Genomic DNA, 144179 nt, shown 5'->3' on the forward strand with positions numbered 1-144179 from the left:
CACTGTTCCACTACCAAAGTTTTTGCTCAGTTTGAATAATTTTAAACCAAATTAAAATAGTAATGTTTATATTTTGCCTAGATCAACTGAATGTTCCGCAAAATAGTGTTGGTGACTGCACTGAGCAGAAAAGCATCTCACAAGAATCTGTAGTTCCCACTTTGAGGTGGGAATTTCACTCCAAACAGGAAGTTTGGATTTTTACTGTATTTAAAATGTGACACTTTGTGAGGAGTAATTTCACAATGGTGAGGAGACAGAAACATGCCAACTTAGAAAATCGTGAGCCCTTCTGGGGATTTTTTACCTGTAAGTAGCTCCGGGTAAAAAACTCGCAGACACTGCACGCTGGGTATTTTGCACAGCAGCGAACAGGTTAATTTTTTTTTTCCCCCTTAATATGATAAATCACGTAAAACCCCTAAACTATTCCCTTCTCACCTCTACCCTTCCTCTTTAATAGGATTTCCCTCTAGTTGAGCTAAACGTATCGGGTTTTCCTAACGCAGACTTGTTCACTGGGATCCTTTACCGGGCAGGAGGCAGGAGAGAGCAGCACCGCCACCGCGAGCGGACAGAGAAGGCGGGTAGAGCTCTACCCGTGCACTCCCCGCCCTAAACAAACCAAGCGTCTCCACCTCCTTCCACGACCCGAGCTCAGGGGAGGGGACGGGGCCGCTCCTCCCCTCAGGGCGGAGGCTGAGGCGGTGCCGGGCCGGCGGCACTGGCGGAAGCGCGGCGAGCTCCCGCCTCCCACCGGGGTCGGGGGTCAGGGGTGTCCCGCCGCCTCCGGGCGCCCATGGAGGGCTCGGGGGACGAGGAGCCGGGGCCCGACGGGCCGCTGCAGCAGCTGGTGAAGCGGCAGCGCAAGGAGAAGCGGGAGCTCCAGGGTGAGGGGAGCTCTGGCTCGGGAGCGGGGAGAGCGGGTGCCTCAGCCCAGGGGAGGCGGCGGGAGCACGCGGGACCGGCGGGGCTCGGCGTCCCGCTCTCGCCTTCCCTCGGAGGATGCTCCGCGGAAGCCCCGCTCGGCTGCGCGGAGGGGCGGGAGCGACGGTGGCGGCTGCGGGAAAGGAGGGAGCAGCCTTTGCAGTGCCCTCGCAAGGGGACGAGGACGGCGAATATAACACATGTGGGCAGCGGTGCCAGAGCCGCGTTGTGCCGCTGGGTGTGGTGCTGCTCAGCCTGCGGAGTTCGCCTTGCCGCGATCCTGGGAGCCGGGACGTGCATGGGAGCTGTGACATGATGCTGGGCCATTGGTGTAGTCTTGGCGGTTTGCTACTTTGGTAAAGAAGGCGTGCTTTTATTAGGCATTGTAGATTGAAAAGCCTGCATAGGGGATTTTGCTGCCCAGGCAGCTGCATTTTTTCATATAAAAGTACAGCTGATCTGAAATGAACTTTTACATCCTGTCCAACCATAGTAAAGTACCTGTAGTAGAAGATCTGTGTGATCTTACAGTGCCTCATATGAACTTGTAACACTTTACCTACCCTATTACAGTAAATTAATATACTTAAGTAAATCTTTTAGCTGGATTCTGGTTTTGGGGAGTTTTTTGTTAAACCTTTCTCATTGCTGGTATATTACTACAGCCCTTTCCTTGTTTGGCTGTTTTGGTATGTAATGAAGTACACCCATCTTCAGCCTTTTATCACAGGGGTAAAGCAGAAACAAGACAGTATTAGACTTCATATTATCATTAAATCTGTAGGAACTTCTTGTTTTGAGATGCCTTTTCCTCCCTCAAATTTGGTTGAAATTGAAAAGAGGGGTAGGAATCAAGCACTGAGGTTAGCTGGCTGGACCACGTGGCACATGGATGGGGAGAGGCTGAGGAGCAGAGGATTTTTCCATTAGAGAAGGTGATAATTGTAGCCCTCCCCTACCAAATGGTGGGAGGGGTATATAGAAGGCAGAGCCCCAGTTTTCCCAGTTAGGAGAGGCAGGTGACCTACAGACATATATTGGCCTACTTGAAAGATACATTCCTCGTGTGTGTAATGAGTAATTGTTTAACAGAGAGTTCATAAGAATTAACATAAAGGGCATCTCAGCCTCTGAAAATTCAACCCCCACTACTCTCTTGGTTTTGTTTATGCCTTTTAAGTCCTGGATTCTCTTCTCCCCCATTATGTTAATTTTTGTGAACAAAGCTGCTCTTCTGTCATACTCAGCCTATTCATCTGTGAGACTGAATGCTTAACATAAATCTTTCAGTGTGAGCATTCTTTCTGCCTTCCCTTGAAAAGTTTCATTATCATCACCATTATCTAGCTCAATTGTGTCAGTCGAGGGTGAGGGACAGGAAAATGTACAGGTGATGAATAGCGAGCAGGGTGTTAAATAATTGGTGCTGTAACTCTAAAACAGTGAATACAAAAGTGACAGAGCTAGCAGGGAGTATTCATGTAAGAACATGGACCATGGAAGGTGTATTCAGCCTGCAGAAAAAGAGAAGACTATGGGGGATTCTGGTTTCCACTGTGTAATGGGTGGAGCCAGTGTGGAGAAGGGAATTTTCATGGGAAGAAGAAGAGAAAATATTTTCATGGCAAGAATCATTAAACGTTGAGAATAAAGTTGCCCAGAAAGGTTGCAGAATGTCCATCCCTGGAGGCTTTACACAGTCATCTGGATAAATTCCAGGTCCATCTGAATTAACATAACCTGATATGTCTTTGAATTCATCCCCACTTTGAGCAGGAGACTGAACTAGGTGACCTCTGGACATTCTTTCTAACCAGACTATTCTGTGGTTGAGAAATGGAGCATTGACTTGAAGACTAAAAATGCTTATGGAATTTAAGCAAGTTAAGGTGGTTTTTTTTTTCTTTTTTAAATACTCATTTTGCTTTAGAAAATTTAGTTTAAGGACAGGTAAACTCTCTTTTTACTCTTAATCTGCTACTTGTGTGATTAAAAATTTACACTTCTTTCCTGTGAGATTTGAGATCTCAATGCCTGAATAATCATTTCAAAGGTGAGAGGCCAAAGTCTGCTGCACTGATGAAGTTCATAAGTATGTATATTAGTAATGTGGTATAAGTTCTTCTCCAGAGAAAGAAAGAAACTGCAGTTTGCATCTTTTAAGAAAAAATATAGCCACTTAGAGAAAATTTGATTATTAGAACAAGCAGTCTCACAATTAAACTGTTATACTGATATGTTGATGTTTGTAATTTTTTTTTTGTGTGATTTGCAGTTGTCTTTTCTGGAATGGCCATGGTGTATCTATATTTAGAAATAATGTTTTATTGCACTGCTTCTCTAACAGCAAAAATTCAAGGCATGAAAAATGCTGTTCCCAAGAATGATAAAAAGAGACGAAAACAGCTCGCTGATGAAGTTGCCAAACTAGAGGCAGAACTTGAACAGAAGCACAAGGAGGAATTAAAGCAGCTGAAGGAAGCTTTACCTGAACAGAATAAGGTAGGTGCCATAACTTCAGCTGGTGTTGTACAGGTACAATTTGTGTTAAGGCTTTTTTAACTTCTAAAAATCCTAATAACACTTCAAAGTACTTATCCTTTTCTTCATGGTATTAGTAACTCTTTCCAACTTTGGAAAGATTCAGTCATTGGGATGAGTGGGCATTGCTGGAAGGGGTGTTTAACAGTGGGGTTTTCTTGTTGTTGAGCACTGTTGAGAAGAAGTGGTTTGGTTGCTCAAAGAATCACTTTCAAAGATATTGTCAAAAGCAGGTTTAATGTAAATTTGCAAAAGCACGACAAAATTTGATGGCAAGGTTTACTGTTACCTAATCCATGGATGAGGCATACAAGGAAAATTGAATTAATTTAGAATGATTTGCATAGAGACTGGGAATGCAAAAGAGAGACCCTAGCATTGAGTTTAAGATTCAGAGTGGACCCCCTTGCTTTCTAAACTGCTGATGGAGCCTAGTTGTGGCTGAGTTTAAACTTAGTCACAGACTTGGGTGGCTGTTTACATCCAAAGGATTTTAGCAGCACTTAATCATTGACTAATTTGCAAGGTAGTTCAATAGGATTAACTGTAATCACAACAGTAACTCACTTATGTATAGATCCAAGACAGCAACATTCATATTACACTTACTCTAGGGTATTTAAATCAATTCACACACACATGCATACAGACACAAAGATATATATCTATAAATGTACAATTCCCCTTTGCCAGTGGTGATGGCAAAGCCCACTGTGGCCCAGGAGACCGCTTAGTGTCTCACTTAGGACCACTGTGTTTAGGATCATCTTTAGACATTAATAACTTCCCATCCTGGCACTAACTCAAGTTGATAATTACTGAAATTATTCATTAGTCCAGTGACAATGGTAATGTTCCGCTCCAGTTCTGATTGAGGTGGATAATGTTCCAAGGCTAAGGGGGATGGTAGGACAGGTAACTGATTATTTCCAATTCACTTCCTTGGTCAGGCAAAAGGTATCCCTGGTATGAACAGTGCCACTCCCATGGAAGCCATGCAAGAGTTCTGATATGCTCAAGGGACGGTTCACCAACCAACTCACTACACAAAGGCCAAGGTGTAATGAGAATTTCTGAGATTGTAAAGCAGGCCCAAAGAGGTAGAGAAGGCCCTCATGGGGGCAAGGGTGCACCACCAGAAGAAGTCTTTGGGTTTGCTCTTAAGGCTGCAGGAGTAGCTCAGTCATGTTAGAGAATTATTTTTTTAAGTTACTGTTATATTGCCACTCTAAGTATCTTATGTAGACTACTAGGGTATTGTTGACCGTCAGTAGGTGTTTGACTTATCCAGTGTGTTTTATCTTGCAATTCTGTCAACAGTGAAACTGATTTTTTTGGGTCGGAGGACACTTTCTTTGATGACAATTGTCTTCATAAATGCTGCTGTTCTGCCTTGTTGGCAACACAGCTGCATACTTAAATGATGCCAGTTTGATGACAAACCACTTATTTTTTAACAGAGGCTTAGTATTATTCAAATTTAACTGCAGAAAATATGACCACCCGAGTAAACTAGACACTACTAAATATTTGTGTGACATACAAAAGGTGACCTGTGTTTTAACCGTTAATAAGGAGAGTGTTGGAAACTTTGGAAGTAGTGAATTTGCAATCCATAGACTTAGTTCTGTATATCCAGTACTGTAAAGTATTCTATTTGTATCATGTGCCTGAATTTAAGGACCAATTGTGCAAGTAAGCCTGTTCATTTACTTTCTCCTACCTGAATAGGAATAGAGCTTGTGGCTAAATTGGTGCCATAGTTACCTGTGAATGACACTTGCTCTGTGCTAATACATGTCCTGAAGTGTTTTCATAAAAGTGTGTGTCTTTTCACTGCTAAAATCTTGTAAAAAGGCAAACAAAAACTTATATGGCTGATAGTTTCTGGACTAGGTGTTTTCTGATTAGTGACCTAACAAAGAGTTAAGCAGAACATACTTTTATTTGAAAAGGAAAGTGAAAACATTTCTGAATGACTTTTGGGGGAAATAAACTTGATTGAGAAGCATCTGCTGAGAATCCTTGTGAATAAAATGTGTTCAATTGCAAGAGTTATGACCCTATAACAGTTTTCTGTAGTAGTTTTTAATCAGATGCTTAAACAGATGATTGATGGATAAGTGTTAAACATGATGCTTCTATTTACCTGTATCTTAGATTAGTTTCAAAAATTTGTTTTATTTTGCTAAATGAGTGTCACAGGCAGAATGGAAACTTTGAACAAAGTTTTTCAGAGAAGCCCGTCCGAGTGACAAGGTTCAGAAAGGACCCACTTGCTTCCTAAACTTGTTCTCAGAGAGGAGTCTAGCTGCACCTGGATCCAGTCTTAGCCCCAAACTTAGTCAACAGTTTATGTTTAAATGATTATAGATGTAGTTGAACCTTTATACAACTTTGCCCCTGAGGGTTAAGGATGGCAAACCAAATATGTTTATATGATTAGAATAAATTATTTTTCTAAATTGGTGATTATGGTAACAATAATGATTAGACTGAAAGAGTGTAATCAGAATTATTTGTTACACAGTATAGATAGCTATAACTGCTAGTATATTGTTGGTTCCTTTATCAGGAACTTTGTTTGCCTCACCCTCACTGGCTTCAGTTTCTGTCAGGAAACTGTTCTTCTTCAGAGCCTTTAACTTAGGGATTGGTGAGCCCGGCTGGTCTCAGTACTCTTCAATACCAAAAGCAGTATCACCCCCTTCTCTGTGCAGCACTAATAACTTCTGCAAACAGGGTATTGTTGGAGGTGTTTTACCCCCACTTAGGCAGAGTATCCTTCTACAATGAGCTGTAAAAACTTTCTGATGGAGGTGGAGGATCTTTCAAGCTAAAATCCTTATCCTGGGCTCAGCTTTGCCTGCAAGGATCTTGTTTTGAGATGTATGGTTTCTTTCCCTTCTCAGCTTTTTATTTAGATTGAACATGTTCCTGCTTCCAAAGGTGACATCTAACTCATACAGTTACAGGGTTAGCTTTGTAGTTTTTCTTGAGAAGTGTCAACTCCCTGTCTTTTCCAACTGCTGGTTACACTTTGGTATGGAAGGTGGAGTCTTCTGCTTAGTTGTCACAGATTTGATAATGGCTGGCTGGATACCAGTGGCTACTGTGATGAGGAAGACCTTTTCTTTCAATCAAAGAGCAGTGTTCACACTTCAGTATGTAAGAGAACTTACTGAAGAGAACATACTGAAGTATGAAAGGGAACAGCTTGAGATGCTCCATTCGTAACTGTCTCTTTGTCTAGACTACAGAAAAAGTAATGAACTGCATGACCATGGTTTGGGATATGAAATGCTCTACTTTTGGCTTTGACAGGTACTGTGCCATACACAGATCTTTGTGGCTAAAATTTGTAAATATGGCCATGAACAGAACTTAAAACTGTTTCAGAGGATGCATATCTTTATACTAATAAGAACATCTAACTTTTTTTTTTTTTTAGACAGATTCTGTAGCTGATGGGGTTGCAAATTTAGAGCTCGAAGGAGTAGAGCAACAGATTCAGCATCCTCGAATATCAAAAGCACAGAAGAGGCGGGTAAGACTTCACATTAAATATTTTACAAAGAATTGATTGACATTATGTTCAATTAAACTTTATTGCACTAAGCAAAGTTAAACAATTTTGCAGGGGACTGGCTAATTCAGTATTGATGCTGTACCTACTGGGTGCCTTGAAAATCTGTAAATCTGCTACCTAGAGATATGTAAGCATTTTATAAATAGTTGTACTTCTCTACCCTCAGCCACGAGCTGGGAATCAGAATAGGTCAGGAGATGGAAGACAGAAAAAAGAAATTATGTAAAGCAAATGATTTTTGAAAGCATTTCACTAAAAATTTATTAAATTTAAATCAAATTAAAATAATGGATGAAATTTAAAAAATTAATTAAAATAATGGAAAATACCAAGTGGAAAATATGCAATAGTGGGACTTTACTTGTTTAACAAAAGAACATTAATACTGAACTCCTTTTAAAATTTTGAGTTGTTAAGAAACACTACCTGGTGTCCTGGCTGTTAGGCTTAAATCTGGTTAAGGCTCAGATATTAAGCTATGATGGATTAACATTCTCATTGTACCTGCATGAATATTAGTTCAGGGCCAGAGGAGTGCTGCTTTATTGCATAGTCCATCCCCTCTTACATGATCACTGCAAACATAATAAAAGGATGTTCATAATTCATGGCACCATTTCTAGGCAAGCTGGGAGCTCTAGTCTGGTTTTCCTATATTGTGATTGCCTGAACCAGTCTGGTCTTGATTTGTGGTGGATTTCAAGTATGAAAGTGAAAAGATCATTCTCTGTACTGCTTCCTTTTTTATTTGCTTCCTTGTTAACTTAAGCATGAACTTATGAAACATTCTATGAAGGTAATTTTTATGTATTATTACATCCCTTCTAGTATTCTTTATATGCATTCTTATCCATTATTTAGGTTAGGAGCAGTCTTTTATGATGTATAGTACTTAGCCTGGGGGGGTTGTTTCCTAATGTGAGCTCCATTATTCAATCATATGCTTAAGTCATAGATCTCAGATTTATTATGTATTTTCTGATGTTTAATTAGAATTCCCCTACTTGAGTGGTGAAATAGGTGATCTTGAAGAAATAGCTATAATTAATAGCCTTTGTATGAGCGTTGTAAAGTGTTATTTTGCATACTGATATAATTAAGACTTCTGTCCCATAATTTTAGGTGTATTGGAGACAATTAGGATATATTGATCACTTACAATTTGCTAAAGTTTGAGTTTAGAAGGTCCCTAATGGGTAGTACTGATTCAGGTAAATATTTCACAGATAAAAATGTACTGAGAAAATATTTGAAGAGTTAGAAGCAAGCACCAAGCCAAGAACTGTACAGGCATATTCTAAATTTTAACATTTGATATAATTTTTGTTTTTTAATATAAGGAGAAAAAAGCTGCCTTGGAGAAAGAAAGAGAAGAAAGGATAGCTGAAGCTGAGATAGAAAATTTAACAGGTGCTAGACATCTTGAAAGTCAGAAACTTGCCTCCCTTTTGGCAGCAAGGCACTTAGAGATTAAACAGATCCCTTCAGATGGCCATTGCATGTACAAAGCTATTGAAGATCAGCTCAAGGATCACCAGAATTCCTGGACTGTTGCAACTCTGAGGAACCAAACAGCAAAGTATATGCAAAGTCACTTTGATGACTTCCTGCCCTTTCTTACAAACCCTAATACTGGAGACATGTATAGCAAAGGTAAGACTTGTGGCATAAGAGATTTGGGAAAGTATTGTAACTGTTTCTGATAAATCTCAGTATAGAGTTATAGATGAATTGGGACCTTTGTGGTGTTTGTTCTTGAACTGTTATTTTATTGGTTTGGCTGTGTTTTATGGAACACAAAATTATGATCTGCTATGAAACTTAGTATACCTGAATCTTAGTAATTTAATTTTTTTTTAAAGTAATCTATCAAACATTATTCCTCATTAAAAAAAAAAAATCACAGTTTACTGGTTACTACATGGCAATATGTTCCAGGATGTGATTTAAGTTATTATAAGCAGCCTGTCTACCAGGTTAGGGATGATTTTTTTGTCAAGTTTTATATTGATGTTTGCAAGGTACATAGGAAAGCTGTTGAAAATAGTTGTGAAATTCAATAAAATCTATTTTATAATTATTTTATAATAGTTTGCATAGATGCACTTTTTAATTCTACCCTTTATTTTCACTGCTAACGGAAGGTATTTTGGAACCCAAACAGACTAAACCAAAAAAATATAAAGAGCTTTAGTGTGGAGCAATGGCTCAGTAAATGCTGTTAAATGGAGTTTATGTACCTCTTATTTGAGCAATACATGATTTATTTATTATACCTGGAATACCACACAAATGACTGCATAATTTTTTTTTGACTTAATGGTACATTCAGTTAATAGGTATTGTTGTGGATTTCCTTTGGTCACTGGGGGCTGTCTTTCTCATGCTGACAGAGATAATTGTCACAGAATAAATGTGTCCCAAGAGAATACTGAATGAAGTTCTGCAGAGCAGCAGGGAATTGTGGTTTTCTGTTATAAGGGAAGTGTATGAAAAATAATTCTGAGCAGCCTTTAGAAAACCTAAAGATTCTTTTTTCTCAAAATCTGTTCTTAGGGTTCAGAAGCTTGAGGGCTTGGAATTTATAAATTTTAAACTCAGTTTCTGTAGAACATGATCTGAAAAGAGTTTATTTACCTATTTACAAAGGAACTATTTGGAATAAATAGAGTTTAAAAAAGAAGGTAATTTAGAAATTTAAGAAAACTCTCAACCATTGAACTACATAGTTACAAGACTTAAAATATACCTGACACCTGGCAATTGTAAGAACTAAGCATACTGTCGGGTTGTTTTCTAGAGTCTAAATATCCCCTGAAATTTAACAGAAGGAAAACTGCGTGCAGTTTCATGTTAGTTGTTACCAGTTCTCTGAATAAAAAGTTTAAATTATGAACTGCACTTGTTATACTCACACTTGTTTTTATTCCGGTCTTCAGCCTTAAATTTGCTTTTCAAAACAGTTACGAATTTGGGGTTTTTTGGCCTCTGGTGTTTTTTTTTTCTTTCCTTCTCTTCAGTGAAATACACGTTTTGCTGTATAATATGCTTGTACTTTTCTGATTCTAGTTCTTCATTGTACAGTCAGTATTTTTCCTTAGTTACTTGTTCTCAAATAAGGGAAGTACTAAAAGTTGTCTTTTCTTTCCCTGCAGAGGAATTTGAGAAATACTGTGATGATATAGCCAATACAGCTGCATGGGGTGGTCAGCTGGAAGTAAGTATTGTCTTGATAATTTTTATTTGGGAAATTCTGAAGTGAGTGAATATACCTTAAAAAAAAAGTGCTTCTTAATAAAGACTACCTGAACACATAAGGGAACATAGTCATGAATAGTTTATTAAGAACTTCCTCCTATGGTTGTAAGTTGTTTTCCCCGAAGTAGTAGCTTTTCTTATGGTGCCCTGTGTTCTAATGTATTGGACGACATGCAAGTTAATGATTCAGTAGGTCTAAATATCATTAGAAACACTGACACTATGAGTGGAAGAAGACTTAAAAAAGCTGCCTAGATTAGAGTAAGGTTCAGTTTTTACCATGTAAACAAGAACTTGAGCTTTAGAAACTACATATGCATTTTTGTCTTACTGTTTTATGATAGTTACCAAATTACTGAAAATAGCCCAATGTTGTATCCTCAAAACGATGATTAGTTTAAGGCAACCTGTTTTCAATTGAAGTTTTAAAAGTTAAAATAATTTTGCTTATTTTAATAAGTTTATTTTCTGATAATATTTGTAATGTGTTTGAACTGTCTGCTAAAATTAAATGCCTAGTCTTCCTGTCTTCTCCCTACATTAGATTTAATCCTATTACTGAATTGTTTTTATGCCTTAAAGCTAAGGGCTTTGTCGCACATTTTGCAAACACCTATTGAAGTAGTGCAAATGGATTCCCCTCCCATTATTGTTGGTGAAGAATATTCAGGCAAACCAATAACACTTGTGTAAGTATGTAATTTCATCTCTTAAAATTAGTGCCCTTATTTCTATAACATAGGGCTCAACTTTGGTTTTCACTTGCTCTTTTACTTTCTTATTACATATCTGACATTGAAATGCTGCTTGAATAATGACCATGCAGGTCAGAAATTGTTTTTGATTGACACCTTAGTTTGAAGAAATTGTAATTGGAGTACTTAAAATGCTGACAATGTCTGATGTGCATCAGTCACTGTGTATCAGCTTTATGTAATGCTGCAAGGTTATTTTGCCTGTTAGATAACTGTAAAATAATACTGAAATTGATATAAGATCTAGGAGGAAACTTTTTTCCCTCTTCAAAGTATATGTCAATATGTGCCTGGAAGTCACCAGAATTAAAAATTGTCTTTATTAATGAATGCTCTTCTATTTAATGAATATTTTCTGTATATTTTCTGTGATCAAACTTGGCTTTATTTAAGTTGTCTTCCAGTGTTGTTACTGTTTGGCACAACATGTACTTTTAGTTAAACTGAACACTAATTCTATAACTTTTTTTTTTTTTTTTTTTTTAGGTATATGAGGCATGCCTATGGATTAGGAGAACATTACAATTCTGTAAAACTTGTAACAGATACTGCTACAGAAAACAGTAGCTAGCATACAAAAGTATTCGCATGGATAACAGTTGCATCATGATGTGTTGGGCTTCAGGCAATTCCCAGACAGACTGGAAAGTAGAACTAAATGGAATGTATTAACAATGAGGAAAAAAAAAAAAAAGACATGGAAGGTTTGACTATAAATCAGACATAGCTCTTGATTTAAAACAAACCCAAACCAAATCCACATCATAATATTTTGAACTTGTTGGTATTAATTATGTTTAGAAGATCTTCTCTAATATGGTGGCTATATAGATCAGATTTTTTTTTTTTAATAAAACTTCTTCCCATGCTGCAGTGAAAACACTGAGTGGTAAATGTTTTGGTTAATCTGCATTTCTGCTGAACAATTAAGATTACTTGAAGATTCCTATTCCATTATTTCTGTTAGATTTGGATAATAAAAGAAGAGTTAAGGCATTTGAAATGATTGTATTTTGGTTGATGGAATATCCTCTACAGTGTTCCTTTAGTTCTGTCAGGATCTACTTGTAAAGCTGTAGTAAGGATCTCCTCCTTTATTTGGACATTGAAGACCTGGAGGCAAATCCAGTAGTAAAATACCTAACTTGGCTGAAGGAATTGCACAGGTTTTTGAAGACTTTCATGTAAGATTTTTGCAAAGATTGAGGTAGGGGTTTTTTGCAGTTGACAGGAGGAACTGAACACCTGTGCAGCAAGAGCATTGCTGTTTCTGACTGTACATGTTAGCATTGATGCAAGTTAACTGCACTGTTCATTCTTCATAGTCTTTCATTTGTGCATTTCAATGATACAGGAATCTTACAAAGAGTCCTTCAGTGTCCTTGTAAAACTCATCTGAACTCATCATTTATGGATCTGCTGATCTAAGCACTTTGTCATCAAAAGTGTAATGTTTTATAATGCTTAAAAAAGCTGGTTGCATGCATGTAGAAATAACCACTTTGGGTTTTATCAGTAATTTTAAAAGTGATCTGGAGAACAATAAAGTTTAATTGCTTCTTTGATGCACAGAGACTTGAAAGGTGGGAATTTTAGTGTGGCTTGACTTTTTACGTTAGAAACGTAAATTGTTGTCTTTGAGTCACTATAAATGTGACTTCAAAATTAGAAGCATACTGAAACCAAAGTTATAATGCAAATTTTTTTTAACAAGTGATTTTTAAATTATTTTTTTGTTTAAAGCCTTAGTTAATAACATAATTATCTGTATTTTACTGCTGCTGAGTTGGTTTGGACATAAGTGGTTGATATCCATATTAGACACCTTTGCCCTGGTTTGAGGATTATGACCTAACAGTACACATCTTGTAGTCCTAAAGCTAGCTAGTAGATTGACATTCCTGGAACATACAAATTAGAAAGAAAAATCTGCTCTTATTTAAGAAGGAGATAAGTGTTCACTTTATGGGTCAGATTATGTCTGATTTAAAGCACTTTGAGAGAGAGGGAGGGAAAAAAATCAGATAATTATAGCAGGGGGTTTTGGACAAGCAGTTCCTTAAACTGGTACCTGCCAGGAAAACAAAGTATTAACAAGACCATAAGTTTTTACATCCTTATTTGTCTGTTACAGAATAGTAATTTTAGTTGGTTTATATATCAAACCAGCTGGTTTACTATAGAATTTGGCTTACTGCCTTGATTGTATAAAATTATGTTTTTAATTTTGAACAAAAAATAGAATACAATAGCTTGGAAAAAGTGTTTCTATTCATAATACCATTATGAATTTCACTAAAAATAATAATCAAAAATACTCTTCTCTGCATTTTTTTTTAATTGATGTGATATGAAATCCATGTGCTGCATTTTATAGGTACTTGGTGAGAAAGGTTCTTTGCTTTATTTGGGTCCCAGTTTTGTTTGATTAACCGAGAGAGAAAAGATGCTGGAATCAGGGAGCACCTGTACCAACAGTTTGTCATATTGAGGGTGTTTACAGTTCATATAAAGTTAAATAATGTTATAATATAGTGAGTGAAAGATTCTTACTCATACTGTATGGGACTTGCCAAAAAGTAATAAATTGGTTTATTTGTGGCAAATCTTGTTGTTGTCACTTTATATTTTGTACTCAGATACTTCAGTTCTTATTTCTTAGTAAGAATAAGCTTACCCATTTACCCCTCATGACTTTAGGGTCCTACTGTAGTATGAATTCTCAAACAGCTGTTAATATTCAAGCAGTATTTGCTCTGTGCGAAATAAAAGTGCTTCTAAACAAAATTTATCCTCAGCAGTTAAACTTGAACTTTTCGGAAAAGTTGTGTTTGAAAATACTGTTGAACTTCACCATGCTTAAAAATGATCAAGTGAAACCGAGAGGGTTTTTTCCCCACAGTTTAGCTTTTAACTTCTTTGTCAGTTTACATTTTCTCTGCAGAATAGTGGTACTTCCTTTGAGTTTCTATGCATTTCAGTAGCTTTTCTTACTTTTATCTGCAATTCACTGACATCAGTTTCTTCAGCTACTGTATGTCTTAAGGATTCTTCGGTGTTCTTTTTCCAGATTGAGATTAGTTTCCACTAGGAATGCTCACATGAACGGGAGGGAAACTGTCTAGTGATTCACAATACATTGTGTACAATATTCTGGAAGGGACAAACCAATTTGTTGTTGAAAGCAATGGGTATAATTAGGCAAATTAGGGCACAGAACTCACCTCCTCTTGAAGGCACCTGTGGCATTTAGTGCTCTTCTCTGTCCCTTTTGCTTGCTCTGCACCAGTCTCTGCTCCCCTGTGTGTGCCCAGCTCTGTGGGCTGCAGCTAGCCCTGGAGAGCAGGTGGGAGGTGGGTGGCTGTGGGAGGGAGTGCCCTCATAAACTGTTTAAATAGTCCATGAGTTCGAGAGGTTTTTTTAAAAGCAAGAAATAATATAAAATGCAATGAAGCTGTGATGCTCCTTGTGCGCATTTGTCCAATTCCCATAACTTCTTGTGTTTATGAATATTAAAATATTGCACCAAAGCTAAAACAGAACTTTACGTTTAGAGTGGTTGAGGTGGTGTAGTTTAGGAACTCCCTAATTTAGTGCCCCCCTCCTCCTGCCCCAAGACTCTCCCAAACCAGGCATCCTTGCTCCCCTCCCTCCTCCCATGGGAGATACAAAAGGTAGAGATGATGGGTTGAGATGAGAATAATTTACTGTAAACAGCAGTACAATGAGAAATTGAACAGTAACAGCAACAATACTAATAACAGTGTACAAAAGAGAGGGTGGTTTACGTGCAAAAATGGTCACCAGGCCCAGGACAATGAAAAATAATGGCAGACAGACCCTCTGCACCCTCTCTTTTTTTCCTGTCTACAAGCCATGCCCACCTTCTTCCTGGAAGTGAGAATCCCTGACCTTCACCTCCTGTGGTGACATGAGGTAGTACAGAATAACAGCCCAGGCACGCCCACATGGTGCCAGGCTCTGCCCCCCCACACCTACTGCAAAAAAATTAACTAAAATCTGGGACAGGAGGGAAAGCTACTGAGAAATCCGTTGGCATAGTCAGAAGAGAAATGCATGTTCTGTGTGTTTGCTTCAGGCTGCAGGTCCCTTGTTTGTGTGTCAGTATTGCTCAAAGGGACCACACTTCTCAGAAATTCTTTAGCTGAGGATTTCCCCGATTGGAGATGAGTTTTCCAGCTTCTTCAGGCTCAGCCTCGTAGGTCACAGGGAGATGTTTGGGGTTTTCTGAGCACATTGATTGATAGAGCCGTCTGACAGACTAGAACAGCTTTAAAGGTATTTCTTGTTATTCAGCCTATTTACAGTGCTGGTGTGTTGTATTCAGTAGGATTAACTCACCTGATGCTTATTCCTTTAGACAAGTTTTCCATTCCATTCTTATCCTTGACTCTGCCTTTTTCATATGAGCTATCATACTTAGTGCTTTTCAAATATATAATTTTGTTAGAAAATAGCTGAAGAGTTGCAGTGGTGAACTGTAGTCTCTTTCTGCTAGGACTGGGGACTGTTGAAGTTACTGAGGAATTTTACCATTTGATCTGTTATTGCTGGGGACTCCCGGAGCTCTCAGCTGTGTACCATGGTGGTTGTGAGCACATCCCAGGCAAAGAACTGTGTTTACCACGTTTGGGCACAAAGTTAAAGTGAGCAAGTCACCCTTGGTTTGCTACTTGAATTTCAGTTTGTCATTTTTTGTTTATATTTCCAAGGACCTTTCCATGATCACACCTCCCTTCAGTTTAGCAGCAGCTGCACATCTCATTAAAGCAGTTTCTATTTCTTACACCTCATTAATGAAGGTGTTACAAGACTGGACTGGACATCACTAATGGACTTTGTCACACAGCATTAGCTATCTCACTCAGTGGATGCCTTGAACTTTTATGATTCTCTCTGAACCTGTCTACATCACGGAATACCAATCCCAACAAGCATGGAGTGTTTCTGGCAGGCTTTGTTATGTGGCACCAAATACTTTGTTAGCTGGACAAAAATTACCCAAGTTATTACACAGAAATCACTCATTTCATAGGCCTTCCACCTCTTGAAAAGGCTTCTTCATCTCAGAGTTGATAATGATTTCTTTGCATGTGCAGTTCTCACTGCTTCTGCTGTGACTGCCAGTAAGAGTTCCAACCATATGATGATTTTTTTCAAAATCTGGACTTCATCCATGAGTATCTGGATGCAGGCCAGAGAGCTAATATCAAATAGTTTGTAGTAGCAATTCTCTATTATAACTCATAGAGTACGTAATGAAAAGAGTGACTTGGAAATAGAATGTCCTAAATTCCATGGCCATCTCCCTCAGCCAAGCAGTTCTCAAGACACACTTGCATTTATATTTACTTTCTGAAGCGCTGAAAGTCCTAATTTTTCCCTGGGTCCTCTTAAAGTTACAGAGTTTTTGGAATAAAGATTTGTGTGTTGGATAATGAACTTTCAACCCCATATTAAATGATGTAATGCAGTTAAAAGTTGCTCTTTTAACAAGCAAGAAAGAGGCTGAGGTGGATATGCCTCATTCCAAACGTGGGTGACTTAAAGGGTCTCATTATGGAAAAATAAATGGAGCTTCATACCCATAATTACTTTAGCTGACATGTTTAGCTGTGCAGCAATAAAACATACATCATCTTAATATATATTGTTAATCTTGCCAATGATTTATACCATCTGAAATTACCTCACCAGGTTAGATAGAATGAAGTCAGTGAAAAGCAGCTAAGCTTGATAATTAAGCTAGACAAAGTGGCAAGTAGGTTTTTCACTGCTTAATATATGTTATTACAAATTATTTAAATGCTAAAAGATAACATGAAATTCCTTTCTTTTTGCTATAATTAGTCCTGCTGCGGATGTGTTCAAACAAAAAAGCTATTTCAGATATTTCATAACAGTAAATAGACATGGTTTTATTTCATTTGGAGAACTGCATTTGAATGTGCTAAGATTTTAGGTTAAGAAATACCTCCAGCCTTGACATTCTCCTGATAAATCATGGTTGCAAAGCAACTAACAAGAGAACTTCATTGTTGTGTGTGTGTATGTGTGTTGGAATACATTTCTGTCTGTACTGCTTGGGAGAGGGCATTTTTGTTTAGGTGTGTTTCCTCCTATCTTTTCTCACCTGAGAGAAGTCAACGTGGTGGTGACAGAAACTGGGAATCTTTTTAATAACAGAAAATCGAATTGTGTAATCCTCTGCCTTTTCCATTTGAAGATGATTATTCTTTAGTTAAAGTGTACGGCATTTGTACTTATTGGGATATTTTCAAGCAATTTAGCATAAAATGAGATCATTACATTTTATTGACCAACAATATCCTTCTTTTAAGGATATAGATGTATAAAAGCAATAGTTCAAACCTGAAATCTGGAAGAAAATAAAATCCATATGCTTTTAAATTTTTTCTTATTGTTGTTTGTAATTTTGTAACAACTTGGAGCAATTATCTTAGTCCAAGATTTTGAAAAGAACACAGTTGACTTTTTAGTCATGGCTACACAGTTCCTTAAGGCCATTAGCACTTATTTTCTGTATGCCAGTGAACATAGGAAAACACAAATGTCTTCAAAACAAAGAACTGATTTAATAAACTGTTTGTGGTTACTCCTAGTTTTTGTTCATGACTGAGTTGTAAAGGATATGCTCCTATGCAAGCCTGATTTTATGAGGTGGTGTGAATTAGTGGGTTCTCTTTCTATGCTATCAGTTGAGCACAGGTGCATCTTTGTGCTTGTTATACGGGCCACCGATTTGCTGTGGTAGATAAGGTCATAGAGTTTAAATGGCTTGTCTGTAATATGATTTGTACAACAGGAAAGAGAATTGCATTATGCAAAGGTGTGGGATGAGAAATTGAGATGGAATTGTAAATCTTTGGGAAGCATTTGGATGTGCAGTACTGAGAAACAAGAAATCCTGAGCATGTGCTGTTCAACATGAGCATAAATATCTCTGGAAGTAAATGAATTTTAAAGTCATGAAAGTATTTGGATTTTAAAACTCTATTGTTTTTCTGGTTCTGGATGATCTTAGATAAGGAGACTTAGAGTACTATTAATTGAAGGACTGAATATTTGATTGATTTCTTGTATAGCTGCTTAACCAAAGGCTTTATTCTGTTTTAGAGTTTATAGGTTTATAAAACATTTTAAAGACATCAAATATGAATGCATTTTGGGTCCCAGTGTAGGTGATGGAAGGGAAGGTTGAGGATGGTCAACACCTCAGAAAGCCAAATCTCTTAAGAGCCGTTTGAAAGTGGAACGGCTCCCAGCCAAGAGTAACAGCTGGATTTCACAAGCTTAAACAACTTTCCAGCTGGATGTTGCTTATGCTCCTATTTCTATAGACACAGCTAACATTGTGAAAAAAGAGTGAGAAACTTGAGGATCTGTTTACAGCATCTGTATAGTGCTTACCTTGTTATTACTGGCAAGTCATCCATTTCATGGAGTCAAGAGTCACGGAATCGTCATGGTTGGAAGGGATCTCCTGAGATCATCTAGCATAAGCCCCTGCTCAGGCAATTTAAATCTCTTGGTACGTTAGCTATGGATAGAAATTAAGTTAAGTTTCTAAAGTTTTTAAACTGAATGTTGAATAGACAATAATATTAACAGTGTCTTGACTTTTGAAGTGAGGAGTTACTAATCTGCTGGATGCACCCCCTTGATGGGGAAAGCAGGGTGGAAGGCCCTGGTGTCAGGGTGGTCTTTGTTGCCACTCTGTGTGTCCTTCCTGTCTCTTTAGACTTAGGCTGTTCAGGATCAAAACCACCTCTAGTCATATGTATGGTGGTCAGCCCCTGGCTGTGGAGTTAAGTGGCACAGCCTGGCTGTGTCTGTGTTGCTCTTCACAGCAGCCTGTCCCACAGTGGGAGGCACAGCAGTTGGCTTTGGCTCTCTGTTGGACCCTGCTTGATGCATGCATGGCTCTAAGCAACAATCTTTATCCTTTGTGTGCTACTCTCATTTTAAAGTTTCTGAAGTAAAGTGAGGGCAGTTTGTTCACCTCACAAGAGCATTGCACAGAATGGAAGTGCAGGTATGCATGCATGTTTTAGAGTGCAGGATGAGGATTTTTAGGGGTTTGTGGGGATGGAAAAACTTCTGGAATATAGCATTAAATGACTGAATATGAAAAAAACCCCAGAACTGATGTAACCTTATCCATACTGACTTTTGGCTCTGGTTTTTGTTTTTTTTTTTCCAAGTGAAACCTCCTCCAAACTTTGCTCCATTGCCTGAAACAGCCCAAAAAAATGCAGGCAGTGAGCAAAAAATGAAGGGTCTGATGCACAAATTTGTTTTCTAGCCCTCAGTTACTTATCAGTGTGGATGTTTGCCACAAATGCTAGTTAGAATATTATGCTAATTAGAATATTATTTAAACTGCATTATAAATAATAAATAAATTAGAAATTAATTTCTTCTTCCTAAATTAAAAATAATCTAAGATGCTTTTTTGCTCGCAGAAACCTTATGTTTTCTTTAGCAACATTACTTACTGTCCACTCCTCGCTCAGGGTTGCATATGACATGGCAGATAACAGGGGACTCTGTCCTAAGGATCTCTACATTTAAATATTAATCTTGAAGACAAAATTTAAACGTAAATTGTGCTCTTGAAGCCTTTGTACCTTCTAAACCATTTAAAAAGAACCAACACTGTACAGAACATTTGACAGAATAGGAATTCATCAGTGCTTGTGGTACAGATTTGTGGAAAGTGATCTTGAAACATTGGTGCTACAGTTTTTCTTAAAAAAAAAGGAAAGTACAGCACCTCTTATTTTGAGAAGAAAATTAAAATAAGCTGAAATATATACCTACCAATATAGAGATGATGCTGTGCTCCTACCCAGTGTAGTCACAGATCAGTTGCTGCTGCTGTGCCATAGAGCAAGCAGGGAATGAACTCACTAGATCTATCAGATTGCTCTCTTTGGTATTGTTTACAATAATTGTTAATTAGTTTCCTAGGATAGTACCTCATTTGTGGTCAAAATAAAATGTTCACCAGATGGAGAGAAAATTAATGCTGAAACAGTAATCTATTCATATACATAATTATTCCTTGTAACTCTGTAATGGTGATGGTTCTGGCTGTTTAAACTCCAGCAACAGACAGATCAAGCAGATGACATTGCTTAAACATTATTCAGGGTTTTATTGGGTAAACCATAAACAATTGATGTATGATTGCTTTTTGACTGGCTTCTTTCATGTGTTTTAATTTGATAATGTGATTAACATTTTTTCATTTAGAGACTTTGAGTTCAGATTTTGAAGTTGCAGGAAGTGTTTGGATGTACAGAAAGTGTTACAGCATTTTTGCTGTAAGTCCTAGTTTTGCTTAGTTTTGAGATTTGTTTTTAAAATATGATCTATAGATTTCTTAATGTAGAAATAGATGCATTCTTAAAAATGAAGGTAAAGGACCAGGTGTGAAATATTTGGTAGTTTTTATGTTTGTTTGTTTGTTTTGCTGGTTTTTGTTTGTTTTTTTTTCTGAAACAGCTTTAAACTGAAGGAGGCTCTTAGACTTCATGGAAAGTAGTGAGAAAGCATGAATTACTTTATCTTTAGAATGCTGTGTTTATAATCTGCCTGTGTTTTTATTCCTGTGGATTATTTCATTTGGAAGCAAGATTAGTGTTCCTTTCTTTTATGCTAAGAGTTTGATCATTCATGTAATTTCCCTCTTTTCTGAAACTGGAGTTTTTTGTCATTTCTCACCCTTTTAAAATGATCATGTTGTTAAAAAGACAAAACTGATTCAGGAAACATTCCTCAGTATGTAATTAGTCAGCAATTTCAGTGGGAGTCTCAGTCTGCTTGAATTTAGGGATGTGCTTAGTAAGCTTCTTCAATTAGTCCAAATTTACTTTTTTTTAAATAATTCTAGTATGTCTTCTACTCTTATAATAGATAATTGTAAGGCTTAAGAATAAGTAAGTCAAAGTTCCATAAACAGATGTAGATTTTTTTTCTGTAGCTTTTGTGTTTAGAATAAAAGATTGCTGGAATGCAAATGTTTCTGAAGACTTTTGGCCCTTTGATAGAACCAATGGGGACTTTGGCCTTTTCACTTTGAACAATGAGACCAGCTGAGAGATGGTGAACTTTTTTTTCACTGCTGTGCAAACTGTGAGCGATATCTCGGTACTGCTCCAAATATTCTGCCACCTTCCTGAATCTGAACATTTCAGTAAGAGGGTGTTTTAAAAGCACTTAATTCTATTTTGGCTTTTTGACAGAATAAAAATGTAAACATGACATACTAAAGTCATATCCCTATCACATTAAGAGGAAGTTAAGAAGGCTGTGGCAGGTGCCCAAATGTATGGAGGTGACAAAACCAGAGCTGGTTGGGGAACCATAGTTGTGCTTCCCCTTTAAGCATGTTTAGAAAGTGATATTTTTTGTACAATCAGATCGGACTTTCAAATAAAAGATCAGACTATTATCATAGCTGTCTAGTCTAAGATATACCATTAAGCATGATATAAAAGCCAGTTATTTAAAAAACATAAAGAGAGTTTATACACGTTGCACTCAACTAATTTATGTAATGTATGTAGTGCTTTTCCTTTGAGTAGGGGATAAATCAAAATCCATCAATGGATTTGAGAGGAGGAGGAGAAAAATATATTACTGAAGTTTACACAAGTGCTGTCACAGAGCAAATATTCATATGGACACTTGCACAAACCTTATCTCTGTAGGAAGAAATTCACACATACAGGTTAAACATTTAGAAACCTTCAGAAAAATATGGCAAATTCTGTAGAACATTAAAAATTCTCTATAATTTTATACAAAAAGTTATTCTGTCTAATACTAGTTTTGTTGTTAAATGTAGATGTTCTAATTCACACTGAAATGTCTGTCCTGTTTTCCTTTTTGAAAAGCAGTTTTAATTACAACATGATGTTGCGCAGTGTTTCCTGTTTGATGTTATATTGACATTGGTTTAAGTTGTTGACTTTTAAAATAACATACTTTACAAATAAATGTACAAAAAAGTAAGGCAACATCAAAGTGGTAGATATTAATTATAAATGTAGATAAAATAAGTCTTTGGTGTCAGACAGGAGTCTCATTTATCAGCCACTGGGATATAAGATGACTTGAGGCAGCAGAAGGTAAAAGAAGAGTAGGAAAATGAAGTCGTGGTGTGGTAAAGTGAGTACTGGCTCTAACAACTGCCCAAAACTTTGGGCTCCCAGTGTAGGTTCTTATTATTTCTTTGTAGTTCTTTGCAGTTTGTGTAAAGGATGGTCATCAGGCATCTCACTGCTTTACTTTCTGATGAACTGCTAATTAACATTCCCTCCTTCCATTTATGGATGGATAGAGAGTGTCTAAAATGGAAGAGAGGATCATGCACAGGGCTCTTCTGTCCATGGAGTCTGAAATGATAGCTGAATGTGACAAATTGATGTCAGTGAAATTGGTGCAGGTGAAATAAGTCTTGCTTCTCATTCAAAATGCTTAAGTAAGGACACCAGATTTCTTTGAAGTCTGCAAAAGTCTGAAAAATTTCTCTGAATTAATCAACGTTTCTTCCTCTCATTCTGGTAAATAAGTTTTCTGTAGAAATTGTCCCAAGATGTGTTTTGAAGCAAGAGTTTTTTGGTTTTGTGTTTTGTTTTGGTTTTTGTTTGCTTGGGGTTTTTTTGGTTGTTTTTGGGTTTTTTTGATTGGTGGGTTTTTTATTTGGTTGTTTTTTTGTTTGCTTGGTTTGATGTTTGGTTTTTTTCAATTACTGTATCTTGGAGAAATCTTCCCCTGTCTCCTTTGAAATCCTATTACAATTTCAGCTTTGGCAAAATTAACCCAAATTAATCATAGTTTGAAACAACAAATCTATGCTATTTATGCCTTATTTTATGTGCTGTTCTGCCCAAATATTACAAATTTCTGAATGAATGACTCATTTGAGGGAAGTAATTCCAAAATGGGAAAGTGTGAAACTGATCTGTAAACCCCAGTGAATAATTGTACCAGTGCATTTGAGCACATGGAACAGGTTTTAATGGGGTGGAAGGGAAATGCCTGTATGGAATATGGGAGTCAGAACATAGAAATCTTGTATAAGAGGAGAAAGAGATTTGTAAACCAGTGTAAGAGAAGACAAAGGTAACATAAGAGCTAAAAAGTCTAATTTTCAAAAGTAGCAACAGAAAAGGAAATATGAGGGGGAAAGGCAAAAAAATAATGGTTTGTGTCATTTGCAAAAATCAGGAACTAAACAAAACTAAACTGCTAAGCACCTGACTCAGCAAACTATCCAGCCACATGCTCAAGTGCATTTTCACTTAACAAAGCACTCCACAGTCAATTAAGCAATCGCTAGGGTCAGGAGAAATCTTCTCGTAACAGCTATGAGGAGGAATCTTTCTGTAACAACTTGAACTTTTTTCTTTTTTAATGTAGTAAAATGTAGGTTTCATGTCCTCATTGTTTAATTTATTGTTAATCCTATTGGATTACACAAAATGAGGCTAAGAAAATTATAAAGATTTTTATAATCTCTATGTAAATTTTAAATGCATATATAATGAAAAGCACAGTTTTCGTGACTACTTTCCAAAACGTATTTGAAAAATTTACATGAATCGCTGGTTTTCTGACATGGAAATACACCTTAAAAATACAGGTTTTAGAGCATTTAGGAAAGAGCATTGTCATGGAATGACCTGAATTGTCTGTACTCCCTCTCCATGACAAGGAAGGGTGGCAATTTCATAAGGTTTGGAGCTATCTAGGGCAAATATTGATTATTTGGGAAAACATTGATGTTCTGCAACAGTGGCTTGATAGCAGTGGTCTATTTATCTTGCTCCTATAAGCATGTTTCAAACAACCTTTTCAAACATGTTAAAAGTGTGAATTAATTAAAGTGCACACAATTCAGTCATGATGATGAATTAACCATTTCGTTTTTGTCAGTCATGGCCAAAAGTCTTATCCTTCCTCCATGCTCCCTCAAGCAGGACAGAACAGTGTGATCCAGTCATCTTTATCAGCTGTTCACCCTGTAGTTGGTGCCATTTTCATACTCTGTTTTGCGATGGAGGTAATTGCCTAGAACCCCAGGAAAGGGATCATGTTCACAGCCATAAGATGTTTACTGAGACTACCTGATTTACTATTATCTTATGTTAAATTGTCTAATCTAAGTAACAATTGATGATTAAGAAAGCTGCAGAACTACTGCCTTTTCTTCATCAATGATGTCATTAGCAATCACATCAGAAGAGAACAAGAGTATAACTTAATTAGGATGTGAGGCAGAGGTGTAAAGACAGAATGCTTTCAGAATGCATTTGAGGTCACCTAGAAAAGATTTTTTTGCTGTGAATATAGATCAGTAAGAATTAGGGCAAACTGTCCAAATCATATAGTCCAGGCCATGCAAGATTGTACAAAGAACAACTTTTTTATATAATCAATTCTATAAATGTATATAGTTGCATAAAATGTACATAGTTGCATAAAAATGTGCAAGTAGCAGCATTTAATTGGGTTGTCTTCTCAATTATTCTATAATTTTTATGCAAATTAAATTGGATTGTGACTTGGGAATTGGGGAAAATGGATCTGTATAGTGGGCACTTCGGATAAAACATGGACTCATCTAGATGGCATATTTCATTGAGCAAGCTCTCTTTTTTTTTTTTTTTTGGTATATTTTAATGGATTCTTAAGAACCTGGCATGCGAGTCACGGTGCTCTGAGTCATTGTACACAGATTGGGTTGATTTTGTTCCTACACTTTGGAAGAAATTTCTAAAGTAGCAGCAAGGTTCCTGATTTCAGAGCACTTGGCAAGTATACTGTGAGATTTAGTTTGAATTATTTCTAAACTTTTGAAATTTAGAAATGTTATTTTTTATAACCTATGGATGCACATATGAGGGAGTTTAAAAGACATTATTTCAAATTACTTTGTGTGTGTCTAGTCACTAAGTCCCAAGCAAGGATGAGACTTTTTATTGAAAGAAGCAAGATAGTTCAGCACAACTGTTTATTGTGTGAGTTTTCTGAGGTTAATGTCTTGTAGTAGCAAAGTTGTTTAGAAAACTCATGTTCTTATGCCTCTATATATCTTTCATGCTTTTTTCTGGAACTAGTAAAAGCTGATATTACAATTCAGATTATTATTAGCACAGATCTTTTTGTCTTCTGTCTAATTTGGCAGCGATGGATTTTCTGTGTACTTACTGATCATTATTAGTTAAGTTAGTTTGGCAAACAACAACTTTGGGGAGAAAAAGAAACTATTTTTTGTCTCAGGTTTGAAAAGTAACCCCTTTTAAATTCAGTATCCACTGGGCATTCTTCATGTGAAACTTTCTGTTAACTGTGCAGACTACAAAGTAGTAGTCTCCTAAAATACCTGTTCAGATATTTTGTATTAAAATTAGGAAAGAAAGGGCTGTGTGAATACATTAATGGTTCTAGATTTTATTTTTTTTTCAAGAACTGCTTTAGCTGTTCCACAGGCTGCATGGAATTTGATCTGCTGTGATCCTGGAATTCTGTCAGTTTGCTGTCTCTGCGGGCAGCAAGATATTACCTACCTTAATACTAAATTTTAATTATTACTCTTCATAGGCTTTCCTTTTCGAATGGCTGTATTTTCTGTCATATATTGTAAAATTTGTTATTACTGTGATTTATATTATGACAGCCTACAGATCTGGATTAATATGCTGCCTTTTAAATACACGGTTAACTTAGTTTCCTCAGTGAGGTAATTAAGTATCTGTTTCAGTTGGCTGAAATTAAGTTAGTGAGCGAAGTATATGGACACTGAAATTGCAGGTTTTTCTGATTAACACTTTCCTCGACTGATGTGTGTCTGTAAAATACTTATCAGTACCACAGTGCACTGTCAAAGTGGGTAGAAATAAGGCATTTTGAGGTTTTAAGGCTTTTACACGGAATAAAAGAAGTGGGATAAGATTATTATGGGATGCAAAAGAGGGGATTTTGTCTACTGAAGGGTCTGGAGGCAAGGTATTGCTGATTATTCACATAGCAGTAACTTCTCTTTGTAGAGTGTCAGAACAAAAAACATACTGTTGAAGAAAGGTTATGTAAATTGGGATAATCTGTGATTTAGTATTCATTCCTCTGCCATAAGATGATGTAACACTCAACAGAGAGGAATGCAGTGAGGAGGGTTAAGCACAAGAACAATTTGTCCCTTGAACTTGTGGAATCTCCATCCCTGGAGATTTGAAAAATATTCCTGAGCAAGGTTCTGAGCAACTTGATCTGGCTTTGAAGTTATCCATTCTTTGAGGAAGGTTTGGATGAGATGACCTTCAGAGGTCCCTTGCATCTTAAATTATTCTATGCCCCCGGGGTTAGCTGGAGATAAAGTTCTTCAGGAACGCTTATTTCATGATAGTTGTTCCCAAATAGTTCTCAAGTGTAAGAGTTCTGAAATCTGTTTTCAGTCCATTCTGTGACACTTAACCCTGTTTAGAAAGAAAAAAAATTAAGCTATTTTTTCTAATTTGAATGTAAATTTGAAGATAACCTTCAAACAGCTGCTAGAAACAATTCTAAAAGGAAATGAAAAATGTTTTTTTCTTTTCCAGATGTTTTGTAAGAGATGGAAACTATTGGTTTACTTATGCTCATTTTAGATATGCTAAAATTATCTAATATATCTTCCTAATAATTAATTTTTTTTTTTAAATTCGTTAATACCTGAATGGCAATTTAGTAGCAGACAGTTGTAAGGATCTCATCAGGAACAGAGTTTAAGAGGACGGTTGCATTATCAGATCTTTTTTTTTGCCTCATCTCCACTTCCATTTCTCATCATTAGATGACTTCAGTGAACACTGTGCCTGAGCATTAAGAGCTCCCATGGTTCAGTGTCTTGCTAATCTATTAGCTGACCTCCTGTCTTAAATTTTCAACCAGTAAACATATTTAGAATGTAATGAGTAAACCTTTTAATGATGCTACAGAAATTGATTTTCAACTAACTTCATTATTAAACTATGTAGTTAATATTATCCAGTTCAAAACCCATCATATCATGAGGCAGCATCAGATCTAGATGGTGCTCTTGGGCCCTGCAATAACCAAATGAAAATACCAAGCAAAGCCACTCGATGTCAGTGTTGCTTCACTGAGTTTTGCCAGGTACAGCATCACTAATGGTGCTCAAAAGCCCATTTACAGAGAATATGTTAAAGTCGAGCTCTAGCCATTTGAGCCAGGTCCAGCTTCTGTTATCACAGTCTTTTTCAGTGTGATGCTCCAAAGGGCCACAGCAGACCTCGATGATCAGGACAGTATCTACATTTGATACCGTACTGATGGAAGCCTTTTCAACCTAAGGCGACTGAAGGCCCACAGTAAGACCCTAAACCATCTTGTGCGGGAGCTGCTTTATGCTGATGACGACACCCTCGTCGCCCATGCAGAAGCAACTCTGCAGCGTTTAACATCCTACTTTGCAGATGGTGCTGAGTTCTTTGGGCTGAAGTCAGCTTAAAGAAGACAGAAGTTCTCCATCAACCTGCACCTCTGGAAGTCTTCCACCATCCCCATATCACCATTGGCCAATCAGAGCTCAAATCAGTCCAACAGTTTAATTACCTAGGTAGCCTCATCTCCTCGGATGGTAAGATTGACGTAGAGATAGACAACAGGTTACCAAAGGCATATAGTGCCTTCGGAAAGCTTCATAAAAGAGTTTGGCAAAATAAACACTTGAAGAAAAGTACCAAGATAAGTGTTTACAGAGCCATAGTGTTGTCTACTCTCTTATACGGATCCGAATCATGGGTCATCTACCGCCACCACCTGCGTCTCCTAGAACGCTTCCTCAACACTGTCTCCGTACAATCCTAAACATCCACTGGTCAGATTATGTGACCAATACATCTGTTCTAGAACAAGTAGCAGTCACAAGTATTGAGGCCATGTTACTGAGAACACAGCTGCGCTCGGCAGGACACATCTCAAGCATGAAGGACCACCACCTCCATAATATCCTGCTTTATGGTGAACTTGCCACTAGAAGAAGAGAGGAGCCCCGAAGAAAAGATTCAAGGACTCCCTGAAAAAACATCTCAGCCTTGGCCATATTGATCACCATAACTGGTCTACTCTGGCCTCAAACCGGGAGGCCTGGAGACACACCATCTATAACAATGCTGTTTCCTTTGAGAACACACGCAGGATCACTCTTGAGGAGAAAAGACAATGCAGAAAGAATCGTGCCTTGCAGAATATACCATCTAAGGAGTCTTTTTGCTGTGACTTTTGCAATCGGACATGCCTATCTCGTATTGGCCTCATCAGCCACCAGCGCACCTGTAACAAATGTGGATAGAGCCTTCCTTAATCTTTGTTCACAAAGCCTAACCATGAAAAATGAAAAGCTTCTGTTATGCCTGAATGCTCAGCTTTATCTTGTGATAATTCTGATTACTCAGAGGTGTTAGTGTGACCACAGTGCCTCCTAAACATCCTGTATGATGAAGAGATGGAGATTTTAGCTTAATCTGTTTTGTGAAGGGCAAGAATCATATCTGTTTCAATGTAGGTCCACTTGCAAGTATTTGATGATTGAAATCAGAAGTACTTTTAAAATTAGGTATTATTGAAAATAAATGCATTGCATCCAACTCTGGAAGATAAATTGGCAAGCTTCAGAGTTTGTGAATTATTTCTGGTTTTGATGTACTGGAATTTCAGAGGAGAAGTTATGTAAATATCAGTAAAAAATAATTTGCATACTGAAACGTATGCTTCTTTTGTGGTCTAGTGTTGTGATTTAACTGCAACCAAGTTTATGTAATACATGTGATTGATATTCTGTTTTTTTTACAAATTTTCAGATTTCAGGAATGCTTTTTTGAAGCTGTGGATTTTTATCACTGTTTTTGTGTTGCTCAATTTGTCAGCACTTGCTTATAATTCCAGTAGCTTATATATTATTCTTTTGTGCTGTGTTCTGTGATGTATGAACTGCTCAATTTGGTCTCTTTGAACTAGTTCTTCTCACCTCTTTTTTAAAATCTGACTTCCATTCCCATTCAGCATTGCTTTCTCACACGTACTTGGAATTTCTCATAGGATTTCTCTCGGAAATTTTACCATCTTTTCTAAAGGTGGTGACCTTTATGTGGCCAAGATTTTTACCTGTCTTTTTTCTTAAGTCTTTCATCTAGTATCCTCTTAATCCTTTAACCATTCTTATCCGTATTTGACAGAACTATAGCAGTATCAAAACTAAGTTCATAGAAATTGTTGGTCAGGATAGAGGACAAGGATGAATGCAAATTAGTTTCCCCACTTTAAAAAAGATGAGGAAAGCTCAATCATTATATATTCAATATATATTCAGATCAAAATCTTATATATATTTTGCCAGTAGCCAGCCAGAAAAGTATTTGCTTTTGATTAATGTTAGCATGCACTTTCCTTTATCCAGTGATGGTAAATGGGAGAACATGAGGAAGCTGAGTTTCATGCAGTGCATGCACTTGGGGATCAAATGATACACATCAGCAGGAATACAGCTTTAGTTAGTCAGCACTACATTAACATTGGATATTTACAGATATTTAGTTATATGATCTGTCTGCCTGAGAAAACTTGCAAAGAGCAAGTCATACCACAGAATCACAGAATAAGTAGGGTTGGAAGGGACCACAGTGGGTCATCTGGTCCAACGTCCCTGCTTAAGCAGGTTATCCTAGAGCACGTTGCACAGAATTGTGTCCAGACAGTTCTTGAATATCTCCAGGAAGGGAGACTCCACAACCTCTCTGGGCAATCTGTTCAGTTATTTCCATCATGGCATCCATGCCTGTCCTAGGTGTGAATAACTTCATTTAACTTCTATGAGCATATTTAAACATAAGTATAGTTTTTGAACTTTCCTGCCAGTTTATGTGAAGTCTAAAAGCAGCTCGTATGCAAGAGCCCAATGATTCCTACAGAATCTGTTTCCATATGAAGTGGGGATTAGGGCTTCTCTGTCAGAGTTTACCAGGAATTTTTCCTTTTGAGGTCTAGGTTGGAGTAAAATGTTTAGTTTGGGTTTTTTTTTAAATCCCTTGAGGCTAAAGCTAGAGAATCAAACTTCCTATCTTCACATATCCACCATGTATGCAAACATCCCATATATGCAAATATTAGAGAAGCTGATGAAAATGACCCCCACAGGGGTTACTCCGTTTTTTTAGAACCTGTTACAAATCAGGTTTTAAAAGCCCACCAGATCTGATCTATGGTGCAATAAATTTCTCCTTTTATATACTATCTGTATTCTAATTTTTTACTATCGGTAATTATCTTTTTAACATTGCACATAAATACATTACTAGAACTATACTTTTGTGCATTTCCAGAAAAAAAAAAATAAAAAAAATATTTAATCACTTGAAAAAAGGCTTTACTTATATAGGAGCATCAAAAAGCTAATTGTGAAACATCTAACATTACAACGAGTACACTGACTTAGATGTGTAAAATCAAAGGTTCCTCATGTTTACCCTTTGCTGTTCTAGAAAACTGAGTTCTATATACCTGTTCCAGAGCAGAAGAGGGTCTCATAGTCATGACAGCTCAGGAACATTGTGACAAAGTTCAAACTATGAAGTGTGTATAGTTTGGGAGTGTATAGATTACAGGTTTGTAGCTAATGAAAACCAGTAAATGAGAAAAAGTTTAAATATCACGTGTGTGGTACAATATGTGTTTCAGTTACGATACTGATGTGTTTTAGGAAAGTGATTTTTTTTAATGTTTCTTTAAGATTCAAATATTGGAATACTGTGTAATGAGGTATAGGTCTGTCTTCTCTTAAAAATTTTGAGTTCTTTGGGGGTTTGTAAATTAAGTGTTGCCTTGTGTTATTGCTAACTAAGAGTACTTTATTAATTTCAGAGTTACAAGGAACAGTGTTTTTCAATAGTGATGATATTATCAACTTCAGATTTATTGATAATGCAGTTTTTTTACTTATCAAAATCATTGTTGGAGTAAAAAAGTTTCCACACAAACTCCACATCTGTTGTAAGATGTTTATACTTATGCATGCACACACCCATAGAGAGATATCATCCCTTGTTGTTGGTGAGGGACAAAAGTCTGTTGATATTGCTAATCCTAGGAGTTCAGGTGCTAATCTGGGATTGATGAAAACTGTTCAGATTTACTGACTGTGCAACTATGAGGTGGGAAAATCTCAATTACAGACTTTTCCAAAAAGCTTCAGCATTTTGATGCAAGAAGTTTTAAGAAGGAACTCTATGTTCTTGTGTGTTTAGTGATGATTCTTTGGTTTTCTTATGGGTTTTTTGTTTGGGTTTTTTTCCTGTTTCAGAATATTCAGGACTTCTAGCAAACCACGATTTAAACAAACAAACAAAAACCTCCTAGTTTCTTTTACACAAGTACCTATATTTGAGTACATTTTTACACATATCTATGTGTAGAAATGTATTTTGATTTTTATTTCCTAGTAAATACTATTATAGTTAGATGTACTGAACATTTAATCAAAACTAAGCGATACCTGACTGCTGAGTAACTCTCACTCCACTCAGAAAGATTCCTGTCCACTTCTGACCACTGAAAGTAGGTAAAGATCTGTTTTGTTAAACACTTGGTATACCTTGATTATTAAGTCCTTGAACTGCAATTTCAAATTAAAAGCAGGGGGTCACATACACAGAAAACCAAAACCACAAGCCATATGATGGATCTTGCATTTTAGCTTAAATCTCTTTGCTATTGAGAAACACAGATAACTGAGAGGAAAGCCCACTGTGTCCTTGCTTCGTATCAGACGGTATTTAAATGTTTTAACATTTAAAGTTCTTCCACTCTCTTATCACTTTGCATCTGAGCACCTTGTATCGCACACAAGGTATGACGTTATTACAAGAACAGAAGTTTCTTGGTGAACTATCTTTGCTGAGAGAGCCTTTGCTGAATGGACAACCAAAAGTAGAAAGGAGTAGCTTTAAAGAAGAATGATTGTCACAAATGCTTTTGGCACGTCCCATGTGAAGCTGATAGTTTGCAGTCCTTCACTGCACTTTGAGCTTGCTACTCTTCAGTCTGAGTCTTCAGCCTACAGAGAGACTCTGTATATATTTTCATAAGGACTTATTGCTACCTGATGTTCTGCATTTACTACATAATCAAGCTTTTTACTGTCTTTTAAAAGACAAAATGTTGATGGAGTAAGACAAGTTTTCTATTATGAGCTTTACTGAGGACTTAATGCCTTCTACCTATGGCCCGAAAAACTGCCCCCCCCCCCGCCCCGGGAGAGTCAAGGCTGCTCTCCCGGGCTTGGCAGGGAGATGCCGAGTTCACTGGGCACTTCCCGCTCAGATTAGCATAGCCCAGCCTATATTGCACACACTCCCAGTAATACCTCGTTTTGCCACTGGAATGAGGCCAAAAGCACAAGCGTTACAGGGATATAAAGCAGGAGGTTACTGGAAAAAATCACAAACTAACGTGAGATGAGACCAAATTTTTGCAAAAAGCAGAAAATGTGATCTTTGCTGTGAACGGTTCTTGCATTTCATGTAGCTGTTTATATTATTGAAGCTTTTAATAAGCATTTTCATTGAGTATAGTTACAGAACAGCTGCAGAAATCTTAAGTGCTTCTGTTCATTTTTTTTTCTCTGCAGTTTTGGAACTGAAAAATCTCAGAAGAAAACTGGAGACTGACACAGATCAGGGTCACTCCTCAACTGTGCACTCTTCCGAGGCACTGCTTTTGTGAGGTGGGAATGATGACAGGCACAAAAAGGAAAAGAAGCACAGTCTGGAGGAAAATCCAGGCTGTTCGCTTTGAAGATATCAAAGCCTGGTGTATGAGAAGGCTGCCCATCTTGGAATGGGTGCCCGTCTACAACTGGAAAGAAAGTTTGGTTCCTGATACAGTTTCTGGGATGATGCTAGCAATCCAACAGGTGACTCAAGGTACAGCTAACTCATTTCAGATTAATATTTAACATTATTTGACTGAATTAGTCTGGTCTTCCTTTTCATTTCTTTTTTATTTTGTCTTTCCTGTTTTATATTATTATAAAGCTTTGGTTAAAACAAAGTCATGCTTACAATATAAGGAAAAATGTATAGTCTTAACTCTTAATGTGTATATAGTGGATGTGCAAATGTGGACAGAAATGCATCGTGTTATTGTAGTTGATTTCTGTGGAACTTTACTGTGTATCCCATTCCTCTGACAATTTTTCAAAGACTTAATATAACAGATAAGAGAGCAGTAACTCAATTCACACAGAATATGGTTATATGCAATGGTTTGTCAGTTAAGTGACCACCTTTTTCTCTATTTCATATGGAAAACAAAATATATCTGAATGATAATTGCACTAGAAGATATGCTATTCTGAAAAAAAAAATTGCATGATACTATTACCTGTGAAAGTCCAAAACACAGCAGGAAAAATGAACAACTTTCTGGGCATAAAGGGTGCTCCTGCCAGAGACATTACCCATGGAGAAGGTTTGCTGGCATCTGTGGTTTGTGTGTGGATTTAATGCTGTATTGCATTACCTACCACATCTCTTGTCAAGCAGCAACACAAAGTAGGGGTGGAGCTAGACTACATTTGGCAGCTTAAAAAAAATTAAAAACAGTGAAGGAAAAGGAAAAACTCCCCAAACTAAAAGCTTGCACAATGACCTGCAGAAACCTTAAGGCCCAGTAATCTTGGTTAATAAAGTAATTGCTACTTGGAAACAAAGGCTTTTGTCAGTTTTTGATGTGTCTTTTATAGTGCCACCTTCTTATGGCAATATCTTATATTTGTCTTAGGCAAATTATAGCTTCTTATCTGCCTCAGATGTACTTTAACTCTTTCCTTTATGTAAATGACATACATTGTTTCTGAACAGTCTTCCATATTAGCTATGCTTAACTGTCATTCATGTTGTTAAATTATAAAGGCTCCTTTAATTGAATTATGCTGGAGCTGGAAACAACTGATTTGTCTAAGTATTTGTTCTTTTAAAGTAATTAGGAACAGCTGCATTGGCTTGATTTAACTTTAAGAACCTTCGTACCATAACACTGCAAAGTATCTAATTTCCCCTGTATGTATGTATACAACAATTGTAATTAAAATGCTGCTAATAACAGTATGTTGAAATTCATCAAAAATGCGGAAGAGCAAACAAGTTAAACAAAAAAGTTAAACAGCATTTCTGCACTGCTGGCAGTTTTAGCCAGGATTTTCTTGTTTGACTCTTGTACCAAGAAGTTGTAACAGATAAATTTACGGAGATCCAGTGAAGACAGAAAATAATAGTTTGTGCTCTCCAGATTATTTTTAAGTACTCTAGAAATAACTTTATCCTTATGTACTACAAAAGCAGTACATTGACAACCTTCCTTCCTGTTTTTCCTTTCTCTGCTTGCTGCTTGTCAAGATTTTGGAATGATTTTAGGGAACGAAATAGGAAGAGAGCTAGATATAAAAGCATTTTATCATGTTCGTGGTGCTTTAATTTGAACACAACTTATTAATTTGGACCATTAGCTCCTTCCCTAGTGTCGTAAGCATTCCAGTTATACTTTCACAGAGAGGCTTATAGATGAAAAAAGTCCCATTTTTTATATAGCACAGAGTGAAAAAATCTCAAATTTTGAGAGGTCCTATTGTGACTCTTCCACCCACAAGATAAACCAAGAAATTTTGTAATTAAATGAAAGGTAGAAATTCTAATAAAAGTAGAAAAAAAAGGTAACCTGCGATAATTGACTTGTAGAGCACAGTATCATTTGGTGTTGCAGCAACAGGTTTAAGCAAATTCAAATACATTAAAATAAACTAGAGTTATGGAAGTATATGGAAAAAATGTACAACTGTATTCACATGTAACAGTTTTCTGAGTGAAAAGAAGGACAGAGAGTAGTCCAGTAGCTCAAGGATAATTAAGAAAGGCCTTCCAACTGATCTGAGTTTTTCATAATTTCCTACTGTGTGGTTTCTTACTCATCTGGCATTGGCCATATTCAGACTATTCAAGTTGGCAGCTGCTCTGATCTGTAATGTGTCTGTGTTCCAGCATCTAATCTAAATTTTAGACAAAATTGCTGGCTTCCCTTTGTAAAGTAATGAAGGAAAGATGAAAGTCACTGTCCTTACTGTATCATAGTGAAAGCAACAAAGATAATGCTTATCACTCTTCCTTGCAACATTTTCAGAAATTGCTTCTGGAGAATTCATATGTAGCAGTAGTTTTTGGTGTCTGCCTCATAAGTGAGAAAAACAAAAGAGCAAATTAATAGAAATATCAGTAATCAATGTATACAGATAATTATTGCTTCAAAAAAGTCTTTGATAAAGGTATAGGATAGTTCAGAATAGCTATTCTATGACATCTTTTATTTTGGATAAAGTTTGAAAGAGCTACTAAAATTCATTTGTGATTTTGCAGTGTCAAAATTATTGTTTTCTAAGTATGACTTAAGCCTTCAAACTTCTGTAAGATACCTTCAAGTTAGCTACTTGAAAATTGAAACACTTGAGCTCACATATCAGTTTATATTTAAAAATCTTCCATCATGACACGCACGAACTAGAACTATGTCGCGTGGTAACAGAGTCTAGGAATGATGTAAGAAAGGAATGCCACCTGAGTGTTTAATTGTCTTTACTTCCATGTACAATGTGGAAGAAATAGATCTTCAGAAGATAAGGCGTTACCTTGCCTAACACTGAACTAAGGTGATACCTGTAGGGAGATGGGAAGGAAAGGTATGGGATCATCACGATGTGCTGCTTGGCATTTGTGATGAAAGAGTCTTTGCTGAAACCAAGCAGTCATTCTTCAAGTCTTCCTATAGTTGTTTCATTGTCAGTTAAAAATGCCAAAAAAATATTAATTCATGAGTCCCAAAATTCACTGCTGAACTCTTATGTCCTGTTTAGGTATTGAGATAATACTTGTATTGTCTCTGCGTATGTCCTCTAATTTTAGAGTACTTGATTTAATTCCACAGAATATAGAGAAAGAAGTGTCAAATATAATTATGTTTCTAAAAATGTTATAAAAATATCCAGTAGGAACAAGAACCTACAAGTTCTAACAAAAAAAAAGCTCTTTCAAAAACACCAATTACTGGAAAGATTCAGTTGGACTTTCACAGTCTCAAACTGCAAAGTCAGTCAGCCACAAGTCAAAACCAGTAAAGGAAATCAGGCTTCATCAGTTACAGATATTTAATATTAGTTCCAACTATAATTTAATAATACAGAGGTCAAGATCTTATTTTTCAGCCATAGAATCCTTAATCATCCTCTGATACCTAACATTGAAGAAATAACCTTTGAATCTAAAATAGACATTGTCATCTAGTCGAGAAGTTTGCTCTATATTTTCACAGGCACCTAAGAAATTTGAGCTTTTATGTTTTGGTAATCACTACTTAATTTGTCTCATATTTTTTCTCAAAAACTTGTTAATGATAGACTAGAGCAAGATATCTCTAACTTAGCAAAATAGATTTATTAATTTTAATTAATTTTCTTGTTGGACTAGCATTCATCTCTCTCTTCCCTTTCCTTTTAAAACTTATTAATACCCCATCAACAGTCATTCTATAAAGATTTTGCTTTCCATTTCATTCTTTATTCCTCTCCCTTGGAAACAAATTCAATTGCTAGGTCCATGTAGATGCCTCATAAGTGCCTAATATTTTTTTTTCCTTTCCAAACTGAAATTGTGCTAATAGAACAAAGGGTCTGCAGTGCAGGTGATATGGTTTGAAGCTGGCTCCCTGCCAAGTCTCCAAACCTTACCACCAGAAGTCTTTCTCCCCCCCAAACCTCAGGGAGAAGAGGGAGAAAAAAAACCAACCAGCTAAGAAAACCCAAAACGAGAGAGACAGCTAAAGTGATATATATAAATATATTTACACTTATATTACAATTGAAATATATACAATTTAAAATATATACAATTTTCACAAGGGAAGGGGAAGGGGGAAGGGAAAGGGAACAAAAACCAAAATAAAATATATATATATCTCCCAATCCGTAGCCCGAGATCTAGTAACTAAAGAGTTAGCAAAGAAATTATATCACCACTCTCCTTGGGACAACTGAGAGTTGCTCCGGGACGATCGCCGGCAACCTCCGCCTCCAGAGGTCGACAAGGCCTTACCAGGCCTCGCTCCCCAACACGGCAGACTCAACAGCAGGGAACCTGCACCTCCAAGCCGCCGGAAGGAAAGAGGGCGAAAGCCTCTCCTCCTTTCTTCTTATAATCTGGTTTACGTAAAAATCGTAGGGAATACTGGGTAAATCTGGACCCTTCCTTGGTTACAAACTGGTCACCAAGGAAGGCCTAGCCCAAACCACCACAGCAGGTAACTAGTTCTCTGCAATCTGCTTTTGTGTTCATTACTATACAATGAAGATCTGGTTAATAAGAGTTAGTGAACATTAAGCTACTAGAGAGCATCCAAAGAAGGGCAAGGAAGATGGACCTTAAGGGGAAGCCGTATGAGGAGCGGCTGGAGTCACTTGGTCTGTTTAGCCTGCGGAGGAGGAGACTGAGAGGACACCTCATTGTGGTCTTCAACATCCTCATGAGGTGAAGTGGAAGAGTAAGTACTGATCTTTTCACTCTTGTGACCAGTGACAGGACTCAAAGCAATGGCATGAAGCTGAGCCAGGGGAGGTTTTGGTTGGATATGAGGAAAAAGGTTTTTCACCCAGAGAGTGGTTGAGCACTGGAACAGCATCCCCAGGGAAGTGGTCACAGTACCAAGCCTGCCTGAGTTCAAGAAATATTTGGACAGCACTCTCAGGCACATGGTGTGATTCTTGGGGATGGTTCTGTGCGGAGCTAAGGGTTGGACTTGATGATCCTTATGGGTCCCTTAAAACTCAGTGTATTCTATGATTCTCTGCTTGTGAGAGATGGTGAATGAGAGCCTTTACATCACTTTTTTTTTTCGTTCACTTATTAAACTTGACTGAGAAGTTTTCTCACTTTTGCTTTTCTGATTCTCTCCACCATCCTTTGAGGAGGAGCGAGTGAGTGGCTGGGTGGGTACTTCACTGCTGTCTAGAATCACCCCTTCACAAATATGATTCATGCAACTGAATCTAATCATCTGCTTTATCTAATCATCTGATTAGATAAATAGGATTTCCTTTGAATGTAACAAGGGATTGCCTCAGGTGTAGACACTGATGAGTCAGGCATCAAAGTTTAGGTGAGATGTGCCTCAGCCATTATATCTTTAACATTGTGGGTAATAAACAGTTCATGTTCAACATGGTTAGAGACAGCTCTTAATGTTTTCTTTTCTGTAATTTATTCATTTACTTGTCACAACAACACCAGAATTATTTGTGGCTTTTTCATGTGACATGAACACCCCACACTTATACGAGAAGAATACTTTGATCAAGCTGCGTCTGAATTTTTCTCGATTTTCTTAGAGGATAATTTCAAAATGCATTATGATGCAGTCTTTCCACCTTGTTAAATTTCATAAAACTGTCATCATGTTTTTTTCTATAGCCTTTGGAACATGTACTATAGTCCCATCATATCTTTTCTGAGTGCAGCTGCTTAGCTCATTTTCACAGTGGTAACTTTTGTTGCACCAAGCAAATTATTCATCTTTATTTTCAAGGCCTTTCATAGGTGACCCTTCCTGACATTATTTATTTATCACCAAGGTCTTGATTCATGCCTCATTAAACCATTTTGTTACCCTACTTCACCTAATCTTGTCTTTTCAAAGAAATAACTTTGTGCTGTTGCCGTGGGATTTAGGTGCTGAAAAAATCTCCGGAGCAGTTAATTAAGGGTGAGATAAGAAAGGGTTTATTTGCCAAGGCAGAAGATGTTACAAGACGCGCGCCCCTGTGCCCGAGAGGTTACATTTTATAATACCATTCATCCAATCCCAGATGTGTCCACCCCGTGGCCTTTACTCTGGACCACCCTGGGGTCCACCCCCTTAAAATGGGTCTGGGGTGTATTTCGGGACCACCTACTTCATCACCTTCATCATCATCAGAGCATAAAGGGTACATAGTTACCTAATTCTTGACCGTATTCTGTGGTTTAGGCCCAGATATGCTGTTCTGTCAACTGTCTAGGCCTTGCCTTGACAAAAGACTAAACATTTCTATTAGATTCAGGAGTAGGGCTGATATAGGGAGCATAGAATGGGGTAAGAGGGTTAAGGAATGTGTAAACAAGGGTGCTACAAGGAAAGGGAAAGGGACAAGGGACAAAGAAGGGAAGGGTTTCTGCTTTTAAAACCTACTTCCACTACTTATAAAACTTACAAGTCTTACAAGTATTAGAAAAATAAAAAAAACCATTAGGGGCTTAAGGCATCAGTGCCTTCTCTCAGGATTTAAATTACAGAATGTGTGTTGGTTGGTACATCACACCTCAGTATTTGCTTTTGGATTGCTATTTAGAATGTGTTTCTTTGTGGTTTGTTTGTTTGTTTTGCTGTTTGTTTTTTTTGCGTGGGTAGAACTATGAATACTATCCACAAAGACTGGCATCTAGAAACCAAGTAGCTAGTACTGCGACCCATCTGTAAGCTTCCCTGAATGTAAGAAAAGTAAAGCTGAGTTTACCTAAAAAAGTGTATAAAATGGACTCTCTATTGTACAACTGAGTTCATCACAAGAGGAATTATTCCCCAAGTTGTTCTTCTTGAAAATGCATTTTAGTGTACATAATTTATTTATGTTCTCTATATAGGTAGGGGACACACAAATGTGTCTGAAGTATCTTGGTTAGGGCCTACTGTGAAAATTAAGGGCTCTGCTTAACACCTGAAGTTGCCTTACTCTTTCTGGATGTAAATTCCTAATGTAGGTACCTAACGTCAGAAAATGTCAACCCTGCCCTCTAAACTTCTTCCAAAATTGTGCTTGAGGGTCTGATAGTTATAATCCTCCTCTACAAGCCATTAATGACCAGAGAGACTCCTGCTTAGACAAATATATGACTTAATTTCTTTTTTGGTCATTTTGTGAGTGACGGTAATGCTTGTACCCTCCACTTTTCATTATAGCAACTTAGAGCTCTTTACACTGTCCAGTAACAGAAAACGTATATGGGACAATGAGGGAAATAAGACACACAAAATTACTTTTGCTTCAAACAGAGAAATGACTCATGCAATGCTGCACTGAAAATTTATGGTGCAAAGAATTCAGGTTTCAATTGTTTGCTACTAATATGACTGTCCAACATTGCAACTGAGTTAGACCTTTTCCAAAAAAACCTGAACCCACAAATGTTTTTTCAGCCTTAAAAAAAAAAAAAGAGTGTTACAAAGCTGTGAAAAAACCAAAAACCTGATACTTTCTGTTTAAGTATTTGGTCTGAACTGAAGCCTCAGCACAAAATTAGAACTTTGACTCAGTTTTCCTGAAGGACGATGACTTTGCCCATGTGGGAAATGGTCAAGAATGAGGATATGTAACTGAGATTAAACACAGAAAATGTAACTCATTCAAATTGAAGGCTGAGATGGGTAATCATCATCTCAGAATTCTGAAAAATTAGGTAAGTGACATTGCAGATATGGTAACAATTACCCTAGATGATTCTGTCAAATTTGAAATTATATTCTATGATTGATAGTGAGTTTAGTGTATCCCAGTTACAGGTCTGTATTGCAGATGAGGAACTGGACCAGATGCAAGCAATAGAGGTGTATTTCCCTTTAGTGGTAATAATAATAATGAAATAATATTTACATTTTATATCCTTTAGAGCACTAAAGGATACCAGACTGATTGATTCTACTATGAAATTCTGTAGCAAGGCTCTGGGACATCTGGTGGGTTCTACTTCAGATTTATGTATGCATTCTAAAGATGAAACTGCTGCTGTTCTCAGTTATGAGTAGTTTCAATGATCTTTTGGAAAATAATTAACCTATTTGAAAAAAAAGAGTTGCTATGTGAGTTAGGAGCTGCAAAGAAGCTGATGACCACTGGTAGTACTGTCCATTATCTGAAATATAGTGTGTAATTTTCATTACCTCTGTTCATAGAAGATGATCAGTAGAAGAAAAGGCTAGGAGAAGGATCAGGAAAACAGAGATTATATTTGGGAGAAGACTTAAAAGGCTCAGATAGGTTAATTAAAACCTGAGAAGGTTTCTTCTTAATCAGGAAAGGCTTTTAAAGTAAAACGCAGTTGCAGCACATGGAGAAATGAAAATAAAGTAGCATGACTATGTTTAGACTTAAAATTGGAAGCAGTTCTAGAAATATTCCATTTAAATATTGGAATAAGAAGATGGATCTCCTTATCGCATAATTCCATCCATAGAACTGCTAAATTACATGTTTGGCTATCCTAAGGGGGAACAGAACACAGGGCACAGGGGGATTCTTTCACAAGTTTGTGTTCCCTTTCAGTGTCTGCTGCTATTCAAAAAAATTGTGAAGTTTTGAACTGGGGTGTATCCGCCAAAAAGTTAAGACAAATGCGTGGATTTTTTAAAACTAAACTAATGTCACTGTATTTCTGGATTCAATCTTTTCTTGTGAAGTTTCTGGTATTAGGCTGCATTAATAAACATTAATAAACATGATGCTGTTTGTTTTGAAATAAAGATCTGTCCATGTCTGTGCATACTCAAAAACTCAAAAGATTTGGACTTTCAAATTTATCAGATTTTCAGTTATGTCAGCATTTGTAGTTTTAAAAAATATCTTTTCTTTTTTGTAGTCAACTATGATGTGATATACTTCATATAGAATTTGTATGGAGTGCTATACATTTGCTACCTTTCCTATGACCTATCATGAACAAGAAATGCTTTGGCTCAAGTGGGTTTTGGTGGGCTGTTTTTTTGGAGGGTGGAGGGCCCTTGAGATATATTTCCTTTAAAAGTTAAATATGTAGATGGCATCTGATGAAATCAGTATTGTTATTCCTGCCAACTTTTTTTTTCTTTCATTCGACAAGCCCAATAATAACTCAGTGAATCTTGGTGTGGTTTGTATGTTTTAATTAAAGTTGATTTAATCTGGAGCTGGATTTATTGCTGAATAACTAATTCCTAAACACTGGTTGGAGACCTTGTCATTAAAAAAAATGAATGACACTGCCTTCATGCATTCCAGAACTGGTGTCCAGTGTTTTGGAAGGCATGATACCAAAAGCTTATACTTTTTTTTTCCTTAGCTTTTCATGGAGGAACCCCAACTGTGTCTTCTCAAGGGTGATAGTTGTCAGGGGTTTGTTTCAGGCTCTGACCATAAATGAAGACATTAATATACTCTGAGCTGACTAACTGGAGCTAATAATTTTATTAAGGGTAAAGCTGTCTTGTAAATATACATCTGGCATCCAAATTGCATGTGTAAATTGAATAGAAATTGAATAAGCACATTTGGAAACAGAGCCAGAAAAATCTGCTACAGAATGCATTGGAGAATTCATGTAGTTCATAAATGAATTGTGCAAGAGAGTGTCCAGTTGAACTCTGTTTAAGTTCTCCCGTGCAAAGAATAATGATGTAAGATGAATATGAAATGTAACATGTTAGTGAGTAAACGTGGGACAATGTTTCATATTTTACAACTTTCCAGCAGAGACGAAAGGCACTTATGCTGCTGTGCATGCAATATTTAATTTCTAATGACTAGAAAAATTCTTCCAAGTTATATGCTTGGAAGTTTTGCAAGTTATATGTGCTAATACAGAGCTGTTTGACAGACTACTAGAAATCTGAATTCAGTTTCTGAATGATCTCTGACTCTTTCGGAGCCTCATGTCTGGATACACTCACCTTTGTGTGACCGGATGATCTGCGTGGATGTCACATCCCTGTACTGTGGTCGCCTGAGCACCATGGACAGAGACTGAGAAATCCAGGAAATGTTGATTCCTGAAGGAAGAAGAAATGACACCACATGTAATCTTCCAGATCAGAGAGATCAGGAAAATTTTTAGTGTTCAGATCCTCGGCCACCAATTTACCGAAATGGATGCCCTTTTCATGGATTTCAAGAAGTCCAGTTCCTCTTGATTAAGGCCTGTCATCACTCATGATAGGTTTTTGTTTCTCTGCGGCGTTGATGCTTCTCAAAAGACTTCCTCATAGTTACCTACTTGTCAGAAATTTCTTATGGCTTCATTCTTTGTATATTCTTACTGAGATGCAGAGGAATTTACCTATAAACCACTTTCAAAATGCTTCTTTTATTTTGGAGATGACCAGATTCTTCAGGTATTATGGCTGACTAATGATTATAGCTCATAGAATTTATATAATCATAGAGTTTATATAATCTCTGTTGTGTTCAGATATTGTGTCAAATTCATCCTAAAGAGTTCTTAATACTACATCTTGGATTGTCTGTCAAGAGTCATAGGTTTTTTCAGGCTATTAAAAGAAAATACTAGTTTTTTTTTTTTTTATTCTATTTATTTTAATGTGAATCTAAACTTTTTTTATGTACAGAAGGTCAAGCTTTCTTGAATAGAGAAATTATAAGTGGGTCACACAGCCCACTTGTTTCTTCTACCATAATGCTTGCAGATCTTCTTTTTTGAACATTAAGATGCAAATGCCAATATCGGGAAATCTGCAAAGTGGTAGAGTAGAACACTGTTTTCTCAAACCTACCTTTGATGCAGTTGCCAGATGGTAAGTTGGGAGAGCTGCATTTCAGATACTGTGAAATACTGTGAATTCAGATACTATGACTAACACAACTGAGATGCTTAATTCTCACCAGACCAAAGAAGACAATTAGATGGGAAAGAACTGCACTGAGTTAGCAATGATACTTGCTAACTGTGTGGTGTTTAAAAGATTTATGGTTCACCGTTCAGAATCTGTTCTTCCATCTTGCCTTTATGTTCTTCCTTTGTCTGAGGCTTTGAATGACAGAAGAACCAAGGAATGATTTTAAGCTCTTGATACTTTTGTCATTAAATAACTCAGACAGAAGATACAATCCACAATTGTAGCCCCAGCAAATGGATCCGTTATGAAACAGAGATCTTGCAGGCACGAGGGGAATGTGCATGGAGAGAACTGCTGTTGATCTTCTTGGTTTTTGGAGATAGATGACATTATTTCCAAAGGATCATTTTGTGTTAATAGCTTTTAATCAAGTCACTGTCAAAGCATCTCCAGAACTGTAGGTTTGTACAGGAAAGTTGTTATGAAATATAATATTAAAAATGTTTTCTGTGGTGGGTTGTTTTTTTCTTCAGTAAAAGTCAGCTATCCTGTTATAAATTAAAGCCTGTGATATGAGTCATTGGGCGTTTGATTTGTTAGTTCTCCAAGAAGAATAGATAGGAGACTCATTAAATATGTATTAATTCTACATTTTAGGGCATCCACAGGAAATACCTTTCTTGCTACATAAGTCAGCTTTGTGAACAAAGGGAGCAATTGTTTTTTTCTGAAGCATCAGAGAGAGTGACCTCAGCTCTGCAGATAGCGTTTTTGAGTGGGATAAGATGTGTTAGTGTCATTTTGGGTTCCATAAACTTGGGGCCTGACCATCTTGGTATAGTCAAATTTGAGAGTAAAAGGTTACAATAACAGAAAGTTATTTGAATATACATTTTATCAGAAAAAAACTTTTAATTTTATAGCTTTTCACAGTAAATACTAAATGATACAAATTTTTATACTCCTCAAATTAATTATAGGCTTACTACTTTCCCTGCTTCTTCATTTAATTTCATGTTTGAGTATCCTATTTCCAAAAGACGTGGTAGAGCTTTCCTCAGAACAGATGTATGTATCATGAGCGTATTTCCAGATGCAGAAAATTGTTAACTGACCATACTCTGATGATTCATAGGTCTTCCTATGGAAAATATTTTTTTATTGCCATAGTTTTGGCACTAGCGTAGCATTGGCCTCTTTAGCCACCAGTGCACTTGTAGCAAATGTGGGTAGAGTCCTTCCCAAATCTTCGTTCGCGAAGCCCAGCCATGATTGAGTTAGCAGAAACTACCAACTTAAATGGAGACCTTTCTCCTGTGGCAGGAGATGGCCTTGCTTCTATTTGTATCCAACTTGTTCTTTTGTAGGTACTTGTGTTTGACGCTGGTCAGCAGTGGTGAACATCTCTTCCTTTTCAACACAGTGTGCCAGAGTATTGTTATGCACTTGGTGTTAATCAGAGAGGATGATTTCCAGTGAAAATGTGTCCTACAATGTTATCTTATGATAAAGAGCTAGTTAAAACAAACAGTATTAATGTACTGTATCTGAACTTACTGTTCATTATGTGTTTGCATTTCTTTTCATGGGATTTATATTCTTAAATGAAAATCTTAATGTCGCTACCACAGGGATTTCCTCCACATTATCCGTGAAGATTATGTGAGATCCTTACTTTATGATCTATTTCTTTTGAGTGTTATTACTGTTTGGAATGAAAAAATTAAAATAATGTTTCATGTCTTTTGACTAGTTCTTGAGCATATGGAATGCATTGCAGTGAAGTTTAATATGAAAATTAAGGAAATAAGTTGAAACATACTACCAATTATATCTTTAAAAGTATTTCAACTCTTAGAATATTTTATACATTATCAGAAAGCCTGAAGTCTTTACTAATTCTATTTTATAAAGCCTCTCTACTCTTACCCATGATTGACATACTTCAGTAATGAGAGTAAAAACCTAACAAACAGAGCCAGGACTTGAGTCAAAAGCTGGTAATTTTATCTCTGTCCTGACTACCATGACTTCATCATGAAATAAAATGACACACTGCTTCTAAAATTTAATACAAAGAGAACAGGGAAGGTCTGTGCATGAAACGAAAAAAACAAGGGCAGCAGCATCTGCGAGTAAAATCAAAATTCCTGTTGGATGCTGAGGGTTTGCTGGGCAGGATAGCCCCATTTCCACAGTTTTATAGGACTCATGCCACATTTCTGTTGGCCAGTTCTTCTGACTGTAAGGGTTCATTCAGTTTGTGTCTCTCTGTTCCTCTCAGCCCTGTTCAGAGAGCTGAATTGAGATGTTGACACAGTGTGTGTGTGTATGTGACCTAGGGCTGCATTGAGCTCTTGCACTTTACCCACATGTACAGTTTGTGCTGGATCAAACACAGTCTGGCCATAATTGTTGAATGTTTCAGATTCAGAAGATCTTAGGAAACATAAAACCAAAGTAAACACGTAGAAAAGCGAGAACTGGCTTTTACAGCTAGATGGTGACAGAATATTTTGTAGTAGCTGAAGCCTTGTTTTCCTTCTAAATGTTGAGAGGAAAGAACAAGGTATACTGTTCTTAGCCCTGGATTGATTGATTTCCATTGAATAGTAAAAGAGCTAGTGGTCCCTCTTCTGGAACTATGTTAGCTCAGCCTGTGGCATAATATGTGCCCTTTGGTTTTGTTTTGGACAACTTCTAAGCTAATTTTCTCTTGATCTGTATGATAAGGTTACTTAAAATTGAAACATAGATTTTGTAGGGAAAATGTCAAGGTCCAAAATTAACACAATTGAAACATAAACTTTAGAATGCTATGAACATAATCTATTTTCTGCAAAATGAACTTGATATTTCAAAACATATCTTTCAAAATTTCAAAATTTTAACCTTTCCCAGTAAAGAGGGAGCTTTTGTGATTCCCTTGTAACACGAGTCCACACAAATGGAGAAAAGGATGCAAGGAAGTGGGCATGTAAAGGAACTCACCAAGGTGAGTTGTCTATGCATTGTGTAGATAGGTGTTCTACACAGTGTGAATTGAAATTTTTGGAAATAGGATTGTTTTCAAATGAAAATGTTCTATATTTTTAATTCTCTGGTTTGGTGTTAGACAATTCTTTTAATTTAATGAGTATCTTAAATATAGAAAGTTTTACAGATCATCTTAATCAGGATTTTTAGACCTCTTCCCAAAATGCTGGTTCAGCATTCAGTACTGAATGTTGTGTATTTCCCTTATGCTTGTCTGCACAGACAGGTCCCTTCATTTCAATTATGTTGTTATAATTAAAGTGAGGCTGAAGTTATACTTATTTTTCCGATTCCTTTACTTTTTGGAGAGTAAAATAAATTAGCCTTGCATAATGCTTTATTGAAAGACTGGAATATCTATGTGAGTACTATTCTACTAGTGAATTAATTACAACCTTTTTATCTGCTTTTGGTTTTATTCATAAAATGGTTATAAGGGAAGAGCTTTTCAATGTTAAACAAGCCTTAAAAATTTCTTTCTCCTATTCACTATTTCCCCCCCATCCAGTAAGTTTTTTCTGGATAGGGTCATGCAGTTCTCTCTTGTGTTGTTTTTATTTCCTCGGGCACACCCTTCTGTGTTGCTCTTGGGTCAGAATCTTCTTCTACATCTATTGATCATATGAACAATGGATGTCACACTACAATTTCAGAGATCTTTCTGGTTTATGATAATGCTGTGCTATGAGAAAAAGGCAGAAGTGTTAATCAATAGATGCACTAATTAAAAGAGCAATGAAGTCCATTTCAGTTAAAAAGTTTTAAACCAGACACACTTTGATATATGTATACTCCTCTCCAAGTCATAACTAATAGTGCTACTTTGCTGAACCCAGTATGGATGAAGATGTCCATGTAAGACATATCTCAGCAAAATCTTTGCCATGATGTTTTTCTAAGAACAGATGTAGTACTAGACCTTGTCTGCTTCACAGGGAACTTGACACTTCTGATCTTCTGGCATTTTCTTGCCTTCCCCCACCATATTTTTTATTTTTATTTATCTTTATTACAGACTCAAATGAAAATTCAAGGAGTTTTTAATCCAAATGTTCACAATTGACACATAAACCAAAGGCCCTAAGCAAAGACACTCTTTGGCACTCTCAATAATATTAAGGCCCCATACACCAACATTTCAGGTAAAAAATGCTTTTTGGAGCAGTCAGGAAAGCTTGGTGAGAACAATTAATCGTACACATTTAATTTTCTTTGGAGATTTTAAATGTAAACAGAAGGCAACATCATCCATAGGTCTGAATCACCTCGGTTGCAGACCACACGTGGTCATTCTCCCAGTACACACATGTATGCACTAGCTTGTGCATACACTCAAATTGAAGGTGGACTTCAGGAAGGCACCTTGTGCGTTACACAAGCCAGTCCTTTCTTCCCTCCTGCACGATGAGGTATTCACCAAGATCTGTGGAGAAACTCTGCAAAGCAAGTTCTCCTACTCTTAGTCTCCAGTAGGAAGAGTTGTGAAATGGCAGTAGAGCTTGCTCTTGCATGTTCTGAGAAGTCTCTCCTTCTGCTGACTTGAAAGGAGTCAATGCAGTCTGGCTTCCTACCTTAGGTATCTCAAGTTGAACAGCAATCAAAGCTCCTGCTTTGCAGGAATGTTTCTGTTAAAAGATGAGTTCTTGTCATGTTTTTAGACTTTCTAAGAAAAAGATGGATGCTCTCTTCTATAGCTAAGCAATGAAGCTAACTAGTAAGTCTATAAAGTTAAACCCTAACCAATTCAGTTAATTCTTCATCTCAACATGAAACTCAAATACTTTGTTTCTTTACAGAAAGTTTCTTTACATAATGAAAAAAATGTTAATATCTAAAGGCTTAAAAAACCCAGGCACCTAAAAAGAATGAACTTTGGAATATTTTTTTGTTTAAGAAATTAGAAGAAAGCAGAATGAAGGGGTTCCATCCAAACCAAAATTATAGGTTTTGAACTGTTTGTAAGAAATAACCATACCACTGCCTGGAGCCCTGGCAGTCTCAAAACCATGTTTGTGAGGGTGGGAGTGAAACAATGCTAGGCTCTTGCAAGGCCTGGCAATTAAAAAAATGTTTGGAACTACTGATGGAGACAACCTGGAAACTTGGTAGTTGGTGAACCAATTATTTCTGCTGGTGACCAAGACTCAAAAGAAAATAAGAGGATTTTGATGATGAAATGAAAAACCTTCCACAGTTTTCCTGATCTTAATTGTACAGTTGTTGACATGCTCTAGGTTTTAATAAATGAAGGTGGGGGTTTTTTTCTGCTCTTAATAAAGTTGTAGATATTTCCTCATTAAACAACCCAAACCAAACAGAACAGTTTTATCTTCATATAGTGAAATAATTCCATTTAACTTTCTCTAGGGCTGGCCTTTGCTGCTCTGTCTTCAGTCCATCCAGTTTTTGGTCTATATGGCTCTTTCTTCCCTGTCATAGTTTATGCCATATTTGGAATGGGACGTCATGTTGCAACAGGTAAGTATCTATTTCCTAAAAACCTTTTCAAAAATAAAAAACTGGAAACTGAACTTATTTTAAGATCAATGGAAGGAAAATCATCTATGACTAAACATCAAATTATGTTTTTGTTCTTCTTTTACACCTATTTTTTGTCAGTTTAAGTACTTTAAAGAGCCTCATTAAGAATATATTGGAGTTACTTCTGCCATTATAATTTAAAATTGGATTGACACTTCTTTTGTAAGTGTAACTTATTAAGAGCTTCTGTGTTTTCACTCTGCTTTTGAAATCTGCTTCAGGCTAAGATTTTAACAAAGGGCTCTGCCAACAAGATATATGCAAATGGGACTGAAAAAGGCTCGATTGCCTCTTAAACCATAGAAAACACATTACTTCTCAACTGTCTAAACCACAAATCCTGCATTTCTCAGAAAAAAAAAAAGGCTTTTTGTGCCTATTATTTGCTGTTGTATTAAAGCTGGAGACTCTCCCAGTGAGGGTTGCTGTCCACACTTGCAGACTAGTTAGGTAGGTAGTGAAAGGTGCTCCCTGGCTACTATGTTGGTAGTTATGAGTTACTTGTTTACCCTCAGCAGTCACAGCAGCTGGAAGAATTGAATGGATTTGATCTCCTAATAGGCTGGTTAATGCTCTGTTTCTGATCCCAAAGAAACTAAATTATAGGTGGAAGCTGGAAATAGTACTCATTATGTTGAACCACAAATTGTTTGCCATGCAGAAGTTGGCACTTGGTGGCCTCTGAAGTTTGCAACTAGGATTAGACAGGCCCAGTAGTAACACACATCATGACTGGGTAAAGGGAAGCAGCCTCTGTGGCTGTCAAAAGGTTTAAGGAGGAGGAGAGATGTTTTCCTTAAGGAGGAGAAAAAGTCCTGAAAGGAGAAAAGATGGTTGTGGGTAACCACACACAAAACAAACTGTAGAATCTCATTGCTCTCATGTATGCAATGTTTTAGTAAGCAGTTAGCAACATATTTTTGAGCACCTTTTTTGATCAAAAACTTTCAGTTAAATTGCAAAAAAAGAAAAATCTAATCAGCTGTAAATTGTCTTAGAGCAAAAGTAAAGCTGAAAGTTTGTTTTCCCATATACGCAAAAAGTATTTGAACCTTGTGATGTCCGAAAAAGATCTGTGGATGCTGTTAGTGTCCTAATGCTGTAATGAGTGAGGGACTGTACTCAGCCCATGTGAAAAAGATAAACTTTTGAAAAAAAGTGAAAATTTAGAATTTGGAAAATTAATTTTACTCTTCAGTACAGACAGATTAGTACACTTATTAAAACATCAACCTATATTAAAAAGCCATATTAACAAGTGTGGTCAGAAATTTGTTGATGTAAGATTATTAGGAAGACAAGAATCCATCATATGTAGGAAAGTAGATAAGTAAGTATCTGGCTGGTATAAATTCTAGTAATGAAAACAGATGATAAAATAGGTAAGTACAAGCTGTTAAGTCTGATGTTTTATTTTTGGGAGGGAATGATGTTCAGAGAATGACTTGCTTAGTCCCACAGCTTCATGTCTGCAGATTTCTGCATGGCCACTGGTGTGGAAACCTATTCCTTTCACAGATATCTATTACAGAATTTAATTTTAATCAAAAAAGGGCAGCAAAACAGTTCTCTTGCAGTAATGAAGATTTTTTTTAAATTAATAAATTTGTGTGACATACGTTGTCAATCATTTCAACAGAAAAGTCTCATGCACTCCTCCCACCACTCAGTTGAGCTGTTGAGCTGTGTTGGCTGAACTGGAGCTATACTGCCTGCCTCAGTTTCCCAAATGTTCCATAATTCCTTGTGGACATTGGAGACAATCGCTTCACCTATCAGCATTTTCTGTAAGATCTGTGGTGCTCTCCATATATACACAGGCTATAAAAGTGTCCTTTGTTAGTGAGGTCAGTCATGTTAATATGAAATGGAAAATTCATCAGTGGCCCAGTTCTGTCAGCTTTTACTCACTTTAAATGTCTCTGTGATAGCTGATCTACTTTAAAAGATTATACAGCTGAGTGACAAACACCTACATCTTTTCCTTGACTGTTTGTGATATGATTGATTTTGAAGCATCCTCTGAGACAACTTCATTCGTCATAATAACACCTTTAGGTCTTTGATTTAAGACAGAATTTTATTTAAACTGTTTTCAAATTCAATTTTATGTAAACTGAATTTTTTTAAGTAAAAATGAGAGAACAGGCTTAAAAGAAAAAAAAGTGATCTGAAAAACAAAATATTTACAGCTATCCTGTTGCTTTAAAAAAAATGTATTTTTGGCCTAGATAAAAAAAGAAACTGTAATCCAAACAAACACCATCATGGTTTGACGGGAAAAATTAAAGGGACTCTCTTGAGAAACAGTTCACCACTTGAAAAATGGAAAGCTTGGCCATATGAGGCGGGCAGGAAAGCGATGAAATGTGACAGGTCAAACATATGCAGGAACATTAAGGGGCTAAAAAAAAGAATTTAAAGAATTCCGTGGAGAGTATGATCAAATTGGTAGTTAAAGTTTCTTTAAATCGTCCAAAATCAAGACAGTGAGAAATAAACTGGTGGCATATCTTTCTGGCAGAGGTGTAATTAGGACATTCTGTGACAAGGCCACAGGATTGTCAAGTTGTCAATGTCATAGGGGCTCTGCTGGGAATGCTGGCAATGTCAGACCTGTTGGTAATAAAAATAAAAATACTGAATCATAGAATCTTAGAATCACAGGATGGCCTGGGTTGGAAGGGACCTTAAAGATCATCTAGTTCCAACACTCTTCTCATGGGCAGGGACACCTTTCACTAGACCAAGTTGCTCAGTGCCCCATCCAATCTGGCCTTGAACACTTCTAGGGATGGGGTGAAAAAAGATATATATAAACAGAGTCTGTTGGAGAGGAGTTAATATGATTTCTACAAAGGAAAATCCTACCTCTCTAACCTCCAAGAGTATGTATGAGTGTCAATAAGCACATGAAGAAAGGAAATACTTTGAATATAAGATATCAAAATGGTCAAACAGCTACTGATAAGGTTCCACACCAAAGGTCACTAAAGAAACTAAGTTGTCCTTGTGATAGAAGAAAAGTCATTTTATTAATTATTAGTAGATTAAAGGTTAAGAAGCAAAAGGCAGGACTTCATGGCCATTTTTCAGGGTGGTGGTGTTCCTGGTAGGTTCCCAAGGAATTCATACTGGGAATCCTGGGCCTTTGTGAAGGCCACAGTGAAGGTAGCACTTTGTTCACTGGGTCCTGTAACAGTAGAATAAAGGTGAGTTCAATGAGATATAATTTTAAAAGACTTTTAAAGTACAGATTGAATAAAATAGTACAGCAGACAGTGAACTTCTGGAACCCCCTCTCAGAGGTCATTGTGGAGGGAGAAATTACAAGCAGGTTGAAACAAACCTTTGACAAATTCATGAACTAGTCCACAAAGTCAAAAAGGGCCAGGTAAGGATGTACTTTAACACAACAGCTATGGATGCTGGCAATAAGGGCAATGGCCTGCCAAAAATGGCCAGGCTTGTGTGCTTTTCCTGGATAACACCTCTGACTGTCACAGCTGGAGGCAGAGTACTGGGCAAGATGGACAGTTGATCTGACATGGTAAGACATCTCTTATGCTCCTATAGCTCTTCATGAATGTGTTTGTGCTTATTAAGCTATTAGAGGGTGTCCAAAGGAGGGCAACGAAGTTGGTGAAGGGCCTTGAGGGGAAGCCGTTTGAGGGGTGGCTGAGGGCACTTGGTGTGTTCAGCCTGGAGAAGAGGAGACTGAGGGGAGACCTCATTGCAGTTACAACCTCCTCTTGAGGGGAAGAGCAGGGACAGACACTGACTTCTTCTCTGTAGTGACCAGTGACAGGACCTGAGGGATTGGTCTGAAGTTGTGTCAAGGAAGGTTTATGTTGGATATTAGAAAAAGGTTCTTCATCCAGAGGGTGTTTGGGTGCTGGAACAGGCTCCTCTGGGGAAGTGGTCACAGCACCAAGGCTGTCAGAGTTCAAGAAGCATTTGGACAATGCCCTTGGGCACATGGTGTGTCTCTTGGGGATGGTCCTATGCAGGGCTAAGGGTTCGACTTTGATGATCCTTGTGGGTCCCTTCCAATTCGGCATATTCTGTGATTCTGTAATTCTGTGATTTATCTGAGTGTCAGTAAACTTGCTTTTTCTCTCTCAGCTGCTAAATGTTTCTCTTATAGTGTGAGAGCATTTATTAGAATGCGAGGTACCATGAAATGGGCTGGGTACCATACGTATATCATAAATTAATTGCCCTAGAAATTTGGTTCATGAACACTTGGAAGTCTCAGACAAATAGCTGTTTGGTCACGTCCAGGGTGAGTTAAAAGCATTTCTGATAACCTGAAATAGTTGTAAATTTTTGTATTTGCATCTCTTTTGTAAACATGTCTAAATGAATGTGCTCAAAAAAATTTACATTTAATTCACCTGTAAAAATGGTATTTTACAGGAAGAAATATGTGTTACATAGAAAGATTACCTTAAAAATTGTTCTTATCATGACAGAAATGTACAAAATGGTACCTTTACTCATAATGGCCAAGTTTTGAAAAAGAGACCATGAGTGATGAGTACATACAGATATAAAATTATTTTTCACTGATTTGTGGCTTTTTTTATAGGAACTTTTGCTTTAACTTCCTTAATATCTGCCAATGCAGTTGAGCGTCTTGTTCCTTCAGTCACCACTAATCTCACTGCAAACAATAATTCGGGAATTTTGGGCTTATCGGAGTTTGAAATGCAGAGGATTGGAGTTGCAGCAGCAGTTTCATTTCTAGGAGGAATCATTCAGGTTGGTGGAGGTCACGTTTACTCATGCACTGCCTTTGTGACAGCTGTGACATTTGTAATACTTTTATTTTTCTCACTTCTCTGAGAACCACTGATGAAGACATCTGGTCTGATGGTCATGAATGATGAAACTAATGTGTTTTAAGAATTTGCTACTCCTTTGTTGAGGTGCAGTAATTATCTGTGTACATATTGCTAGTGTGTTACAATATGAAGTAAAACCACATTCAATCATCTCTAATATAATACTCAGTTGCTGTTGGTGTCCCTTTTCCTTCTCCTTCAGAAAAAAGACATGAATCATCTCCTGGTAAGCACTGACATATTCCTTTGGATTTCTGTTGCTCTTGGCTTGAAGAGAAATACTATACAATATCCAATAATTAAAAACAATTAAAACAATAATTAAAAATAATTAACACCCATCATTAAAATGAAATAGTAAAGCAGATGTCTTTGTGTGATTCTCCAAAGCTTATTCAAATGATCAGAGGTCTTTTAAATTTCTTCTTTTTTCTTATTCTGACTGCAAGTGCTGAGTTCCTTTATCCATTGCCAGTTGCTTAGGTCTTCAAGAAGGCTTCTCTCTTTCCTTGTAAATATTAAAATGGAGGAAATGTTCCAGCATGCAACATTGCAACACCTCCTGGGTAGCTGGCCTCCTGAAAGAAACCCAAACTCCTGCACTTGTTGCTTTGGATCCCTCTACCATGCAGAAGATGAGCAAAGAAGCCCAGGGCATCTCCAGTGGCCTGCATGCTTGGCAGGAACGGGGCATATGCTTGTGCTAGTCAGTAGGAAATATCAAGAAGCATGACAATTTCTGTTGTATTTTTATTTTTCTTTTATTGGATACAGGATTATGACTAGTGGTAGCAGCATGAGGGAAAGCCTATGGACAATATACAAGGTAGAACTGGTGCTGATTGTGCCTGGCTGTGCATGCACGTGCTGTCTCATTGCACCAGTATGTGCAGCACAGCATTGCATCTTGTACAGTGTGCTTGTAAGAGCAGAGCATGCACAGAGCTCTTTGTGTGGGAATCCTGTGCTCACAGCTTGGAAATCTCCTACATTATCCCCAGAGAGGCCAAAATGCTTCAAGCGGGAAGTTGGTGCCTGCATTCATTTGGTCTAACTTCAAAATCCAGTGCAGATATTTTTTGCTTAGTGGATGGAGAATCCAGTTAGGTGTGTAAATCCTCTAGACCTCTTACTCTTTCATGTTGAAAAGTTCTGCTTTTTCATATACCTTCAGTTCCATCAGCTGACTTAGCTTAAGTCCTGTTTAAGCTTGATTGAAATGAGAACAACTAAATCCTCTGCCTGCATCTTCAAAGCAGGTCTGATAGGGAACTGTGCCATGTGCATGGGCTCCTCCCCCAGGTCAGTAATGTCACTTGCATTGGAGTCATGCTAGCACAAACAGTGCTTGTTGTGCTGCCACTAGTCCTTTATATGAGTTAAATGGTTAAACTCACATAAATGGTTTAATTAAGATACTTATTTCCTAGAGAAGTGCCTTGAAGCTCTTAATAATGCAATATGCAAGTGAAAGTCTGGATCAAGGCTGAGATTAAATTGTGCCATCTTCCCAGGTGTAGTTAAGTGCGGGAATCTATGTTTCTCATCATGATTCCAGTCTGACTAACAGTTCCTGCAATTCCAAGATAAGATGACAGGGCACATCTTGCTGTTAATGGAGAGCTGTCAGTGACCTGCATCTGTTTATCAGATTAGACTAGAAATTAATTAATAGCCTGGAGTAAATGTATATTCTGGGACAAGAGAAATAGTGTGATGCATTTTGGGGCAAGAGTTTTCCACTGAAGACATCCTAAAATACAGAAAGAAACTGAATTGTCATTGTAGCTGGTATTTGGGATGGTACTTCTCTGGAAAGGGAGCAGACCTGGGCTATGGTATCTACTATAAAACTCGTTATTCTGAAAAAAACAGTCAAAATGCAGTGCTCTAATCAGCACAAAAATCTAATTTCGCAAAAACAACTGATGCTGTGATTATTCCATGCCTTGGTCAATCTCCATATGTAGGATCAAAACTCCCTGTCCAAAACAGCTGTTTCCTTCTATGAAAGAGTAAGTAAAGAGCTGAATGTCTTTGGTCTGAAAAGCAATTTGATACTATTTTTTCAGTAGCCTGGCTAAGTACTCTAATCAGCAATTAATGTCAAAGAAAAAAAAGGAAAAACATAAAAAATAGTGAGTCATGGAGGGAAAGCAAAGGGTAGAGATGTGTTTTTGAGATGATCTGCTGTTGGCTGCTGTGTGTTTTGTGCAGACCGTAACTGTGCATTTGTGTGTGAGGCAAGCTCTGAGGAAGCTTTGTGAATCTCAGTGCCACCTAGACATGAATAAATTAGAACTGTTTTCTCATCATCAGACAAAAATATGTGAAGCTTATGAGATTTGAAATTTGGTGCTTAGTTGCTTAAATTTTTTTCAAGTAATAAATTTCAGAGTCCTAAACAGTTTTTTAAATATAATGTTTGAGGGACTGTTTATAAAAGATGAAAGATATTTAGTCATCTTAAGAGGCTTCTGATGAGGATAAACTAGTATTAAAATAGAAAATAAGTAAATGTAAAATAAAAACTGTAATTGCAAAAAAAAAATAATATAATGAATACACTATTTCATCTTTTAAAAGTAGAAAAGAAGGAATAATGAAAATTTTTTCCTATATTTGTGTAGCTCCTACTCTATTAAGATAAACAGGGCATGGAAAACTAGTCAAGTTAATAGAATTCTTTCCTGATGTTAAATTCCTCAGATGTATTGATGGGGAGAGGAAGTGAGGGAACATAACAGATGCCTATGGGATAATTTTGTAATTAAAATTGGATGATGCCTTTATAACATTAAAAAATCCTCAAAAAAGCTTTTGGATAAGATTTTTTTCCCCTATTAATATATTATATGTGCAAGAATGCTTGCATAAATATATGTGTCTATAAAAGAACCTCAGCATACTAAACTGAAATTCAACATGAAGATTTGCTGAATAGAGGAAAGCTGCTTGCAGATCAAAATGAGAAAAATAATTTTTATCCTACAAAAAAAGTTTTATTCTCTTAAGACTACAGTGTTACAGAGTTCAGCTGTGCTACTCTTCTGTAAATGAGAAATAGCTGCTTATTGCATTCCAGTCTTCTGCGTTTTCACTAGTAAGTTTTTCAGCTGCTGTATTTTGAAATGTAACATGTAATTAGTTGCTGATATACAGTATTTGAAATAAAAATGTTTCTAGTTGTCAGGAGAACAAATTTACATGGTATATTATCAGTTTACTTAACAAAAAAGAAGCACATTTGAATATGAAGGGTGTTTTTGTAAGGCTAATATTCTTGTCCAAAATTTTTCTTCCCTGTGGGGAATGTTATGTTGCTCTATTCTATGTTACACATAGTTTTTCATGAGATTATAACATGAGTCTATTATAAGTGATAATCAGGAAAACAGTTAATTTTTCTTTTACAGTGGAAATAACTTTTTGCAGGTTCATATTCTGTATCTTGAAAACTACAAGTAGGCTATGTGGGACTTCTGGTTCCCACAATTATGGTGCAGCATACAATGTGTTAGTACAGAAAGACCATAGAAAGAAGACTTTTTCAGATCCTGGACTGTGGAAAGATCACTTTCCACACCATCAGAAGCTGCCAGATACTCTGGAGACACCCATAATGAACATGAGAGTTGGAATGCAGAAGACCAAAAGCTCACAATTAAATGTCTATTTAAACAGGCTGAGAAGAGTTTTAAACTGATTGCTCAGTGAAGCTGAACTGCCCACATCTGACTGTTTTCTCTATGTGGTCCATAGATGTCTTGATTTTTGCAGCCTCTGACTTTGAGATAACCAATACAATGTACTAAATGAGAGTCTCACACTCTGTAGTGTTTCCCTCCAAAAGATGTTCCCCATTCCTGACCCTGTCTTCTCAGCCCATACAGCAAATCATCAGAAAGGGTACCACCACTTTTATTTGCAATAACAGTGAAAAAACCTTCCAGGACAGTGGAGTTTTAAGAGCTTTAAAATTCGTTCTCCAAAACTGAATTTGTGCAGCAGGTAATATGATATCAACCTTTCAATTACTCTCAACAGAAAGTTTGATATTAGTAATTTTCAAAGAGCTGTTAAGTGATAAAAATTTTTACTGGCCATGAAGTTAAACTGACTACATGTTGAATGGAATTTTAATAATAATAATTTTAATAATAATAAACTGAGTTCGTTGTCATGGGAAGAAAATATTGAAAGTGGACAAGAACCAAAAGGGCTTGAATTTGCTTTTTGCAATTGCTCATTTTTCTTCTCCTGGCTAAATCTCCATTCTCTTCTACTTGTTGGAGTAAAATTATGGAGCAGTAAAGACAGCTGCAAGAAAAGGTTCCATTTGTATTATCTTTCTTTCATCTTGAAATTTCCTTTTTTTTTCTATAATTTTTTTTTTAGAAATCACATTGTCCACCACTTTTACCTAATTATCTGGTTGTATAACTTGTTTCCATGATCTCTTTTCCTTTACTGTGCATTCAGGGCTACTTTCTCTCACTTTTTCTTGTTTTTTGTTTGTTTGGGTTTTTTTTCTCTAGCAGCTTTTCTTTTCATTTACATGAATTTAATCAAAAATGCATACCTAGTGAAAGCAAATTGTCTAACACAAACCATACTCATGGTTTGGATGTATTTTACATAACCTACAGTTATTAGCAAACAATAAAAAGTATATTTGAAATGTGACCTTTTAGTTACTATCTGTAAAGCAATCTCTTAAAATGCTGAAGACAAAAAAAAAGGTAAAGAACCAAAAAGTAAATCTGAGAGTGATGCTGAAGTTTCTAAGTTCAGCAATTATGACACCATTTTCCTGTAAATCACAATAATAACTTTCTCTGAAATGCTAATAGTAACTAACACTCCTGTGTGATATTATGTGGTTCAAAGAATTGTCTCTAATTCCACAGCTAAATAAACATACATCTAATTCTCTGGAAACTAAGCTATTACCCAGTTAGAAATTTCACCTTCATAAAATAGAAACTGATCTTAGAAAACAAACAAAAATTCACCAGAGAAGGAAGAACTTAATTCTTATTCAACATCACTACTGTGAACAATGTTTTAAATATATTAGTAGGCAGACTTTTAGAACAAACAGCTAAACAAAATATCTGAAGTTAGTAATTATCAGTTTTAGGCCTGACTAACTAAATTACTACTCACTGAGGGTATAACAGTAATTATCATTATTGGAGTGCAATCTTGAACAGCAATCAATTTTCCAATTGCACGTAATACAGAGCAATTTACATGCTATTAGTGGAAAATAGAAAAAAAATCTCAGATTTAATTGCTCAGATGGAAGAGGAAATTGCTCACAAGAGATTTTTGTGGTAAATTAAAATCCACTTTGGTATTTTTGTTTCTTTTTGGGTACTATGCTCATAGCTCACTGCATATAGGTGAGTTGTATGGTGAAAAAATAAATAGTGTTCAGGCATAAAGAATGCTAACATTTGGAAGTGATATTTTTAGCTTCAGAACACAAAAAAGCTCAATGGACACAGTAATATATTCCAAAATGATGATATTTAGTATGGTAAACACAAAATAATCCTCTTAGAAAGTATTGTAACAAACAACTATGTGCCAAGAGCATGTAACTTCAGGCAGAAGAACAGCAAAAGCAAGACCATAGAAGTAAGAAAATGCAAAATTCATTGTAAGGGGAGAAAATATAAATGTAACTTAACATGTGTCAGAAAAAAGTTAGGCGTTACGTAAACTGCAGTAGCAGCTGTAGTCATGTAACAACTTTATTCAAAGAAGTAACAGCTCTCAAATCTCATACCTCAGAGGAAAAGAATGTTTGAAGTCTGGGATAAGGGGAGAAAAGAGTTGAGCCTGATGGTGCTTTGAATATTTGTCCTGTATTCCTATGAAGTATCTGCAATAGTTGTAGGTTCTGCTGTAGTTCAGATTCCTGGATTAGAGATCTCTCCATGAGCCTCTCCATACCACTTCATAAATTTGGCAATTACTGTTGGAATTACTAATGTTGGGAATCTTGATATCAACATGATGGCAGTCAGTAAGCTGGATGAAGATAATGATCCTTTGCCTACTAAGGCTGGATAGCAGTGGAGCAGGCATGAGTCTTAACACCACCCTCACTTTTTAAGTTGCTTTACTTCCTTTTCCTGTGTTGAAACTGATGTTTTCATGGTGTTGATTGTGCTCATATATTTGAGCAGGAGAGAATACTAAGAGTTTCTCTGAGTGTGATTTTGTTACTAAACTGATGTTAGAATCTGGTAAATTAGTGGTGCAAGTAAAATAGTGCAGGTAAACCCAGAGAGCTTCAGTGGATTCCATTTTCAGCTATATTTGTCCTTCAAAGACTTTTGCTTTTTATTTTCAGCTCTTTTATCTTAAAATATATTAAAAGAACCATGGCTCATTGTCCTATCACCAAGATGGTGCATTGTATTATAACTGCTGATACTCCTGCCTTTGTCTTTTAGGTAGCAATGTTTATGCTGCAGTTGGGCAGAGCCACGTTCTTGTTAACAGAGCCAGTAATAAGCGCGATGACAACAGGAGCAGCTACACACGTTGTGACTTCACAAGTGAAGTATCTGCTGGGAATGAAAATGCCATATATATCGGGACCACTGGGATTTTTTCATGTGAGTTCAGTGAAAGAGATGGGTTACTTCATTAGCTGACATTTTATTAAATAACTACGCTATATGCTATATAAAGAGTAAGAAATTTGTTATACACGTGTGAATGAGCACAGGATGAACCTTCATCTTGCTTTGTCTGTTTGTAAGAATGGATTTGGAAAACTTGATGAAGAACTAGCAGAAATGGGTCTTATTTTAAAAGGATACAGTAATCAATTTCAAATAAATATATGTGTTAAACCTGACGGTCATTATGGTAAAAGGAAATTGGCCCATGATTTGTGGATCTCCTATGCAAAAATTACCCAAAATATGTTACTTATTGCCTTATGAAATGATAAACACAGCAAGTGAATAGCTTTAAGGTAATGTTTATAAAATTCATTCAGCATTTCATACAGTAGTGTTCCTGTGAGTGGTTAAGCTGCTTAAAGGATCACCGTCAAAGGTATTGGCAAAAAAGCAGGTTTTAATATGAACTTATGAAAGAGTGACTAACAGAGTTCAATGGCAAGTTTCACTCTATTACTTATTCCATGGATGAAGCATACATAGGAAAATTGTATTAGAATCAATTTAGAATGATTTACATGGAGACTGAGGATGAAACAGGGTAAGGATATGGATACAAAAAGATAAGGTGTGCAAAAGGGCTGAACAGCACCTCATTATGGATTAATTTAGCATTTACGAAGTGATTAAATACAACCTGCTATAATTATAACAGTGACCTAATTATAGCTTCACAATAACATTCACACCATGATCACTTCACACTCACAGACACAGGCAAAGATGTATACATCTATGTCTGTGCATGTACAGGTACCTGTCAAAAATTCCCTTCAAGTTCTGTGGAATACTAAAGGCAAATACTTCAGTGTTTCTCAACAGGCATGGGTTGTACCCCAAGGTGTGTGGGTGGGGGTGGGTGTGGGGGGGTGTGTGTGTACCAGCCCAGGCCTCGTCCTAACCAAAGGTCTTTCAAGTATTGCAGACTTGAAGGTTGACGAGGGTTGAAGAGGTGCCCATGATCCCAGAGGGATGTGCTGGCATAGCCCACTGTGGCCCAGGAGAGCTCAGATGGCCTCTGACTTAAGACATCTGTGTTTAGGTTCACATGACGATTTGTTTTAGTCATTAATCAATTCCTATCCTGGCACTAACTCAAATCAATAATTAATGAAATTATTCAAAAGTCTAGTAACAATGGTGACATTCCATCGGTAAGTTTCCACCTGGGCCATAATCCAGGTTGGTAACTATGGGAGTTTCCAAAACATTTGGAAATTGTTTCCAAAACTCAACCAACAATGGTGCTGTTCCATCTGGGCTACAATTCAGGTAGGGTATGTCCCAAGGCTGTCAGGATATGACTGATTATCATTTGTTTTCCGCTTTGGTCAGACAGCTGAATTTGCTGCCACAGTGTTTTTCCCACCTATGTCATGCAAGAGCACCTGGTACAGCCAAGGACACTTCACCATCCAGCTGGTTTAGTCAAAGCTGAGATTGTAGGGCTGGCCCAAGGGTGTGGGTGATGCATCACCCCAAGTATCATGGTCACTGCCTTTGGAAAGTACATATTGCTGGTTGAAAACTTAAAGAGCAAAAGACATGATAACATATTCTTGATGGTAACTTATTCCATCAAACACTGAGTTTAGACGCTGTGAGCATAGTCTCTTGGCATTAGTAATATTACGACAGTAGCTGCCAAAAAGACATTTTTCTCATAATAAAACTTTACCTACTTGTTGAGGTGATACTTACATTGAACTGATAGTGAGGCTTCATTTAGTTAGCCACTAAATCAGGACACCTTATTTAAAAGCACTACTGTATCTTCCTGCCCTGCTATGTGCTTTATATTTTGCTATTAATTTGAGAAATTTGTTAATGGGAAATCTCTGATAAGAAAATGTTGCTTTTTAGAATGTTTTTTCATAATATTTTATAAATTTGATAACTTTTTGTATGGATAATTCATTAATAAGTTTTTTACAGGACCAATTTATTAATGAAAATTAGGGGCATGTAATAAACACAAGCAATTTATCTTGTAGGAGCATAGCTAGAAGAGTCATAGCCATTTTTATGAGTTGGCTTGTGAAACTATTACAAATGATTCATCATATATTAAATTTTTTTAAATTCTTTAAAAATCTTTTCATAAATAATTCTTAATATAAAACGTGACTAGCCTCTTTTTCATCGTGTGTCCATCGAGACTATACTTACATATAGGAATATTGTCATCTTGTACACGAGTGGTGTTAAGTACCACAGCCAAAACATAATCAAAGTATACATTATGAGCAATAATAAAGAACAGCAGTGATATGAAGAAATAATTCCGTGTTGGTGTGCTGATGATATCATAAATGAGGTCATTCAAATGCTTTGAAAGAAATCTATTCCCTTATCCCCTGTATTTTTTAATGTATCTGAAACAAGTTCCTTGCCCTTCACTTCTCTTTTGAAATCAAACCCCTTTGAACATTTTCCAAAAAAAAAATTTTCCTGATTTTTTTTAAGGTTTTGAGTTGCTTTGTAGAATTGACCAAACAAAATTCATTCTGTACAACTTAAGAGAATAATAAAAAAGGGACAGTTTTAACATAGAAGTGTTTTAAAATGTTTCTAGTATCTCTTCAGACTTATGGGTTGCCTTAAGAAGGTCCAATATCTTAGTCAGAAGTACCAGATTTAGATTTTAACAGCAATTTTCTTCTGTGGTGGTAGTTTTATATGAAAATTATACTAATTACGTATAAGTTAGTTTGCATGTGTAACTAGAGAATGAAAGGCAAATTTGGCATGTTTCTCTGGACATGTTCTTTACTTCAAATTCTCAAAACCCAAAGACTGGTATTTTGCTTACATTTTTCTTCTTTCTCTGCTCCAAAACACCTCCCACTCACAAAACCTATTGCTTTGCCTCAGGCAGCCTTTGGGTTGGCAAACGAAGAATAAGAATGTTTAATAAAGTGTGATAGAAGAGTTGCAAGTAAAGCAAGGCAGTGAAATGGATTCTTTATAGCAAGTGAGATCATGATTAAATGAACTTTGCATGTGGAGAACAAATTTAGTACACTGGCCTTGAACCTATGGGGTTTTTGTGTTTATGCATGGTTTACATAATTTCATTTTCTATGTAAATGGTTTGTAACACTGCAGTTAAGATGCACAGCACAGCATCAGTTGATACTTTGCAATGGAAAAGGCAAGGTGAAGGTGAAGAAGAAAAATGATGAGGGAATACTACATGAGATCTAATTTTACAGTGGACAAGAAAAGTATCATCAAGCTTTACTTAGCATCTGAAAACAGAAGAAAGTATCTGTATTTGCCCTTTATGTACAGATATATTTCTCTTTCCACATGTTTCTGAGAAAATACAGCACTGCAAAATGAACTGCAAGTAAGAAACTTGATTTGCAAAACAGGGGTTTTTGTGGCTGTGTTGCAAGTTTGTTGTCCTTGTGTGGTTTTGTGCAATTATCCGAAAAAAAACCCTTCATGTTCCCACTATCAGCTCTTTTTTTTCTCCTTTTTTTTCCCAGTTTGTTCTCTATACAATTCACAGTAGTTGCCTGTACATTTTTCCTCCAGTGTGATGTATTTAACAACCCCATGCAGCACTACAGGCTGGGGACAGAGTGGCTGGAGAGCAGCCAGGTAGAAAGGAACCTGAGAGTTTGGATTGATAGGAAGCTGAAAATGAGCCAGCAGTGTGCCCAGGTGGCCAAGAAGGCCAATGGCATCCTGGCCTGGATCAGGAACAGTGTGGCCAGCAGGTCCAGGGAAGTGATTCTTCCCTTGTACTCAGCACTGGTGAGGCCACACCTGGAGTACTGTGTCCAGTTCTGGGCCCCTCAGTTCAGGAAGGATATTGAGGTGCTGGAGCAGGTCCAGAGGAGGGCAACTAGGCTGGTGAAGGGACTCAAGCACAAGTCCTACGAGGAGAGGCTGAGGGAGCTGGGGCTGTTCAACCTGGAGAAGAGGAGGCTCAGGGGAGACCTCATCACTCTCTACAACGACCTGAGAGGAGGTCGTAGCCAGGTGGGGGTTGGTCTCTCTTCCCAGGCAACTACCAGCAAGACAACAGGGCATGGTCTCAAGTTGTGCCAGGGGAGGTTTAGGTTAGATATTAGAAAGAATTTCTTTACAGAGAGGGTGGTCAGACATTGGAATGGGCTGCCTAAGGAAGTAGTGGATTCTTGGTCCCTGAAGATTTTTAAAAAGAGACTGGATGTGGCACTTAGTGCCATGGTCTAGTAACCACAGCAGTAATGGATCAAGGGTTGGACTTGATGATCTCTGAGGTCCCTTTCAACCCAGCTGATTCTATGATTCTATGATTTGTCTAACAAACGTTGGAATTAGATATTTTTGAAAATACAATGAGGTTTTCCACTCTTAAGATGTATTATTTTAAATAACAATTTCCTTTAATTCTTTTGTTTGCTTCAGCCTCTATACTAATTTTACAGCTAATCTTTTGGGGTTTCATCTATGCATTAAAAAAACCCCCTCAGAGCATTTCATTAATACATCAGAATACACATCCTTTCTAGACTATAAACCATTATAACACTCAGTATTACCCTATGAAAGTATGTGAAAATACAGGGACATTCAGTATACATATGTGCGAAGCTAAAATACTGCTTTTTTCACTTAGGTGCAAATTTGCATTGATTACCAAAAAGTTCCTTGATTCCTCTTCATATTGTCAGATAGGTTCCATTAAAAATCTTTACACAAAAGTAGCTATAAAATTAAAACTACGTGAGGCAAACAGCTCAATTAATTTATTATTACCAATTTTAAAACCTTTTTAAATTATATAGTGACAAATATTGCTTTTTACACTGCAATATCAAGCTAAATTCTGCTGCTTAATTTCTAAATTATTTCAGTAAGTGCATCCTCAAAATATGTGAAATACTGAATTTATAAGGACGTTTGTGATTAAAACATTTTTAAATATCTCTTTTGAATCAGATACTGGTGCTATTACATCCTTGAACTTTAGGTACTTACATTTAGGATATACAGTTTTACTTTGGATGAGTACAGTAACTGAGTGGACAGACTATCATGTAAAATGTGTAGTATAAAGAGATGGTTATAGTATATGTTAACTACGTTCATGTTAAGGGCTTTCTTGTGAAAGGTCTTCACTGGTCATATCATGAATTGAATGCTTTTAGGTTTTCAGAAAATGGTTATCCAGGAACAGACTAGTCAGTAGAAGCTCTTTAGTCTTATCTATTTATGTATTACTACCAGAATTGTTTCAGTGTGTTACAGGCACTTTGGGGATAGGGCTGTTGGGGGCTACTGAATTCATACGGGCTATGAAGTGTTGGTAGTTCCATTCTTTTTCATTTATTGGTTGATGTAGACTACATCCTGAAAGCTATGATTTGAAGAGAAATACGGAAGAATATTCTAGGCAGTTCACATAATGTTTTTGTTGCAAAGTCTGAAAAAGCTATGGCAAAGATTTACAAGATTTGGCTATGTATTTTTAAAATTAAATGGAAGTATCTTTTTAGTAAATTTAAAAGAACAACAGAAATTCTTAGAGCTTATATATACTTCTCTGTAAGCCTTCATTAAAAATGTATTTATTCAGTCAATCTTATGTCTAACTTTGTCTAGGAAAATTAGATTTAATGCCATGAACACAGATAGCTAATGTTGACACTTTCACAGACACCACTCATTTCATAACGAGCCCACATCTCTTTGATTTTGGAATCAACTCATTTCTTCCCTTTTCTTAACACTTCACCTTAGATCTAACTGACTCTGGTGAATTTGTGGGCACAGTTTTCCAGCCTCCTTTTGTCTTAATTAATCATAGCTTCTGACTGGGCACTGAGCCAAGTCATGTGCTCTCTTGAAAATGCATTCTTGGAAAATTATGGGTACAGAGACTAGTACCAAGACACTCAAGACACAGTCTACATATCATCTGAATACAGTGGAGCACCATGTGGTTAAAAACTGGTTAAATTGCCATTCTTCAGATTTAAGACATATATAGATGTCACTTAACAAGTTGATTTTAAAATGTTTTCTTGGTTTCTGAGAAATGTTTGTGCTGTGTTATACTGTGCATCCTTAATTGAAAGTCCAAGGGCTAAATTTCAAAGAACTGGACTACTTTTCCCTCTTTATGAGGAAAGTTACATTCCTGTAAGCATTTTTAGGTTGTTTTTTTTCCCCTTTCTAGATTATGAAAATATTCTCAGAAATTATGAGCAAGGAAAAATCAAGAAGTTATTGTAACTTACTCATTCTTCAAAATGAACATCACCACTTCAAGGAGTGACAGAATCAGAAAAATAGAACAAAGCTTATCATCATATTGATCAGCTTTCTGCTAGAAAAGGGTTCTTTCCTAAGATAATTTTGCTAGTACATTTTCCTGCCCAATGTGAATATATATATTTAAGCTCCACACTGTCAAACCTTTTTAGCATTATACATGTATTTGAGAATAGGTTCTCTGGGGCAGAAAATTATTAATCTTTATTTTGATAAAACTGCAAGTGTCACTTTTCATTTATTTTAGTGGTCTTCTTAGTCATAGCCAGAGAAAGCACTTTTTTTTTTAATATTATTATTTCAAATCTCAGTTCCTTGATTTTATTACCCTTAATGTTGTGATTTAAAAAGCAGTTACTTGTGAAGATGCCTAAATCTATATCCTAGATCTTAACTTCTGTTCTCTCTACAGTTTGCAATCCAGAATACACAATAGTTCCCAGCATATAAATGCTAAATTCAAGGGACTGAGCCTGCCTTGTTTTCTTTCCTTTACAGCTTTAGTAAGCATGAGGATTGTATCCATTTTTATGGCTCATTGTTCCTCTGGGCAATGGACTATTGCTTTTGTTCATGAGGCCTGAACATAAGTTGTAATGAGGATCTCATTATTTCTTTCTTTATCAGGATAGAAGCTCCCTCTAACTTTCTCAATTCCTTCTAACCATTTCTGCAAACTTCTAATTTTTTTCATTACTTTCTGTTAATCTGTTATCATACTGATTTATGCCTCATTTCCTGAACCCACAAATTCAGATGACAGTTCACTGTTTCATCTATGCTGGTATGAAGGCAACTGCAATCTTCAGAGTCTGTTACTTACAACATCGTATTCATCGTCAGAGACTCCTGTTGCTCATCACCATTAGTCATTCTGTTCTGGTTCCATATTTCTATTCCCCACGTTCCTTACATTCAGCACCATATTTCCTTTCTTCACAGATCCAACTATATTTTTCTAACCTGTTTTACACCTTAACCTCTGAAAAGCTGAAGTCCTCCCATTCACAGCTCCATGGCTCTGCCCTAGTCTCATCTTCCTCTTTTAACTCTGCAGTCAGCAGAAAAGGAAACAAACAGGGTTTAGTAGATAATAGTAGTTAATTAAATAACCAATAACACATGTACACAAGCTTGGTAACTAATTAGTGTGTGTAGTATCTAGACCTGACCAAAACACGCTCTGTTTCTGTAAGGGGAAAGAGCAACCAGTAGGGAAACTGAGGATGCCCTGCTGAAGTTGTACAATTACTCTGGAAAAATATTTGGATGGACCTCCTCGCAGACTGCCGAGGGTGTCCTGAAGAAGATGCTCATTTTGGAAGATTCCTGTTGCATCTCTTCCCATCCAGCCATTACTGCATTTTATTTTCCCTTTTCTTTCTTCCTCTTTCCCCTTGTCCCTTCCCCTCCTTTCTGTCTTTTAACATTTTTCCTCAGAAATAACTTTTATTACGAGAGTTGGTGGATGTTATATGCTATGGACACTACAAATAAATCGTTGTGCATGAAGCTTTTCTCTACACTCATTTAGGTTGCTGATTTTAATTAGACTGAATAAGAAAAGGAAACATATCACATTTACTGGAAATTTGTTGCTTGCTTCTACCAGTAGAAGTTTTTATATTAATATATACAAATATTCACTGCAATTTTTTTGAGTTTTAAAAAGTCCATAGTAATAGTAAATTGGTGATTTTCTTCCTTGTAAAATCTAAAGTATAGGCCAGTTTGTCCAGAAACTCAGCTCCTGCAGTATTGATTCAGCTCTCACTGATTATTTAAGATGTCTGAAGTTGTGTAGAAGATGCCATAGTGATCCAGAATACACTTTTTGACCCGTAATTGTTATTTGCTGTTCGCTGTAGATTTATGCCTACGTATTTGAGAATATCAGATCGGTTCAGCTGGAGGCTTTACTTCTCTCCTTGCTGAGCATTGTGGTGCTTGTTCTTGTTAAAGAACTGAATGAGAAATTTCAGAGAGACATTAAAGTTGTTCTTCCCATCGATCTACTTCTGGTGAGTATAAAAATTATATATCAGGCTTTTTCTTAGATAGCTTTAAGTGGCTCAACTAATCTACTAAAGTTTACTGTGCTGTCCATAGTAACCTGCACCTGCACCTGCCACTTGTTAAATGGACAGCTAATTTTCATGGCTGTATGTTAATTGTAAGAACAGGAAACAGTTTGGCTAAATAATTAAGAAAGATGTGACATATGCTCCCAATTTGTATAATATTTTTCATATGTTTACTACTTTTTACATAGTCACAAGAACACAAAGCCTACTATGTTAAAGTGTAAGAAGTTTGAAATAGAAAATGAAAAGTAGCCAGCACACGGTAACTCCAGGCAAGTTTTGTACTGGGTAGTTGTGGCTTAAATATTGTTAGTTATTTATCTGCAACAAAGTTAAATATCTATGCTGTTGCTTTATATAATTTTACTATTTATTTTAACAGTTTTCCTTTAACATGGCAGAGACTAAATTGAAATTAACTATTGGATTATAAACCTCTGCTTTAAGGATTAAGCTGTAGTCATAGGATGAGCACCAGGGTAGAAGGTTTCTGGTTTTCTCTAAGCCTCTAAAACAAAATACAAAATATGAAGGACAGGTGCTTTTCATGGGGGATTATCAAAATTGATCTTCTTTAGCTGGAAAAAGTTATTTACAAAAGAATAATTTTTATTGGGCAAAATGCTGGAAAAGGGGGTAGTGTGGTTCTCCTCCATGCTTTAAGTCTGTTTCTATGTTACCATTTTAAAATACTGGATAAAACATACCAGCAAACTAAGGATTGTGGACTGGAACCCATGCCTGTTCTACTGGGATTTGTGTATTCATCTCATAAAAAGTATGGGAAATGATTTTGAACCTCTTTGGGGTCAAACTTTCCACTCCTCAGCAAGATTCATACCTGCTGGAACATAAAAATAAGAGGCAGACATATATTCTGCTGTGTTTTGTGCTGAAGTCAACAATGCCAGTCTGGATTAGATGTGCTCAGAGAACATCTGCTGAATCAGACTGTACAGGGACACCTAAATTATGCACTTCTTTAAGCTTCTCACATGAATGGCAGTGGTTTGGGGTGCAGACTGAATAGAGGGAGTTTGGACACTGACTGGCAAGGTTCCTGGGGCTCTGTAGAGGCTCATACAAATCTCTTTCATTACCACAGAACGTACAAGCTGCACAATAGTCGTTCTCCAGCCATCTTTTCTAAATTCATTATTGTGTCCAGATCTCAGTTTCTTTTGACTCTCTTCCACATTTGCAAAAATTTCATAGTAACGCTTTGCTGTCTTACTAGATTGATCTAAGGATAAATGTATGAACAGTTTTATGTGCTTAGGTGTGTCAATAATAGGGACCATGTCAGAAGCTAAAACCAATAGAAATATAATGTCTTTTTCTGTGTTGAATCAATAGATAATTGCTACATCCATTGCTTGCTACTATGCTGATATGGAATACATCTATGGCCTAGAAGTTGTGGGACATATTCCTAAAGGGTAATGTGCTTTTTATTAGTTCGTGGCTTTTAAAAATGTTTATTTCTGAGAACAGTCTCTGAAGAGGTCAATGTAGTTTTCCAAAATAAGAAGAGGCAAAAATGTATTATGTTCATTTCCCATCTCCTCAAATACTCTCTCACAATTCAACCCCATGTTAACAAGTTTTATCTGTATAGACACCATTGCAAAAATGCATTCTTGTACATTTTCATAGCTTTTTATGACTTTATGGAATAAAAAGTAGGCACTAAATACTTGATGTATGAGAGAAGGGCAGAACACTCTCTACAAGATTATTGCAACCTGCTTTTTGAGAGTTGCCTTGGGCTATTGTAGCAGAAAGGACTTGCAATAAGATTTATCAATTACTACACTTCATTCTTCGTATAGTAATTTTAGACAATGAAGTTTCTGAGGAAATATGAAGGATTTAATTATGTTTAATCTAAAAAAAGAGCATTTCTACTACAGTTAGTGATACACTTTTCTCCATGACCTTGAAAGAAGGCAAAAAAAAAAAAAATCAGTATAGGTAGCTGGAAAGAGAAATGAGATTAGTTTTCAGACAAAATGTTCAAACTCTACAGGTTGTTATGGAAGAGCACAGCTTTCGTGTAACCTCCTGTTTGGATATTGCAGGATTTCCCTAAATTTCACAAAGTACAAGTACAAGATATCGTAATGGTAGTTTGCACTGATAGAAATAAAACAAGGGACATTTCTGAGAACAAAAATTGGTTTGAAGTATTTAGGGCATGCTACGAATCTGAGATTAAAACAGGGCAAAGTATGCCCCTTCAATGTGTAATGAACAGGTAAATTGTATTTTTGCAGCTTTAATCAGGAATTTATTTTCTGTCTAACTTCACATGAGTAGTGTTGAAAAACAGAAGCAGAGTCTGAATCATTCCTGTGTATTTTTAGTCATTTAACTGAAATATCTAACTACCTTTCCAGTGAAGAGCATCAGAAACCTTAAGAGCACAATTTGTTTCTCAGGTGGCACGATTTGTGCTCTGGAGAGACCAAAGTCTTTTTGTGGGGTACAATTTAGGGTGATTTAGTTCTTAACTAAGTTGTATTGTAGCAGTCCCCATTAGAAGGTCTCCATTAGATGAAATAAATGTCCTTACTGTCCATTACCTACAGGATATGAAATTGTTTAAAAGGTTTAAATTAAACTTTACAGGAAAGTCAACTATTAAAAAAAATATACAGTAGGGTCTCTTCTACTGAACATTAAAAAATTAGTGAATGGTTGCTGATTTTATCTCTCAGTGAGGGAATTAAATTGAATACTCCATTTGAAACTGTTTTATCTTCTTCTACAAATTCTCTTCTGCAGTTCCCGACAGATTGAGATCTTATTAATCTAAAATATTGAAAAGTGTCACCTTACAAGTAGCAGAAAAATTAGCCGTGCATGCAGAGATCATTTCCCTTGTATTTGTATGAATTGCAGGTTTATAGAGACTATGTATCAAGTTTTGAAAAAATTCTTGTCTTTATTTTTTATAGGTTGCCATCACCAAAAATGCCACCCATGAATGTCCTGCCTGAAGTAGTCACTGAAGCTTTTGGAGTAGCCCTGGTTGGTTATGTGGCCTCACTAGCTCTTGCTCAAGGCTCCGCTAAAAAGTTTAAATACACTGTGGATGACAACCAGGTAAAGCTCTTTCTCCCTCCTGTCACCAAGCTTTGACATCACTTCATCATTTTGGAAAAGTATTATAGATGAATGTCCAGTAGGAAAGGGCATCTGACACCTTCTAGTGATTACAGAAACACCCAAATCTTGTTCAGATCATCCCTGCAGAACACCCTCGCTGGTCAAGGCCTTCTTTTAGGGAAGCGCATCCTTCAGGATAGTCTTGTAAGACTACATTTGGTGCAGCATTTGGACAACAAAGCATTTTTCACTGCTCTAAGGTGAGACAGCTTCTCCTCTGGCAGGTGAGCTCTTAAAGACAAATTATGATGTTAAATCAGCCACCGACTAATGAAACAAAGCAATTCTAAAACAAAACCAGGTACTTATAAGCCCCAGGACACATCTGATGTTACAAAAGGAAGTTATTTTATGCGAAGTAGAAGTCTCATCTGAAATAAAGGTTTATTTGTACAAAAGAAGCAGGGTGGGTTCAGAGAGTGCTGCCAAATTTACAGCCATAGAAGCTTTCTTTTCAGATTTCCACTTTACAGAGGACATGCTTAAATAAAACTGGGCCATTATTTCTACACTACATTGCTTGTTATGGTGGGTGGGTAACTCCAAGCCAACTGGAAATCCATGGAGACAATAATTCAAGCACTGTGGTAAGAAATGCTCAATTTCAGATAACTGGCAATAGTACTGTGTGATGAAAACACTGCCTCCACCTTTTTGTTAAGTGATTTGGGATGAATGACATAGGGTTAAATGAAGAACGGTTGGCTTTGCAGCTGGAGGTCTATTTGAACCCCCTATTTAAACAGGTCAGTCTCGCTACATCAGTTCCTCTGCTTTACAACTCTTATGTCACTGGAAATGATAGTGAGAATGGTCTTGCTTACTCAGGTCTCTAAAATATTTTTCAGTATGAATACACTGGGTCATGAATTTCTGTTGATGCTTCAGAGCCACGTTTTCTAGGGAGCAGCAGGAAAATGCTTTGAGCTTAACAAAGGCCAGACTTCACAGTGACATGCTGCTTTGTTTCAAGGGCACTCAACGGAACACAGCAACCTGTATGTCCTTCTGCAACTTTGGAAGTCTTGTAGCTTACATAGCTAATTACTGAAGCCTTGGAAACTTTGTGTATGTCTGCACTGAATAATGGAGTAAAAGAGCAAAACCTCCATGAGAAGAGAGCAGTAGTGCGGCTGTACTGCATTCAGGGGCCAGGCACAGTGCTCTGCATGGTGCCATGTGGGAGGGTGTGTGTGAGGCTGCCTGGGAAGCTTTTAGGAGGTACTGTGCTGTGCTGTGAAGATAAACTTATGATTAAGTGTTCTCCTGGCTGGATACAGTACCATTTGTGGCCCAAGCACTTCTGAGGTCTTTTCTTACACATTTTCCTCAGCAGATCAATATGCTTCAAACAGCCTGGGGAAGAAGACTGATGCTGGGTGGCCAAGCAGGAATCCTTCCTTAGAAAACACTGTTCAGCTTAGACTGCCTGTACAAGGTGGCTTCTCCACTTTTTCTTCTATAAATCTTTGGTCAGACGTGTCTGCATTTTGACTATGAACAAACACCAAATACATTTGTGATGAAAGACAGCATGCAAATAGTAAGGCTACCACACTTCACTTTCACTAGAACATCCTCTAAAAGAAACAAAATAAGTGTCTGTCTTTATCCAGTAGAGTCATAAGCCAGAAATGATCTGGACACTCTCCAAATACAAGTATCTGGGGCTCTGGCCAGTTAAAAGGCAGATGTAGATCAAGATGTAAATATTTTGGTTGATCTTTGTCTTCAAAACTTAGCAATAGCGTTATTGTGTGAACAAAATGTGCCTCCTGCTTTTGATGAATCTGGTTCAGCAGCTCTATCACTCAAATTAATTCTGAGCTGTGAGAAGATATATTCTGTTGGGAAATCCTTTTTCATGAACGTGTGTCATTTTTTTCCTTCAAAAATATGCCCATCCTTTATCAGTTAATATTTACATCAGGGACTCCTTTGTTGGCAAGAGGCATTGAAATGACAGAACAATAGGAAAAAAACATCTTCTGTTTAACAACTTTGCAGGAATTTTTGGCTCATGGCCTCAGCAACGTGATTCCTTCATTTTTCTTTTGCATACCAAGTGCTGCAGCGATGGGACGGACAGCACTTTTGTACAGCACGGGCGCCAAAACACAGGTAAGAGGTTAGAGTGAAGTACGTCAGAGAATTAAACCTGTAATACTGCTCAGTGGAACTTGTACTGATTTGTGCATTGTGTTTCCCTATTATCCCTTCTCCTCTGTCCTGGGAATGACTCTGCCCTCTCATTTTTAACAGTCTGCATGAAATTGCATCTGATCAGCAATGTCTTCCTAGGAAAGCTAATGGTTCCAACTTACTTATTTTTACCTGCTTAATTCAATATAAACTGTCAGGTCTGTGGCATCAAGGAGGTTAGGAGTTGTGTTTTCAGGCTGCAGAAAGCTACATAAAAGCCCTTTCAGTTTATGTGAATTTGTCAGCAGTGTAACAAAAGTGCCCTCCAATGGTGTTTAATGAATTTAGTAGTACAGCCTAAACTGAGGTTTTTAGGTTTAATAGTGAGCATGGTGGTGGTTCTAGGTTGATGGTTGGACTTGAAGACCTTAAAGGTCTTTTCTAACCTCAACAATTCTACGATTCTATTATCGTTTTATAACTGTTACTCTTGTCTGTATAAAAGCTATTAGCTGCAAGGAATTATACAGGGCTTTACTTCAAAAATCTACATGTTAATTACTTGCTAATTAGCCTACAGGGTACTCCTAACTCAAGTAATCATAATGAATAATCTAATAAATAATAATCTTGAAAAGCATTTATATGCAAATAGTTTAGCTACCACTTGTTATTAGTTATTTCATATATTTTCGTTAGATTCAATGCCGTGTCTTGTGCCCTCATCCTTATAGACATCCTCTTCTGCAACCTGTCAATGTACTGATTGTACAGTTTGCAGTTGTACTGCATCACGTTGTGCTGGCTTTTACAAGGAAGATTTAAGGAAACCTGAAGACCTACACCTGAAGACCTATAACCTGAAGGCATATAGGGTATTTGAGCACTTTGGCTCTGGTACATGTAGGCAAAGGCCCTGATAGAAGGTTATTCAATACACGAAATGGAAAAAGAAATCACCATAATTTGATTTCAAGGTAGGAGATGCATGGTAAAAATCTGCTTTGTTTTATACATTGGTTTCACAGTATAGCAGAGCCTGCATCTGAAAGTTAGACTATGGCTATGGGAGTACTTCAATAAATATAACAATCTCTCTCCTGCCTTTTTTTTTGGAAAGCAACACATCCACTTGATCCTCCTCTTTGTGGCTGCCTAGGCAGAAAGAAGAGATGAGAAGAACATCACTAGTAAATGTTGGTCAAGTCATAGGCAAAAAGAAGAGAGAGGGGTTGCTTTGATTACACAGAGACAAGTGAGTTTAGCATAGGTCATGGAAGTAATGCAAAGAGACTTTCAGGGGCACAGAGCAGCCCTTTTTTCTCAAATGGCTATACCTGGGTTTCAGTTTTGCCATTTGTTCTTCAGTGATACCTTTTCCTGGGAGAAAACAGAAGTGAGGGACTCTATCATGGACTAGATGTGTCCTTCAAACAGAATCAACACTTTTTTTGCTTGCTCTTAGTGAAGGTAGAAAGAGGGAAAAGTTCCTTGTGACTTTACCAGCAGATTTTCTGTCCCTTTTTCTGTAAACACTCTGTCTATCTTTCTTGATGGTATTTTTAAGTACACCATGACTTTAATTTTCTAGTGTTTTAGCAACTTGTCTGGTTTTGTTTTTAACAACTTGTCTCTTAAAATGAAACCTAATTATTTTAGTAAAGAAACATATTATCAATATAAAAATAAAGTGAGCATCTGTCTACTTATCAAAAACCTTCTGTGAATCTGAACTGTATCTTTATAAGAGTGGAAGAATTCAGTGAACACTCAGAGTGGAGTAGGACAGTGCAATTTTACTGTAGTTTTCAATCAAATTAATACCATAAATACTGTGAAGAAGCATATAATTATTAGATCAGATATTTTTCTGGATTAATTTTACCTACATTAATTATGATTTTTAAAATATTTTTTAAAAACTGTACTCACAGTTTCTAAAGTCAAGTCCACTGATATTAGCATGAAATCATTAGTGGTTTCTGACTTAACACAATACTTTTCTCTTAGTGTTAATCCCAGTAAAAGAAGTTAAAAGTCTTCTGCAAAAATGACAACATACATAACTTCTTCTTAGTGCTATAACAGATCTGCTATTTAGTGCAACATAGGGTGCATGGCTATAAATATGTTACTGAATGACACTGGGTGCTAAGAAACTTCTGGGATGAGATATTGCACACACATGCTTCATTTAATAACCAAGTGCATAAGCGATGCTTTGCTCTGTGCCTATGTGCTGGTAGCAGGGTCAAGCACAGATGTGGAGATCTCTCACTGTGTTTCCACTGTAGTTGGCTGAAGGTAATGACTAGATATTAAAACTGAAATTACATGCATCTGCAATTCACAGATATGGTAAGAGCTAACATCTTCAGCATCTGATTCTTGACTTTTCCTACAAAATTTTATAATTAATCCTTTTCACATTTTTTTTTGGTGGTTGTTAGACTGATGATCTTCATTTCTTGTTTATTGTTTTAGGTGGCTTGCCTTATCTCTTGTGTACTAATTCTTGTGGTGATCTATGCAATTGGACCTCTGCTGTACTGGCTTCCTATGGTATGGTACTTATCTTTGTTAAAGATTAAGATGTCAAACACTTTCTAATGAAAATTTTTTTCAGGGAAAGGCAGTGCTACCTCCAAAACAGCTCTATTTAATGTCATTGGGGGAAAGGATAGTGAGGGCACAGTAAGTCTCCAAATCATAAAATACAGACATGACAACATAAGACATATAGATTTTACACATATATAGTTGCATATATAGGCTATCACATAAGTAAATAAAAAAAAGTGCATTTCTCTTCTACTTACTTTTGGCCTATAATTTATGAAAAACATAAAGCCAAGTTGCTGTGGATTTGAAATTGACAAAATGTGCTAGAAATTAATAAAGATTCTCGATATTTCTCCAGGTATGCATATGATACATGACTTTGCTCTTCAAATAAATTTGACACAAATTATTTTAGATAGTGATCTGAGATTAATTAAAGAAAGATTATGAAGTATTCTTATATCTCTGTCATGGAATACATCTTCTATGTTAAGACTATAAACCAGCGTGGCATCTTTTCACATAAGCTATATTTATCTTTTGGTATTACAAATTAGTGGTTAATTTTAACTAGAGGCATGTCAAAGCTGCAAAATACAGTTCCAAAATTGTCCACAATTTTGCCATGTTTCTATATGAAGTTTTAGCTCAACTATGTTTTAAATTTACTTTATGCTATTGTTTACATGGTGTCATGAAAGTTCTCACTTTTCAAACAGATCCTTTTATAGCTTATTTTAAGCATGCAAAGTAAGGACACTTGAAGAGGGGTGTACAGTATGTCCTTTTTTTACTTTCTTACTTTTTTTTTTCATTTTTACTTTCCTACTTTCATACCTTAATTTTTTAAAATGGATTATATGTAAATTTTGACTGGTTTCCTGTAGGCATTTCCCCCCATATTTAAAATATACTTTTTGATTGTTGCTTTCTTGATATTTTATTTCTCTTCTAATATGTTTTTTCAGTCCTCCCCACCTACCCACTGCAAGTTCATTGGTTTGTACTCCATTTTTTTTGGCTATAGATCATCCATCATCCATATCCTCCTCCTTTCTGATTCAGAGAACAACAAATTATTTTGTTTGCTTCAAAATTAATGGGCTTTTGCCCTAGAGGCCTTCGCTAGGGGAAGAAGAGGAAGTGAAGAAGGGGAGTTAAAATTCTTCACTGTGTAGAAGTAGAGTGTTGATTTGCTTGTGAGTACTTCAGACTGTGGGAGAATGTAGCTGGTCTGGTGACACATGGAGAGTCTTGGGTAGTCCTGAAATTCCTGTGATTTTTCTCATGATTAGGTGGCCTATAGATTGTGTTCACAAAACAAACAAACGAACAAACAAAAAACCCCAAGAAAACAGGGGTGACGCTGTTAGTGTTTATGTCACAAGGACACCTGTGACCTGTGACCGTTTTTGAAAACACTAACCATTTTTTTATAATTTCATTGTAACATCGACTGCTAAATAAAAGAAAGAGCATTTGTTTTCACTTACAATTCTGCAATTCTTTTTTTTTTATGTCTTTGCAGTGTGTCTTAGCAAGCATTATTGTTGTGGGCTTGAAGGGGATGCTAATGCAGTTCTGTGACTTAAAAAAATACTGGAATGTGGATAAAATAGACTGGGTAAGTCAAATTAATCTAAGGAGGTTTTCCTGAGACTTTTTAACAAATACTTAATAAATAAGCTGTAATAGTTCTGTGACCCTAGAAGATATTAGTGCAAGCCATAATTAGTATTTTTGTGTACTATTGGCTCAGAATAACAGCATCTCTAATATCGGTTGTATCAAAAAATGGCATTTTAGCAAATGATAAATAATCAAACCTAGTTTAATGCTAGCGATGTGTATACAGACCAATCAGGTTAATGTGTGCAAATATGTGTTTAATTTTTATGCCTTCTCTATCTGGTTGACATAAGCTTTTGCTATGGTAGTATTATTGGAGAGATTTGGATATCTTTGTCCTCTGGGGACATGGAATGACCATACAGGAAAAAACAGAACTGGAAACACTGGGGATGCAGAAAGATACGTGTTGAGGGGTTGTTGTAGGTAAATTGCCTTAACTCTTTCAGATTTTGCAAACAGGATATCTATTGCTCAATCATAACGAAAGATTCTGTGCTATGAGGGGAAGAGTACATCAGAAATCTCGTTTAATACAAAGTCTGAATAGTCTGACAGAATTTGCACAAAATTCCTAGTGAATAGTAAAGACAAATCCATGTGTGAGAAAAGTCCTGGATTTCTCCTCTGTGGGAGTTTTTGAATGTATTGGCCAGTTAGTGGAACCAAAACTTCTAGGCACTTTCATAGGTACATATATACTGACATCCCATATATTTAAGGTAACTAATATTCAGAAAGATATTTTGACAATATTGTCCTTCTCTGTGGTGGGAGATACAGTTTACTGGAGTTAATAGTGGGCTTTGATGAACTCACCGGTGACTTTACAGCAGTAATGGTTAAGTCTGACTAATCATTTAGACTGAGTAAAATGTTTTTTTTAATGGGGTACTGGATTTAAGTATGGGAAATAGAGCTGGCTAAACAACATCAAGTTTGGTTATGTGAGTTTTTTCACATTTAGTCACAAAAAACTAGAGGTTTTTTGTTTTTGTTTGGTTTGTTGGTTTTGGTGGGGGTTTTTTTGTATCAGCCAGAAGAAAATCTCTGTGTTTCATGCAATCTTGTGCTCCTCAAGCAGTAAAATTCTGAAAATATTTTCTATCACTTGTACTGTATTTGATCTTCAGTTTAACACATATTGCCAATGACAGAAATGGTGGATGATATGGATCAAGAATTATTTTGGCTACACTGGACTTAAGAAAATTGGTAGTTACGGGAGAGAGATATATCTTCTCTATCAGTGCACTGAGACAATAAGTAGTTAAGTTTTCAAAAGGATATTCTGGAATGTCACTAGATTTGATGCATCTTCACAGATAGACTTGCCTGATTGATTTTTGCTTTTCTGGTTTTGGCAGAAAAGGCTGAGTGAGTAGTTAGTTATTGCCTCTCTGATGTCTATAATTTCTAAGAGAGATTATAGAAAGGGGGAGTTTGCTGGGTTCATCTTTTTGACTGAACATACTTGAACAACGATTTATCTTCAAGTAGTTGTACCATCGGTCCTTAGCTTGACAGGGTAAATCATCTTGCTTTGAATAGAATAGTTTAAAGTAAGGCTATAAACATTGATCTTGCATTGCTGCCTGCTCTGAGGAGCCCCACCAAGCCCAGTGATTTGTATAACTACACTGGTGTTGTTTTGGCCTGAAAAGATTCACTGCAGCAATTGGTAGAACACTGGAAATGAATTATTCAATCACCCAGGTTATCCAAAGTGTTTTGAAGATAGAAACTCTAACAAAACATTTGGAAATAATTAGCAGTTGTCCTTTCTGGAACTGATTCTTTGAAGGGTGTGTGTCATGTAGCATTGAACTCAGGTTTGTTATGCTTATAAGACTGGCAAATGATAGTGCATGGAAACAGAATATTATGGTGTTTGTTACCTTTTTTCTTCATACTTCCTTAAGCTTCTGATTGAACACAAATGGGATGAATAACATTTTCTTGTTGATTAGTTCTTTATAAACATAATCCTTTTAAATGTTAAAGGTTCAGCTCGAAAGGTACTGTTCAGGATTTGGACTTGAGGATCTTCATTCATTCCTTCCATCACAGGATATTCTGTGTTTCTATGAAATTTCTTCTTTTAGCTATGGATGGCTTTTCCTTTCAGATTTAGTGTTTAGGATCAGCTGAGTTCAAATAAGCAGCTAGGCTGACAGACTTTAGTAGCCAATACCAAATATTATTGCATAAATTTGTTTCAGTTTTCTTTTGACTTGTTTTTTATCAACCCTCAGGGATGTCCTGTTTTACAACCTGCCTCTCAAATCACATTCAATTGCTTTCCAGATAGCACCCCGCTGTCCTTATTCCAGAGATCTCTTTCCTACCATTCACAGCATCCATGTGAACTTCAAATGTCTCTTGCTTCTATTGCCTTAAAAAGCTCTGAGGCATCACTTCAGTTAAGGTCTTCTGTCAGTCCCTACACCTTCTTGGTTGGATGACTTCAACAATCGCAGATTAATAATTTCACTATTCCACTATATGTGTTATATGCTTAACTGGGAGTGATTTGTCCTGATTTTTTTTCCTCTTTTTTTGGGGAACTACCAGGAAGCTGATCTGGTATTTGTCTGTGAGTATATCTCACTTCTCAGGTCCTGAGATCAAAAGTTGATTTCCATGTCCGTCCTGCAAGGCTAAATTCTTATCCAGGCCAACTTGACTAACTTGCCTTTTTATTCTCCAGCTTGACAGTGCACTTTGCTAGAATCAATAAAAAGGCCAAAAAACTGTTTTAAGGTTGCACATATGACTTGACCACAAAATGACCACGGTTGAGACAAAGCCAGCTTCATGATTGACTTAATGATTCATAAAGCAGGAAGAATGGCAAGAATTTATGGTAAAAATTATACATTCCCTGCAAGGTGTTGTGATGTGAGAGGCAGTTATTGATACATGAATTGTAAGTGCATACACATATAATAATATTTAAGGATGTAAAGAATGTTACTAATTCAGAAATTAAAGTAGATCCAACAAGGAGAGTCTCATTTTTGACAAGTATCCTCCAAGATCTTGCCAGTGTGAGTTTCTGAGACGTGGATCCACTGCTCTTTCAATATATTTTGTCAAAATATTTAGAGAAGAGAGCAGAAGGGAGGGTCTTTCTTGCAATTTTGGAGTTCATTAGTGTAATTTCTTGGTTTTTTTAGAACTTCTTAACTTATTATCCTCAGGAGGGAGATGGCCTTTCAGATTTGTCACACATGGGTCCTGATTCATGAGAGGGCTCTAAGAGCTCTGAGGACTTTGCTATATAAACAATTTTCTGCAAGGTAGGAAACCATCTCTTCTGTGAAAATAATTTTCCATCCATGCTTTTAGCTTATGACATCCTAGGGAGATTTTCTATTTTTCCTGCATTAGTGAATGTGCTACTCTGAATTATATTACTTGTGCTGTAGTTGATCTCAGTGGGGTGGCAAGGAATTCGCAAATGCTTAATCCATTGAAAGTATGCTTGCCACATAAATAATTTTTACAGAGTAATATTTGTATCAGTTCTTCTGTCTCCAGGGCTGTTTGAAAAAAAAAATACTGTCTTAACCATTGTGTATGGAATACCTGTGAAAAATTATATTAAAGGACTACCATACCACTTTATTATCAGAGGATCATTTAGGTTGGAAAAGACCTTTATAGACCATCTAGCGCAACCATTAACCCAGCATTGCCAAGTCTACCACTAAACCATGTTGCTAAGTGCATTATGTAGTTCCTGCTCTATGTCTGGTGGTTTTCACTTCAGTCCTTGAATCATAAGTTTTGATGAAGGGTGTGCTGGGGATGAATGCCTGTATCAATCATTTGTCTGCAGAAGGACATGGGAGCAGGGTCATGTCACTCAGCCTCCTTAGAGCCAGAGCTTCCTCCAGGACTCCAGCATCTTCCCTGCTGAGACACTTCCTGAATGAGTAGGACTTTAATGGGATTCTTCTTTTGGCTACATGATGGTGATGGCAACATGGGCCTCTCTCTTTGAGCAAGTCATCACAGCCTCACATTACAGATAGTACAGAATTGGTCAGCCGAGTTGTGTTAGGGTATGATTCATCTCTTCCTCAAGTAAGCAACAGCATAATCAGGTAGGAATTAAGCAAACTGCATCCTAAATTCTCCTCACTCTGATAACCAAATCTGCATCAGTAATGGTAGGAAACTAGACAACTGAGCTGCTGACAGTTAATGCCAAGTGAGAGGAATTCTACCCATTCAGGCAATAGCTGATTGTCTCAGTTTGCAATGAAAAAGGGAAGTTTATAATCTGGTTTCAAAGTGGTAGAGAAACATTTATTTCACCATACCTTAGTATTGCATAGTTTAGCCCTAGGTTCAGAAAGTGTTCTACAACTTATTTATATGCTTTTTTCCTACCAAGTTCCCATTTCAGATGCTCCTCAATGGCGGATGATTAAATCCTATGAAATGGAAAAGTCTAGATGGAGGCAGCTGCTAAATACACAGTGTCACTGTACCTCTCAATGCTTCTGATATTTTCTCATATACACAGGAGTCAATATAAGTGCATTACTTCAGCTTGTTTCTTTGCTCCCTCTTTAGAATTTTTCTTTAAATTAGTACAGTACAAAGATACTTTGAAGGTGGATTTTGGTTTGACTTTTGAGAATAACGTGTCTGTAACATATTGTTGCTAAGATTTGAAGAGTGATTAGGTTCTATCTGTCCTGGACTATGCACTGACCATCTTGAAGTAAGTTGCCAAAGAAAACTTTAATATTTTTATGACTTCCTTGATGAACCTTGCAATAGCCCATAAAAAAAGTCTATCAGATCAACATAACTTCTCACTACAAGTTTGATGCTACACTAACTAAAGAAGCACTGACTCCAGGTCAGTACAAAGCACTGAAAGGGTGATTGACTAATGAGAATATAATTGTTTTGGCTCAACCTCTACATCAATGGCAGTCTCTGATTACAGTTAAGATGTAAGATACTAGGCTGCTAGAGAGGCACTCAGCTAGCTTATTCAGTACTCAGCAGTACTTAAACATTTTTGGCTTTTATTTTTCCTATGCAGACTTTGTATTGGGTTTTCATATTTTCTTCTGAGATGTAAGAATTTTGCAGGTCTAGCAGTAGTGATTTAGTTAGATGTGATGAGGCTCAGGTCTGCAGCTGAAGTGGATTGCACTGAAGTGGATTCAGGTGTTGTCAAAGGTTCAGCCTTATCAGGATAGGCTAATTCTTGATCCCACCTGAACTTCAGGTTTGTGGTATTTTTGTTAGCCCTTTCATGTCCAGTGAGATCCTTTAAAAATAAACATTGGCTTTGTAAATCCTAGCATTACTTTCTTACTGGTTAATTAAAACTCATATCTATTGCTCATAAGGGTATTCTTTGCAAATATACACACAACAATTTGTATAAGATATCATGTTAAAATACAACTGGTGATTGAGGACAGTCTCAAAGAATGAACTGCCTCTTCATCTAGCAGCTGTGCCATTGAAGAGATTGCAAAACCTTTTGCAGAAATTAGGAATCTTGAAGTTGAGGGAGCGAAAGGTTTCTTGATAGAATCATGTAACACTGTTCTCTGTGAAGCACAAATAAGTACAGTATGACTTACATTTTATAATTCTTAAAATAACAGTTCTGAAATCTGCTCAAGCAAAATTCCTGTAGTTAGGCTGAAAGTGTTCTATTGTCTCTGGCTTTCATGAGTTAAGTAAAAGCATCAGAAAGGATAATCTTAACATTGATCGTGCCATTGTAATGTAATCTGTTATTCTGCAAACATGAACAAGAAGCACTACAAGAAGTAATTGTTGAAATGGGCACCTGTGGGGATTGGGATATTGAGAGGAGTGAAAATAACTTCCATTCTTCTTTAACACCTTTTTATATAAAGATCAGGTGGCAGTCTTTGCTTAAGGCTCCCCCAAGGAAAGAAATTTGTTGTTTATTATACCAATTAGGTTGGTATAAGAAATCGAGTAATTTGTACTTTTCTTCTTTTAATTGTAAAATCTGGGTATCTCTCAGCTATACACATCATTAGTATGGAAATAAAAATGAACATTTCTGGTAAGAGAATAATTTTAATAAATGAAATGTTAATTTTTTAAAGTTTTTATTTTTAAAAATATTTTAAATTTCTTTTCAAAGCGACTTTAGTTTTAGATATGCTTTTGTATATTTTTTTAATTTAAGGTGAATCCAAAATTTCAGTAATCAAATACTGAAAGATGGGGAAGTAATATGAAATCTCACCATTTCTATGGGAAGGAATTCGTTCCCCAGTAATTTTTGTTATAGAATTGTTTTAGTCAGCTTTACTCTGATAAGCACCTCTTTTAATCAGCCTCCTTGCAAATTATAATTCCCACATTAGTGGGAGAAGAGGTCTCTGTATGTGACCTCATTAGGGTACATTCTCATTGTGTGAAAGGAAAGGAGGATTTAAAATCTGTGCAGTCAAGAAAGTGGCAGAACTTGCAATGTGAAATACAAAATACAGGTTTTACAAAACTACAGTTCAGTCTGTTTATGCTGTTAGCACAAGTACATATGCTATTTTAAGTAACTCTGGAAGGAATCTCTGTGATCAGTAGTGCCATGTGGCACGTGGTCTCCCGTGGGGAGGCATTACTTTAATTGCTAATTCAGTCTTCAGTATTTGCCTGTTCAAAGATCCAAATGTTCACATCTGAGAAATTATCTTAGTTTTAAAAATCTTTTTTCTCATTCATAAAATGCACATTGCTATGAAATGTAAAACTAATCACTTCTTTTTCTTCCCTCCTTCAAGAGCATATGGGTTAGTACTTACGTGTTTACAATATGCTTTGCTGCCAATGTGGGACTGTTGTATGGCATTGTCTGCACTATAGTAATTGTGATTTTCCGCTTTCCCAGGTAAGAATCAATTTATTGGAATGTTCTACTAGCACACCATTATGTTTTCTTTCTGCCTATTGATTCATAGTCAGGATGGACATACGGTATACTGAATTCAGTATTTTAGTAGCAGAAAATTACAAGACAAGTCAAAAGGAAAAGTCACACCTGTGAATTTACCATAGACTAAGGATCTCTACAACATTTTATGAAATGGCATTATTTTGTGATTTCTCTTATTATTACATATCTGTATGATTCATTATGTGAAGGTAGAAAAAATCAATAGAAAGATTAATAATATATTTTTTTTCTGTTAGATATTTATTTGGTCTTTAATGAGAAACTATGTCTGGCAAGCTTTAGGAACTGAGCACCTTTATAAACTCCTAGGTACTATGTTGCACAGGAGTTGGTAGTTGACATTTGCACTGCTAATATAGATTAATGAAACATAATTGCACAACTATTCTAATATCTAATAAAAAGTATCTGTTCTGTTTATGAATTAGAAAAGCCAGAACAAATAAACTAGAGTAATCAGAAGTTCTTATATTATATATTACAGTTGCTACTTTGTATCATCAGTAAAGAGAATATATCAGCTGAGGTTCATGATTGATTTGTGCTACAGAATTAATTCACAGATCACCAGACCTGGAAATGACTTGCTGCTTGCATGCAGTTGTTTGCATGAACATTGAATCCCACTGAAATTAAGCATAATATAGACAGCTTGATTAAATGCTTGTTAAAGTTAATGGTGTTAGCCATTTGTGCACAGCTCTGTTCTCTTGGAATAAGTTGCAGAACCAGCATGAGAATAGTTCAAAATTGCAAGGCATTTAAAAATTATGGAAGATGATCTCTGCTTGAATCAATCAGTACCTTTGTGGTATTCAGCAAGCTAAAATTTTGGTAAATTCTGCTAGTAAAGCAAAATGTAAGTTTTCATGTTTTTACCCTGGACCTGAATGTTTGAGGTTCTCCAACAGCAGAAAGGGAGGGATATCTAACACAAAAGAGCATGATCCTCTGTTGCCTGAACTAACAGAGACCTCAGTCTGAACCTGCACTCTTCCCAGTGATTTCTGTGTTCTTCAGTCAAGCTGAACGTGATTGTTCATGCCATCTAAAGGCACTGAACAAGGTAGTAGCCTTAAAATCTGTACTGTGCAGATGTGGTTAGTGAGACAATATGTAGTAAGCCATGCAGTCATGAGCAAAAGCGTTAGCAGAAGTGAAGCAAGTAAAATATCTTAGATTATTTATTGAGAAGTTTCTGTTCAGATGCCAGAGTATTGGATGTGATGCATGTCACGTATCAGAATGTAAATTAAAACTAGCAGCAACTACAGCCTAATTTATGCAAAGATGAGAGAACAGCTGAGTTTTGCAAGGCTCATTTAGCCAGCCTCAATACCTGCAAATACTCTTTCACACTGACGCATCTATTAAATGTTTGTATTCTGGGATTATTTCCATGGCCTAGCTTTAGGCACAGAGCTCAGATAACAGCTAATTTGATAGTCTTCTTCAGTAAATTGTGTTCCTGCAAATGCTGCATTGAAGAAGAAGGTCAATTTACACTGAAGGTCAAACTACAACCTACACCTACACTCACCTACACTGAGCTGCCTGTCCAAGGCAACTTTCTCTTTTCACAGACTGCGTCGACGGCATAGGGATACTGGTCCTTTCCAGTTAAGTCCCCCATTTTGATAGCTAGACTGCAGTGTTCTTCTTCATCATACATAAATGTGTCAATTTTAATGACAAATAAAATGTCTTTATTTTTCATGACCCGCAGCTATTCAACACATTTATTTCCCCTTTCCTTATGTTATGATTTTGCAGGTAAAAAATGTTAATTAAATGTCTTTACTTTTGGTACTATAGATTATATATGAGCTACTTTGGTTTGAGAATAGCTCTCTGGCCAGCTACAAAACAGTAATGAAAATTAAAATTAAGAAAATGAAAATGAAAATTGAGATTTTATTCACCAGAGACTTTCATTATTCATATTTTCAAAGAGATATATCATAATTCTAAAATGAGTTTTTACTCTCTAACTGGATTATCAGAAAAGATAAGCTCTATATGCACAAAAATATAGACAGATTGCATTGTCCCAACTTCAAATTCTATGCTGTAGTTTGGCATGTGTCTCTTCCTGCTTCTGTTCAAGACTACTAAGGATTTGCCTTACAGATTTTCTCTGTTTATTGATTACAGAGCAAAGACGCTGAATTTGAAAAATGTGAAAGAAATGGAATATAAATACAAAGCAGAAGACAATTGTGTAAGTTTTTTTTTTAACTTGTGTGTGTGTTTCACTGATTCAGATTTGTTTATTTTCTCTAGCTGGCTATCAGACTGTAATCAGGGAGTCAAGGGAACATTTTTATGATATGACCACTTGATATCTAAAGCTGGTATGATATAGTAAATACAAAACTAGCTGGCCATCAGAAATTGGAATATCTTCACGGTCATGCTGCTGGTCTGAAAAGCGAAGTTAGGCAAGTCCTCTTAGATCTATCTATCCTAGTTTATTTACCATTTTAACTAAGGAATCGCTCTTTGTAAAAGTTTCCTAATTCCTAAGTTTAAGGAAATCTCTTGCCAGGAATGGCAAGGGCAATCTGAGCAGACAATACCAGTCTCTGTATTCTTATCAGATTTCCTCATTTCCTGAAGGTCCTTGGGTATTCTCATATCCACAATCTCTTTTCTGATCCCATTTCTGCCACCAGCCCCTTGTGACTGGACTGTCCCAAAGGGCGCTGTGTGTGGCTGGGAAAGGAGGGCCAGCACCACGAAGTTGTCACAGACTGCTTCACACATCTCCTCACCCTATGCTCAAACAAGGGTACCCTCTCATGAAAATGGATGGAAGAATCTCTTCCAAAGACTGTGCTTTTAAAATTTGGCTTTCTACAAACTCAAACTAACCAGTCAGATTCTTTTGGTTATTTTCATTGCAATTATCATCAAAGCTGCTTGTGGTCAGGCCCATGGTAAGAAGAGAAGGGTAATGACCCAGAGAGGTGAACTCCCTCCTCAAAGATGAACTGGTGGGTCAGCAGCCAAGAGAGAAGTAGAACCATGTGTCCTTTCAGCACAGAGCCCCATCACTGGGACATCTTGCCTTCTCCACCGTGACAGTTTCTACTATGTCCTTTTTCCTTTTCTAATGTTTATGAAGGGTCTTATGTATCAGTAAGCGACATGCTCAGCATTATTGCCCCACCATTAAGAAGCTCTTCTTTAAAGAATTTATTGTTTCTGGCAAATGTCTTCCATCAGAGCTATCTTGGGCTCAAAATCTGAACTTTCAGGGGCTCAGAGGCATTTACAGTTTTGGCATGCTGAGCAACACTGGAATGTGAAAGGTACATAAGAATGGGGAGGACTCTGAACTGTGAATTAAAAACACTGTTGTTGAGGCTGGGCTCGCTGTCAATTATTATATCACTTTTCATTCTTAAGAAAAACATTGGAGTAACTTTGTCAGAGATGGGTAACCAAAATTTTATTTGCCTGTTTTTTTCCTCGTCAGTTCATAAAGTATTTTGTACAAGCCCTTATACATCTTTTTTTAGGCTGTGTTGTTTTTTTTAACTTAATCATTAAGATTAATGCCAGTAACCTAATAACAAACCAGTGTCTGCAGACATTGGGGAAAATAACATTTTGTTAAGGAAGCAAATTGCTCAAGGGCTTATTACACAAAACAAAGAAGGAAAATATTTTTAAGATTGAGAAAAATGCCTTTAATTGAATTTGGAGTCACTGGATTGCAGCAGGCATTTAGGGTAATTTTTAATATATGAATGTTACACTAATCCAAGCTTCCCTGGTAAATAACAGCTTAGACATAAACAACAGGACTTTTAAACATCAAAATATGCAAGCTTAATGATCTACCCTGCCATTAAGGTCTGTGGATTTATAGGGGTTATTTCACCAATAAGAGAAAAGACACTTTAATGTGGAAAAAAATCAAAGGATATTTAGAAGCTTATGTGAAACACATTGCATCAGAAGCGTTCACTTAAAATGAACCCTTACCCAAGCATAGATGGTACTGTGCAGAGTGCACTGGGCAATTGCCCGTGTCCTTCTAAGGGATGGTGGGGACAGGACACCTGAAACAATCTTCCCACTTTCTTAGCAAGCACAGAGCAAAGAAGAAGTTCATTCTTCTCAGAACAATTCTTTTTAAGAAAGAACCAAACCAGAGCCCGGAATAACTGAGTCAAATTGGGCACATTTGACCTTGCCCATTCTGGACAAAAAAAGTATGCCTAAGTCTGCCATCGTTTCAATCTGGCCTTATGATTTGAGCCTTTCAAGTTTTCCACCTTGCACTTTTGGAAGCTTTTCAGCCTCTTGATCATCACAGGCTTTTATCTTTGCACATCAGCCTTCCTTTTTCCTCAGTTTTCATCTTTTACTTTCCAGTGCTGCTAAGGCACTGAAATGCCCACTTGTTTCCACACCAAGCTGTGTATAGTATAATTTTTAATGGGAATCCGTGGAATGTCAGAGTATTTCTCCATTCAAAAATATATTGTCCTCTGTTTTGCCCTTATTTTAGAGCTTTCTTTCTTACTAAACTGAGCCATTTTAACTGCCATGCTTTGTCACTTGCCTGACTGAGGTATGTTGGTGATGTGATATTTGCCACAATTGCATTCATAGGTAAATTGCGCAAAGTCTCTATACATAGTCTGGTGTTCTTTGCCTCACTTTGGGATGTTTGAAATGTTTCCTTTGTATGATGGTCACTGCCATGGTGTCCAAGATATTGTCTGGTTCCCAGAAGTCTGAACAGCAGTCTACAATAAGGACATAGTTTTTGTGGTTTGTGGTGAAGATTTTCATTCCCGTTTTACTTGAAAGTCTGTTGGGAAAACTGCATATCTTCGATGCAATCCCCAAAAATTTTAAACTACTTAAAAAATGGTCTGTGTCAGCTCCACTTCCTTTTGTTTGAATGTGACCTTCTTATATGACTTTTGTTAGGGAAAAGAGAGGCTTTTTGACCTATACTCTCTTGCAAATTTTTTGGTTTTATTTCCACCGTCACACAACCTGTGGAAAATATATAGTTCAGTAGAATTAACTTAATTCTATCTCCTACAAAACCAGTATTTAATCATGTGATTGCTAATATCCAATATATTTATATATAAATAATAAATTTTTTGCTGGCTTTAAGGCTTTTTATGAGTGCACCTCGAGAGTGAGAGAAATTGCATTTGTTTTGTGCAAAATGTTCCTCACTTGTACCTGGGGTTTCTGACCTTTATCTGATGTCATTCCAAAATTGTTCTGTTGTGTAACATCTATGTTTTGAGGTACACAATGCGACCCAAGGTACTGGTAAGCTGTTTGTAACTTATTCAGTGAAGTGCAGAGACAGGATCAAGACTGACTGATGATTCTTGTGTAGATTATTGAGTTGGTTGTAGATATGTGCTGGTAAAGCTTTAAATGTGCCACTCAAGATTGCTCTGGATCCACAAAGTATTTTCGTGGAGAAATAGTTCTGTACTAAAGTCATCTTCAGATGACTACGATGAATATTGCCAGCTTTCCCAAAATCACCTGCAGTGTTTACCCCAAAACCTTGTGTACTTTTTTTCAAGACGTGTTTGTCTAATAAAATACATTCCCTGTCTGCAAGTGTTGTCTTGCCTATATTTAGGGATCATACCAACTGAAATAGTGCTATTATTTATCAGATAATATTTCTTAGTATTATGCATCATGGTCAGTATGCGCTTTTTTCATGGTAACTAGAATTGAATGTAATTTTCATTATACATTACTTACATTTCCATTCTTACTTCAGTTGTGTGTGAAGGTTAATCAAGAGAGTTATCTGTTGAATCATTCTCACAATCCAAAGCTCTTTCTTGGTTAATTTACAGGTATTTTCAGGATTTTTAAATAAATGAGTTTGGGTTTTAGCCTCCAAACACAAGATAAACTTTGAAGCATTATGTTTATTTAATTCCACAGGAATCATTGAAACAGGTGAAAATAATTTCAGTCAACAATCCATTAGTCTTTCTGAATGCCAGGAAATTTCATGCTGACCTGATAAAGATAATCCAGAAGGATAGCCTGAGCAGCCAGGTATGTGAAGATGTAAATGAGGATGTGGTATTTGCTTCACTAATCACAGTGACTCTGTGCTGAAGATTGTGCTTACTTTCCTTGCATTTCTTAGAGAATGCAATCAGATACTCGAACAGACATAAAAAGGTAAAATTGCAAATGATTCATCTAGAATAAAGTTAATCCAAATCTTAATCAGATTCTATATGGATTATTTCTTACTATTACTTGAAAATAATATCTTCACTATTTCTGTGTATGATCCTTTAAGAGACGTTAAAGCACTGACCCAAAACTCTAAAATTTATGGAAGAACTTATATAACCTCAGATGGCATAAGGCTGCGTTTCTAGAAAGACAGAGAGTAGCTACAAATGTGCTTGAATGTGATGTGATTTTTTTTCCTGGACATGAGTCAATGAGAGTAGACACTTCATTTCTAACTATAAGTAAATTCTGGAGAATTGGAAAGAAGTTACAAAGTGGGTAAATTTTCTCAAAGGTAGTATTTCTTTTTCATTTTTTTGCGCTGATTGCATTGCAAAAATAAACAGTATACAAATTATGTATAACACTTTTTTTGGAAAAAAATCCCTATAAGTATAGTATTTTCCAAGTTTATTTGCATATGACTACTGCAACTTTCTGCAACACTTCCTAAAAGGGAAAAAATTAAATTATCATTTGTCTATCAGTACAATGAAGACATTTCAATATTATGCAATGCTTGCTGTAGAAAATTTCATCCAGTTTGGTAAACTGGGCTAAGCAAATCACAGGCATGTCTTAGAGGGGTTGTTAAGACAGCAATATGTGTCTACCCCCTCTACTGTCCCTTGACAAAGAGTTGTGCTACTGATGTGCACTTTAATAGGTGAAAATTCAAGATTCAACAAAGAAAATGTGATGCTTTTTATGCTTGGTTCTGCTAGGCTAACTGATTTGGATTGGTATGATAACAAACCTCCAAAGAGAGAGAAATCATTTAGGATGTGCATGGAATTAATATATGAGTTAATTTAATAAGTGTAATAAGTTAATTTAATAAGTTAATTTATACATTACTTAGGAGGGAGATTTTATCCTTTGTCTCTTCTGTAAGGTACTTGGCAGTATAGTTGCCTGAAGTACTGTGCATACATTTTTTTTGTAATTTTTTTTTGGTGGAATAAATGTCTTTCTGTAGGACATAATGGGTGTGGAAAAAAAAATGCAGTTTGGATTTTGTTTCTGTGCTCTCTTTCTGGCTTCAGCTCCTATTTCTACTGAGAACTTAACATGCATGTTGAAATATTTTTTATAAAAACTCTCCAAATAAAGATAATTTTTAATAAATTTGCATATAAAAATGTTCTTACTAAAATATTAGCAGCAAGTTAATCTCATAAAATCACCCATCTTTTCAAGAGCATCTTTCCCATCTTTTTAAAGAAAAGCAAAATATCAATGTATGTATCTCAGTATTCTTCTAAGGTTATACCAGATAATAATACATATTCAATAGGGTGTTGGATAGAACATGACTTCAGAGAGAATGAATTAACTCTGATATTGAGAAACAGAATTCATATGCATTGCATTGATTTTCTCTGGCTACTGTGCATTGAACTAGTTTTCCTTGGTGTGTTACTAGTTTGTTGCTTTTATTTCAGTGTGAGCAGAACACATTGCTCTGTTCATTTTCCAATGGAAGTTGTCATGGTGAGTTATCTATAAATTATATTAAAACCAAGATGGATGTAAGTGTGCAAAATGGCTCCACATTTTTCTATATATTTCTAGGTGAACTCAAGTTGTATGGTCAGTCAGACCAAACATTCAAGGAAACATGAATTCTAAACAGTATTAAACTCTTAACTTTGATCTAACAAGTCCTGTTTCTCATTTTGTTTTCAACTGACTTTTTCAGATTTCAAAAGTAGGGTACCCATGAAAGCACCTTTTCTGTGGGAGTGGGAGGTTATAGTGGAAGACTCATTGCCCATGGCAGTGGGGTTGGAACTAGATGATCCTTAAGGTCCCTTCCAACCCAAACCATTCTATGTTTCTGGGTGTGCCTGCTCATTTCACAGGAACAACTGTGTGCATAATGAGCCAGGTACGCGGCAGGGGAAGCACTTCCCATGTTGCTGCCTGCACTGACCTTCAGATCAGGCCCGGGAGGCTGTTTCGCTCAGCTCTGGTCATGTTTTTTCCATTCACAGAGTTGAATACTAGCATGGAAAAGTAAAAATAAGATAAGATTAGAGCTACGTTAAATCTGCGTGATCTTTAAATCCACATAGGAGAAAATCACAGAAAATGTCAACTGAATTATCAGTGACACGATGACTACCAATATTGTACAGTGTATCAATACAGTATAGAATAAAGAAAAAACCTAGGAGTTTGCTTTCAATTAAGGATTAAGCTGGATAATTCCACTCTTTCCACATTTTATAACATTTAAATCAAACCAGAGCACTCGCATTCCCATGGGAGAGCTGCAGCAACCTTTTGCAGAAGATACTTTATACAGATGACTTCATTTTGGATTGAATTAAACCACCGTGTTTATTTAAAATGCTTATAAGCATTAAGGCTGCAGCAGATAATCTGTTTGGGAGGCTGTTGTCTGAATTTCTGCATTTATTAACCAGACTCATGACATTTTTATGATGCTACAGTGTTTAGTTTACTTGGGGCTAACAGAGTGCTTTGATGTAGCATAGCAACCTGTAATAATGGCTACCAAAGACTATATTGTATTGTATTGACTATACTGTAAAATACTATGTGTGAGAAGATCTTGCCAGTATGTATTTCAGTTGTCTTGAAGATAAACTGGTTTCTCACATCACAGAAGCGACAGACAGTATAAAATCTCTTTTCTGAAAGCCTAAGTCCTAACTTGAGGACTTAAATGCTCTGTTGTTACTTGTACCAACCAGCCTATGGTGATTCTTTGTGGGGCCTTTAAAATAAAAAGCAGAGAGAAAAAAAGAAAAACGCCCATAAAGAGAAAAAGAAAATGTGGAGTTTAAATTTTCAGGAAGGAGGGGAAGAAGAGGACACAATCCTTAATCCTTATGGCAGTTGCCCTGGAAAGCATGGCAATTTACATCTTTGTAATAAGGAAAAAAAGAATCTTTCCTTTCTACTTTTGGGGAGTACTGTCTGTATCAGCACCAAACGAAACAGCTGCTGTTGCTCTTGCACTGGTCCAAAGAGGGAGCAGGTGTGTACCTATCCCTCCATTTAGAAGCCAGGTAGCCTCTAATGCAATGCAGCAGGAATTATTACACTGAACAGCCTAGCAGATCTCATAAATCCTTTCTAGATTTCTATGACAATAATGTCAGACAGGAAGTTTCCTTTAAAATTCTGTATTTTTGTGTGGTATGTGTCTGTTGTTATACGTTGGACAGTACAAAGACAGTAAATCTCTGGAGATCCAAGTCCAAAAGGCTCTGGCTCTCAGACTACTGTCACAAAGGAATTATCACCATTGTAAATTTGCATCATGGTGAAATTCTAATTCCCTTCAATAGTTTAAAATCTTTACCTCTGCTCTACCAATGCCATTTAGCTTAACTCATCTTTACATCCAGAATTACTTTCCTTCATCTTTTTTTTTTTTGAGTTGCGTGCATTATGATAACAAACATTTGTTCACAGAATAATGTAAATAAGATGTGCATTATTTTCTAGTTTTCCCTTTACGAAAGCCAGGAATCATTTATCTGTGTGCTGGTTCAGGATGCATTTAGAACAGAGTGTGTTTAGATTAAACACAAGATGGCCTGAAGTTGAAGAACAAGACCTTTGCAAATCTTTTTTCTCCAGCAAAAATACGTGATAGTATATTAAAAAATTAACCAATCAAAAGCCAGCACGGTAAAACCTTAGGAAAATGACACATTCCACTTTACATATTCTTCTTCCTTATGGGTGAATATTAAGTTAAGCCATAGGTAGGCATTTAGGTACTATGAAAATCAATGTCATATTAGAACTTAAAAGAGAGTTATATTTTCTGTGTATCCCCTGAAAAATCTTCCAAACAAGCCGTTATTATCATGCCTCAATTAGAAATTCAAATTTGAAGAAACAATTGTTTAATTCTTGAGATACTATGCTATCTAAAACATCTCATTAATAATATGTTCTGCCTGTCATCACTTCATCCCATTGCTCTAAAAGTGCTTTTAAAATATGCCATTTGCTTGCTTAATACCCCAGTACATAACAGTAAAATTTTTATTGTGATAATTTGGCCTTATTTTGTTGAGTTATCATTACCCTTATACCCACTTCTTGACTATTCTCCCTTTTAATTCAAGTTTTTCATTTATCCAATGTGCAGGTGAATCTGTGCAGTCATGTCACAGTGAGAGACATGTTTTGATATTAGACTGCAGTGGACTGAATTTCTTTGACTACACTGGAGTCTCAATGCTTCTTCAGGTATTCATGATACCAGAAAAATTCTGTATATATTCTAATTAGACATATGAGTTATTGGGGGCAACTACTAGTCACTTCACCTATATCAGTGGATAAACATGTGATTCATGGAAAGGAAGAACATAGATTTGGTATTAAATTGCACTGTGTTTATATATAAAATTGGATTAAAATATTTATAAATATTATGGGTAACAGTGCAAATGTACATATCTGCATGAAAGGAAGATGTCTTTCTGACCTTTTTTTTTTTTAGTTTTAAAGTTGTTTTAGATCATATTTGACCCTGTCATGTCAGTTGCCATTGAGCCATGTGTAGATTTACCCCTTTAAAATTTCAGCTTTTAATTCTGTGATTTTATGTGTATGTCCTGCTTTCTGCTAAACCAGAAGTCAAAACATGACCTCCATGTTTTCTCCTGTGGGTGACATATCCAGCAAACTGGGTTCAAGTATTGCCAGAGCCCCAAGGTGCTTCCAGAGGACTAAAACTGGTAATCACTGGTTACTGTGGTGAATGGAACTAAACCCAGATGGTGGCTGGCCACAACTGGGGTTCCCCAGGGCCAATACCGGGCCCAGTCCTGTTTAATATCTTTATTGATGATTTGGATGAGAGGATCAAGTGCACCCTCAAGAGGTTTGCAGAGAACACCAAGTTGGGTGTGTTGATCTGCTGAAGGGTAGGAAGGTTCTGCAGAGGGGTCTGGACAGGCTGGATCGATGGACTGGGGCCAGCAGTGTGAGGTTCAGAAAGGCCAGCTGCTGGGTTCTGCACTTGGTCACAACAACGCCATGCAGCGCTACAGGCTGGGGGCAGAGTGGCTGGAAAGACATGGCTTAGCAGTGGACTTGGCAGTGCCTACTTAATGGCTGGACTCATTGATCTTAAGGGTCCTTTCCAAACTAAACAATTCTGTGCATAAAAAGCAGTTCTATATAGCGGATGAAAAATTATGTTCAAAAGCTGTTCCTTACATTTCCATCAGGTCTGGAGTTTAAAAGTTGTGTAGTGAGTACAGCGTTAAATGGGTATGCAAGGTTTGGTTTGCATAATTTTTCTGAGTAAGACAGAAGACTAGATCTGAACTTGGGTCTCAGCCCAGGCCTTTTCTTATCCTAACCATTTTTTCAATTTTTTCAATTACTTCACCTACTCATTGTACAGTGAAGTAAGTGTTGCCTTAAAAGATTTGAAATTAAAACTACACATATAGATAGGGATATAGTAAAAAAGAGAACTGGAAAAATAAGGTTAGTGGGAGTTATTCTTTATTACACATCCCTTCAAAACACAGGACATTCAATAAAGTATTAATTAAGAAAAAATTGTGAAACTTATTTCCAAAAGATCTTAAAGACCTCTGAACTACAAATTATGTCAAAGAAGTGTTTGACAAACTTGTGAGAGGTAAGTCTGACATGGGCTGTGAAGTGCACTAGTTGGGAGTGAAACCTCTGGATGAATGGCTGGTCCTAAACCGAATTACTCAGAGAACACACTCAACTTGTCCTTGTTGTTACACTCCTCCCAAAATGTCATCACTGATGCCAGAGATAAAGGGATTTTTGGACTGAGTATGACTTTCGGTTTATTTTTAAAAAAAGGGTATTCTGATGGACTTCTCATTGAATCTCGTCTTCCAGAATTTTTCCACTTTATATGGATTATTTAAACATTTTTTTATGCAGGAACTGCTTTGAACATTCCTCATCTGGCAGAAAAAGGCTTTACTCTGGTTTTAGAGTAATTTTCACTTTTTTTTTCTCTTTTACTTTCTCTCTTATTCAACATTTGGTCTCTGTGGAGTTGACCATTTTCAAAGGAAGTATAAAGAACAACTTAATGCAGAATGTAGCATGATGGTTATGGTGCTTTTCTGATAAACTCATGAAGTGTCAGAGTTTCCTAGGTCTGATTACTGTCTGTGTGGACTGGCAAGGAGATGGAAAAACATGGTGAAACAGGAGATCTGGAATCTCATAAATTATAGTAAAAAATGAAAAATTGTTAATCAAATTCAGTTTTAATTCTTGGCAGAGCTGTAGCATACTGTGAAGAGGGGGTAGGAAACCAGTGTGGGTTAGTGGTGTTTGCATAATAGAAGGGCTCGCTCTGGTGGCTGCTGGCAGTACAGCTGCTACAGCAGCATTCCAGGTGCTTTGCCTACCTTGGATATAGAGTTTTTGTGTATTTTACTCTCTGTTTAAACAGGTTATTTTTTGTTTTTAATTTCATGTTTTCACACATTTAGATTTACATGGACTGTAAGAACAGACACATCGATGTGTTGCTAGCACACTGCAAAGGCAAGTATCATCTTACAGCAAAAATTTTAATGTGATGGTTTATATATCCTCACTATTTTATCAGTGCTCATGAGTTTGTTTTATTGCAGCTTCCTTGATAAAAGCAATGCAGTACGGTGGATATCTTGAATCTGAAAATCCTGTCTTTTTTGAATCTATTTCTTCAGCAATTGATGCCATTCAAATTCACAGGGTAAGACTTACAAGCAGGGGTAGGTGAAGTGTCAAGGGCTTCTTGAATGCTCACAGCAATTTGTTAAAGTCTGGGAAAGTCTTATTTACCCACTGAACCTTTTGGGCAGAAATCTTTTATCTGTCTATTCTCTACAACTGGTCTTCAACCTCACAATGCAGTTACCCAGTTTTTTGCTGCTAGCACTCTCTTCCCATCACCATCTCTCCTTCTGCCATGTGTTCTCAATCTTCTATGCTAGATCCAGAGGCACAGTGTTAAGGTGCATTAATCTGGGCACATTCTCCACTTATGTCTCTAGCAACACCTAACACAGCCTCTCGGTGAGGCAAATTAACTCACACCCAGTTCTGCATTACTGAAACTACTATCCCTCCTGGGTTGCTTGAAACTACTTCACACAACACCACTCTGGTCTGACTGAAACCCTTCTGGATCCCCAGCAAGTTTGGTTTGAGCTAGTAAGTTTGTCTCTCCCTTGCACTGTAGCATGCCGTGTAGGTTCTCTGGTGGAAGGAGGGGAGAGGAATTGCATGAAGTGGAAGAGAGAGTTAGAAAGAGAAGGAAGGCTTGGCTCAGAAATTGAGGCTTGAGGCTTGAACATGCATTGACTTGAGCATGTATTTACTTGCTCAATGATTCTTGCATTCCTTATTAAAAATATTGTAAACCTGGGTTTTCCTCATAAACTATGTGATCCTTTTCCATTGTAATGCCAGTGTAACCGAGTGTGCATTGCAAGTAGTGTGCTTTCCCATGGTTTTATTTATGATTCCAAACACGGTTGGTGTTTGGCTCAAGCCTTCTTCAAGAGACATTAAACTCATCATGGTCTGTGGTTTGGTTGTTTGGGTTTTTCTTAATTTTTCATTTTACTAATTAAATTTGAGTTGCCTATGAAAAAACCCACTTTCCATTGATTTATCCAGATTAAATTGAGTTGGCACAGTTGGTCTAGTGGATTGACCAGAAAAACATGGTCTTTTCAGCTCTTTCCAACATTTTTCATTATGTTGCCCTGCAAAAAATAATTTACTGAAATGGTAACTGCAGGGCAAAAATAAAAGAGATGGCTATTGTATATTTTGTCTGGGTCTGATTAGGTGATTTAGAATGAACATTGTGTTATAAAATGCCTGCATTTTTACTGACATTAATTAACTTTCCTAAGATTCTTGTAAGATAGCTATGCACTAGCATTCTCATTTTATGGTAAAGAGACATAGATAGATCAAACATTCAAAGTGAAAAGGGGGACTTACAGCTCAGAAGTCCACTTTTCTGGGAACTGACCACGTGTTTCTACCAGAGCTGCTAGGCAACTCAAACTTCAGCATAGTGGCTTAGCAGTTTAGTCTGAAAGGCTTGCACCCAGCCTCAAACTTTAAATGTAATTATGAACAGTGTATATATGCTGCTAATGTTTCTTCAAAGTATTCAAAATATGAGCTTCAGAGGATTTTATGTGTTTATTGTGTTTAACACCTGGGGAGGGGAATGAAAAGGCAGGGTGACCACAATAGCAGCACCACACTGTAACTACCAGTCTGTCTATATACTCCTCCTGCGACTTTTTAAGATGCTGAGGTCAGTAGGACTTTTGACTGTTTACATTAAGGGGTAGGCAGGATAGAAAGAAATAGGAGGAAGGAGTTGGAGACTAATAGAAAGTGATTCGTTCTGACTTACATTTCAGCTTCCCGCCACAGAAAGGAATAGTCTTTCACTGTCAGAAAGGTAGAGGCAAGAGGGCTTCATGGTTCATTTCCAACTCTGACTCTGTTCAGAAATGCAAAGATGCTCTTATCTGCATCCTCTAATGATAAGGTTGTGTCATTCTAATTTTTATGTTTATAAATTGACAAGAAACTTCCCTGTCCTTTGTGCAGTTCATTCTAATCATAAATAAATTTTTGAAATATTAATCTTTATAGTGGTGGCATTTTCAAGCTAACACTCCATCTGCTAATTTTACATTATATTCTCGGAAAACTTTATAATACTTTTTTTCTGTGTCTCTCAATTTAGAATTACAGCAAGTACAGTGAACAGAGTGAAGTGTGATGCCCACTCATTGAGTATGGCTAGTTTCATCTGCTCATATTCAGAATGAACTACACCATGGTTTCTCCTTAGGTTTTTTCCACCGGTGGATCTCATAGATGATCTTTTGTATGCCATATATATTTAGTACATTCAGTAATGATAGATCTGCCATTCAGAAAGAAAGTCTTTCAGCTGCTATCACTCAGAGAATGTTCATGCAATTGTTCTATAGTGGTTTTATACAATATTTTTATTTTTAGATAAAAATTACATTTAGATAAAAATTATTAAGAAGTAGACATGAGGTACTGACTGTTTACCAGTGAGATATATTCTTTTAGATATCTTTTATCATACCATTAGTTGTAATATGCCTCTGTAGTTTTGTGTATGAAATAGAGACATTTTGAATTCTTAAAAGAGTATGTTATCATTGACAGAGTATACGCAGGGAGCCATATACCAATGCATACTGTTTCTAATGTCTTTACTTACCCTTCCTTCCGTTCAAGACAGCCATTTACTGTAACAGCATCATATCACAGCTATCACATGCTTCCATTTTTCATTCTTGTCTTTGTATACTTTTTAATGCCTGCCCAGGTCCATGGGAAAACTGTGTATACAGAGAAGGCAGTTGCATGTTGATTAAGTGCCCCTTAGATTGTCCCCCTCCTCTAGTAGTTGTCATGAGTTATTATAAGTTGCTACATTTTCAAAGCCACAGGTGTTCTTTAGCTCAGACTGAAGAGGAAAAACTTGTTCTTGTTTCCAGCATAGAATAGTCTATTTCCAGTTTGAGCTGTGATTTGTTTGGTATTGAAATCTTCAGCTATGGCAGCTGAGAGATGACAGTGGAGACACATAAAGTGCGTGCCACATTTCAGCCCTAATCCTGATTAGGGATGCACAGTACTGTGTGTGAGCACACAAAGTGGATGGAGAAATTCACAGGTTGAGTATTTGGTTTATATTTGTAGATTGTCAGCAATCATACTAGATTATACTATCACATCAGTATCAGGTTATATGGCAACACATCGAGGCCTTCCAGTACCTGAAGGGAGCCTACAAGAAACATGCAGAGAGAGTATTTACAAAAGCATGTAATGACAGAAGGGGGAATGGCTTCAAATCAAAAGAGAGTAAGTTTAGCTGAGATATTAGAAAAAAATTCTTTACTGTGCAGGTGGAGAGGCACTGGAACAGGTTGCCCAGAGAAGCTGTGAATGCCCCAGGCCTGGAAGTGTTCAAGGCAAGGCTGGATGGAGCTGTTAGCAATTTGTTCTAGTGAAAGGTGTCCCTGCCCATGGCAGGGTGTTGTAACTAGATGATCTCTAAGCTCCCTTCCAACCCAACCATTCTATGATACTACGTACAACTTTTTTGCTCTTGCCTTTGTTGCCATATGTGAACACCAGCAATAAAATGTGAGTTGAGCAAAAAGGAATCAGAAAATGAGAAAGGATGAGGTAGTAGGATTTTTTTTTCTCATTGACTTAAAAAATCTACTGAAGCTAACTGCCCTAATGGCCATCTTAGCACTACAGAGAGAAGGGAAGTACAGGAGTGCTTTGTGCAGCTGGAGTCTAGAGGCAAAATCTAGTGCTGTGTTCTGTTTTCAGCAGCAGTTACATATGTATGCTTGTCTGGGCCATCCTTGCTCTGTCTGCCCAAAGCTGCTGCCTGAAGGAGACGAGGTGGCTCGTGGAGTGACTTTCACGTCCCTGCATATAGTTGTGTTAAGACATTGATAAGCTTTTCTTCTAGTCTTGATAATTACACACTGCTAGATAACAATGGGAGAGAGCCTTGGTTTTTTTCGCCTTTTCAGTTAAGAGTAACTCTTGGAGTTATTCCCCACTTTATCTCACAGATGACCAGAAATGTTCTGTACATATTCTTCTGAAACTGCTTTCATAATTACTATGCAAAAGGTTGATAAATAACTGTGAGAAGCTCATTATACACAGGAGAAATAAATTCTGTATATTGTCCCAAGTGCATTAATTTCAGATGCTGTAGTTGATTGCAAATGACTCATTACATCATTGGACTCAGTAACAGGCTATAACATTTGATTAATAATTTCCTCAAACAGTTTTAGTAATTTATTAACACTTTAGAAACTATTTACAATGTACTTTAATTGTAGAAGCATCAATTTTATGTCACGGCTGAATGGAGATTTCTACTTAACTGCGAACTGAATAAATGAATAAATGGTATCTTTTCTACTAAGTTCAGCATTTATTTTTTGGTGGGTAAATGTTTTTTTCTGAAGATGTACAGATAAGTTGATTAATGAAATTGTTAAAAATAGGGTCTTTAGCAAAGATAACATCTACCAGGAGACTTTCAGTTTTGTTCTGAATGATCTTTTTAATGGAACAACACAGATACTTTTAAAATTCCTTGTAGTTTTAGCCCTTGATGAAACCCTCTGCATCAAATGATCAATTTTGTAGTGCTTATCAAAATTACTTCCAATTTCTACTGCTTTCAATAGGAATAAATTTTCCACAGTTAAATGGCTGTTTTGGGATGGACATTTATCTCCCATTAGCTCAAAGATCTTCTAGTGACACAGTGTCATTTTAAAAAGTGTTTCACCAGCATAAGACTTCAAATTCAAAATGTGTTAATGCTGTGATTACTGCTTGATTGTCTCTCAGGGCAGAATCAGGGATGAAATATATTTCTTCCCTTAAAACATTTAATCATAACTCTGAATTTCCTAACCTTCCAACTCTGGGCTTTTGGATACTAGTAATATTTCTGTGATATATTTGACCATATATAATTAGCCTAAATAAGCTACCACTTCTGAGAGTATGTATTGTTAATCAGATTTCCTTTCTGGCAAGTGGCATTCCTTAGGATAGTTGTTTCTCAGCAGAACAGAGACTCATGAAGATAGCTGCCATTTCAACTGCTTCTAAAACATCTGTGTTGAGTTTAGGCCTTGTAAAACTGCTCCATAGAACCATGGGCAGCCAGTGGGGGAGGATCATTTCTCTTTTGCTATTGATCTTGAAGAGCAAATTACTTCACCACTGATACAGTTTCCATTTCTCCACAACCCACCCCTCTGAACTCTTGACCTTTACTGAAACTGTGCTTGCACATGGCCTGTCTTCAAACCACCAGGATGAGATGCCATCAGACCTCATGCACCTCATGGACTGCCAGATCACCAGTTGCTGTGGTGGTGGGATGGGAGTTGCTTCGTGTCCTCCCTGAGTTGCTCTCTGCAAATCTCTGGTGACGGTGTATTTGTGCCACTGAGTCAGCTGACAAACAACTGCTTAATTCTTTGGTCAAGATTTAAGGAAACACCCTAAACCTTCTAGGTTAAGTTTTGGAGGCAATTTCAACTATCACTTTAAACCCTTCCCTCAATGGTTCTTTGTACAGACTGTCCACTAGCTTCCCTCTGGTTCTCAGGAAAAATTATTATGTAAATATACAGAAACCAAACCCAAAACATCACAATTAGCTTCACTAGAGCAGAATGGAATGGAATGAAATAGAATAGAGTAACATTTGAAAGAAACCAACAGTGACCATCTAGTCCAACTGCCATTATTATAAAATGATAGAATGTTATAAATAGAAAATACCATATTTATTCTTCTGATCCAGAAGGGTGAAATGAGCCAAACTCACCCTGTCGGATAGAGCCTGCTATCCATACGGAGGGGAATTAAAGTCAATAAAATAAGGAGTTTAGTTATTGTACCCTCCTGAGGCAGACACTGATCTTTGTACCTTCAGCTTTATTTACTTCAACATCCTTAGGGAGTTTTCAGAATAATGTGGTTTTATTAACTGTGCTTATGTATGTGAGCTTATGCAGTGTTAGCAATAAGAGCAAAGTGTGGAGGTCTCACTGCTCTTACTGATTTCTAAAGGTGCAAGAGATAGACTGCATATGGCAGCAGAGGCTCAATGAAGTCTCTCATTTACAAACAAGTTTTAACTAATGAAACCAGTGAATTTACTACTCTGAGTAGTAAGCAAGTCCAAAAACCTAAACATTCACTTTGATTCCCGTATGTATTCTTATACCTATATGCTCAGCTTTGACATTTCTAAATTCAAAATGTATCAATCACCTAGCTTATGGAAATCGATGCTTCAATATTCTGCATTTCATAGGAGAACTTTAATATAAGACTGCTTTCCAGAGACAGTTTGATGTGTTTAGGAATTTTTAGCTATTTTTAGGAATTAATCTAAATTTTAAATAATACCTCATGTTAATGGGAAGTTTTCCACAATATTTAAGTTTTGCTAATCAGAATATATTAAAATGAGGATCTAATCAGATGCTTCTTACATAATTTGTGTTTCACATGTTCCAAAACAAAGTGAGCAATGAGGAAAAAAACAGAGTGCAAACTGATGTTAAGAAATGAATATAGTGGCAATTAAAAATTTTAAAAAATTAGGCATAAAATATGTAATAAGGAAAAGACTGTTAACATTATATTTATGCAAATTAAATGTTTCTAATTCTCATCATATGTCTTTCATTTTAAAGGTTATTTGCCCTGATTCTATGATTCAAGTGTCACAAGGTCTGCTGTAGCTGCTTTGACATAATTTATTTGACAGCTCTGTGTGTCATAAATATATAATGTAACAAGGAAAGGTATCTTCACTGTTGAATGAAAACATTAATGTGTCAATACTGGGTTTGAATACTGTTTGACATTTACTAGTTACAAAAATAAAATATACGGTATGCCTTGAAAATATGGTAGAAGATATTTCTTTGTCTACAGAAACTAGTGTGTCATAAATAAGTGAAGGAGTGCAGTTCCAGAGTGCATGCTAAATGGTGCCTTCATCATTAAGACAGATTTTAGTAAAGATCACCTAATCTGTATGTTTCCATATGTTTTACAATGCAATTAATAATTTTTTCTTGTTCAATTCTGTGTATTAGCATATACAACAATAAATTTATACTGAAATAAATTGGAATATGAGACAATTTCCATGTAGAAGGAGGAAAATGCCCTCATTATTTCCATCGTAGCAGCTTTTTTTAAAAAAACCCAAACCTGTACTAACCAATCTGTAATGTATGTTGCCTTCTCCAACTTTGCAAAGTATTAAATCTTCATAATCAAAGAAGAGAAACTGCCTTACATTCAGAAGTTTGACTTCCTCACAGCTCTTATGGGAGTATGGCATCTAACAGACATTTTTACCTCTGTAAGACATACAGAAGTCTTGGGCCATTTTTTCCAGTATTGCCTCCTTGCATGCACCATTGTTTGAATATGTCTTTTTTAACTGTCATTTGCATATACAGATGGTGCACCTCATATCCAATTTGCACATACTGATGGTATTGCTTATATACAGTCTGTGGCTTATCCCAGTAGAGAGGAAATGATGGGTAAACCCTCCCACCACCTCCCAATAACTGTGATGACATTAATAGAAAATGGATTGACATAATTTTAAAAGTTTGGCCTTGAAAGTAGCAGCTTGATTTTTCAAGCCTAGTAGTTTATGAAAGCATTTGCTTCTACCAAAATGAATGCAACCTCTACATTTTTTTGATTTTACAGTAGTTTGCAAAAATATAAACAATTTTCAGTACCACAATCTACTAGATACTACATAGTTAAATATTCCTAATGATATTCTTAATGATAAAGGCTATTTTCTAGAGCTATCCTTCTCAATTACACTCACACAATAGCAAGGAAACTACTTTGGAGTGAGATAACTGAGTAAATATTTTTTTCATTCCCAGAATGGACACGTAGAAGATCAATTTTCACCAGGAACTTAAAAGGCAACTTGAGGAGCAACTCCTTCCCTAATGGGAATCCCCTGGCTCTACAGAAGTTCTGGAGAGCATGACATGCAAAAGCAGAGACATGGCTCTTTGGTTATTTTATTTCTAAGGTGTTTTCCAATAAAGAGGTCTTTTGTGCTGGATACATTCAGGCGGTTAGAAATTAAGAAGAACCGAGGGAGTGGCTCATGTTGTTGCTCTGACTGACTTGACAATGGTAGATATTTCTCATCCCCATTATGCTTGGATTGTGATGCTGTTGCAGTTTAAAAATGCAGTGAAATCTTAGAAATTCTTGAAGGCTCCACAATGCTGAATTAAGCTGCACCTTGCTCATTCACTTAAATCCCGCAAAATATATCCCACTAATTAGACACACTGTCTTATATTCCATTTGAGAGGTGAAATTATCTGATCCCTTAATTGTTGCTTACAACTAATAGTTTTTGGTGAAAGAACTTTTCTACATATTTGCTGTCATTTGTAGGCCCAGGTAGTATAGTCAAAAATGCTTGCTGCTTGTTGGGTCAGGAAATAAGGTCTCTATTAGTTCACAGGCAAAGTGGCGGAGTGTTACAGAATGATACCCGTCATCTCTTGAATGGCTTCTGATTTGTACCACTTGTAGCTTCTGGGGTGATTGAACCAGTAAAATGATAGAAAAGCATATGATTTTATAAACAGAGGACTGGAAAGGATCTGTTTCATCACTGAGTTGAGTTGCATTTTCCGTGTGATTTGGCAACCATGCTTTATAATCTCAAAGAATGATCTTTAAACTAATGATTGCTAACTACATGACTTGCTATTTCAAATTTTTGAAGCCTGAACAGGTGATTATAGTAACAATTCATTTGTGGTAATTTATGGCTGGAGAGATTTTTCAGAAATGAAAAGTAGTATTCCTCAAAGAGCAGTTGTACATTTCCACTCTGAAATACATCATACACATCCTCTTTTGAGGACTTGTGACTGACTTGTATACACAAATGTCCCTCATGCCACCTCTGCAATCTGTAAAGTGCTTGGACAGACTGTAAATCTGCCTATGAGCTTGAGGGAGTAAGATCCCTGTCTTTTGTTCTCCTGTATAAAAGCAGGAAGGAGTAGATGATATTTGCTAATTCAGTCTTGAGAATAAAGTAATTGGCAGATCACATCTATCCTGCATGCTCTCCATGACAAAGAAAGAAATATGGTGTTTTGTCAGTCCTGCAGCAGATGCTGAATATCATGTCTGCTTTAGGATCCAACACATCCATGGTATCAGAGGTCATTAGTTTGCTGTAATGTTTATAACTTTCCATTCTGCCTCCACGGACCTGTTCTGTTTACATCTCTGTTAGTAAACCCCTCTAAAAAGTAAACCCCTTTAAAAAAAACCCCTTGAAAACCTTTTAAAATAACATAACGACATTTGCTTCGCAAGATAATTTAGTAGTCAGAGTACTAGAATTGTTAGCTGATATTCCAGAGTGGTTAGTTTATACTCCAGTATAAACTAATAATTTCAAAAACTTTAAGCATTTTGCATCAAGTTTCTTTTTCTCTTTGCCCTCTCTGTGATTGTTTTTAAGTCTCAGGAACTTCATTCCTTTCTGGTCTAGATTGGTTCCTATATCCAAATTCTTAATTCAGAGTACCTCCATAAAGGAAGATATATTTGAAAGAATGAGAACAATCTTATCAGTTAGGAAAAAAAGTGCACTTTTTCGACCCTGGAATGATTCCAGATTTGAAACATGTTTTGGAATATTACATTTGCAATCTGTGATTTGTGATAATTTTCATCTTATTTTTAGTAATAAAATTGTGTTTAAATCTGCTGATCATAGCTGAGGTTTGGTACTGGTCTGGCTCCACTGTTGCCCCCATTTCATACATCTCCAGTATGCCTCTTCTCTTCAGTTCCCAACCCCATGAAACAGAGATGATGACCTGCAGGTGGCCCATGATACTCTGCAGACCAGGGGATTGTATGCTTTGCTCCTTCCTTCTGCCTATCTCTCCTATCAGGAGAAAGTCTGCTCTTACAGGCTGCGTAGCACAAGGTCTCATGGCTGCAGCACTGACTGAACTACAAGTGAGATGGTGCAGATGCAGAGCTGGAGTCCAGGACTAAGATGCTGGCGGGTTGTGAGACTGTGGTGAATGGGTTTGGGAGAGGAAGGGCTCTGGGGTGGATAGCAGGCTATGGGAGGAGGCTAAACAGGGGAAGAAAACTCATGGGAACAAGACTGTGATATTGTACATGGATAAAAAAAAGCTGAAGAGCAAAGGTGCAGCTGGGATATCAAGTTGCATGGAGGTGCTGGATGGAGGGAAGGCAGACCATAAAAATTTGAACCAATTCCTACTGGCAGGCTCTTGATCATCACAAGGTCATTTTCTTCAGAAGTGGTTTACCTCACACAAGGATAGTTTCCCCACGCTGCCATTGATCCTGCTAATGTGGTTTTAGCAGCATTTCAATTACTTCATATCAATAAAAAAAGAGGTTTGGTGGTGTGTTTTTTTTTCTGGAGTAAGACCTCTTTTTCAGACAAAATGCAGCATTTATAGGTGTTTCATCCATGTAAGTATGAAGTACATGCATAAGCAAGCTCACATCTGCCTCTTTTCAACCTCACAGACTACACCTTTTCAGTGAGACAGGTGGTCCACAAGGAGGAACAGGTGTAGCCCGTGTTGCCACCTCCATGTTATGGGCAGTCATTGCAAACACTGCACTCAAAGCACTTCAATCATTTCTCCATCAATGTCACCACTTAAATACTTCATCAGGATACAGCAAGGGTAGTGACAGCTGTGTTCATGTCATGCATCAAATAAAATTTAGCATAGAACTAGAAGTGTGTAACCAAAAGAAAGAAAGAAAGGTAAAGGGGAAATACTTTCAGTTGAAAGATTAATTCAAAGCTAGGATGATAGTTTTAGAATAGCCAGTCTATTAGGAGTAGTCAACAGTTAGCTACAGACATTGTTGGTAGAGTTTCATTGGGATATGGCATCTGTGCCTTGGTGTGTGCTGCCACTCTGCCTGTGCAGGAGAGCACCGAACCAGGTGGTGCAGTAGAAAGCCATCTTCAGTACCCTCCATGCACCTTCAGAGCTGTGCTGAGATGCACTGCCCTGGAGGTGTGTGAGCACTACACAGAGGACCAGTGTGACCCACCTAGCACAGGGCAACCAGGCATTAGGGTAGGCAGACACACTGTTGCACCTTTTATCAGAAGAGAGACATCTGTGTAGGTTTGGCCGGCTGCTGAATCTGTCTTTACATGGTCTTCAGCTTAGAATGGGATCATCCTGCCTGTGTGGGCTGTGTGCACCAAGGTGTGGTCTGGCAGCTTGAACTGAGTATTGCCAGATCACTGAAATCTAATGTGCCCTGGTCTGGACATACCAGTAGAAGAGATGGCCATACTGAAGTTAGATCAGCAAAAGCCGTGAAGCCTGACATAGGAGGAGAGGCTGGTAGAGGTTTAGGGGTATCATCTCTGTGTACTCTATGAGGCAAAGAAGGAGACAGAGTCAGACCCTTCTCACTGGTACCCAGGAACAGGATGAGGCAATAGGAACAAACTGAAGTACAGGAAAATTCATCCAGATGTACTCTAACTGCGAGGGTGTTCAAACACTGGAGCAGGTTGCTCAGGGAGGTCATGAAGTCTCAATCCTTGGAGACACTCAACCCAACTGAACATGTCCCTGAGCAACCTGCTGTAGCTAACCCTGCTCTGAGCACAGAGGTTGGACAAGAGACCTCCAGAAGTACCTCCCAACCTCATCAGTGACTCTCTGAGTCTGTGTGCCTGAGGGACAACAGTGACTTTGACCAGTAAAAGTGCGACTTTCTGCTATGTGTGCTGCCTGCCACCCTGGCCCTCACTAGCTCTTGTACAGGGACCTGCAAGACAACCCTCTCCAGACTTGCAACAAAGGCTGATGCAACTGATGCCACGCTCTTAAATATTGGTTATCAACCAGCATGGAAACAAGCACACAGGCAGATGGGGTTTGGACAGTCTTATGTGAATAGTGCTCAAACATAAAACACATCCTGGGTTGTAGAAGCCATGGTGTAACAGTCCCTATTTCCCAGCCCTGACTTCCTGAAGGTAAGTACTGAGGACTTTTCTACTAACAGAATAAAAAAGAGTCACTCTTTCCTTTTCAAAACACAGCTGGAAAAGGGCTTAGGCCTTCTGTACCCTTTTATGTGCAAGCAACATCCTGAGAACTGAGATGTCCAGATTTAATCCCTGTTTCTGGCTGGAAATTTTCAGCAATTCCTTTCTTGTTCTTCCCTCAGGCTTGTGCCTTAACTCTTCTGTGATTTGTCCTTCATGTGGACATTATTGAAAAGAGGGCAACAAGATTCACTGGTACCAAGGGCAAAGGCAGCAGAGGGCATGAGCTGGCAATTCAAGTTCCTAGGATCTGGTCTTTGTAATGGTGGTTTAACATTAAATATATATATTGTCCTCAGAAGAGGGACGGGTATCCAGGACTTCTCAACTCCTATGACTTCCCCAGGCGCTAAAAAAGGGTCTCTCCTCTTCCCAGACTGCCCAATTTAGGCTAAAACTCTTCTTGGTATAGTATTGTTGGAAGGTATGTACATTTATACCCATCAGTTGGAAGGTTATTGCTCCAAACATAAAACAGTAGACGTGAATTTTGTCCTCCTGAGAAGGATGTAATTTCTGGATTTCTCAATTCATGTGGCAAAAACTGGGTTATGGTATTGAAAGAACTGCCCTAGCTTATGTTTGAAATGAGGACTACCAATATGTTAGCTCTCTGCTGTGAAAACAGTGGACACACTGGAGAAATCAATCTTTATATTTCTGCAAGGAGTAAGGGAAGTGCCTCACTGCTTGCTCTGGTAGCTGTGGGACAACTCTGGTGTCATCAGAGCCACAGGTCTGGGCACTGGATAAAAGCAAATAGTATTCTGATACTGCAGCCCCCCTTTAGTCATGAGCAACTGCAAAAACCTTTTACCAGGTGTTGGAGGTATTTCCTCTGCCCATACAGTTGTCAAAAAGGAACTTTCTCCAGAAATACTATTTCCTTTAGCAAGTACCAGAAAAAAAAAAAAAGGGGATGTTTAACTCTGTGGCATACAAAGTGTATCTGCATCAGTGTTTTCTTCCCCATGAAAAATGGCAGGTAAGTTTTGGTGACAGTCAAGCTTAGGCTTTTTTTTTTTCCCTCCGATTTCCTGGTATTTGTAAATTTAAGATAGATCCGTAATGTTATATTAACATAGATTTTTATGTGTCAATTCACATATAAATTCATTATGAAAACTCATTTAGGAAAGGGCTGACACTAGACAAAGCCTTGAGGCAGCTGTGGAGTGCCAGGATGAAACATCTGCTCCATCAAATTGTACTCAGGTGCTCCCATTTCTCAGCTGTTTGCCACTGCTCCACAGCATCTCAAGCAACTGCTTACCTTCCCAGGGCATGCAAGTTCAGACACAGACCCACAAAGGCCAAATGTCTCCATCAGTTCTCCCAGGCATAACCAGTTGTGGCAGTTTGAGCCCCATTAGAAATCCAAAATCCAATTTTCAGGCTTCCCCCCACCCCTTCCCACAATTTATCCTAACACCGCAGAGAAACTTTCAGACCAGAGGCTTCTGTAGGGGAAGGGGGAAGTATATACATTTATCTACACAAATAAATATACTGTACAAACTAAAGCCAACTATATATATGTATTACATTTCTGTCTGTCAGTCCTTTCAAGCCCCTCCTTTTAACTACTTTAGTCCAGGAGGGGCTTTTCAAGGCTGATACGTAACACAGTCTTTGCTGTGGGAGTGTTCTGGGTTTGAACACTCCCCCCTCACCAAGTTCTGGCTGCTTGTTGCAGTCTCTCTCCTCACGAAGTCCGAGAAGATAGCTTTAAGTCCTTGCTCCTCTGCTGCTGTGTGATTTCTCTCTCTCATACCTCGGTTCGTAGGCTGCTGCAGTGTAGTTCAGCTTATCAAGCGTCTGTGTCCTGGAATGTTGATTTCTCCTCGGGTTTTCAGTTGTCCTGCGTTTTAGTTCACAGCAGAGACATCCTCCGGGCCCCTCTCTATCGGAGGTCCATCTCCAATTCTTGCCTGGGATCCTTCTCCCTAGCAATCGAGTCTCCTCTGGCCCGTTCACTTGGCTCTGCTCCAATGCTGAGCCTCGCATCTACTCTCAATGAACAGTGAGAGGGAAAAACCACCCCCTTTTGCAGTTTGGCTGCAAAGGTGGGGGGGGAAAGAAGAAGAGGGCCTGGCCACAGGGCCTGCCTCTCTCTCTCCCACTTACCAGTTGTTTGTGAGTCGCATCCCTCACAAACATGCACTCATTCCAATGCTGTCTCTAACTCTGGCCTAGGCAGAGTTAGGAGGGCTGCAGGGCTCCCCTCTTCCTCCCGGAGGGGGAGAGAGGGAGCCCAGCCACCCCCTGGCCTTCTCCACCTACACACAGCAGACACCAACAGGAAAACAACCAAGACAGAACTGCCAACATCTTCCGGTGCTGTGATATATGATTTTGAGCAGAAGTGAACAACATGGACAGTGATTGGCTCTCCAGGGAACACTGTCCTGGCACACAATCACCTCTGAGCCCCCCCAGCCTCTCAGGGGGGCCAATTTCAAACTATGACACCAGCTAAAGAAAGTTGTCAAGACATGCAACACTTTGACTTCATGAAGAAAAAAAAAATCTGAACAAGCTACATACCATGTTGATTTTTCAGGTGAGATTTGCTTTTGTTGAGTTATTTACTCAGTATTGAATTGGACAACCATTTCAAATATTAAATCTACCTTTGGAACCCACCAATTTTCTATGTTATGAACCTCGTTTGGTATGTTAGCTAAAAATGCCTTCCGGTACTGGTGGCATTGCTTCTCATGACATAACAGAAATTGTCTCAGAAAGTAGCATATGCTGTTATCACCCATCATAGATCAGCCACATCTCAAAGATTGGAAGCCAGAATTACCATTTGGCATGTCTGTAAATCGAAATATAACATCTGTCCCAAGCTGAAAATTAATGGAATTTTATCTATTTTATATCATCATCATCATCATCATCATCATCATCATGGCTAGGCTTCGTGAATGAAGATTTGGGAAGGTCTCTATCCACATTTGTTACAAGCACGCTGGTGGCTAAAAAGGCCAATACGAGACAGGCACGTCTGGTTGCAAAAGGCACAGCAGAAGGACTCCTTAGGGGGTATATTCTGCAAGACATGGTTCTTTCTGCTTTGTCTTTTCTCCTCAAGAGTGATCCTGCGCGCGTTCTCAAAAGAAGCAGCATCATTATAGATGGTGTGTCTCCAGACCTCCCGGTCGGAGACCAGAGTAGACCAGTTATGTTGATCAATGTGACCAAGGCTGAGATGTTGTTTCAGGGAGTCCTTGTATCTTCTCTTCGGGGCTCCTCTCTTGCAGCAGCCGGAGGCAAGTTCACCATAAATCAAGATCTTAGGGAGGCGGTGGTCCTTCATCCTTGAGACGCACTGGTGCTGCTATTTTATATATATACCTCTCAAAGGCTTTGCTTTTACCACTGCCACAAAAGATTTTTCAACTACTATTTGTGTTAAACTAATTCTCCATGGGTGTTTAATGTTGTTGAAGAGCTCATCAGGCTGCAATCTGTAAAACATGTCTCCTTCTATCTCTCTGTAAATTATTTCTTCCACTTTGAGGTTCAGTGCTTCCAGAAACACAGAACTGGGAAAATGACCTGAGAAGTTGTTTTAGTGTCTCCCTGTCCCAAGGTAGGACCCACAAACCATTTCCAGCAGGTATTTCTTAACAAAATAGAAGTCAATACTAAAATATCATACATTTACACATATACATATACACTATTCCTTTATATATGTGTAGTGTATATAAAAAATTCTTCCCTATAGGCTGGCACTATTTTACCTTTAGCTTTTAAAGAGTTGATGATTCAGAAAAGGGCAATTACTGAGAATGAACTTTATCTGAACACTTTCAGAACAGAAAACTCCCTGACAGCAGTCAGATTTCCATGCATACATAATGGATCAGACCTTTCACAGGTAGCTTATTTCTGTACCTGTAGTTGTGGAGCCTTTTCAACCAGCACACAAACACACTCTTTTGAGGGTGTGTTGGGGCTTTTTACACAATTGTACAGACTTTTTTTTAGGCAGCCTCTGCCACTAAAGTGTTTTTGATTAAGGCTTCTTTTCAACAGCTGTGGTTTCTAAATGGGACAAGTTATGCATCCCGTCCTGCAAACCTGCCTGCAACGAATGCCTTTAGAAAGCAGTGGAGCTTTCACATGGCAGATGGCTCCCTGGGATTGAGCTCTACATAATTTTGCAATATTTTAGTTGGGGATATTTTAGTGGCTTTTTTCCTATGCATGACAGCATGATTTGCTGGCTGCTAGAAAATGTCATCAGACCCTTTCTCATTCCACAGTGAAACCTCTGGATTTATGTTTGGGTTTTTTTTGAATAAGCAAAAATGTTTTCTTTCCGTGTTGTACAGAGCACTCCTATCTGATGAAAAGTATTTCCAGATAAAAACAGTTACAGTAGAAGGGTAGGAGAGCAAAATAGCCATGTTGTGATTCAAAATAGACATAAAACCAAAAGAAGGGGGAAGAGGTTTTGCTAAAAGCCTTTAAACAAATGTCTTACTATTGAAAATGCTTCCATCCCCTAATATCCTTGTGGAAGACTTTCTCATTATTTCATTTGTGGTGCCATCTGATTTCTCTTACAGTGCAATAAATGCAAAAATATGATAATTTCACCAAGTTGAGCTTTTTTGCATTCGCTCAAAAAGCATAAATTCAATGGTTATTGTATATCAGTCCACATACAGACTGCATCCTACAAAAACATAGCAAAATTAAAAAAAAGTTGCTGCAAACGTCTCTCTTTTTTGCCAGCATTTGTGTCAGTCCCAGAAAGAACTACTTCACTATCCCTGTCCAGGCCTATATCTGCACACAGTGATTGCAGTGGATTACTTTGCACTAGTTTTGTCAGTGGACTTTGCAGGCAACATTATTCCTCAAATTGGTCACACAACTGGTTAGTGGTAACAAGACATATTCCTACCTGCCACTGTAGTACTTAAAATGGACTTGCACATCCAACAGATCTTTAAATTCAAAAGACCTGTCAGTGAGTGAATCAAAGGTTACCTGGCTCCCTGGGCAGTCCTAGAATGACACAGGAGCCCTATTCAAACAGTTTACATTTCCCAGTGTGTCATTCCTGTAGAAGATATATGTAGCTATGACTTATCGTCTCTGGCTAGTAAGATTGATTCTGCCATCAGGGTTTTTTGAAATTTTATAATTCTAAGCGTCTATGTCTGTGAATGGATATTCTGTGTACATCTCACTCCTTTCTAGACTTTGTAGTTTTTAATATAATTTACAGCACACACAAATACACAACCCCCTTTGTACTTTTTTTCTATTCTGATCTTGTGAATAATTATTCCCTTTCAATGTTTCTGCTTGTTTTCATTAGGTATTCATTCTTCTTTGATCCTTCACTATGGTGGGTATTCCACAAAACTAAAATTAATGTGGCTTCCTTGTTTCCTTCTGTATACAACAGTGTAATCAATAATATCAACTGACTTCTGGAGACAGGAATTGCTAGTTAACCTTTCTTGCTGCTCTTCACTGAACAGTTGCCTGGCATTGCAGTGTGTAAGATGTTGTAAATTACGGAAAAATTGTGGCTATCTTTAAAAATATGGTGATACAACAGTGATTTTAACAGTGGGATATTTTGATTCATTGTTCACATTCGATATTCACATAATAAGCACTTCAGATTTGAGTCTGGGTTATTGAAGAAGGGTTCTTTGTTCAAAATAACCATTGTATGAATGATACTCTGAGTCAGACACTAGATCAGAAAGGTCTGAAGTCTTGGTGGAGTATTCAGACTCCCACCTGAGATCTCTATGCGAATTTCAAGTGTCATCCTGCCTAAGCATGGAAATAGAAATTGAAAAAAAATTCCCTAAAAAACCAGCACTAGGCATGATGAGGGATCAGAATTATTTTTTTTAATGATACTTTGTCAAGCAGACAAGAAAAAGTTGTAAGAAAGGAGAATGGATAACAAGGAGTTTGCTTTGGCTCTTGAGAGTCATGAATGTGTTCTGCACCTGGGAACCAATACAGCCAGGGAGGAAGAGTGCTCATGATTGCACCAGTGACAAGAAGTCAGTACATGAAGAGTTAATAAGCCCATATTTAGCAAATTAGGGAACCAGGACCTTGAGGAAGCCCTTTAAGGCCTAACACGCAAAGCCATTTTTGCTGATCAAAGAGGCATTGCAAACTTGGCTGACATTTGCTTTGCTGAAAGACTTTAATTTTTGCCCAGCTCCTCCACAGAGTTCAAAACTGTGTAGCTGAAACTCCAAATTGTCTAGTATTTTGTCCTGAAGGATGGAACTCTTTTTGTCAACAGAGAAATCAATGTATTGTGCATTCCCATTGACCAGACTCTCTCCAGCCAGCATGAGTGACCTCTCACTTACGTTCACAGACTTGTAGACCTAACTTAGTTTATGAAGAAGAGCAACGAGGCCGGTGAAGGGACTGGAGCACAAGTCCTATGAGGAGAGGCTGAGGGAGCTGGGGTTGTTCAGTCTGGAGAAGAGAAGGCTTAGAGGCGACCTCATCACTCTCTTCAACTACCTGAAGGGAGGTTATAGCCAGGTGGGGGTTGGTCTCTTCTCCCAGGCAACCAACAATAGGACAAGGGGACATGGGCTCAAGCTCTGCCAGGGGAGGTTTAGGTTAGATGTTAGGAAGAAATTCTTTACAGAGAGGGTTATCAGGCATTGGAACGGCCTACCCAGAGAGGTGGTGGATTCACCATCCCTAGAGGTTTTTAAAAAGAGATTGGACGTGGCCCTTAGTGCCATGATATAGTAATTGGAGTTGGATCAGGGGTTGGACTTGATGATCTTGGAGGTCTTTTCCAACCCAATCTATTCTATGATTCTATAAGAAAAGGAAATGAATTTTGCTATAGAATTACTACATCAGATTAGAATTCTTTGTACAAATTTACTGAACGAGATCAGTAAGTTCCTTTATACAGTCACTTCAAATTGTCCCCCATTTCCTAAATACACTAACACTGCTCTCCATATTTTGGAGGAACCTGTTTTTTGACATTGTTGTCTAAAAGCAACACATCTTAACGTATTGTCATCCAAGTAGTAGCTTTCACATACACATGTACAATATTCGGGAAATTCCAGAGGCAGTCTCTTAGTCTCCTTTTATATTCTAAAAGCTAAGTTGCATAGTGGATTGTAACATCAAAACTGATATATCTGTTAAAGTTATTCTCTGACATGGTCCTTAAAAAATTTAGTTAGTATAGCTTACATCAGAATTCAGTCACAAAGGAGAGGAAATTGGGAATATTTACTATCAGAGGTAGTGTTTTTTTTAAATTTTCAAAGTAATATTTTCTGGAGCCACATCTAGATTAAAGGAAACAGTGTTGTTGTCTCCAGTATGAGATTTGAGGGGAACCAGGCCTTACTGTGGCAGAAAAGACAGAGTATCTCTGAGATACTAGAGATCACTTCACTGGCCTTCAGGAAATATCATTGAAAAAGTCTGGATTTATGGATTGAACCCTAAAGAAGAGTTGACATGCCTGAGATATACCCCACCCTGCCTAGAGGGTGAATTCTGACAGTACCCAACAGCGTCCTAAACAAGAGCTGATTAAAGAGAGGATAAGTACCTCGGAACAAATTAATTTTTATATTTTATTCTGAGAAAAAATCTTTATTTTCATTCTTCAGGAATGGATTGCGTAGGGGAAAGAAGATGTTTAGATGAAAATAACCCCTTGTTCCACCAGTTATACTGATTTGGTACCTAAAATATGAATGTAAAGTGCTTTTTGTCCATATAAGAAAATATATTTAGAGTTTTCACTTGAATTTTTGCACTATTAATTAAAAGGATGGATATTTTTTAAGTCTTTTAGTAAAATTTCTTGTTAATTGCAAAATAATTTTTCTCAGGGTAAAATATTTTGATAGAAAATTGTCAATTTAGCCTGAAGTAAAAGAGAATTAAATCTTTTTATGTTCCTAGAAAATAACAATGATGGAAATGAAATTATAATCTACCATGGAAAAGCAAGTTTAATTCATAGGAGACAAGAGCCTCAGTGGCTGTTTAGCTGAAAATCCTTAACATCCTTCCAAAGCTCAGTCTGAGTTGCATCCTATGTTTTAGCTGCTTACAAAATCCAGATTTTAATTGAGAAGATGGAGCTGTCTTGACCAACACTTCTGTGGTGTTGTGTTTCCAGGTTGTTACCTATTCCAGGAGATGCCAACACAGACAGATTGTGAAGGGCTTACACCTTTAATTACTTTGATGCTGTTCCATGAACTTTCACTGAGCTGCTTTATATTTTTGTTTCATCTTCCATTAATAATAAACAGCAACACAGGTAATTAATCCATGTATTTCATGAGCTGTCAATATTGAAAAAAGATAAGTTTTGGTCAGCATTTGCATCTAATTCTTGTTAACATTTGAACAAAAGACCCGTAATGATACTCTATTTCATTGATAGTGAGTTTGAAGTATGCGCAGCTATGCTTGAACTCCATTTCCAGGAATGAAATGCAAGATAAAAATGTTCTCAATCTAAGAATAGAAACAATGTTCTATTTCCATTAGATACTTACAACAATAATATTGATTGTGTAATCCTAACTACCATTATTGATTCCAATAATTTTTTGACATTTAAGTAGGCTCCTGCTGAAAACTTTTTGCACTCAATTTGTGTTTGAAAATATTTTTAAAAGCTGAACTAGAACTGAATAACAAACTCTATGGGTACTTAACTGACTAACCAGATTTGTGACTTGCTACCTGAGTAGCACTGCCTGAAAACAATTTTATGAAACAGCTTCCTGATAAAATTGCAATTTCACTATTTTCAAAATATTTAATCAATTGATTTTGAGAAAATGTACCATGAAAAAAGTAAAAACAGGACTGATTTATTCTTTAATTAGTTTAATTTACTATCCTATTCAAATGCATTGAATATCATGCTATATTTAAAGATCTTAATGTAACATAAAATACCAACAAAATATCTAGGATTATAACCGAAAACTTAGACTTTTTACAATTTGAAGTTGAGTGATTTTTATCTTGTTAGAATGATAGTATTGGGATTAGAATAAAATAACACTAGATAGATTGCTAAAATAGATTGCTTCATTAAGCATGTACTAAGGTTTTCTGAATTTTTCTGTCATGATAAATTTCAGAATTTCATCTCCCCATTTCAGATAATTCAAAGTAGAGAAAAAGGAAATTATTACTCAAAAAATTGAATGGCACTGAAAAATAAACAAACTTAAAAGCAATTAAAAAAGAAGTAGGAAAATCTTAGTCTATGAGATTACACTTATATGCATGAGGACTGACATTTCTTATTATATTAACAAACCTGCACACATGCATATGTTAAATGAAAAGAAAGATTTTGACATGACATTTAAAATATTCAGGGTTTCATCCTCTCTAGTGCCTTAGCTCATAGAGTGTATTTATCACTTTTATGAGGACACATAATTTATACATTATCTTTACTTGACCTGAGCCACTAAAGCAAGTGGATTACCATCAGTTCAAGTCAGTTTATACAAAGACCCTTTTCACTGACAATGCACTGCACCAGCACAATAACCTAACAAAGGCTGCACATAAAAGACTTTGTAGTGCTTTTTAGGATACTTTGTATAATTTTGATCTACTTCAGTATACTTTGCATACCTTCTCTGTGTTGATATTATTTCAGTTTTAAGTACAATGGACTTTGTATAAAACTACAGAGGAATGAAATAGGGAATTAAAGCAAAAAAAAAAGAAGAATCCCTTCAAGGCTTTCATTTGTGGTCAGCCACCACTGTACTCCCTCTCATTTCTTTTGAGATTTGTAGCCAAGCCAAGATCTACGGCCATCTGTTTTTAATCTCTATTCAGAATGATAGTCTGTGTATCAATGAACTCTAGCCATAGTCTATAGAGAAACTGCAAATCTTTTTGGGATAATTTCCAGAGGATAATAATATTCACAAGAGACTTTTTTCGCCTTCCTTATCTACAACTACAGTTTTTCATAAAAGAATGGTATCATAGCTGCCTGTTCCAACAATTGCTTCTGTCATGATGCATTATTGCCAGCAAGCTAAACAATTGAAGTCATAAATCTTTGAGCTTTTAACTATGCTACCACTGCCCAAAGGAGATTTTGTGAGACTGCAGTGAGCTAAAGAGAGTCAAGTGACTAAATGCAAGAGAGCGAAATGGGACAGAAAAGCTTTCCTTCTAAAATACTGTTTGGATTTTCTTGCAAGAAAAACATAGCATGAAATAAAGTTCCTTGGCAAGTCTGAAATTAAACAGAGTGCACTTGCTTCAGTTAATGCCCAACACACACTTATCACACTGGCATAAAGGAGTAATTCTACTGACTGTACAGAAAACATTGAGAAAAACATATTAGCAGAAAATAAAAACTACTGCATGCTGTCCTAGTGCCAATTGACTTGGCATCTTCAGAGAATTAAATGCACAAACTCATATGCTAAGGAGTGCTAATCTACCTGGCTATCACACAGTTCAGCCCCTTAGCACTCCCCTGTGCATGCCCTGCAGCCATCTGGCCAAAGCCAAAAAACATGTGACTTTGTAAACCCCTGAGAGGGATCTGTAGTGCTGCTGCTTCTCCCCTCCTCATATTGAAGAAAAAAGTGGAGAGAGTATTTTGAACTGAGGGAGATACAGGTTCTCCATTCCCAAAATGAATTCAATATAATACTGATGGACAACACACTACTCTTCTTAGTTGGCTGAAATTGCCAGCCCCTAAAGGATGCTCATTACCACCTGTGCATTGCCATTCCTTGCAGAGAGGCATGAGGGCATGACAAGTCAGCCTATCAAAATGCTTCAAAAAAAAAAAAAAAATAAACAACAGTCATTAACCTTTAACTCTCCCAATGTGCTTTGTTATTTCTTTCAGAAATCTGTCCGAAATGAAACTGGCATAAATTCAGGAATTCTTTCTGATCTGAGATGCAGGCTCCCTATCCAAACTGCATCACTGCACTTAAAAATCACATCCTTGTTGATGCAAATACCCGTCTTTTCAAATTATTGTTATATATGCCATGTAAGCTGCAGCATTCGCACTTCTCTTGAGAAAAAAACTAAGCTGACCATTCTTTCAGATTCTTGCAACATTGTTTAAGTATGTTGAGATTCTACATTTTAAATATGAACAGCTGAATTCTCCCCTTAGATACATGAAGCAATTCCCACTGAAATCAATTAAAGCTGTCTTGAAACCTCATAGAGTACCCTAAGCTTTATATCCATTTATATCTTGGAAGTAATTGGAGATATATCCTGTGAATTGTGTAATGGAAGGATGAATTGTCCCCATTTCACTGTCTGGAAGTAGAGTTTGGATATTTGATACACAGCTTTTCGCTTGCTGTAAATTTTCAGAACCACAGCTTCTTTGTAAACCTGCATTTGTATAAATTATTTCAATTTCACAGTGCTAATACTCTTTTTTATGATCTTCATATGGATTTCCTCCCAAGAAAAAAAGAACTATGGGGAAAAAAAATAATTTTTGAGTGAGTCTACTGTCATATATAATAATTCTACTCTATAATATTATGGACATCATTTTACAACAAAGCGGACTTTGTAAGAAAACAGCAAAGCTATGGTATTAACCTGGGAAATATTCACAAGGAGAATGACTACAGTGATGGAAATTCCAGTTATTGCAGACTAGTGCTTACCCAGTCCAAGCCAATAGATTTTTTTTGTTACTGATTTTTGTACTGGACAGAATTTCACTCTCTCAAGGGGTGGGACTTCTCTCTTGCCGGTGGGATCTTTAGAGCATGTGAGAAAAAAAATGAAATGGAAATTTCTTGCATAAGATTATTGCAAGAGTCCACAACTACTGATAAGTGTATTGGTGATTCTAAAATGACTTTTTAATTCCAAGCTGTCTCTAGTTTCCATTAAAAATAGTAAAGACTCCAAGCTTATGCAAAATATTCCAAGTTAATTGCAAAATATTTTTTCTGAAGCAATTTCTGAGATATTACTTTCATTGTTTTAATAGAAATGTTGTCTTGATTTTAACAGTTTTAATTTAGATTGAAGCAAAGTTAGGTTGGGGTGGAAATCCACTTTTAAAGACATATTTGATGGCTGGGAGATATAGATACAGGTCAGAATCTATTAGTAGCCTGTGTGAAGCATCATTCTTGGGAATGGGAGTCTGAGGATAACAGGTAGGCATCTGGAGCCAAGGACAGGGGGAAGCAGCTTTTCTGTCTTCCTTTTGTTTCTACCACAGAGTTAGCTAGCTTTGGCTTTACATATGGAATTTCCTTCCTGACTATACTTTTAATAGAAGAGCCATAAACTTTTAATTAAGAGGTAATCTGAATGAAACAGAATATTTTCGTAGAGTAATAGTCTCCTGCTGTCAGTAGGAAAGGGCTTTACTGAAATGAGATTTGTCTTCAAAGCAGAAGTTATTGATCATATGCTATTACAATAACAGTATTATTTCTTTTACCAGGTAACTGCTGGTGAAGCAATGATTTTGACTGATGGATGTCAGTACATGGGAGAGGCAGCGGTTTAATGTGGTTACTCAGTGGCAAACCTCTGAATAGTTCAAGTCATAATTGTCCCTTTTGGGGGCCAGAAAACTAGGAAAATTTTAGAAAACTATGGATATTTCTTCCATAGAACAAATTTTCGACTTGAAATACCGTGATTAGTATATTTCCTAATCAATGAGTTTGTAAGTATTTAATTACAGTAATTTTAAATTAATTTAATATTTTCCTAGAAATAAAACTATTTCACTAAGAAAGTATAATAAAGAATAAAGAATATTCTTTTACATTCACCTTCTGAGTTTTACCCAAGATTCATGAAGTGTTTCTATGAACACAGAATGCACCTGTTGCAGTCACCCAGTTGTGTATTTTTGAGTGTTGACTTCAATTGTCCACAAATTTCCTACTGGGATTTCCAGTTCCCCTCTCCTGTGGGTATGAGAATCTCAATTATCTCTTAGGATTGGTGAGGACCTCAATTATCCCTTAAGATCAGTGACGAATTCTATGTCTGTGTTGTATCTGTTCTGCATCTGTTCTGTATTCTGTATCTGTGAGGTGTGGGAACACACTCTCCCTTGGGGTACAGCCCTGCCTAATCTTACTTTTGGTATCCATTAAGAGCCCTAAAAACATCCACAGTTCATTCATCCTTTCTCAACATATACGGAAAGTATGTGAAAATACAATTCTTTAAAGAGAGTTAGGGAAATCCTGGTTCTTTTATCCTGGTCATTTCATGCTGAAAGTGGTAAGCAGGATATCCCTCCCAAGAAAAATGGTAAGAACTCCAGATATGGTTTCTCCCCCTTTTTTTTCCCCAATTCATTTTATGTCTTCTTCCTGACAGTATATCTCATGAATGATGGAATCTGCCCTAAATATTGTGGTTTATTATCTTTCCAAAGTTTTGTGCCTTTCTGTCCTAAAAAAAATGATACAATGACATTGAGTAAAAGTGATTAAGCATTTTTATTTCCGCTTCTTTAATTAATTTACTGGGAATTTAGAAATTGTGGAAAAAATGTTTTTTCCCGTAGCCTCTTGGATTTTATGGTGGATCAGGGGCCTTACAGAATACATGAGAAATGGTACTCATCTCTATTTTCACAAGTTTATTTTGTTGGCTTCAAGTCCTCTGTACTTTAAAAGAAAAATAGATGCAGGTATAAATAAAGCATTTTTAAGTTTGGAAATAATCACAGAATCACAGAATATGCTGAGGTAGAAGGGACCCACAAGGATCACTGATTCCAGCTACTGGCCCTGTGCAGGACCGTTCCCAAGAGTCACACCATGTGCCCAAAAGTATTATCCAAACACTTCTTGAACTCCGTCACACTTGGTGCTGTGACCACTTCCCTAGGAAGCCTGTTCCAGCACCCAAACACCCTCTGGGTGAAGAACCTTTTTCTAATATCCAACCTAAACCTCCCCTGACACAACTTCAGACCATTCCCTCAGGTTCTGTCACTGGTCATAACAGAGAAGAGATGAATGTCTGTCCCTCCTCTTCCCCTCACAAGGAACTTGTAACTGCAATGAGGTCTCCCCTCAGTGGGCTAATGATATTTCTATACTGCCTGCTACCATTAATATATCTGAAAAAACTCTTTTTATTGTTCCCCACCAAACTCCACTTTGCTCACCAGATCCAACATGTTGACAAGCAGCAGATCAAGGAGGGCATCTTTCCAAGCTGGCTTCCTTATGACCTGCTCCATAGAGATGTCATCCAGGTTTTTTAGGAATCTTCTGACCCAGGTTGTACCAGATATGTGATGCATCCAGTTAACTTCTGGTAAATTGAAAACCCCCACAAGGGCAAGAGCAGCTAACTTGGAAGCGTAAGTTAGTTTCTCAAAGAATAATTTGTCAGCGTCAGCGTCCTGGTTGGGAGGTCTATAGCAGAATCCCACAATGACATTGGCATTATTTGTTTGCCCCTTGATTCTTTCCCACAGGCTCTCAACTGTGCCATTGCTAGCTGTGAGCTCCATACATTCTAACTCTTCTATTACATACAGTACCACCCCTCCACTTCTTCTGCCCTGCCTATCCCTCCTGAAGAGCCTGTAACCATCTAAGAGGGTACTCCAGGCACAGGACTCATCCCACCGGGTTTCACATGCCAATGAAGTCAAATTTCTGGGACTGGGCCAAAGCTTCGAGCTCCTCTTGTTTGTTGCTCATGCATGCATCATGAGAGGTCTGGTACTGTCTGCCAAATGTAGATTCCTGCTGTGCGTACCTAATGAAACAGTCCTGCTAAACTCAGTTCTCGTATTCCCTAAACAGGTGACCAAGGACAAGAGGCTTTGAAGACCTCCAAAGGCAGATTATTTCTGGCAAGTTGAAGCATCTAATTAGCCTCCTCTCTGGGGGCCTTCAGGGAAATCTAGAGTTTCCTATTGATTATACACAATACTGCTTTAGCCAGATGATTATGCCAAAGTTTAGATGTTCATCTTTGGTGACCTTTCTGACCAAATACTGCCTCCCTCCTGCAGGGGAAAACAGGGACACGGATAGGGTGCATGAACTGGATTTCTGGCCTTCACCAGGCGTCTTTTTGGCTCACATCTTTCTCTCTGTGTCTGCTCTGGTATCAACCCCAGCAAATGTGGATTTGAGTTGTTGGTAGCTTTGCTGCTGTGGGATATAGGGATGAACTGAAGTTTGCACATGAAAAGAGCTGGGATACAGACGAGAATGAATATGGGACTTGCCTTCTATTTTTAAACCTTGCCTTCTATTTTTAAACCTGTCTTTGCTGCCTTCCTCAGTAGGATTGAGCCATCTCGGTGTTTCGGAGGCCCGGGGAGCGACATACGTGACGTCCGTCTCCCCTTGTCCATCTCTCCGGGCTGCCCCGCAGCATCTACAAGAATGCTGCTACCTGCCATGAGGCTCAGGCAGCTACCTGTCCTCTGGGATCAGCCCTGAACGGCTCCTTCCACCCGCAGGGGAGATGCAGGGTGGGCAGGTTGTGTCCCAGGGTGCCGGGGCGGCCCTCTCCCCTCTCCCTGGCTCCCCCCTCGCTGTGGCCGGGGGCAGCGGCGGAGCGGAGCGGCCCTGGCCCGGCTGCCCGGCAGATGCCCAAGCCCCGGCGGTAGACAGGCTCTGCGTGGGACACAAGCTCTTCCTGGCGCCCAGTCCTTGCCGTCGCGACCGGCGCCGCCGCCGCCGCAGGCGAGACCCCCCCGCTCCCCTCCCAGCCCCTTGCCGCTTGCGCTGCGGGCGCAGTTTGTCCTTCATTTGAATAAAACCACCATCAAAACCATTCAGTTGAGTCAGCTAATAAACCGCTTAATTCCCGAATCCATACCGTGGGTGATTTAGAAAAGACAATTAAAAAGCCAGGGAACAGTCTCTGTGGCTTTTTATTGTGAGCTCCATCAGTCCAGAGTGCTGCCTGCCATCCGCTTCGCTAATAAAAGCCTCAATACACAGATTGCAATGGTGTTCTATAGGTGCCTGCTTTGCTTCTCCTCCTCTGGCCCAGACTGTCAGAAAATGCTTTCTTGGATATAAATAACTTTTTAATTTTATTTTATTTTATTTTGCTCTCCCTGCAGAGTTAGGGCTGGACTAAGAATGGTCACGGAATAACCAACAGAAAGAGAATGGCAATGAGACAATCACCCAGTGTGAGATCAGTCCTGACTTGCTGTGAGCTTAACACCCTTCTCCTGGGCAGAGTAAAGGAACAGCAGGGCTTGGGAATGAGCCAGCTCCATCACAGCTCTGCTATTGTGCCAGCAATGCTGGAACATAACCCTCCTCAGGACTGGGACCAAGAGTCCAGTTTCACCTTTGCTACTCAAAGGCAAAGAAGATAGGACTTATACCTGCAATTAAAGTGGGTACAGTTCTGCTTTAATATCTATTAACTCTGGAGTAACAAAGCTAAGAGAAGAATGACTAAAACAAGAGTCACAGCAGGATTAATTTGGAGGTGATTTTTTGTTCTTATGTTTTCCTCCTACCTGCTCAAAAACAAGCTAATATCATGCTAATGTTCCTTTTATAGACACTGCATGAAGCTTGCCTGTTCGCATCCTGCAGTATCTGAACAAGAACCTGTCCCGGATCGTGTGTTCTGTGTCTCCATTATGTGCTGCTGGGTCAAACTGTTTTGTGAAAAGAGATCTCCAATAGCTTGCAGTTATCTGATAAATTTGCAAGAATCTGAAATGTCAGAGATTTTGATTGAATTTAGCTTTTAATTCAGAAAAGTCCAGACTAACTCTTGACTGAAAACCTTCCCGTTTCCCAGGCTAGAGGAGTGGCTGGGAAGGCCTTTGCCCTCACTGCCAGAGCAGAGCAGGGCACGGTGCTACAGCAGCAGGAGTGGGAACTGCCTCTTGTGCCTGGAGTGAAACTTAGCAGAGAAAAGCTCCTCAAAAAGAGTTAATCTAGTTCACAACAGAGATTCCTGACTGTGCTGTGTCCAGTGTGTGGGCCTTTGTGAAAGCACTTTTCTCTCTTGTTCTTCTCTTTGAAATTTGCCACCCCAGACAACTGACAAGGCAGTGCTTCTCACTGGATAGCATTAATGGAGTTGTGTTTCCTTGCAGTTTCTACAACTGTGTCTGCTTTTCTACTTCTCTCCCTTTTTCCGTTTCCTGTTGGCACTGCATCCTAAACTCCTAACCTCTTACACACATGCACTGGTTTTTTTCACTTGCTGGGGGAGGTGCTACACAATGAGATCCATGTAGTGAGAGTTCAATTGCTACATGTCAGAGCACGGCATATGCTAGCCAGTTTTCTCACCCACACCCGTCTCCGTGGGATTTCTCAGCACATTTGCTTCCCAGCTCCTGCACTCAACATGTGCTGCAAAGTATAGTGGAATATCCGGGTCTGAGGCCCTGCAGTGTACAGGAGGACTCTTTCTGACTTGTATTAATATTGCTGCCGGTGAAATCTGTGGCATTTTGATTGCTTTGGAGCTCTATGGCCGAAATGCGTTTCTCTCTGCTTACACATATGACTCTCCTTTCAGCTTTTTGTCTTCACATGAAAGAGAGGGCAAAAAAAAATCTTTTGATGTTTTTGAGAATATTGCAAGATATTCTCATGAAAACACCATTTCATTTGCTCAGGCGCTTGTTCATACAGGCTTTCATGACTTCCAGGATTGACTATTTTAATTTGTTCCTGGTGGTATTCCAGATTGTTTGCTAAACTGGCTGCAGATGGTTTTGAATGTTGCTGCTGCCAGAATTGTTACTAGGACTTGATCTACAGATCATATTTCTCCAGTCTCACGTTCCCGCTACCCTGGTGCCTGTTAAGCAGCATATGGCCTTAAAATTCTTTACTGACTTATAAAGCTTGCACTGGCCCCGATTCTTTTTACCTTCCTGACCTTATAACGCTTTAGACTTTGGCTAAGGCTCATGGCTTATCTGATGTAATGGCCACTGACAGTTCAGAGCCAGCATCCAAAAAACAGGGTCAAGTATGGCTTTGAGTTTTGCTCCTTGTCATACTTTTCTTTCAGTGAAGGAAGTGGGTTTATTTTTTGCTTCTATTGCTTAATATTCAAATTATTATTCCAAGTTTTACACTAAGCTTTTCCACGTAGATTCACACACAGACACAGATACACACAAAGTTGACATATAAACAGTATGCTGCTCCTTTAAAATTCAAAAGTGCAAACAAAAGCAGTTTGGTTCCCAGCTGATGTAGAAGCGAACTGGTCTAATAAATTCTGGAGAGCTGCTTTCTGACAACAGCGCATGAAGAGGGAGAGCTTCTTGTATGTGCATGGCATAAAAAAAATTTTGGAACATTGCCTTCTTTTATTTGCATGCCCTTCAAGTACTTTGATTACTGAAAGCTAAGGAGTGTTACTCTTAGCTGTCTGTCAGCTTTGTATTGCTTCATCTGAAAAGCAGGTATGCAAGAACACTGCCTTGCATGGGTATATTTTGTCACAAAGCATTTGATTCCCCTGAAACTAGTGAGACCCTGCTGCTGGTTTTGATCCCTGTCAGATGCAGAACCAAGGACAATAGAAGGGACCTGGGTTCTTTTCACCTGTAACTGAATGTGGTCATTTATTAACAGTGGTATAGCACAAATTCACAGTGGATGAAATTTTGTATTTACAGAAATCTATGGGAATTTTTTTGGTGGCTTTGTTAGAGACAGGGCTTAAAGGAACAAGGTTTGGAAGCAGAGTTGGCTTGGATTGCAAAGTTGGAAACTACATAGAAAGAGTTCTCGCTGTCAGTAACTTAAGTCAAGATTGCTCTTGGAGGTCATTGAGATGTTACCAGGGTTGTTATAATTTTAGATCCCCTTCCAGAGAAGAGCCACTCTGCAAGCTCAACTGCTGGTATTCATTCTTTAAGGGTTAGGTCAGGGAGGGTTCTTATCCTCTTGCTAGCCTTGAGCCCCTCTGGAGAACTGAGCTGTTTGTCACCAGCTGGAAAGAATTCAAAGTGCTCTCTTCTGCTTCCACCTCAATCTGCAAGACCAGACAAGGACCCTAGGGCATTCCAGTCCTTTGCCTTCGCTGACCAAAATGCAGTTATTTCTGAGAAGATACGTAAGAATTTCTTTGATCTGAGTAGGTCTGAGTTTACAGATCTCTTTGTCTTAGACTCCCCAGTCTGATTTTCTTGGTGAGATCCTTTATATTTTGTACTTATTCCTTTTTATTCTGTCTTTCAACAAAGTATAAAGCAGAACATAGGTTCTACTTTCCTTATGGAAAACCATTCCATGCTTTTTTTCTTCTTTCACTTGTTCTAGAGTTGATCATAGTTGCATATTAAATACATTTCTAGAAATAAAAAAGGAGGAGTAGAATTTGAACAGGAAAAAAGGGGGGGAAAGAGAAAAAAGGGAAGAAATAGAAGAACTTGAAAACTTATGTTCACTGCCATTTAATCTGAATGCATTCTGTCTGCTTTTGTGTTGTTCAGTCAAAAAAAAAGAGAAGAAGGAAGAAAGAATGGGCATATAAGCACTTCTTCATAAAAAAATCTTTTTCTCAGGACAATTGTATATTTTATGAAAAAAAAAATCAAAGTTCAGATTACTTTTTGGATCATAGAATATATTAAGTTTATTCCTGTATGGTAAATCTGTAAAGGGAGAATTGTAGTACTCTATAAAAAGTTAGAGTGCCCTAGTACAGTTGGAAAGTATTGGAAGGGAACTGTAGTTATAAGGCAGGGAACGCGAGACAAAGGACATGGAAACTCATTAAAGTTCATGACAATTTACTGCTGTGGTATTGAGGCCAGATGACTTATGAAGTCCCCAGGTATACAACCAGGTCAGCAATAAGTAGAAATCAGGAGTTACTTTTCTCCTGTGTGTACAGACTAGTATGAGAACATGGCACACAGGACTGCAGTCAGCTTGTTCAACAACTGGAAAAAAAGGTTAAAGAAAATGAAGAGAAAGTAAACAAAATTATCTGAAAGATAGAGAAGTTACTTTCTCTGAGAGCTAGAGGAGCTAATTTCTCTTCACAAACTTTAAGATCGGTGTGTTTATTTGAATTAAAAGATAGATGTTGAAGTAATCTTTAATTAAACATATATGGCCACAGCAAGAGTTATGGGTGGAAGCTCTGGCCAAGTGAAGTCAGAAGAAAATGCGAAACAGGCCCTGAGCAGCAATGGCAAGAAACTACTGCAACACAATACCAAAAAAACAGTGATATTGCCTAAACAACTCTGAACACTTTTCTGAAAGACTTGTGTTCACTCAATACAAGTTTTACTTTAGTCACACATATTACTGAGCTCGCTCACTATGTGAACATTGAATAAAACACTGTGCTATGAGATGTACAGTAGAACAAACTGAAAGAGATGTTGGCCCATCCTGACCTTAAACTTTGGGAACCCAGGACATAACTTTCTGGCCTAGGCCAGGTTTCTGTTACCCCTTGCTTCACACAGAAAGATGGAACAAAAACCCCAAGAGGTTACTTGTCTTTACTTTCAAAAGGCGGAAAACAATATCAATATTTTTACAGAACTAGTTAAAATGCGTTTCAGCAGATCCTTTCAATTCCTTTGACTGAAGTTAAATGCCTTAACATTTCCAAATAGAATTTTGATTTTGATCTAATTTTAATTTAGTGACTTGAATGTTTTAGTTCAGGACTCAGAGGGTTTTGATTCCTCATGGGAACCATAGTTCAAATGCAGCATCCCCATTTTTCCTCTGTTGGTTTGGGGTCTCCAGTTCAATTGGATCTTGTATGATGTTTCAACTTCAGGAATCTCTATGGTGTAATTCAGAAATGGAAGCTTTTGCAAAAAAGAAGAGATGGGACATGTATTATCTGAACTAAAATCCCATGAAGCATTTCTCTGACTTTCCTCTCATTTCTTTGACCATGAGGTTTAGTCTAACTGATGTGGTCTGAAGTGGTTTAACTAACCAAAATGTTTTCCTTGGAGTCAGTGTTGTCCAGTGAAGATTCGGAAACTTCAAGGAATATTATTAATATTTCCTAGCAGTAAAGTTCAGTTTTGCAGAAAATACATTTTATATGGGAAAGCATTTATAGAAATTTCCTGAATAGCTTTATTTAAGAACTAGAGAACCAGTTCTTAATTAAAAGGGGGAGAGTGCCAAATATTAACACCCCCAGGGACAGCAAGACTGATTAAATACGTGTCTAATGTTCTGTTTTTAATCCAAGGGAAACTGCTTCGATGGCATACATGTTGTTTTAAGTTTTTTTCATTTTCCTGAAAAAGTGTCTAAGTAAAACAGCATGTTCTTTATGCTGGGGTGCCATTCCCTGGGGTTACTCTCATCATGCTCACAGCGCATAAGTGCTGCTTATTTCTCTGAGTGAATAGACACGCCAGCACCATGAGGGCTAGAAACAACAATGAAGAAAACACTGTAGTGGTCCTTTTGTGTGTCTGACTAACTGCTAGGTTGTGACCCATGGTGATCTGGAGACCTGAGCTTTCTTAAAATTGTTCTCCATTGATTTGTCCTTCCTGAAGTTACAGCTCTTACAAACAGCCACACTTGATGACTAAAATGAATGGTGGGACACTAAAAATGGCAAAGTTGCTGCTGAAAAATCCATCTCTTTCCAAAATCGCAGAACCACAGATTATCTGAAGTTGGCAGGACCTCTGGAGGTCATCTGGTTCAGTTCACCCTGCCCAAGCAGGACCACCTAGAGCCAGTTGCCCAGGACCCTGTCTAGAAGGCTTTTGAATGTCTCCAAAGATGGAGATTTCACAGCCTCTCTGGGCAACCTGTGTCAGCTCTTGGTCATCCTGACAGTAAAAAATGTTTCCTGCTGTTCAGAGGGAGCCTCCTGTGCTTCACTTTGTGCCTATTGCCTCTGGTCCTATCACTGTGCACTGTTGAAAAGAATCTGACTCCATCCTCTTTGGACCCTCCCTTGAGTTAGTTACAGCCACTGATGAGGTCCTGCTTGAGCCTTCTCTTCTGGATAAACAGTCCCAGCTCTCTCAGCCTTTCCTCATAGGACACATGCTCCAGGTGCTTAATCATCTTCATGGCCCTTTATTGCACTCTATCCAGTATGTCCATGTCCATGTCTCTCAGGCCCAGAACTTGCCTGAGCACTCCAGGTGTGGCCTCACCAGTGCTGTGCTGAGAGGCAGGATCACCTCCCTTGACCTGCTGATAATGGCTTGCCTCATGCAGCCCAGGCTACCATTTGTCTTCTTTGCCACAAGGGCACGTTATTGCCTCATGTTCGACTCAGTGTCCACTAGGACCCCCAGGTCCCTTTTGCAATGCTGTTTGCTAGCAAGGTGGCTCCTAGCATATAGTGGTGCATGGAGTTGTTCCTTCTTAGGTGCAACACTTTGCATATGCCCTTGCTGAACTTCACAAGGACTTCCTTGTAAAACTATGTGTTGCCAGATAGTAATCTTTGCTGTTCAGACACAAATCACATTAAAATATAGAAGCTAATTTACAGAAAATAATTCTGATCTTCTATCAACACTTACTGCATATGTATTCACTAACAGCACTATCAGAGTCAATTAAGTATCCTGCCTCCTGCTATACCAGATCAACTTTTTCAGAAAATGTGCATGTTGTTGATCAATGTGCTCTAACAATGATGAATATCTAAATATGTGAGCTATTGAGAGTACTCTTAATGCTGAAATAGCATTACCAAAACTTTCAAATCTCTGCTGCCAAGAGGAGAAAGCAACATATCTTGGTTTTTATCCCTTAATTTACTACCATTGCTGCACATGCTGGGAGGCACAATGTACCCTCTCTGAAAGAAAATCCACATCTCTGTAGTACCGACCCTTAACTTACTGACAGTGATCAGATAGTCTATTGCAATACAGCCAGGTTACTTAAGGAGATATGGATCACAGTCAAGATTGCTTTGGTAGCTCTAGATTTTCAAAGCCTTTAAATTTGCAGGATGAGTTATAACAATGTTACTGTAATATCATCTGTTTGAGTGCTTATTAACCTGCATCAAACCACATGATTTTTCTTGAAATGCATCACACATTTTTATGTGTGTGCAAATAGTTTTTTTTTAATTGAATTTGTAGCAGGTTCAGCTGACATAAATCTAGATGCAGTGCCACACTCTTCACTGGTACTTATTTCCTGGAAAGGCGGATGAATAATTGTAACTGTAGCAAATATATTTTCTTAGGTGACTCTAAGGCTGAAAGCCATTTCTATAATCTGAAGTATTAAATACAATTTAAGAAAAAAATATCTCATTCAAAAGTCACAGTTAATGCAGGCAAAGCTTAAATCAAATCTGAACCTCTTTTACAGTACAGAAATGCAGACCAGAGGTTAAATTAAAACCACAATCCAGTTTTGTAGACAATACCCTGAGAAAAAAGCAGAAATTCTGAGAAAAACTCATCCATCCATAACCAGCAGGTTCTTCTCATCAGTAAGCAAAAAACCAGAGAGGCAGAAAAGACCAGCAAAGCTTTAGTTTACTTTTACCACTAATTTGTGGATGACTAATTGGAGAGGACTGTGTAACAGCAAGCTACGAATGCTCAGTGTTTATGTCAAGTAATCCAGTGAAATGGCCAAAGACAAGCCAAATCATTTACAGGAGGCTTTCAGTGTGGCAGAGAGTTTCAGAGTGGCCTTGTCAGTACACAACTAAGCTCTGCTGGAGGTGTTGCATTTAACTGATTCTCCGTGACCCATCCCGGTCTCTGCATACAAGAGTAGTAACTGCATCTACCTGCGTAAAAGCATTAGGTTTCTGGCTGCTGCTGTCTCTCAAATGGCTAGGAAAATGGAGTTGGAAAACCCTTCTGGGGATGCCAAATAGTCTCTAGCAAATAAATGCATTAAATATTTCCTTTCATAAAAGCACCTTTAAAATATGATACAGAGCTAATAAATTTTGAAGTCACAGTAAATTAAAATTGTAAAAGTTGGGAAGCCTTTCAAACAGCAACTTTACAAGACACATAAACATAACAGTTCAGTGAGGTGTGTATGGGTAGGAGGTCATCTCTCATCTTCAATGCTGAAGACATACCTAAGGAGGAAGTGGAAGAGTTGCAGTGATTGGCACTTGTTTCCAGATCCGCTCCTGGATTAGATTAGGACTGCTGTATTTGTGACAAGGGTTTCCTGGCCAGAAGTATGTGTGCATGAACCACCCAGATGGCCTACACATGGACTGGAAATGCATCCCAACCTCAGCATTTCTGATGTACTGTGCATGTGCTATGCAGCTGTGCACACACAGTCAGATGGATCCAGTACACACAGCATTTACACTGTCATCTGTACAGTCTATAAACTACTGGGGGAATCAGGCATATGACACATGTACACAATGTAGGACTTCTGGTTGCTTTTAGTCTTCCTACATCCTAAAATTCATCATGGAGGTAAAAAGAGGACACGCATGGGACAACTCAGATAAATGAGGAACATTCTTTCTTACGTATGATTTAGCCAAAAGGTGATTTTGTAGAAGTTGAAAGATACCTGTTGTGCATTTATGGACTGGGACACAGACAACATGAGCAAAACCAATGCTTTGTTCACCCAGTGAAAGAAAGTAAGTGTTTAATACATGACTTCTGGACCAAGCTGCGAATGAAATCATATCAAAGCAAAAATGCACCATTCAAGCAATGCAACATAGCTCACAGATGCATAAACTTTTGGAGTAAAATAAAACCACATTATCCCCATTCATAAAAGCAGCTTTTGGTGGCATTTGCTCTGCCTTTGACTTGCAAACATTCAAGTGTGAAAGCTTTTGTTCATGAGGATATCTGCAGGGTGGCGAATAGTCCTGCATGTACACTGCTGATATTGAAAACTATATAGTTATACAAACCTCTGTGTAAATAGGCATCTCCTATAGTGATTATCTTGAACACTTTGTTTTGGGAGTCAGGAAGTGGGTAGTATATGGTTTTGATGAGGAAATGCAGACTTGGAAGAACAGAGCAGATAAGCAGTTCATATAAACTGCTATTATACAGAAGTATTTGAAGAAATGTGTGAAAATCAATTCTGTACTTTGGTAAAATAATGTCTGGGAAAAAGAATATAATGGAGATGATGCATTGCTCATAGTGATTAAATGTGCACAGTTGTCAGCTGTGTGTATAGGTAAAATTTTATTGTTCACAAGGAGAGAGGCTTGAAAGATTTACAGAAAGGAAATTCACAATAGAACAGTAGTGAGCATTTTTTGCCAATAACAGGACCTCTTGCAGAATGTTTCTTTCCCTTGTCATTTCAATTCAAGACCTAAATGTTATTCACTGACACACAAACTAACAATGACATTTTAAAGCTTGCACAGTGCATATGCATCCAGCTCCCCTAGGAAAAGTCAGGCAAACACCTGATGCCTGCTGGGAATTTCGCTGTGGGTGCCAGACAGCTGCTGCCCATCAGTGTTTCCAGGTGTGCTTATTTGGTTAGGAGGTCGCTCCAGCTGCAGACACAATCATAGCAGGGACTCAGGCAAGCTGGAGAGACAGCGGACATGCTCAGATTTTGCTGCTTGGGCTGCCTTGGTTTTGCCCTGATTTAGAGCACCTGGCTTGTTGCAGGATGCAGATGTTTGCTCTGTTGCCCAAGAACCAGCACTTCATTCCCTTTATAATGAGCACTGTGACCTGGGGGAGTTATTAAATCTCTGGTTCAAAAGAGTCTAGTTTTCCTCTCTTTTTGTTCCTCAGCTGACAGTCTAAAGTTCACAAACAGATTAGTGGAAGGAATATATAGAAATTAAAAACTTAATTTTCAAAGTCCTCTGAGTCAAATCTAATTGACAATTTGAATTATAGCCTGCACTGTTCTTTGTTTCATTTTTCTTTGGGGAAATCCCTGGTTGTAGATTTGCTTTGTCCTTTACTATAATTTTACAAGCCTATATTTAAAAATTATTCTGAAGCAACTTCTAGAGGCTGAAGCAATTTTAGGACTACTGCAGTGCTGGTGTGAGACCATGCAATATTCAAAATTGAAGAGATTATACCTTACTCAGGAGACTAGGTACTTTTTTTTAAGACCATCAATTTAATTAAAAAACGCAGGCTCTATATTAGCAGCAAGCTTATGGATCATGATATGCCAGTCAAACATAATGAAATACATGCAAATGTTAAATGGCGTATTCTTTTGTCTCTGAAATTAACAATTTCAGTGAACAATTTCTGTACTTAATGTAGGGATTTTTTTTTTTTTTTTTTGCTTTATATCTTAAAAAGTGCTTGTCCGAGTATGTCCCTTTTGAATGACAAGAAAGGTAAGAAATAATCGTCAACAATGTTTTCTTTACAGCTTGGCATTCTCATCTTCCATTAGGGATGTCTGCATCGTACACAGCATCAACATCATGGCAAGGTGTCCTCTTTCCTATAAACACACTTTTGCCTTTGGAGACTGTTTGCATTGAAGGGGAAAAAAGTCATGAAATTGAAGCCCTGGAGAAAATAATTTATGCTCAAGAAACACATTTTAGCCTTTCTGTCTGAACACGTTTGTTTTCTATTCCAACTTCATTCTTCATCACTGTCACCCATCCACTCGGCCATTTGTATTTGAGAAGTCAGGGGACAGGAGAACATTTGCTCTTTCTGTTTCTACCGCTGTCAAGAGCTGTAGCAGAAACTAGAGAGCCATAATATTACAGTTCCAGTGACTATGTGTCTCTGAGAATCTTAATAAAAGCAAACTAATTTTCAGTAAGGGACAACCTCCCAACTGATAAATATGTAAATAGAGTAAAATATATTGGGGAAAAAATCCAGAGTATGAATATGATATGAAGACAACTGCAGAAATAATATTTCTGATTTATAAATCTGAAATAAAAATAGAGTCTTTAAACAAGTTCTTAAGGATGTCACCAGTATATGATACTAAGTTTATGCCAAAGGGAAGGAATTCTACAGTTCTTTTCTTCTAAAGAAATATGATTCTGATATTATTGCAAGGTCTTTGTAGACTTCTGTTAGTATCATTTTTGGTACATTAAATTGTTACAGCTCTGTCTAAAGATGCTTTTTCTATCAATACAGTGTCATCAGAAGTTCTCTATGTAGTGTAAAAGAGTCTTGTGAGGAAATTACCTTTTAAATCAATATATGAGAATATTTTTTTTCTTCATGAATATGACCATTCTTTGTTCAATTATTACATATGCTAGTGCTCTCAGCTCGCCCTAGAGATATGTCATCACATTCTGAATAAGTTTTATTCCTTCAAATACATTCTGGTAACAGCAATAATCAAAGTATTTCCAAAGACAGTAAGTCCTAAAGGTGCTTATGAAAGAAAGGGCTAGATTCTAGGCCTGATGTGACTTTGTTTTTCAAAAACCACTTTTCACATCTATTTTAAAATTTTTATCTAATTTATTTTCTTTTGTTTTTATTATCATCATCTATTTTAAAATAACCCTAGTCGATTATTTTGTAATACATTTTATTTTATTTATATTTATTTATTATGTAACCCTAGTCACATTTATTAAATGTCTTCAATTTCCTGATGCCTGTAATCTCACACATATAGAAAGCTTACTACACATGTAAAGTGTTGTTTGGGTCTATCTAATCTTGTTTTTTCATAGCCAAAATTTAGATTGTTCCTTCTAAGTTATATAGAAAAAGAGAAAGTACATTCAAGAAAGGGTAATGATAAAATATATGCTTTTCCTATAGTTGAACCACAGGATGTCACTGTTTCTCTTTCACTGTTTCTCTTTCAGATGTGAAAGTAGACCAGATTCTTCCTAAAATTACAGAAATGCACAAAAATGACATAAAAAGCACAGAAATTAAGTCAGACGTTTCCTTTTGTATGTGTGAGTCAATCTAGGCAATGTGTTGCCTATGTAGAATAACAATTTAATATTCAATTCAGTCTCATCATGTACCAAGATTGATATATTTTTGGTACATCCCTCCAGACAGAACTGACACATATCAATATGTCCCATATTGCATAAAGAGTCAGGCAGAGCTGAACAGAGTTCAGGAAAAAGTTAATGTAAGACATTAAAACTTCTTGTAGCCTTCCCTAGTTAGCACTGAATTTCTAAAATTTAGCACCATTTGCAACCACAAAGCTGGATCTTGACAAACACATGCTGCTTCCAGAGATTTAATATGATCCCTCCACAAGATCTTTGGTTGCATTCATATACAGTGTCCGTCCTAGATGTCCCAGTAGAATGCTGGACTCTAACTTAGAGAGGCTTTAAGATGTCAGTGTGCTTCAGGCAGTGTTTTTCATAAGTCTCTGAGGTCATTGCAGAATAAAGTCCTTTCCACGCGCTCATTCTGATGCTTTCTTTTCCTCATTGCAGTACATGGGGCAACTCCCTCACTCTCCTCAAATCTTCTTCAAAAGTACCTTGTTCAAAACTCCAGTAATATTGATCTGCCAGTTCACACAAGTCCAAATGCTGTTTATTTAATTACCATTTGCTGTTGATTCCACTTCTAGCTTTCTTATGTTTTCTTGGGAGTGATATTGTTCTTTCTGAATTATTTCTCTATTCTGAGCACACTGATTGCACGTGATACATAATAAAGAGCTGGGTTAGTGTCATAGATTTCTCTCATACTCTAAGTTCTAGTGACATAGGTTTTGGGAGGTGACTGCTCCCTGTTTTTTCTGGAATGGCTTGTGTAAAATGCAGGCATTCTGGCACATTTTACTCACCTTTCTGATTTCTATACTTTTCACAATTTCAGTAAAATGGACTCTTCTATTTTCATTCCTCTTGTGGGATGACATGTGAAATATATGGAAAATGTGTAGGAAGATTTTTCACAATCACCAATTTCATCCCTGCAGCCCACTGAGATCTCAAACTGAATCACACCCCATCTTCTACATGTCTGAAATAATTCCCATGCTATTCTTTAAAACGGCAGCCAGGAGTCAGTGAGAGGCGGGTGCAGAGACATGAAACAGAAGAGAGTGCAGTACCTGCAGGATTCTTTTTTCTGAAGATCATCTAGCATCTGTCTGAAATCTAACTTTTCCTATCACGAAGGAACTTCTAAAAATAATTATACATTTAATCTTCATTATAAACAGTGAGGGTACTTTGCATTAGTCAGTCTTACTAGTTCTCCTTCCAAAAAAGAGAGGAGCTAGCAATTTGGGGTAAGGGATTGTGTAGTGGTTAGCAAGACATATGGTGTGCAGCATAAGGACCATACTGGAAACAACTCAAGACAGTAGCAAAATTCCCACCCACATCTCCAGATACAAACCTGGCCCATAAACACTTTCTTTATTTGACAAAACACAGTATAAATTACTTTCTATTTTATAAATGGACTTTATAATTCCCCCTAAATAAGGGGGATTATGAATGCCTTTGAGCTCTCTGACGCCAATGGCATCCTCATTGCCATAAGAGCTAAAACACTTGAAATGTGGGACAAATGTGCGGAGGTTAAGAAGGCTTTGTAGGACAGGTACCTAAACCAAATAGGTGGTGACAAGCATTTCCTAGAAAAATTTCTAATATTTTGAGGAATATATGTATTATATGTACATATATAATATATGTTTTATATATATATATATACACATATATATATGTATATAATGCGGAGGTAACCATAGGCTGAAGAACAGGGATACAGTATTTTATCTATTGATACAAGTGGCCAAGATGACACATTTGTGCCTCAAGCTTTCTGTTTCCACAAACTGCAATGAAAACTGGGTCTCCCATGGGTCAGGCCGTGCTGTTCTAGCAGAGTAGAGTGAGAATCTGACAGCAGTATGACAGACACATCTTCAGTAGCCTCAGCAAGGTTAAAATATGAAGCAGCAGAAAGAAAGATGGGGCAGTGCTGATGTCCTCCTAGGCTACCAGCTAAACACTCCTCTTGTGTGACAAAATGTAACCCATGGTCACCACTGCAGTGTTACTGGGGCTGGTGAAACATGGCATCTTTGCTGCAGTCATATCCTTTGGTGCAGTAATACATTGTTCTGTGACAGCATTGAAGCTTCTGTCCATATGCATTGCTGACAGAATATGGAAACAAACACACCAACAGTCCTAATGCACAACAGGCAGAGTTAGGGCAGTAATATTTTTTGCCTTTCCCAGACCATGTGTCAAATTTTACTTTGCTCTGAATGAAAGCAGAATTTTCTCCCGAAGAAAAGATAGAGAAGATCCTGTTAGATTGAGGACAGAATGCCACAGGGAGAGTGAGCAGGTTACAAAACTCTCCAGTGTCTTTTTTTCAGCTGTATTGATTTTTTTTAATTTCTATTTCATTTTAAATGAATAAAAATAATTTGTAGGCCTTAGGACCCTCAGGGATACTGAAGCCTGGAGCAAATTTAAGCATACTTACCACTTCAAAGTGAACTGGGCTTTCTCTTACAGCAGACTAGTTAGCATTTCATGGGGAAAAATTCCAGGGTATTTCTCACCGGAGATGAGTGTAGAGAAAATGTGCTTGGCTTCCAGCAGAAATAAGGTGGTTTTGAAATGTTACCTTTTTTTTATATGGGACTGTTCCCTTTAATATCTTCACAATCCTTGGTTGTCCAGACAGTCACAACTGCAGTCAATATGTCCTGCACCATTCAAAATCTCTCCAAGTTTGAGTGAATGGACATTCTGAGGGCTTTCATATCTGATGAGTTCTGGTTTTGGTGATCTTAGGGATGAGTGGAAAGCTGTTTTGGTTTGATGAGACAATTACTATAGATTTTTTGTATGTGTTATGGCTGGACTAGAAGATCCCATCAGAGATCTGTGCCCAGCTGTGCCATGTGTCAGGTGAAAGTAGATGTGAGTCTTAATCAGTAAGGGACTATCTGAAGCACATACTTAGTGCTTTCAGCATTGTTTACAAATTGTTCTGGTGGTGAAGCAAATTAAGAGCTGGCATGAAAAATCCTAAATTTGACTCATAGTCTAGCTGAGAGTGATGACTGAAAAAACAGATTTCATGAGGTTTTAACTGGCAGAAACTGGAAAGCCATACCCTGCAGATGGAGCATTGGTACCAACCCATGGAAGCCACAGGTGCTTGATTGCTGCCTGCTTGGCAAGTTCTGCCAGAACTTCAGAGACAGAAAGTTTGTTTGGCACTGATGGCGTGTCAGCTATTTGCAGTGTCAAACACTCAGTAACCTCAGTACCTCAGGCATGTCCAAGATAAAGGAGTAAATGAGGGGAGTAAGTCTAAAGAGTAGACATAGGTACCAAGTCCCTTCCTGACTGTACTTTGTCATAGTTTGAAATTGCCCCCCCACCAGAGGCTGGGGGGCTCAGAGGTGACTAGGTGTCAGGGCAGTGTTCCCTGGAGAGCCAATCACCATTCATGTTGTTCGCTTCTGCTGAAAAATCATATATACACAGCACTGGAAGCTGTTGGCAGTTTTGCTGGTGGTGTCTGCTGCGTGTAGGTGTAGAAGGCCAGAGGGTGGCTGGGCTCCTTCTTTCCCCATTCGGAGAGAAAAGGGGAGCCCTGTGGCCCTCCAACCCTACCTAGGCCAGAGTTAGTGGCAGCATTTAGAGTGAGTGTTTGTGAGGGATGTGACTCACAGCACCTGAGGTAAGAGGAGAGAGACAGGCTTTGCAGCCAAGCCCTCTTCCCCCCCACTTTCTACAGTTAAGCTGTGGAGGGTGGCCTTTTCTTTCTCTCCACTGTAAAGTGGAGGAAAGGCTCAGCATTGGAGCAGAGCCAAAGTGAATGGGCTAAATATAGCTTGGAGCCAGGGAAAGGAATCCCAGGCGAAATTGGAAACGGACTGAAGAGAAAAGGCCTGGAGGATGTCTCTACTGTGATTTAAACACAGGACAGCCGAAAACCCAAAGGAGGAATCAACATTCCAGGACATGTACGTTGATAAGCTACACTGCAGCAGCCTATGAACCGAGGTATGAGACTGAGAAAGAGAGATCACACAGCAGACCGAGGAGAAAGGACTCAAAGCTACTTTCTTGGACTTCGTGAGGAGAAAGACTGCAACAAACAGCTGGAGCTTGGTGAGGGGGGAGCGTTCAGGCCCTGAACACTCCCACGAGGGAGAGACTGGTTACTTCCCAGCTTGAAAAGGCTTCTCCTGGACTAAAGTTAAAGGGAGGGGCTTAAAGGACTGATAGAAATGTTATAATATATATATATAGTTGCCTTTAGTTTGTATAGTATTTATTTGCGTAAATAAATGTATATACTTCCCCCTTCCCCTACAGAAGCCTCTGGCCTGAAAGTTTCTCTCCGGTGTTGGGGTAAATTGTGGGAAGGGTGGGGGAAAGCCTGGAAATTAGATTTTGGATTTCTAATGTGGCTCAAATTGCCACAACTTGTAACTGAAAATTTTGTGAATAATTTTTCCCAGCTCCTTTTTCTCCAATATCAACGCTATCAATATCAGGTCTATCAGTAAGTGATGTCTTAAAAAAATCCCTGATTCCTGTTTAAATCTGTCTGATTAGCTGAAAAGTGTCTTTTCTCTTGTGTTGAGTGAGATCAGTTCTAAACTTGGTACAATTAGCAACAAGAACAGATTAAACACCTTAGTTTACTTCAAAACCCATGATAAAGCCACATCAACAGTTTCACCTGTTTCTCTCCACTCAGAAGTACACAGGTTATATTTTTGAAGATCAGAACTTCACAGGCTTCCTGAAATAAACGGGGTGCAGAAGAGAAGGGAAGAAAACTGGTCTCTGGATACTAACGTCCTTCTTGCTTAAGCTAGCAGGTCTCATTATGATTTTGCATCTTTCAGATAACTCTGAACAAAGTCCAGCACCTGACGATATTGTGCTCATTTATTTTATGGCCTAGATCTCTATGGGCTCATAAAAGAAGTGCTTATTCTTAGTTTTACTATATTTCCTTTGCCGGTACAAACATGCAAGAAGATGCATCTAGTATTCCAGACTTCTCTCTCATAAAATAAAGTCAACCTACAACACAACTAATTTCAACCATCGGGAAAACATATTTTTCATTTACTCTTTCAAGGCCCTCTCTGCAACAACCCCCAAGTCTTTAAAGGCAAGCACTGCTCTGGGAAGATCATTAAAACTTTTTTTTGACCAAGTGGAGGAAGCAGGTTCAAAGAAGAAGGCTTCCCACAGAGAACAAATTATTCTGTGAACATCTGAACTACTGGAGTCAGAGTTTCTACTAAGCTGTGTTTTATGATTGAATTTGGTATCTGAGAAGGTGCTATTTTGGTTGACATTTGGGGGAGTATT

General features: G+C 37.5%; 2 protein-coding genes and 1 long non-coding RNA gene across 5 annotated transcripts; all 3 read left to right on the forward strand.

The window, feature by feature from the left end:
- Window positions 1–716: 716 nt before the first annotated feature.
- On the forward strand, window positions 717–13676 carry OTUD6B (OTU domain containing 6B). The gene is made up of 7 exons (XM_027659151.1): window positions 717–890; window positions 3275–3429; window positions 6920–7015; window positions 8398–8710; window positions 10213–10274; window positions 10898–11004; window positions 11557–13676. Exons 1-7 carry the CDS (start codon window positions 800–802, stop codon window positions 11639–11641), a joined length of 909 nt encoding a protein of 302 aa, XP_027514952.1. The 5' UTR covers window positions 717–799; the 3' UTR covers window positions 11642–13676.
- Window positions 13677–24900: 11224 nt separating this feature from the next.
- SLC26A7 (solute carrier family 26 member 7) lies at window positions 24901–103767 on the forward strand. Of its 3 annotated transcripts, none has more exons than XM_027659164.1 (19): window positions 24901–24949; window positions 32807–33101; window positions 49255–49365; window positions 54020–54192; window positions 60746–60910; window positions 69124–69276; window positions 70696–70778; window positions 72300–72447; window positions 74518–74631; window positions 77137–77214; window positions 78743–78838; window positions 85647–85753; window positions 87974–88040; window positions 91772–91888; window positions 93523–93571; window positions 96216–96316; window positions 98572–98626; window positions 98716–98819; window positions 100848–103767. In XM_027659164.1, the coding sequence occupies exons 2-19, from the start codon at window positions 32909–32911 to the stop codon at window positions 100881–100883; spliced, it is 1950 nt and encodes a 649-aa protein (XP_027514965.1). In that variant the 5' UTR covers window positions 24901–24949; window positions 32807–32908; the 3' UTR covers window positions 100884–103767. The 3 variants fall into 3 exon arrangements, with proteins under 3 accessions (XP_027514965.1, XP_027514962.1, XP_027514963.1); XM_027659161.1 differs by lacking the exon at window positions 24901–24949 and adding an exon at window positions 32548–32677; XM_027659162.1 differs by lacking the exon at window positions 24901–24949 and adding an exon at window positions 32557–32628.
- A 23481-nt stretch (window positions 103768–127248) lies between these two features.
- LOC113954608 lies at window positions 127249–137972 on the forward strand. Its single transcript, XR_003530285.1, has 2 exons — window positions 127249–127400; window positions 137255–137972. It is a non-coding gene; the product is annotated as an uncharacterized LOC113954608 (long non-coding RNA).
- Window positions 137973–144179: the final 6207 nt, after the last annotated feature.

This window comes from Corapipo altera, unplaced genomic scaffold (assembly GCF_003945725.1).
Source record: "Corapipo altera isolate COAL_440 unplaced genomic scaffold, ASM394572v1 52, whole genome shotgun sequence".
Lineage (NCBI taxonomy): Eukaryota > Metazoa > Chordata > Aves > Passeriformes > Pipridae > Corapipo > Corapipo altera.

Bases quoted from the DNA above. Each gene is read 5' to 3' on its own strand.
- SLC26A7 (XM_027659164.1), top strand. From the start codon at position 32,909: ATGATGACAGGCACAAAAAGGAAAAGAAGCACAGTCTGGAGGAAAATC. The intron at 88,041-91,771 runs GTAAGTTTTTTT...TTAATTCCACAG, and splicing joins ACAAAGCAGAAGACAATTGT to GAATCATTGAAACAGGTGAA. The intron at 93,572-96,215 runs GTGAGTTATCTA...TCCAATGTGCAG, and splicing joins TTCCAATGGAAGTTGTCATG to GTGAATCTGTGCAGTCATGT.
- OTUD6B (XM_027659151.1), top strand. From the start codon at position 800: ATGGAGGGCTCGGGGGACGAGGAGCCGGGGCCCGACGGGCCGCTGCAG. The intron at 891-3,274 runs GTGAGGGGAGCT...CTTCTCTAACAG, and splicing joins GGAGAAGCGGGAGCTCCAGG to CAAAAATTCAAGGCATGAAA. The intron at 8,711-10,212 runs GTAAGACTTGTG...CTTTCCCTGCAG, and splicing joins TGGAGACATGTATAGCAAAG to AGGAATTTGAGAAATACTGT.